Source organism: Ambystoma mexicanum, chromosome 5q (genome assembly GCF_040938575.1).
Source record: "Ambystoma mexicanum isolate Mex_15411 chromosome 5q, UKY_AmexF1_1, whole genome shotgun sequence".
NCBI classification, from domain to species: domain Eukaryota; kingdom Metazoa; phylum Chordata; class Amphibia; order Caudata; family Ambystomatidae; genus Ambystoma; species Ambystoma mexicanum.
This window is the reverse complement of record NC_090933.1, coordinates 136,357,363-136,501,541: the sequence shown is the minus strand read 5'-3', so window position 1 is coordinate 136,501,541 and position 144,179 is coordinate 136,357,363. Positions and strand designations below refer to the sequence as shown.

General features: G+C 45.3%; 1 protein-coding gene across 4 annotated transcripts; it reads left to right on the top strand.

The window, feature by feature from the left end:
- The first annotated feature begins 30,467 nt into the window (after positions 1 to 30,467).
- SALL3 (spalt like transcription factor 3) lies at positions 30,468 to 90,402 on the top strand. Of its 4 annotated transcripts, none has more exons than XM_069620659.1 (5): positions 30,468 to 30,580; positions 51,692 to 54,631; positions 54,848 to 55,188; positions 73,608 to 73,667; positions 87,385 to 90,402. In XM_069620659.1, exons 1-5 carry the CDS (start codon positions 30,511 to 30,513, stop codon positions 87,814 to 87,816), a joined length of 3,843 nt encoding a protein of 1,280 aa, XP_069476760.1. In that variant the 5' UTR covers positions 30,468 to 30,510; the 3' UTR covers positions 87,817 to 90,402. The 4 variants fall into 4 exon arrangements, with proteins under 4 accessions (XP_069476760.1, XP_069476762.1, XP_069476759.1 ...); XM_069620661.1 differs by lacking the exon at positions 30,468 to 30,580 and adding an exon at positions 30,936 to 31,447; XM_069620660.1 differs by lacking the exon at positions 30,468 to 30,580 and adding an exon at positions 31,653 to 32,144.
- Positions 90,403 to 144,179: the final 53,777 nt, after the last annotated feature.

Genomic DNA, 144,179 nt, shown 5'->3' with positions numbered 1-144,179 from the left:
AGGTGAGCGTGACAGGTACCAGCTTACGTGCTGCTATTGAGCCAAAGGTTCCAGAAGGGCACGAGCATGCCAACCAATTGTAGAGGGCCATATAACAAAGGGCCTTATAGTTTGAGAGCCAATGATATACTGTGTACTTAATAACTGTTGAAGATGACTTGCACTAGGGTTGGGCATAAGTTGTCCACCTGACTGTAGATACTCCATCACAACCTGTCCCTATATAGAAAGTATACTTAGATGTTCCCTTTGAGCATAACACAACCCCCCGTAGGTTTGTATTGTTTGTCACATAGTATGACGTCACGTATGATGTATTACTAGTATATAAATTAGTTTTTTATGCAAAATGTTTGAGAGCTTGAGCGAAGGTCTGTTGATGTCCGTTGTAACTGCCTGTTTTAGACAATTGATAATAAAACAGTTGGGAGAGACTTTTTGCCAACTTCCTGAGTCGGTCTTATTATTTGGTGTAAGTGTTATTCTGCATCCCGTCCAAGCATGACTGGTTACTGATTTAAGGACCCAATGGGTTCATATGGTAGCAATGTCGGATGGTTGAAAAAAGACCCATCGACATGTTGACTCCAGAACTTCAGACAATCGTATATCCTCCACCATCCAGCTGGAAGATCGCAGGTTTCTTGTGGAGAGTGGCCAAATAGAAATCTGCAAGAAAATCGAGACGGTGGCCAGGGTCCCTCTTTGACAAAATCCCTACCTGGTTTCCACAGGTGCTTTGCGGCTGGAAGGCAGAAGTGGTCGATTGGAGGTGGATACGATACTGAGGGCTTTGAGCCAAGCAAGCGAATAGTGAGTAGACTGAGGGGAATGGCAAACTAAGGGGACGGGTTGTGATCATTTGAAAACGAATGAAAGAAACAAAAGTAACAAAAGTAACAAAAGTAACAAAAGTAACAGGAATAACAGGAAATATTGTGTGAAGAGAGAGAGATAGAGTGCCTAACGAGTCCTAACCCAAGGGGTTTTAGAAGACGTTTTCTCACACTGCAGTCAGAGTAAAGTAGGCTACGTGCAGGACAGGTCCGCATTAGGTGAGAATCTAAACTCTGTGATCAGAGAATTAATTTGAGGCAAGAGAATAAGTGTGATCACCAAGGTTTTTATGTGAAGAGTCGATTAGTTTGTCTGTTTATGTATTTGTGTTGAATTACGGTGTCGAGGAGTGACACAAACAGTTGTATAAGAATTGAGACAAAGTAAAAAAAGTTATACTATCTCTCTAGGGAAGTGGTTGGTACCAGCCCAAAGGTAGACAGAGAAAATTGGAGATGTAAAGGTTTTGGGCGGCGATTGTTGGAACGCGCTCATATTTATTGTTTTTAAGAATTGAAAAACGGCAAAGGTATTTTATAAACTCTGGTAAGTATTGACAGTCAATTGAGACTTGTCACAATGGGAGATATGACTCCTCTGGTGCCTTTATGTAAGACATTGACAAAGCACATGCCCAAGCTCAAACAGTATAGTGCGGAATGGGTAAAAGGCACAACAGATAAGATGTTCATGCCATGGCCACAAGGGGGGATCATTGTCAAAAGCAGTATTGCGATACGTGACCACATACTTGAATGCTGCATACATAGGAAAGAAGTTAGAGAAAAGGTTAGGTGTTTTAGAGCTTTGGAAAATGTACCAGGAAGAGAGGGAATATCCACCACCCGAAGAGTGGATGTTTAACCAGTGTAAAGAGGAAGGTGTTGAAACCTCAGCTCCCCTTACCTCGCTGAACGTAAAAGGAGATAGTACAGAAGAAATAGGATTGTATCCTTTAAAGGAACTGAAGGCAGCAACGGGGTATAGTAATCCGATATACGAACTGCCCGCTTATAGCAGTGATGATAGTCCAGAAGAGAGTAAGAGAAAACAGGAGATCTTTAAGATCTTGCAGGACAAGGAAGAGAAACGTAAACAATCGAATGTATCGACAGAGAAAGAACAAGAGATTAAGAGATGGAAAGGAGAAAATGATAAAACTGATGAGGTAACGCTCGTGCAAAATGAATGGATGGGAGCTATTACTCAAGCTAGATGGGAAAAGCATTGAGGAAGTAAGGCAAAGAGACGACCAGGACGAACAGGATAGAAAGACAGGGAACAGGAAAAGAGATTAAAGGAAGATGAGCATAAAAGAAAGAGCAGACAGAGATGAGAATCAGGAGGAGCAACAAAAGAAAGAAGAAAGGGCAGAGGAGCAAAGAAAGTATGACAACAGGCAGAGAGCAATGGAAGAACGGGATAGGCAAGAAAAGAAACGAGAAGAGGAGGAAGCGCAGAAATCAAGGGGCAAAAGAATACAGAGATGAAGAGCAGAGGAAGAAAGGAGAGCAGGAGTAAAGAGAGAAGAGATAAGACAAGAAGAGGAGAGAGTTAGATGGGAGGTAAAAAAGCTAAGAGAATTGGGTGAAGAATTAGAACGAAAGAGAAGACAGCAGGAACATGATATTGACCTCATTCAAAAGGAGCTAACGGAGCCTAGTCCTACAATAGGATGGGACAGAGTGGAAAAGTTCCTCCTGGTAAAGGGAGCAACATCAGGGCCATCTAAAGTGGCCTTAGAAGAGAACTTTGATATAGGAAGTTTCGGAGACAGGATCGATAAAGCCTATCAAGAATTAACGGAAGGTAGCAAATCGGGAAAACAAGGGAAGGGAGATCAATCCCTGCTCTTGAACTCATGAAGCAAAGAGAAAAACCCATTTCGTCTCGAAAATATAGCCCTATCCCTAAGCAGACTGCCTTTAGATAAGGGTGAAGGGGGTAAGAGTCACACTAGTTGTGGACTAAATATGTCAGACGAGGAGAAGGAATCCTTCTTTGGGGAAGATGGAGGAGGTACATTAGCCCAGTAGGGAAGCCTTCAGGTGGACAAAGAAGTAAGATGGTCTGATCTAGAGCAACCTAAGGATAGGACGCCAGATCTCATAGCATATCCAAAGCATCCCAGAGGACTATTGTATAGTGAGAAGGGAGAATCACTGCCATTATGTGAGCAGGTTAAGATAGTTGCCAGACAGGAGGTGGTCAGGAAGCATTGTCCCTACCATGAATAGGCAGACGATGGGAGCTGATTGCGGGTTATGGTTTACGCAGTTTCCCTTATTAGGAAAAGGGGGAGTAAGACCACAGTATATTCCATGCTTGCAGATGGACAAGGATATAAGATGCAAACTCCTGAGTTTGACATCGGGTGCGGGAAAATGGATTTATGAATTGGATAAAATGACAGGAAACATGCTAGCCATAGGAGACATGAAAGGTCTCTTAGCAGCTATTGTTGGAGAAAGAGCTGAGGACATATGGAAGAGAGCAGGCTATTCAAGTGTGACAGCACGTAACGCAGTGCACAATGGTACAACGTTTAATAATTGCAGAGCAGATGTTTGGAGGGCTCTCAGAGTACAGTTTTCTGACACGTCAGACATGTGTGCAATCATGACACGTAAGATGAAAGAAGACCCTCTTGCTTATATTCAGGATATTCAAGAGCGTTGGACTCTTGAAACAAGGGAGCCGCGGGGAAAAACAGTGGCATTATTTTAATACATTTTATGTCAGGGATTGCCCGGGCAAGTACACAGACAGATGAAAAAACAAGTGAGAATGTAAGCAAGGCCATGGGCTGAAATACAGACAATAGTATATCAATATCGGCTGTTGCAGGAGAAAAATATGAAGAGAGATGATGCTAGGACATTTGAGGAAGCTAAATTAGTTCAGAAGAAACTGTAAACAATATGCCATAGAAGGGGCAGTATTGACAAGCAGAGAAGGGCTGGGAATACAGCAAGCAGCGGGTACATCACAGGCAAATAATCAGCGCCCAATGAACCAAGGAGGGAATGAGTTCATCCCACGAGATAGAGTCATAGGCTATAGAGGTAGGGGTGGATTTGAAACAATCACAATGGTTTTCAAAATGTGCAGGATAAGAATCAGAATGCTCAAGCAGGATTTAACCAAGGGGGACTAATCAGAAGGGCTTCTCCTGTATTTTGGACTTGTGGGATGACAGGACACATTGCGCGTGTATGTGGGAGCCAAAGGAATGTACAGAATGGCCAATTCCCAAGAGGGGCACATCTTATCCTCCAGAATATAACTCACAAGCTAGGGAAGGGTTTGCCCAAGATCAGACAGTGTATCAAACACAGGCCCCGCAAACGCAATAGGCACAGCAACCACAGCAAGCGTAAATGAATCCACTGCAAGGGCAGTCGCAGCACGCTCCCATGCAAACACAGCAGTATGCAAACACGGGGCAACTGTTCGCACCTAGAATAGGGGGGTGTCACTGTGGTGGGAGGAAATCCTTTCAGGGGTACAGGAGTATGCATGTATCCACAATAGGACAGCTTACAGGGACACTTGATGTGTTCAGTACTATCCGTGACACCAGACCCCCAAGAGGAACCAAGGGTCGAAGTGACAATCTTTTTCTTTTTTAGTAGACACTTATTCTGATCCTGGTGTTCCACCTTGATGGTCGTGCAGCTATAGAATACCTCCGTCCCCAAGTATCGCTCGAGCAGATAAAGTATACTGCCCTAGCAATCTTTGAGGCCACAGGTGATGAGTGGCGTCGTCTGTTGGATACCGGGAACACCGGAAGGACCCCTGAGTGCTGTAAGGCAATGGTTAGAATCAGATTTGCTTTGATCAATAATGGCAGTGTAAGCAATCAAGAATAACCAACACAGCTTACCCAGGGGATGTTGGAAATGGTGGGAAACCTGAATAGACAACGAGGGAAGACCAACAGCAGGCTGGAAAGTACTGCATTTCCTCCCACTCACACCTGAAGCCAGAACGTAATAGTCAAGAGTTTGTGGTTCAAAAGTTCGCCAAAACAGAAGGATAATCCAGAGCAGAAACCCAAGTTCAGACGTAGGTCAAGAGTTCCAATGATCCAGAAGAATACGTCAAAGCCAAAGGGTGATCCAATATTAAATCCAAATAACGTTCCGTGGTCAAGATCCAGAAAAGAAGCAAGATGAACGAGGAGTAAAGCCGAACAGGTCTCTGGTTGAAACAGCTGTGAAGCACTGAGTGTTTCTCCTCGGTTCCTTTTAAAGGAAGTCATAATCACATGACTGATCACATGACGTACAGGAGCGTCACGTGAGGTTGGACGCCATCCATGATTGGTTGTCAAAAGTGGACGCCGGCGTTGGCTACAGACGATCCCGTGACTAGTCACGTGATCGCTCCCGTACGCGGGAGCTAGAGCCGGCGACCACGATGCTGTCGGGCATGGATGAGGCGCCAGGGCAGACGCCAACATGGAAATGGGCGGAAAGAGGTGGTACTGCCCCTCTGTACATCCCGCCTGCCGTGTCTTCCCCGTTGGTGTGGGAGTTGGGTATGGGAACGGATGTTGCCGGGTAAATGTCGGGAGGACATGACAGAGCCCCCCCCAAAGGCCCACGACCACGTGGGCTCGAAGGATTGTCACGATGAAAACGGGCCAACAAACGGGGAGCCTGAACATCCCGGGAAGCAACCCACGACCGATCTTCAGGGCCATAACCCAACCAGTCCACTAAATACTGTAGGACACCCCTATGGATACGAGAACCCAAGATAGCCCGGACCTCATAAACGTCGGGGGAAGAGACAGAGACATGAGCAGGAGGCGAACCCAAGCGGGTGGGACCAGGGCAAGGCTTAAGGAGAGAAACGTGGAAAACCGGGTGGATCCGCCAGGCGGATGGCACCGCCAGACGCAACGCCACCGGGTTCAATACCTTAATCACACTGTAAGGACCCACAAATCGGGGCAACAACTTGCGGCAGCCAGGGATATGTAGATGACGAGTGGAAAGCCACACCCTATCCCCAACCTTGTAAACGGGCGGAACAGCCCTCTTTCTGTCAGCAGCCGCCTTCATGGAAGCCTGTGCTTCGCGTAAGTGGACCAAAGTCTGAGCGTGGACAGATACAATGTCTCGGGCACAAGCTGATGCTGCGGGGGTGCTGGAAGAGGAAAAATCAGGAATGGGAAGGGTACGTGGATGTTGACCGTAGAGGGAAAAGAAAGGTGAGTGACCAGTAGACGAGTGCAGAGCATTGTTATAGGCAAACTCTGCAAGCTGTAATAAATTGAGCCATGTGTCCTGATATTGCAGCGTTAGGCAACGTAGATACTGCTCCATGGTTTGGTTGACCCTTTCAGTCTGACCATCGCTCTCCGGGTGATAAGAAGAGGAAAATCGGGCATCAATGCCTAACAGAGCGGTAAGGGCCCGCCAAAAACGGGAAGTGAACTGGGACCCACGATCAGAGACTAACACATGGGGTAATCCGAAAAGACAAAATACATGTTTGAAGAAGTGTTTGGCCAAGACTGGGGCAGAGGGAATCCCTTTACAAGGTATGAAACGTGCAAACTTGGTATACGAGTCGACTACGACCCAAACAGTGTCAAACCCTTGAATGCGAGGAAGGTCAGTGACCAGGTCCATGGAGACCGTATGCCAAGGTCGTGGAGGGATGGGGAGAGGGAGGAGAAGACCCAAGGGCCGTCCCCTGCGCGATTTGCCCTGGGCACACACCGCACAGGTATTGACGTAGTCACACACGTCACGCTTCATCGTGGGCCACCAGCACCATCGTTTAAGGAGATCCAAAGTGCGTAGTTGTCCAGGGTGGCCGTTGATGGCAGCGTCGTGGGACCAGGTCAACGCTTGGTTCCGGGTCTCACTTGTGGGTAGAAGGAGTTTACCTCCCTGAACAAAGGGCAGCCCATCCTGTATGACCGGATCCCATTCTGCCACTGATTGCGGATACTGAGAGACCCATTGGCGAATAGTTGACAACAAGGAAGGAGTTGGTGTGCACAGACAAATTACATGATTCTTTCCTAACAGAGTGTCCGGAAAACAAGGAAGAGTCTCCCCCCCAGGTGAACGGGACAGGGCATCGGCTTTCCCGTGACCAACTCCGGGCCTATGTTTGACCACAAAATCATATGCGGCAAAGAAAAGATGCCACCTAACCTGCCGACTGTTTGTGCATTTCAATGAAGCAAGGTCCTGGAGATTCATATGGTCAGTATACACCGTGGTTTGATGTTTGGCACCTAAGAGGTGATGTCTCCAGACCTGTAGTGCATCCTTAATAGCCAGCAGTTCCTTTTCTGTAACCGTATAATGTGATTCAGTAGTCGTGAATTTGCGAGAATGGAACGCTACTGGATGCAAACGGTTGGTGGTGGGGCAGATCTGGGATAATACTGCACCTAAAGCATAAGAAGAGGCGTCTGCTTCGAGAATATACGGAAGGTCGGGGTCAGGGTGTTGCAATACCGGAGCGGTGGTGAACAGGGTTTTCAATAAATCAAAAGCAGATTGTTGAGCCGTAGACCATACATAAGAAACAGAAGGGCTAGTGAGTGCCGTGAGTGGAGCCACAACCGAAGAAAACCCTGATATGAATCTCCGATAAAAGTTTGCGAATCCCAGAAATGACTGCAACTGTTTTAGATTTGTCGGGACCGGCCACTCGTCAATCGCCCGAACCTTGGTTTGATTCATAGAGAGTCCCTTGGGCGAGATGTGGAACCCCAGGAATTCAACTAGATTAGTGTGGAACAAACATTTCTCGGGTTTGGCATAAAGAGCGTTGTTCTGTAAACGCGACAATACTTCCCTGACATGTGTTATGTGTTCATCAAGGGAGGTGGAGAACACCAATATGTCGTCTAGATAAACAACCACATAAGTATACAGGATATCATTGAAAACATCGTCCATGAAATGTTGAAAGGTAGCCGGGGCGTTACATAATCCAAAGGGCATGACCGTATACTCGAATAGACCTTGTCGTGAGCAGAAAGCAGTTTTCCATTCATCACCGTCACGTATGCGGATGAGATTGTAAGCCCCGCGAAGATCAAGTTTGGTGTAAATGGTAGCATGGGTGAGTTTGTCTAGTAAAGGAGTGATCAAAGGTATGGGATAACGGTTCTTCACCGTAACGGCATTAAGGCGCCTATAATCGACACAGGGACGGAGGTCCCCTTCTTTTTTCGGAACAAAGAATATAGGGCTTGCAGCCGGAGAAGTCGATGGACGAATATGCCCTAACCGTAAAGCCTGCTGGATATAGTCCTGCAAGGTTTGCTCTTCTACTTGCGTCAGAGAGTAGATACGACCCTTCGGGATAGATGCACCAGGAATCAGGTCGATAGGACAATCGTAAGATCGATGCAGGGGGAGACCTTCTGCAGATTTTTTGTCAAATACCGCCAGGAAATCGTGGTAAACAGCAGGTATCCCACCCGTGACAGCCCCTACCGTGTGTGTATCATGATGATCGTTGTTGTCTCCTATAGCCATGGAATTGAGGCTACCCAGGATTCTCGCGGGACCGGAGAACTGGGGTGTTGCCAGTAGGCAATAGTGTTGACATGTTTCAGATTCGAACAAAACCTGATCTGTCCCCCAGTTGATGAGGGGATTGTGTAGTCTTAGCCAAGGAATGCCTAAAATCACTCCAAACTGAGGAGTGGCAATGAGGTCAAAGGATATCGTTTCTTTGTGGTTTTCCTGAACAATCAACTCTAATGGGGCTGTTTGTTGCCGAATCGGACCAGATGTAAGCGAAGAACCATCCACTGCCTGGACTGGTTCGGGACAGTTCTTCGCGACCAAAGGAAGGTTCAGTGAGCGGGCCAATGCTATGTCAATGAAGCAGCCTGTGGCACCTGAGTCTATCACTATTGACACTGCGTGAGAACCTGTGGCATGTTTCAAAATGGCCTGAACTATAATGGGACGTACAGGACCGAAGGTAGGTTCAGAGGTATTCCGGATAGTACTCGCTCCCACCTCTGATCTTAGGGGCGAGTCCTCTGAAAACCCGGATGTCTATTTTTTGGACGGCGGGGACACTCTTTTACAAAATGCCCGGGGAGACCGCAGTAAAAACAGGCATTGTCCGTACGCCTGCGTTCTCGTTCGACATGTGATATGGGGCTGCGGATCCCGCCTATCTGCATGGGTTCGGGAGTGACAGTGGCAGTGGCAGTGGATGCCAGAGATAGCGAGGAGGGACCGTCCCCGCGCCGCTCCATTCGTCTGGCATCGAGTTGTAACGTTAGATCTACCAGATCTGCATATACAGTGGGAAGCGTAGGTACAACAGACAAGGCATCTTTCATGACCCCGGATAAACCCCGGTAATATACCACAGCCTTTTTATTTTCCGGCCAGGAAGTCTCAGCAGACAACTGGTTGAACTTAGTGATGTACTCTATGAGGGTTGATCGACCCTGCATGAGATCCAGGAGTTCCATGTCTCTGGACTGTGCTTTGTGTCTGGTGTCAAATACTTTTGCCATCTCTTGGGTCAGATACTCAAAATCATAAAGCGCAGGGTGATTGTTTTCCAACAATGGATTGGCCCATGTGGCGGCTACCCCGGATAAATGGGAGAGAAGAAAAGCTGCCTTCGACACGGGATCGGGGAAAGCCTGAGGACGACACATGAAATGTAGTTTGCAATGATTGATGAAAGTGCGATATTTCTTTGGGTCGCCCTGGTATCTTTCGGGAGCAGCCAAGGGAAAAGGATTTTGTATCACCACAGGAGTGGCCGGGAAGGAAGGGGGTATGACAGGAGGAGGGTTTTGGGGAGGACTGACTTCATCAAATGCAGCTTCTGCAGGCAAGGGCTGACATGCACTTAATACAGTGTCGAGGCGATGGTGTAATGCTGTGGTGGCTGCAGTCATGTCAGCGTGAAGTGTTGCGGTAGCGGTTGCCATATCGGCCCTGAGAGCTGTCACTGCCTGCATTAAAGCCGTCACGGGGTCCCCGGAGGAGGTATCCATTGCTGGACGACCAATAGGCTTCACAGTCTATTCTGATCCTGGTGTTCCACCTTGATGGTCGTGCAGCTATAGAATACCTCCGTCCCCAAGTATCGCTCGAGCAGATAAAGTATACTGCCCTAGCAATCTTTGAGGCCACAGGTGATGAGTGGCGTCGTCTGTTGGATACCGGGAACACCGGAAGGACCCCTGAGTGCTGTAAGGCAAAGGTTAGAATCAGATTTGCTTTGATCAATAATGGCAGTGTAAGCAATCAAGAATAACCAACACAGCTTACCCAGGGGATGATGGAAATGGTGGGAAACCTGAATAGACAACGAGGGAAGACCAACAGCAGGCTGGAAAGTACTGCAGTTCCTCCCACTCACACCTGAAGCCAGAACGTGATAGTCAAGAGTTTGTGGTTCAAAAGTTCGCCAAAACAGAAGGATAATCCAGAGCAGAAACCCAAGTTCAGACGTAGGTCAAGAGTTCCAATGATCCAGAAGAATACGTCAAAGCCAAAGGGTGATCCAATATCAAATCCAAATAACGTTCCGTGGTCAAGATCCAGAAAAGAAGCAAGATGAACGAGGAGTAAAGCCGAACAGGTCTCTGGTTGAAACAGCTGTGAAGCACTGAGTGTTTCTCCTCGGTTCCTTTTAAAGGAAGTCATAATCACATGACTGATCACATGACGTACAGGAGCGTCACGTGAGGTTGGACGCCATCCATGATTGGTTGTCAAAAGTGGACGCCGGCGTTGGCTACAGACGATCCCGTGACTAGTCACGTGATCGCTCCCGTACGCGGGAGCTAGAGCCGGCGACCACGATGCTGTCGGGCATGGATGAGGCGCCAGGGCAGACGCCAACATGGAAATGGGCGGAAAGAGGTGGTACTGCCCCTCTGTACATCCCGCCTGCCGTGTCTTCCCCGTTGGTGTGGGAGTTGGTTATGGGAACGGATGTTGCCGGGTAAATGTCGGGAGGACATGACAACACTGAGGCTACTCGTTCATGTATACGAGAGGGAAAATATCCAATGTCGGAAAATTGCCATGAATGCTCAAGGGTTCTCTAGAGCTACGAGTCAAGTTCCTTTTACTGATTATCAGTCTCTATAGGAGAGTGTGATATGTCTGTTCCTTTGTTGTATTCTCGACAGATACCGGTGAACATTTTGGGAAGAGATTTGATTATTTATTTTATTGACAAAGGGATAGTGTGTTCCACTCCTGGAATACATTACATGAGGGTGGGTGAATTTATACTGGCGTTCACAGGGTAGGTGGATCAGCGAGGCATTCCAGTAGAGCCACAGGTTTTTCTTTATGGGGTGAGCATTCTACTGACATGGCTACCTGGCTTAGTGGACAGGATTATGAGGATACCTAATGATTTTTTGTTTAGACCACAGGTGCCCATGGACGAAGAAGGGGGACAGACCATCCCTATAGAATTAGATGCAGCCATAGTACGAGGGGAAATGGCGATGCTCGAAGGAACAGATAATGAGGGTAGACAATCGAGAACAGTGATAGCTATTGAAGAAGGGTACAGGCTGACTGACATTACAGAGGATGACACGTTTAGAGATGACCTAAGAGATGATGAAGTAGTGTTCTTTATGAGCATTACATACTGGATTAGAATAGAGAAAAGGGAGATCACACGGCGAATGGCAATAATGCAGCAGTGTCCAGCATTTTTTGATGAAGACTTGGAGGAGGTGCCAAGTGTTTTATGGACTACAGGCCCTTATGATGTACGACTGTTAAAGGGAATAGGGCAAGTCAAGATAAAGCTGAAACCAGGAGTGATTTTACCTCGAGCAAGACAGTACCCCATGTGAAAGGTCCCAGCGCCAAAATACTGCAGGAGCAGACGGATAGCCCACCAGATCCCCCAAACCGGTACACCCAACAGTAAAATGTAACAACTGCTAAGTTGACCAAACCGGGGGGAGAAGGGAAGAGGAGAAAATAAAAAATGGTCAGGACACCCTTCGCCTCCTTCAATTCTTGGAACACTGGCGAACCTGCAAATAACACATTACTGTTTAAACTTCCATCTTAAACATCTGCACTAGAAATAATGTATTCTACTCTAAAAACCACTCATTACCTGACTGCCTTTGTCTGATGCCTAGAGTCTTAACAAGGGAATTAAGAGAGTTCTAGTCTCCTAGTCTTTCCATTGCAAGAAAAATGTCCTAGCTGTTGAACTCTCTGTGGCCTCTCCTCAAAAGTGCTCATGTAGACTGCTCTGGTTTTCCAAACATAAATGTGAGTTTATGGACGTTCATTTATTCTGGCTTCCGAAATACTTTCTCTACTCTCTAAGCTGAATTTCAATTACTGTCTCATGTTTCCTTTTTCTATTCAACTTAAAACTTAAACAGAATTAAAACAATGTGTTTCTCTGGTCTCTGTGCACCTACTTCTCCAGCTTGAAGTATTACTTAGTGTTCTCATTGGGATCAGTTTGTTTGCAGTCTATTCACGCTTCCTTCAGCAGACTAAATCTTCCAGGAAAACGTTGCCTTGCTACTTTTAGGGTTTGCATTTATTCCCTCTTGTGCGCAAACCAAATGCCCTTTGGGTTGCCAAACTAACTATAACTCTCGTGCGCATGCATACCTTGAACCGCTGCACTGCTCGAGATTGCTTCAGGCTCTGCCTCATCTGTGTTCCGTGCCTTTGCCTTGTCGGCCACTGCTACTGCTACCTCAGCTGATCACCTCACCACAACTGTTTTCACTGTGCAATATGCCTGCACGCTCGCCCGACACTGCTCCTTCCTTCCTTGTCAGGCGCGGCACAATGCAGGGTCCTTTTCTCTAGCGCAAGATGAACACGACACGCTGGAAATGAAACGACAGACCTTCTGAACTTCCTCCCATGTGCACCATGTAATTCATTCGAACGGTCTCTCACGATGCTGGCAACGCGCACTATTACTACTGACTGAATATTAACTTATTTACAATTCGAAGAGAAACTAATACGAACAACTTTTAAAGCGTGATGATTGCTTCTTCAAACTTCACCAAATTGACATTCTGCAACACTGTAAATGCAGTCTTTCCAAACAGTCTTTTAGGTACAGTCTCATTACTTTAAACAAACTTTGTTTTCACTTTGTCACTTATCTGAGTAGTTCTCTGGCTCTTTGTGAAGAATGATTTCAAGGAGATGTGTTTTCTTTTCTCTGGTTTCTAAGGATTCCTCTGGAGCTCTTGAGCGCTGTGACCGCTCCTGAACAGATCTTTAATGAAAGGCAGTTTAGAACCACTCCAGAGGTTGCAAACTGCATTACAATAGTCTGTAGTAGTCTGTAGCCAATCATTACTGAGCAGGAAGTTCACCATCTTGGTCTGGAAGAATGGCATCTGTCTAACATGAGGTCAAGGAAATATTGGAAACTCATCCCTAACATCACCTAAACAGCAGAAATAAAGCTTCCAGTCCCCAGGAACCTGACACCATGTCTCGAGAGGTGGATAAGGGTATTTTCAAGACTATTTCAGCACTGCTGGAACAAGGTATTCTGGTACCGTCAGAATCATTGTGTAACACTGCGGTGCATCCTGTGAAAAAATCAAAGTAAGAGTCATGGAGATTTATCCAAGATATGATACTGATTAACCAGATTGTAGAGGCAGAATTTCCTTTATTTCCAAACCCGGCGACGATACTGTGCAGTATCCCTTTGGTAAGCTCGATATTTTACGGTGATCGATTTGAAAAATGCATTTCTCTCAATCCCATTGCATACTAGGCTGCCCCAAGGGTACTGTGAGTCCCCATCAATCTTTAATAGAGTCCTACAGATGGACTTCGGCAATATTGATTTGAAGAGCGCCGTGATACAGTACATGGATGATATTTTAATTTGTAGCACTACAGAAGATGAGTACAGACAACACTTGATTCAGTTGATGACTATCCTAGCAGACAAGGGATACAAGGTGGACAGGTAATAGTTATAGCACTGTCAAGAAGAGGTGTTGTACATAGGACAGTTGTTCTCACATGAGGGAAAGAAGGTGACACTTGAGAGAGCTGAGGCGATTATGAAAACTGCAAAACCGCATACGGTAAAGCAGATGCAACGGTTTTTGGGGCTATGTAATTATGTAAGAGGCTGGGTTTTGACTATAGTTCATACACAAGTCCCCTTTTGCAGGCTTTGAAGAAAGCACAGGCGAATAGTGTTAAAATAAAATGGACTGAGGAGATGGAGGAAGGGTTTGAAGAGTTGAAGGAAGCAATTTGTACAGTTCCTGTTTTAGGAATTCCTAATTATGCTGAGGAATTTTTCTTATTTTCGCACACAAATGGGACAGTCATTACTGCAGTGCTTACACAGAGGACCACATTGGGGTACAAACCTCTAGCATATTACAGTGGGATTCTAGACCCAGTTATAAAGGGACACTTTCCTTGTGAACAGTCATTGGCAGCTGCTACGTTAGCAATTTAGAGGTCTACAAGCATTGTAATGGTTTGTTCTATGACTTTTTTTGTGGAACATGCTTTGTTTGCCATTTTAGAGAAACCCAAAGCTACATTGACCTCCCAGAGAACTTTTGCTTATGAAGTGATCATTTTGAACCCAGCAATTAAAATTGTCAGATGTAAAATAGTGAATCCTGCCATGTTTATAGCTGAGCCAGTAACAGAAAGTGGCCATGTTTATGATTGTGCAAAGTATATAGAATTCTATGATGATATACCGCGCATGAAAGAAAGCGTGTTGTCAGGAGGGGAAATTCTTTTTATGGATGGTGCTTCAAAAATGTATGAAATTAGTGGAGAAAGGCATTCTGGCGCTGCTTTAGTGAGGCATAGAGCAAATGGTGAGTTTTAGGTTGTAGCAAGTGCAAGACTACCATCTCACTTTTCGGAACAAGTGGCAGAATTAGTAGCACTCATTGTTGCGCTCGAGAATCAGGAAGGGCAGGAAGTGACGGTGTACAGTGACTCCACCTACATGACATCAACCATACACACGGGGTTAGCACATTGGAAAAGGAGCGGCAACCTCTGAGCGGATGGCACTCCAGTGCAGAACGCATCTTTATTGGACAGACTTATTAAGGCACTACAGCTCCCAGTAGCCATTGTGGTTGTTAAATGCACCGCTCACACTAAGCGTACAGACTTTATTTCTTGCGGAAATGAAGCAGCAGATGCAGAAACCAAAAGGGTTGCATATTCACCAGATATTTCAAGTTTTGATACTCCAGATGTCAAAGAGAGGGTAGTTATGGTTATGGTAGTGAAAGAAGGATTTAATCATTTGCTGAGAACTCAATTCATGGAGATTCAAGGCAGGGCACCGCAGGAAGAACAGGAATTATGGAAGCAAAGGGGGCGTTCGTTATCCCCCACTGAAGCATTATGGTGACAGGATAGCACTGCAAAGCCGGTGATGCCAGTAGCTTTGTTAAAGGTAGCACTTGAACAGTTGCACTACCCTGCGAATGTAACAAGGGAAAGTCTTGCTGCAAAAACTGCAGAAGACTGTTGTACTCCAAATTTGTTAGAACAACTTGCATTTTATGTAGTAAACTGCATTGTATGTCAAACGTTTACCGCTGGGCATACGCTGCGAATGATTAGAGGAGTAATTCCTTGACCAAATGGTCCTTTTCAGCATTTACATATTGACTATAAGAAATAAAGTTAATGGATTCGAATTGGTGCCGTGCGCTTGTGACCACTCTATTTAGTTTTGGTTATGGCAGCCTGCGTTCACTCTTCCACAAAGCCCACCCAGACCAGGGCCTTGAAAAATTAGCAAAGAATTAATGCAACGCTCTAGTCTTTGGGTGAGGCTCCCTATAAAAGCCACGCCCAAAGAACAAGACTTGCTTTGTGTATTCCTCTGTTGCATCAAGCAAGCGCTTACCTGATCCCAATCCCTGGAGTCTACTATGGCTTACCTGCAGTTCCAGTGCCTGGGTTGGGCCTCCATCTTCACTACTACGAGCTCTGCATCTGAAAGAGAAAGGAACTGAAGCATTAGTACAGCGCCAGTCTCTACTCACCTTTCTGTGGCTTTCCGACGGCGTCAGCAGCTTCATTCTTCACTTGCGGTCCTTCTGATCGTCACTTCCCGTCCGAGTTACGGGTCTTCTGATCTTCACCGCCCATTGGACCTTCCTTTGGCAATCTGCAATGAAAAGAAAACACAAGAGAAAGACAGGTTAATCTTTATAGACACTCGGTGAGCAAGAACCACAAAGACAATACAAACCTGCACATCTTCCTTTCGAACCCAGTGAAGCAACTGGGAAATCCGAGGACATTGGACATTATACACAGTAAGGGTCAGTGAGGTAACTGCCCCTGGAACTTTATTTGGGACTTTTGAACGTTTTCCAGCCACACATAAGGGGAACGGCTGAGCCATTCTTTTCAACAGCATCACCAGAACAAGCAACGAGAACAGCTTCTAGTCAGCACGGCAACCATCCGGCCCGCACCATAGCGCCCCTGCAGAGCCAGGACGGAGAGCCCACCATCCTAAAACAAGAAGTGAGCCCTCCCCGTTAGACGCTGCACTTGAACCAACGGGGAGTCTCAAGGGAGAGTCTCTGGGTCTGGGAACTATTCTAAACCCATTCTTGTCTCACAGATAGAACCCTGGTGAAGGAAGTAAGAGCTGGTTTCCGGGTTTGGGGAGAGCAGAGCAGAGGTCGAAGGAATCCATCGCTCCAGCAGAGAATTAAGGTAAGCGTGACACTATTGTTAAGTGTTAAGCACAAGTTTTCTTCTGCTTATCACCCACAAGCGAACGGAATATGTGAGAGACTCAATGGCCTCCTTAAAGAAAGGATTGCCAAGCACAAGCTAACTTTGAAAAAGGGGTGGCTATATTGCCTGCCCTTAGATTTATATGCCCTAAGGAATCAGCCTGGTTTGGCCCATCACACCACACCCCACGAACTAATAACATGAAGGGGAATTTGAATGCCTTTAACTCCTCTATCGAGGAGTAGAAGTGATGCCAAGAGTACAGCAAAAATGTTAGGAAATGAGATATGTAAATATTTTACATGTATGACCTCTAGCATCTCTCTCATTTCAGATCAACTCAAGTGCCAGTGGGGTCGGTCTCAGAACACTGATGAAAACCATTCAGCAACTGAATCAAGTGAACTACTATCAGCACCTAGACTATTTGTTTGTGACACCAAGCTAATTAAAAACTTCACTAGGAAGTGGCACGAGCCAAAAGATTTGATGGCCCTTTCATTGTTGAAAATGTTACTCCCTGAGCAGTAAATGTCCAAGGCAGATGAGCGTGGTTACACCTGAACGACGTCAAGCTATATGCCAGCGAGTCCGCAGCACCCCAGCTATCGATCCCGAAGCAAGACAAGAAGAAGAATTTCAGCATGTGCAAACTCGATCGATGACAAAGAAGAAGGACGACAAAGTTACTGATTAATAAATGCACGTTTGCATTTGGACTGTGACTGTACGTGGACACTCATTATAGATATTATAGCAGGTATGCAATTCTTTGCTGGAGTCACAGGAATCTTTGAAAATGAACTTTACAAAAGTACTGATGCGTCACAATTATACCTAACCTTGAATTCGACAATTGGAAACGTGAGCAGTACCCTGATTCGTTTCTTACTGAATACTTGTTTGGCTAAATCTATGGTCTTGTCAGAAGGAGATGCTCACAGACTTGTACTTGCTGTTTTTGTGTTTATCCTTTGATCTTATCCTGCTCTTGTCAGAAGAGACGTGGACAACCACACTTTCAGAGAGGATCCTAAGAACGGCCCTGTAATCAGAAGGTAGCTTGAAGCAATAGTAGAAGAATTACTGCAACTACAAAATTCATTACAGTTACTAGAGTAAAGTGTTTTTCCTTCCTTAAATAATTGAAGTAAAAATGAGGAATGTTGAAGCTGGTACGATTTCAGAGAATGAGCAAGCTCAAGAAACTCCAGAGTGGCACAAGTGATGGGGATTAATATGTTGGTTCATGATATCATATGTACCATTATGATTTGTGTTTTTCTGTTTCTGCTGGTTCACCTTTTCTGTCTCATTGACCCAAACAAAGCAGAAGTCCCACCGATCCCCTCCACCCCAAGAACTGTTGTAGATTTGTCCATTACCGATGAGCCAAGGTCGCTTGTGTTGTCTCCTGATCATAAGGCTGCTTTAGAATTGTTTCCATGGAAGCAAACATTGTGTTAGAGAGACACGGGAGGAGTGCAGAAGAAGACAATAATGGGATAAACACTTATCTAGATAGCATAGAACACTTGGGGAATAGCATGTGGTACCAGCACATGGAAAAGGTGGGTGAACAAACATCTAAGGAGAGCTGTTACGTCTGCGCTCTCATACCTTATGCCATGGGAACTTTCAAATTGTTCATAGCTACAGAAGAACCAGTGAAAAAGCTCATTGCCCGACACATCTCGCACTCTGCATGTCAAGAAGACAGTTCCAGGGTCGAACAGCATACCTAGTATGGATGAATAAACCGACAAAGAGAAGATAATTATGTGCAAGATTTGAAGACCAGAGAGAGGCCAGAAACAAGGAATATAGTAATAAGATATGAACAGCCTACAATGGGTGAAGCAGGATTCAGGATGGAAGAAAACAAGATGTTAAATTGCCAAGACAAGGATAAAGAGGAGATATGCATATGTTGGGAGAGAGGCCAAATACAAATGAAAGGAACAGTGCTTCTTCGCTGGAAGAAGTTGTGTTAACTGCAAAAAAAGAATGCAAGGATCAATGGCCAAAGATTACAAAGTTGCTGACTTGGGTCAATGATAAAGAAGGAACATTGTAGATAATACCTCTGAAAAGTGTGTACTTATGTTTTAGAAATAATGGCACGAGGAAAGTTGTAGAGAATCACCAGTGTGGCTGAATTTTTTATGTACCAGGCATGAAGGATGGATTGTCTTGATGAACCACTATTGGGCTTTTGGGTCTAGAGCCTACATGAAGTTGCACAAAGATTGGGGAGGGATGTTCTCCATAGTGCTTATCCGTGTTCGAGCCTTAGTGATTCCTAAGAGTGACCTGAATATTGGAGAATTTCCAAAAGCAGATGCCATTTGAGGAGGAGAACATCACTCAAATTTCTCAATCGAACAAAGAGGGAGAATTACTTTTCAGCTAAATCAATAGAAGCATTTGATGCTATTCCATATAAGCACAGGTTGTTCAGCCAGACTTCAGCAATATTCACAACTATCTTTATGCGAGAAATCCACACTATGGCCAATGCAAAGTGGTTGCAAATCACTCACTGAGAGTTCCTGCAGACAATCAACACTACCATAAAGGGATTCAATGTTATCAAAGAAGAATTGAGGGCCATAAGATTGATGACGCTCCAGAACAGATATGTCCTTGATATGATCACAGCGATGGATAGAGGAGTTGTGCCAAAATTGGGGAATCATGTTGCACGTTCATACCTTCTCATGATGACGAGAATGGGGGCTTGACAGAGGCCATAACATTGCTGACAAAATTGCATGATCAGATGGAAGATGAGAAAGAAGACATTGCAGATGACAGTTGGTTCGTGTCTATCTTCTGATGGGGTTTCACAATGGATGGCGAATATCTTCAAGTTCCTGGGAGCAGTATTAGTGATGGTGATGTTTGGATTATGTGATCAGGATAATAAGTACACAGTGCAAGAAGACAGCAAAGATGGCAGTCAGAATGAAGATCATGATCGATGTCGAATCAGGGTTTGGACACAAGTAGTTGACAGGTGAAGAAATCAGAAAATATGTATACGCCAGTATTTTAGCACCTGAGGGAACAAAGTTTCTGCATCCACAAAACCACAAAAAGTATGTAGGATGATGAGTCTATTGTAGTTAAATGGACAGTGCAGCTACATGATCTGGAGTGTTGATGAATATGTAAAATCAGCAGTATCCCTGAAAGGAGTGATAAGGATCTGGACTCCAAAGAAGCACTTCTTCAAGAGAGGATACCAAAATCTGAGGAATGGTGAAGGAGTGGTTGAGGAATTAACAAGTGGGTGAAGTGTAGAGGAGCAGCTGAATGCCTCTGCAGGAAGTCCCGCCCCCATCCTTCCTATATGTTGGAAGCCAGAGATAGCGACATGCACGACACCCGTGATGGTGCCTATTCCACAGAGAGCCTTCAAGAAAAGATATCCATTGAGAAAGCCCTATCTGATGTATTCCCGTAGAGATGACAATCTCTTGGAGGAAATCCCTGAACGAATATGAAGATGAGAGAAAGAGAAGTTGGTGACGTCACAAGAAGCGAGCGTGGCGCATTGAGAAGTGGCTGAAGAGGAGGATGTATAGACCTTATCGAAGCTGATGATGAAATAAAGAATCAAGTAAACTTTGATAAGCGCAATGAAGACTGCACGTGTGAAGAGCACTGCAGGAAATGCAAGCCGTTTTATAACTGTACTGATGCAGCAACGCAAGTAGACTAAGGAATCTTAAAGGCTAGCTATACGTTGTGAATAGACTGCAGGCGGTGCTGCCATTATATAGAATTCTGGACATTGCTGTCAAATATTTCGTAAGCTCAGACCCACGGAGAAAGAAGGATCGGAAAGCTGTGTCCCAGAAACATGAAGATAAGAGCATGGAAAGGCCTGGAAGAGCTGTCTGGCCTCGTTTCAATGGATGGAGCGGCCAAGAACTGGTTATATGTCCTTGAAGAACAGTGAACGTGAGATGCTGAATCAGCTCTTGTTAAGGTGCAAAGAAAGAACACTGCAAGTGTCAAGTTTTTTTAATTCAAGACAATTAAATGCTGAAAAACAGGCTAAAATACGGTCTCCTGTCACGTGAGCCAAGGATCTAAAAAGGAGTTGGACGTGCAGACTAGAACTGTGATAAGAGTGTGCCTATACTCCCTTTTATTCCCAGGAGCAAGGATACTTTGCAGGGCCAAGTTCAAAGACAATCTGAATGGCAGAAGGCATGAGCAATGAAAGATGTTGGGCTAATTGGGTTTGGAGACATGGTCAAGTCCACCCACTGACACCTGTTGTACCATCTTGCGTGCTGCTAGTAAGCCAAATGTTCCAGAAGGGCAGGAGCGTGTCAACCAATTGTAGAGGGCCATATAACGAAGGGCCTTATAGTTTGAGAGCCAATAATATACTGTGTACTTAATAACTGTTGAAGAAGACTGGGATTAGGGGTGGGCCTAGGTTGTCCACCTGGCTGTAGAGACCCAACCACAACCTGTCCCTATATAGAAAGTATAATTAGATGTTTCCTTTGAGCGTATCACAACCCCCGTAGGTTTTTCTTGTTTGCCACGTAGTATGATGTCACTTATGAAGAATTTTTAATATATAAATGTGTTTTTTATGCAAAATGTTTGAGAGCTCGAGCAAACATCCGTTGATGTCCGTTGCAACCCTGTTTTAGACAATTGATAATAAAACAGTTGGGAGAGACTTTTGGCCAACTTCCTGAGTCGGTCTTATTATTTGGTGTAAGAGTTATTCTGCATCCCATCCATGCATGACTTGTTACTGATTTAAGGACCCCCTGTATCCAGATACTTTGCAAGGCCAAGTTCAAAGACAATCTTCATGGTAGAAGGCATGGGCGATGAGAGACGTTGGGCTAATTGGGTGGGGCAGTAAAGGCATGCCCCATCTCCTTTCACCTGCGTCTGGGCTTACGTGCTGCTAAGTGACCCGTATGTTCCAGACATGGTACGAGCATGCCAACCAATTGTAGTGCTCCATATAACGAAGGAGCTTATAGTTTGAAAACCAATGAGAACCTGTGTACCTAATGTTTCTGAAGATGGCATGTTTTAGAGGTAGGCATATGTTGCCCACATGACAGTGGGCAGTCAATAACAATCCTAGTTCAGATAGATAATATACTTAGATGTTCCCCTTAAGCCAATACCAATCTCTAGTAGGTTTTTCATTATTTGCCACGTTGCATGACGTTACATCTGATGTATTTTTGATTTATAACCTCTGTTTTGTGAAAAGATCGCTGAGAGAAATCGAGCATACGTCCGTTGATGTTCGTTGTAACTACCTGTATTAGATAATTGTTAATGAAAGAGTACTTTGCCATCTTCCTGAGTTGGTTCAGAGTTATTCTCTGTGTTCCCATCCATTGCATGCATGTTCCTAAAGGGCCCTAAGCTCAGAATTGTTTGCACAAAGTAACAGTATTCTCAGGTTGCGGACGGAACGCTCCGGACACAACCCATGCAAAGCAAAAACCGCCAGAAACAGCTACCTTTGTGCGCTCCTCAGGTGCGAATACATGCACCCTTAAAACAGTGTGTGGGGTACGATCTCCCATAAACCATTCCTGCACCCTGCTACACTCTGTACGTGCACCCCTATGTTACATCAGAACCCCGGCTGTGCCCTAAATCAGACACTCGATCTTACCTCTGCGCGGTGAATCCCATGCGCAAGTGTCTGTACGCCTGCCTTCAAGTGGTGGATAGAAGGAGGGCTTTGCGTGGCCATTTCCCTGCCAAGAGGTTGCGCGGTGGGATCCATGAACACATATCATTCGGCGCGATAGTGGCCGTGTGATAGACTGCCTGCGGGCCGTCCCTCGTGACGCCCACATTTTCCGTTGTTCTTCCTCATTTTACGAGTTCTGACACCCTTCCCTGCCCTCTGCGCAAGCCATGCCCACGTTCTGCGTAGTGTCTCACTAAAGGCGCCCGGCCACTCGCAGAGACGTGCCAAGCCTGCGCGAAGTCCCTGCAAAGTACAAAAAAGTGCTGCGCAGTCAATTCCATGAATCGACAAATGGGATTTTGCACGCAGTTTGGCACGCAATGTTCCTATTTACCGTGCAAATAATGCCATGAATCGGACCCTCAATGTCCACTCCCTGGCTGTTGATCTGCAAATCTGTGCCTAGTTTTACCAGATGCAAAAGATCCACCATAATGTGCACTAGAAAAGAATCACCTGATAATGTACATGGAAGAGTGCGGGGCTGGTATGCTGTGTACCTGATCGCAAGGAGTGTTTGTTTACAACCACAGGTATCTGAAGCAGGGACGCCATTTAGGGGTCACCAACTGCGACCTCTGTGGTCTCCCTTGAGACCTCTAAAAAAAGGGTATTTTTTTTTTTTTGTAATGCAAGCTCCTGGGCTGTGGCCAGCACTATGTGGCTCTTAACTTCTGGAGTGGCTGGCTTTCTTGTACAGGCCCCTTAAAAAAAAGATGAAAAATAAGAACAAGTCTACCACTTTCAGCACTGACACTAAAAAAGAAAGAATAGGAATACCAAATAATGTGTCTTTCTGGAATTCTATACAATAATTGCTAGATTCATTAAAGGTTTATTTCAGGCACATTTCAGGGGGTGAGTCACTGATTTAGTCTGTTCTTAAACACCTCAACTCAGCCTTTCATCCTTCTGAAGTCGATAAATGAGTACCAACACAGGTTGGGTGATATTGGGTGTATATTTTTTCTATATAAAGCGCTTAAGCATAAGTGCTATATAATAACACATCATTATTATTTGGTCATGGACGTCTGCTTGCATTCACAGTAATTTGGTAATATGGGCCTTTACACACTGATCTTAACGATACATATGGCGATTCAAACTTGAATAAAATGTACATCACATTATAGTGATATCGTAACCATATTTTTCGTAGTGCACAATGCTATGTGATGCCACTTCCTGTTTTGTGAACGGGTGAAAGGTTGTGTTCCATTGCTACCCGCGATATCACTTTGGGGTGGGGTCAAATTAAATCACTTCCTCTGATGTCATCAGGGATCAAGGGTCATGTGATGTCACTTCCGCTACCCCTGACATTTTGGTGAAATGACGTCCCTGATCTGGAGCGCACGCTCCGGCTGCACCCTCTGCCCACTGCTGGCACGCAGAGGCCAGATAAGGGGACCTCATTCACTGGTCCCGTCCACAGCACAGGAGGCAGAGGGTGCAGGCAGAGGCCTCTGAAGAAGTGATCCTGGATTTGACAAAGTGCCCCGGTCCAGCGGTTGCCTTGCTTACTTCCGGCGGTGTGTTTGTGCGAGGGTGCAGGTGGTGTGCGTGTGCGTGTGCGGGTGTGTGTGTGTGTGTGGTTTCTGTTATAATGGCCGTGTGTACCGGGTGTGCTAAATTACATTGCACCTGCTGCCCCTTCCTAGGTGCTATGATGTGGGCATGCTTGCGATGGTGTGTAGGTATTCATGCTAAGGCTTGCGTGTGCCCTCGGGCATGTTGTGTATACTTGCATTGTGTGAGAGATGTGCGTGTTGTGCGCGCTGGTCACGGTGCGTAGATGTTGTTGTTGGTAGCCACCCAGCTGCACCCGCTGCCGCCCCCTCCCCGGCGCTGGGAGATGCGCTGGGCAGATTGCAGGGCGCGCTCTGGCGGGGGCCCCCATTCTTCATCCCGCAGCCGTTCCTTTGTACGGCTACTGATGATGATGATGGCCGAGTAGACAGTTTGATTTTTGTGTTCGGAGCTAGTTATAAAGAATCAATATTATATCAAGGGGCAACTTTCGTGATAAAGGGCTTTACCCACGCGGGCTATTCATCATAAAGTCTGTAGCAAGCAGATAGGTCAAAAGAAATTATATTGCACTAAAGAGTGTGTCTTCTTATCTCTGCCGCGCCAGGGGAATAGGGGACAGGCCGATCGATACCCTGGCTGCTGTACACTGCTGGCAATTATCAATAGCTGATTTCGTCTTTTGAGGGCCGCGTCTATTAATGCCAGCTAATAACAATCTTCTGGCCATATCTCCAGCCGTGGGGAGCGCGTCGTTTGTTTTTTTAAGCAGCTTGTTTTCTGGATACTTATGCGTGTAGGCATAAATATGGACGTGTGTGCGTGTCCACATGCACATATGCGGGATTGAGTCTCTCACTGATACATACATGTATGCGTGTAAACATGCCTCTCACTGCATGCCTCTTGAATACAGTCAGTTAATAAAGCTGACAAGTGAAGACACAGATACAACTAAAGGACACAAGATGACGCGTAGGATGTCTTCTGGCGACCCCGACCAATGCAACCTGGGTTTGTTGTGTACCCGAGGCGCGGGGGTGTAACATACATGTGTGAGCGTAGAGCCGGTAAGCCACTTGCCCTCGGTGTGTCAGGGCCTCCATGGTCACCTACCAATTTGAGTTATGTGTCATTTTCTACCGTGTGTGTGTGGGGCTCTTCTATATATGTGACCTGGCTCGGAGGGGGTGGATTTACGAGCGTGCGAATGTGTGGCTGTGTTTGATGTAATGCGATTATGTCGTGGTGCAGTGTGGTTGCACGGGTGTAATTGTGTGTGGCGCTAAGCTTGTGTATTCTTGTATGTGTGCGTACTTGAGAAACAGAACAAAGTCAGAATGCGGGGAACGTGAATTCACAGTAACACCTTTCAGTCCTTAGCGCGCATTAAGCGCAGTGCACACGTGAGAGGAAGCGCACCTGACGTTGGAGAGGCGCCACGGATGGCCAATAGTGGGGTAACAGTGGGGTACATTGGGAGATAGCCGACCCTCCCCCACACACAACCAAGGTGAAGAGGGCACGGCCTCCCAACGTGTACCAATTGGATGAAGGAGGGTGTTGTGCTTTGACGTGTCTGCTGTTCCGCCAAGAGGGGGTACGACTGCCTCCAGGGCACACGGCGAGAACTGCACCGAGCCAGGCCGGAGCAGAGCACACCTGGAGTGTAGCCCAACAGGCAGCTGCATAAAATGCCACGGTGGGGCTGAGAAAGCCTTTCACGCGGGCTGCCCCCCGTCGGGCAGTGCAAGGGGTGCCAGCACAAGGGAGGAAGATGCACAAAGCCACCAGCCCCGGGTGGAGCTGTGCCCCGTACCAGCGGTAAACACAAATGCACATGTGCGTATCTGTCTGGAGATACACACAACATATACAAATATGTATATGGGTACGAGTGCGTAAATATAAATGGGTGTACATTAAGGAATATTCACAATCGCCATGTAATAATATATTGTCATATTCTGTGGGTCACTGCGTGTACTAAAAGTTACAGTCACTATTTAAGTTCTGGTATTATACTGGCGTTGGCATCCCCGTCGCTATGCATGCAGTTCTGCTTACGTGGGATGGCTTTACGCGCACATGTTTGAGCGGCAACGTGCAGTGAAAGTGAATGAGTGCACTGCGTTCCCCCAACCTTTTTTCTACCATGTAGGATGTTTCATTGTGCCCTTACGTTACGTGAGCTTCGTAAAGCCCACCCTTGCCCTTTTCGTGACCTTGCGTGGCCGTTACTGGTGATGGAATATCGAACGAGGACATAGCCAGAAAATATGACACGTGACCATGAATGGACCAATCGCACGCTATGCGATGGCACGTGACCATGCAGGAACCAAGCATCAGTCTCCATGGCGAGCATGTGCGTGTCGGTCCGTGTGTGACCGAGAGGGCGTGTAATTGGGGGCTTATCTATCCCCTCCTGCCTATCAGCCATTGAGCCAAGGACGGAACGTAACCTGCGAGTACACTGAAAAATACACGGTGGCACACAGTAAACAAAGAGTTGTGCACACATGCATAGAAGTATATGCAACGATGCACGCGCACTGTAATAACTTTTACATGAAATGTGAGCGAACGGCCTCGTCAAAAACAGTGGAAATCTCCGCGCATACATAAATATGTGTGTGCGATATGTGGAAACGTCGTCACATATACCTTAACTCGTGTGCATCATAGTGTGTGATTATACATATGCGCGCGTACATATATAGGCGCTACCATAAATGCACACATGTAGGTCAGGGATTCACACAAAGACCTATGAACATATGACCACACACCCAATTAACTTTGTAATCACATTACCGCAGTAACAGAAACCTTGGGGTTGGTCCACACCCCTGCCTGGAAGCCGAATGGGACGGTCAGTTTAAAAAAAATGTATAATGAGCGTGCCGCATCTGTATACGTGACATTAGACGCGCGGTTTGGCGCTGGGCAGGGCCGCGCGCAGGTCTCCCTCCTTGCGGCTGATGGAAGCATTTATCACCGCGGCTGCCACAAAGTGGCAGGTGGCGTTATCAATTACCGCGCCTTACCTATAACAATATTAGTATGCTAAAACCCCTACTTAGTGATGCAATAACACTTAATGCTAAACGCGCCATCTTACCGGACCCTTTTTTTTAATGTTAGCGTCAAACGCAATCAGAACATATGGGATGCGGGTCTGGAAAAGTCGAAAATCCCGCGCACGCCTTGCGCGTTGAAGTTGGGGCAGAAGCAAGAGCCCCCCTCGGCTCTTGTACTGCACAGCCGGGACAAAGAGAGTGCAGGTCGGGATTGCCCGAGATTTCTCGCTGGCAAGGGTACAGCCGGAGCCGTTTTTTTTTCCTTAACATCAAACTCTGGAGACAGAGCTGCTTTGCGAGCAGGTTTCCGCGTTGTGTTATGCAAATAGTCGCGGGCGCGCACACGTACCTTCAAAGGTTTTGGGAAAGCAAGTAGCCGCTGTGGATGAAGACACATTAACTCGGGGGGAGGGGGGCAGCCCCAAGAGTGCAACGCGAACTTAAAATGGCTTACCAAGTGTGGACAAAGTTGCGCGATTAATATTAAAAATAATATTGGTCTTACGAAAAAATGATATTTAGCGATTGCTACATGTATGTAATTGCTAGTTTCTGGTTACATATTTCGAAACTGTGTCTAGTTACTGGACGTACCGCTGCACGCACACATACAGGTGTTTAACATGTGTACAAACACACACACACACACACATAACCGGAGCTGCTCCACCTGCACGAGGCGGGAAGGCGCGTAGGCACGTGAATTTAGCAGAAGTTGGGCAAGGGACTGCTAGCCCTGGATCGGCCCAGCATTAAGGGCGCACTGAAATTAAGACAGACTTCTCTAAATTTACAGGAAAAAAATCTATATAATACAAGTCAATTTACAAAAAAAAAAATGTTTTGCGCATTCTCGGATTTATCGAAGGCATGGTATCAACAAATAGTTGGTCGAAAAATATGTACTCAAAATTGAAAAATATTAATGATATTATTGATATTAATATGATTATTAATTATTGTTATTAGCGGCCAAACGAGGGTTCATGTAGATTACTACGAATTAAACGTAAAGCCTATCAAATAATAGAAAGGAATTCTGCCCGCAACTCGAGGTGCAGGTGGTGCCGCGAACCTGTCAGTACCATGTGAATACGCAAATGTCAGTGGCCGCACCGCGCAGGGGCATTCTTTGGCAGGTGCCGATGGCCCCTACCCGCCTCGGTGTCTTAAATCTGTGCCTTTGCAAACGGGCAGGTTCAAGTGAATCTATTTTGTCGCACTGCTCATAAAGTCCGTTTTGTTTCTTTATTACCGCTAAAAAATAAATAAATAAAAAAGACCATTCCGATGCGCGAAAGAAGTCGAATCATGGTCGGGTGGTTTGAAAGCGGGGGTGCGTCTGTATAGTGGGCTTGAATGGAGAGGGAAAGGGTAATGGGCGGTGGGGAGGGGGTGGGCAATCATGTTTTCTAAATTGGGCACGTGTGATGGGGGTAAGCTCAGTCGCCCGACCCGTAAGTGGAGTGAATATGGTAACTCTGGGGCAAAAGCGGCACATATGTGGACATGTATTAAAAACGTGGCTCCCGTGAGACTGGCATGTTGGGCATATATGAGGAAAGAGGCAAATGGATAACCAAAAAAAGTGTGCGGATTATGAAAAACGAGGTAAATGAGGTTTTGGAAATCCGGTAAACAAGTTGGCTGTGGGTTTAATGTGGTAAATAAGCGTTGAATGCAGAAAACGTGGCGAGTCCACGGAACGTGATACATGTGTGGACGGTGGCTCGGGCAGCACAGGCGCCGCGGCTCTGTAGCCCGGGTAGGGGTGGGAGGGGGTGATGGATGGCCATTTAAACGCTAAACGGAGACATAAGAGGCTCCTATTTGCAGAGCTGCTGGAGGGTGCGGGGGTGGGGGGGTCTCGCTGTGTCCTTGCAGCAGTCAGGGCCCGGCCTCGCCAAACTCGCGCGCATGCCCCTGGCGGGCGCACAAAGGCAAGGCCCGCAGCCGCCACACAAGGCCCCCTGCCATTCACTTCATAGGGTAGGTGGGCAAAGCAGTGGGCAAAAATGCAGCAAACGCTGCACCGTGTTTAACTCGCAAGAGAGGTTTGAGGAAAAACAAGTTGCCAGTGGAAGGGGTGAGACTACACGGTGCGTATAAAACATGTCTATCACGTCTTGCCTGTCACCTAATGGCGCTGACGATAAGGGGTGGGGTGCTAACGTGATAAAAACGATTTGAAGGCCAATACCTAGGGCAGTGGTGTGCTGGCGAGGTGGGAGTGTGGGCATGTCGTGTGCATTAACCCATTCACTGCGCTGAAATCAGGCCACTTCCTTCTTGGTTGCTAAACTCCTAAACTCGTAATTCTGCTCAGGTCCCAACTTGTTGTCTAGGGTTACTGCCACAGCAGCAAAGCTTGGCCTCACCAGACACTGCGTGTCTGTCTCCAAACACAACAAAGGTGGGTGGCGAGCACCCAATACTTTGATCTCAGGTTCATAAGGTGTGCACCATGTGTGCTCCTCGGCGCGCAGGATGCAGGGCTAAGAGAGAAGGGGGAAGTTGTAGGAAAGCTGCGTCCTTGGCTCCTTGCCCCCGGAGCTCTTGACGCTTATCTGGGGGCGCAATCCACGTTATGCCCCATCACAGCGTGCAGCTGCTGGTCCAAAGCAGTACGGCACATTTCCAGCGCACAAGGGTGTGCAACAAACCTGCCAGGAAGCAGGCACGCCCAATAGAAAGAAGCTGCATATACTTGTCGCAGATGGCAACGGCTGTGGAGAATGATGGGTACTACTGCCGTTCCCCATGGACCCCCCATCCCACACACATACATACATAAAGAAAACAGTGTGTGTACTAGGGGAGTATGTGCCTTATTTGCAATGCGTTTTTCAATGGGAATTTCCCGTTGAAAAAGGCTTTTGTAAAACAGACCCTCTGTGTGCGCAGCCGTGTTGACGGAATTTCATTTCAATGTCTAAAGGGGTGGGGGGAGGGGGGCTTGTAACTATTGGAGGGAGTTGTGTGTATGTGGCTGAAGGTACCTGTGTGTGTGTGAGAGTTACGGTGCCACTGTAAACCGTTCAGTGCTGACACGAGTGGGCTAGGAGACAGGCTCCGCAGCCCAGTCCTCACGATGCTGCGTCTACAGCGGACTGCTCAACTCTGCAGCCTGCAGAACTGCCCCCAGTTCCCCACTCCCACCCATCAGCCGCCAGAGCTAGCACGCCCCCTGGACAAAAAAAAAACCCTCCCACGTGGCTGGGATGTTGAGCTCAGCAAGCCATCTGGCAAAAAAAAAAACGACAACAAACCAACGACCCTTTCACCTCCCCCTCTCCAAAAAGCATTACACCTCAAAGTGGCCAGTGTTACATTGAAAGCCACTCCCCTGCCAAACAAACAAACTAAAACAAGCAGGGTCAGTGATACACGTGCACGGCGAGAGGGAGTAAGTGGAATTTATCAGGCTTGTGTTTTTATTGTTTAGACGGATGAAAGCCCAGAGTCACATGGATATCAGCAGAAGCAGGGGCAGGCAGGCTTGTTGGATTGCGAGTGTCTCTCTGGAGGCACCGGAATGGACGCAACTTTGTACCAGCCCGGCCAGAAGGCAACTGGCAGTAACCATCAGAACCACGGGCCCAAGAGTAAGGGAAAGGTTTGTGTTTGAGGGCGGTGGTGCACAAAGAAAACACGTCACGGTACACAGCGCAGAAGTTCAGATGCGAGTGGTTTGCAGTAAGGCATGGGACGTTTAAAAAACGCGCACGGAGGGTGCAGGGCACAGTGCATTAATTTAGAACAAAACATAGGAAAAGGGTCCTGTTTACAGACGAGAAAGTCGGGTGTGGGTGCTCTGCATGACGACGGGGTCGCGGTGTGTGAAGCGGAGCGGCGGTGGTGGAGGGGGGCAGAAACGTGTTGTGGACGAGGGAGGCTGCCTGGCTACGCGGCTCCAGTGGCCAGGTGCAGCTCGGTCAGGGAAGGGCCGCGAGGAATATCGGCACCGCGAGCCCGCGCTGCCCGCCTCCCCGCGCGCGGGTTTCCAGGGAGCTCCTCTCAGCTGTGGAGGGAAGAAGCGCGAGAGCCCGGGGAAGGTGGAGGGCGCGGGCATGACTGACAGGCAGGCACGGTGCTAAAAAAACCCGGGCTGGCGCAGTAAAAAGCAGCCGAGGGCGAGACGAGAGGTCAAAATAAACAGCAGCGGCGAGAGGGCACGCACAATCTAATCAGAAAACAGCGAGAGAGAGAGACACACACGCAAAAAAAAAACATGACGCGGAACCCCCTCGGTCCTAGCTCTCCAACACCGCGTTCCTACAAGGAAGTCTTGTCAGGCCACCTAATGCAAACGCTAGAGACAGGACGCCGGCTCTTTTGTTCAAAAATATGAAGGAATGCTTCCAAAAGAAAATAAAGAAGGTCACCACCCCTCGCGCTACCTCAAAAAGAGGACGCGGCACCGCGCTGAGGGTGAGCTGTCTTTGCTGGAGCAGGGAGAGGCGGTGGCGCAGGTAAGAAAACAAAACCAACACGCTTCCGGGGAAGGGGGAAGAGAAAAAAAAGTGAAGGGGGAAGGCGCCGTCCAGCCAGTCCAGTGCGTCCCCAAAGGAAAGGAGCGGCCGCCGTGTGTTTTTGTTTTGAGGGCGGCGTGAGCAGCAGCAGCGGCGGCGGCGCGATAGGCGGCCGCCCCCAGCCGAGGTGCCCGGGCAGCAGCTAATTGCGGAGACAGAGGAAAGAGGCGCGGCGAGGAGGGGGCGGCCCGTGCAGGGGAAGGGGCCGCCCAGCACTGGAGCAGGGCCAGCCCCGTCACACACACACACACACACTCCCACCCACCCATTAATCCCCATGCATTATTCACAACCCGAATTATACACCGACATGCGCAGCACCGGCCGCACCGACACCAGCTAATTTCCGTCATTTTTTTTCTGCTTTTGCAACTCGACTATTTGTCGAGAGGGCGCGCTGAGGGTGGGGGCGGAGGGGGGCAAGACACGTTATTATTTTTTTTTTTTTTATCCGCTCGCCCTCTGATGCTGCTGTTGCCGCCGCCACCGGTGCTGATGCCTCTGCAAAAAAAGCAGCCGCGGCTCGCACTCGCCAGCAGCATGTCTCGGCGAAAGCAAGCCAAGCCGCAGCACCTGGCGTCCGACGGGGAGCTGCTGCCGCTGCTGCCGCCCGGGGTGGCGCTCTGCCGGGACAGCGGTAAGCGGGGGGTCGGAGGGAGGTGTTGCGGGTGTGGGGGCTCTTTCCATCTCCCTGTCCATTGCATGCCTTTTCATATTTCCACCACTTTCTGTTTCCATTGGAGGGGATAGGGGTTGGTGTAGCGCAGCCCTTTAAAGAAAACAACATCATGCACAGGAGAAAAAAAACTTTCGCAAAGTTCTTTTTCTTGCACTCGGCGCTTGGTTTTGTTTGCAAAGATGCGTGCTCTACGCTGCAGCCTGTCTGCCAGCAGCACTCCCGTCCTGCCCGCCTCATTTTCAGTTTCGTTTTTTTGGGGGGAGATCTGTCCTTGATATGTTTTGGGGAGGAGTTGAGAATCGGTGTTGGGGGGGGGGGTGTGGGGTGGGGAGACGGTGAAGGGCACCCATGCCAAGCCTTGGCCAAACCCTGGAGTGAGATTTTACAGGTGAAAGGGGAGAGAGGGGGGGGGGTCCTTGGTTTGGGGGTTAGTGGAAATGATGCTTTCCAGAGAAAAAGGCGCTGGGAACATGTTTCCCCCAATATTCGAGTAGCCCGTTTGCAAATGGGAACCGCTTGGCATCTGCTCTCTGGGGGCATGTGCGGGCACTGCACCCTCGAAGTGGTACCCCGTTGAGAATGCCCTGGCCGCCTCGAAGTGGTGCCCCGTTGAGAATGCCCTGCCCAGGGCAGTGTTTTGTCCGAACAGACCCCCCCCCATTATTTTATAATTCTGTCCTCTGTGTTTTGTGTACGGCTTATCAAACGGGGGTGCGACTGTGAATTGTTAGCATCAGTCGGAGGTTTCTTTTTGGGGGAAGGGGGGGCGCTTAGTGGGTACACTGTCGGTACGATTCTGCGCCCCGGTGCCAGATGGGCCGAGCAGAGGGAGCAGCTGACACGCAGGCGCTGCCAGCGCAGGTGGCAGTGGAAGGGGGCACCGCTCACACAACCCTCCAAATTGGTGCCTATGGCCTTCTGACATAGCAATGGGTGTTCATCATAAAAGTCACTCTGTGCTGAATTTAGTGAGGGGGGATATGTGGAGGGGTATACATATATATAAAATATATATATATGTATATTTATATATTACAACTATAGAAAGGGTGCTGCGAGAACTGTTAATTTTTTTTTGGACAAAAACTTACTCAAGGGGCCTCATTTGGGTAGACAGTGGGCATTTAAAAGTGGCTACATCAGTCCCATCTAACTCTTCGCACTTTTGCGCCTTTGTTGATGTTTAATATCCACTCCCGTTTGCGTTCTGACTTGCGAAAGCGCGTTGCCAAAGCCACCCTGCGCCTGCTCCTCCGTGCCACCTGTAATGCCCGCCGCTGCTCCGCCTCTGACAGATGCGCTTGGCCGTGTGGGGGCAGCACCCCGCCGACTGTGGGCTCGCTTCCAAAGCGGCCCTCTCAGCATGGGCAGGCCTGGGAACATGTGTCCTCCTAGCAGGCATCCTGGGAGCCAGCGGGGGCGGCCTGTCCTCCACCGGCTCTCCTGGGCCCCGGCAGGCGGCGTCTGTTTACTGAAGACTTCGCGCCATTAAGAAAACACCGCTGACCCCGTGAGCGGTTTGTTTCCCTCTCGGGCTGCCCTCAATGTAGCTAAAGTGTGCAACCTTCGAGGCCCGGGGCCTGTGCGCTCACTTCATCCTGTGAAAACATCTGTCACATTACCCATTACTCCCAGACGACTGAAGGGGCGCGCGGGAGATTGGGGAATGGGGTGGCACATTGTGTGGGGGCTGGGGTGGGTCCGCTGACATGTCTTGGTGCAGGTGCTGCGGGCACTAAGCACCTCATCTTTGCAGGACGCGCTTTATTTTCTAAACAGCCCTCGCGCGTGTTTTCGGGCGGCCTGCGGAGGCGGCGATATCTTTCTCTGCAAAACGCGGCGCCAGAAGTTGCAAGTTGCCGCACGTTTTTTATTGCTAACTTTAGCAGAGTTGATATTTGGGTGCATGTTATGCCGCGTTACCTTCATGGGGTTTGTAACGCGCATCTCGGCCGATTACATGCTCCCCAGGCCCTACTGCGTGCGGACACACGTGTAGAGGCGTGTGTGTACGCCTGCATTCGCCTGCATATCAAATACACATTATTGCAATCTGTGCATTCAATATATAGTAATCTTGCATACTCATGATCTCCATCAACTCTACGCCTTCGTATATTATTTATTTGCATGATACGCACGTGCATTAATACATGAAGAAACATACTGTTCTTTGATGCCTGTGTTTGGCATTTATTGGGTGGGCCTTGTCATGCGTGATCAGAAGGTATGCTGGAAAAAAACGCTTGCATATGGTGGGTGGATTAAGGGCAAAGGGGCTCTTTTTGTCATGGAAATGGCCTCTGTTTACTTCATCACGTAGCATTTCTCACACTTGGCTTGTTTTGTATCGCCCGTCAGTGGCTACATGATCAAATGAATGGATTTATTTCTGCCGAAGGAGAGAGGCAGCCCTCCTCCCCTCAAAGGGGCGACATTCCGTCCGGCGCGGAATGTGAAAGCGGGGGTTTATTGTGGAGCCTCTTCTGAATGGACCTGGAGCGGCTTTCACAGCCGAGCCCCCCGAAATGCGACAATGTAAAATGCCTGCCTGCCCCCAAAAAGCTGCTGCACAAAAGGGAGACATCCTCCCTCTCCGAAAACATATTTTCAGCTAACATAAATTGGTAAAACTAAATCAACTTAGAAATGAAAAAGGGGCTACTGTGTTTCTTTATTGTTTTTTAGACTGTAACTCGTTTAACGGTCCCCGCGAGCAGTATTTGGAGCCGTCTCATCCGCAAATGAGTGTTTTCGGTACAGTTTTTGTTGTTCTTCACATAACTAAAACTTGTCCACAGGTCAACACAGTAATTCATACGATTTGCAATGAGTGGTTTTGCAGGTTGAGTGCTTTTGAGCAAGCCGGGCACCACAGATTCACTTAAAGTAACATTTTAGTTTACTTGGCAACGTCCTGTTTTTTAGGGGGAAAGTGGCAGTTGTGCCGGCGGGAATAGTATTTAAATGGCCCCCTGCACAGCACGCCCCAGTAAACTACTTTGGCAGGAAAACATCCACATCTAGAGAAAAAATGAAAAGAGGTGTTCGGGGTGTATAGCAGTCTGGCTGTGTGCCCAAAGACGGTCGGATCCGCCAGCAACCCCTTCTCCCCCCCCCCCCCCCACCCCCCGGTGCCCGAAGGAGCTGGAGTTCAAGAGATGAAAAGTAAAGATTTGCGAAAAGCAAATATGCCTGCACCCCGAAAACCAAACTGCAAATACTATAAACTTCTTAATATCAGGAAGAAGAAAAAAAAGCGGGTCGATCGCGGGGTTCGGGGGGAGGGGGCGCTGTACAACCATGGCCACGGGCCCATTCATTATTTTCCAATTGAAATGTGTGATGTGCGCGGGTCATTCCCGGTGCGGTGCAAAGGCCACACACAGTGGTTTTGGGGAATGCAGCTTGGGCGCCCTCGAGAAGCACAATGGGCAGACGTCAGCTCATTGTTGATTGTTGGGCGCCCTTGTTGCAAAGTACTTAAAGGGCGGCCTGGTGCTCCGTGATTTCCTTAGGTTCACTTGGCAGGCTGCGGTGTTTATTAATGTTGGCATACTACGAATTAACAGGACTGGATACTTAGCAATTTGTGTTGCCACAAAGTAGCTGTTGTGTATCGTCGCGCAGTGCTGCTTGAGGCACACAGGTTGCTGTTTCGTGTTTTTAAAGCAGCACGGCTTCAGTTCCTGGGCGTCTCTTCGTCGAACCCTCATTTCTAGACAGCAACACGTGATGCATGCAAGAAACCGGCGAATGGACACAAGTTGCGGGTAGTCAACATTTTGGAGTACATTCTTTAGTGTGCCAATGTGCCCTAAAAGTGTGTTTGGGCGTAGGGCAATGCACGTGCCACTCAATGCCTTCTCAACTTCAGGCTTCGATTATAATGTAAATTATTTTTTAGTTGCGGTGCCTCTCTTCCTGAGCAAATCCTTTGAGGATGTCTATACGTGTGTGTGCGTTTTGGGGGATTTAGTTGAAGGCGAGGGCAATTCGCGCAGAAGTACCGAGGACAGAACACGAAGAGGCAGGCGCAATTCCATTGCTAGGTACTTTGCGCCGCCGGCTGTTGCGCACACCGGGATTTTAATGTGGACACTGGAAGTGGCTATCACAGGATGGGATATCAGGGGAACTTAACGAGCAGCCCCCTACCCCCCTTCATTGAAAGAACCCGTTCCTTTCTTAAGGCGTGCCCCGAAATTGATGTCCGGCTGTCGAGCATTTTTATAAATGTTGTATAAATTCCATTGTGGAAAACACTAGGCTGGAATGCATTCTTAATGTGTGTCGTGCTGATATAGTGGCACTGGTTTGGGTAAGATTGCTTTTGTGTCTCCTTAGCAGAAAGAAAGAAAAAACATACCCCCGCCCCTTTCATCGGATGAATAGCATTTTGTATTATTATCAGAAGAGGTAGGGAATATGCATGCAGGAAAATGTTGTGGCCAAGGACGTAGACCGTAATGTTTGAGTTGTTTTTGTTTTTAACGAGGAAGTCGACACAGGGCATTGCAAGGGACTGCCCCGCAGATGGCTTATTAGATATGCCCTCTTATAAAGCCAGGCCTGAGTACAGATTATTGTGATTATTTTAAGGATGTGAGGGCAGGGGGCGTTGAAATTCGGAGAGGGTTTTTTTTTATATAGCCCTTGATTTAGAAATCCACATTATAACTCTCTGAGTTACATGCAGGGAAAAAAGCAGGGGGCGCAGACAAAGTAACCAAGGTATTTGCTTCAGTTTTTTCACGTTGGCGGACGAAGAAAGCCGCAGAATAAAAAGTGGGTCAGAATTCATCAAGGGCTGCTAATCTTGTACAAGTCTTAGTATTAATCTTGAAAGGGCCATAAGGAGGTCGCCTGTCCACGGCAGACAGTGCACAGAGGGTGAAGGGGGAGGGAAGAGGGTGGGGGTGCAGGGGCTGCTTAACAATGTAAAAATAAAAATTGCTGTGAGGTGTCACATGTCAGCAAAAGTCGCAGATTTCATATGCAGGGAGCTGTGGTGACGTGCATTTAACAGGTCGAATTACATATGGTAGTACCAAGGATTGTGGCAGCAGGGTTTGCACATCGTTCATTCAACCGGTGTGATCGGAGCTGGGTGGGTTGTCGCACGTAGCGTGTGTGGCATGTTGACAGGTGACCTGACGTTGGTCCATGTTTTAATGAGACTGCACACTCATTAGCAGGCAAGACACTTGTGCTGATTGTACTCCGGGCCCTGGGTGGGAGGGACCCTGAGTAGGTAGATTACAACACACAACATAAAATATTGTCATGTTTGTCCACTTGCAATAGTTTTTTGTTGCATTTTATTTCTAAACTAGTGTTATCTAGCTCTGCTGTATTTGGTAATGCAACAGACCAACCAGTAGACCCGGAAGCATGCATCGCATTTTGCAGTAACTCTTATTGTGTCAGGTACGGCTATGCAGGGAGTGGAGCGCGTGTAGTGGACATATGATGGGGCTGACATATTGAGAGGCGCGTCTCTGCAAATGACACATTCTCCATTGGCAGAAATAATCTGGCATCTCTAATCTTCTAGATCACAGATCCTTCAAAGATCTATGATCAAAAAAATTACGCTGGCCTCCCCACGACTGAAATAGCTGATCGCAGTTGGCGGCGGCTCGAACATTGATTACACGTTATGTGCCGTTTCAATGACTGTGAACACATTTTAAGACTCCTTTTTTGGGGGTTGAGTATGATTCCGCTTTGCTGCCGCAGAGGGCAGTGGGGAAAAGGGGATTTTGTCCTTGGTGCATTGAAAAGTGGGACTGCTCGCAGGCGGGCCAAGCTTTCTCCCTGCACTGGGCTATCCCCGAGGGCAGCCAGTTAGAAGAGCCGCAACAGGGCCTTCTGGTTTAACCTTTGCCTGCTTTGCCGTGCCAGGGGGTGGCCGCTGGATGTCAAGCTCCTAATGCAATTAGTGCATCTATGCAGTTGACCTTGGCCCTAGGGCTTCTCACCACTCTGCCAAGGGTTTCCATTCAATTTGAGCGTTCACCAAAAGTCCATCCAAGGCTGCTACACACTGGGCGGTACAGCAGAGGACCCTCGACTTCATTCTACCTGTTCACACGTGCTCAGGAGGAAGGAGGCATTCACTTGGCTGTTGCGCGGCCTCAAGGGCAACTCCAACACTGTGGCAAGTACTGGCTTTTCTTTACTATCTGGCACTTTGTTGCTTGTTCCCATGATCTGATCCGACTTCTTTATAGGGACTGTTTATTCAATTCTTTGATTTTCTGCATGGAAGCATGCAAAACCTGTTTCCTGGGTCTAATGTCTTCAGCTCAACCCAAATTCAGAATTAGCCATAGTTAGTACCTGCTTATTAATTTATTTATGCATTTCTAGTATTGGTTGCAACTGTACGCCACCTCCTGCAGCCCTCTGCTTGTTTTAAAACATTTTTTAAATCTTTACATATTTTTTTCAGAGTATTGTTTACAAAATGCTAAAAGCAACGCATTTGACTGCTGGAAATTATTCATTACGCCCTCTGATATACTTGCTCAGTAGCCACTCACCTTACTATACTTTGCGCGTCAATTAGGTCTTTTTGGATTGAAACATTTTCCCTTCTTCATATTATCCCTCTCAATAAATATACATGGGTGTGTCTACGCACAAATATGTGTAGGCATCAAAAGAATGAACCGTGAAGCAACACATGCCTAGACATGTACATATGCAGAAGGGCAAATATACTATAGGAAGCTTTTTAGATATATTTATGCAGCCAAATTCAACGCATGTATATGCTGAAAACACTAAAGTTTATCCTTAATGTATAAGTGTTAATGGTTGAAGCAGGTGGGAAAACCCGAAAATCTTCGCTGTAGCAACACATGGAAGGCTTTTTGGGACTTAAAAACAGAAATCGTTTCTTCTATAGGGTTGTGTGCCACCCCTGCCCTCCACAGTTGTGACCCCGAATTCCACTGCTCCGCCCGCCTCACTAATCCCCTCATCTGGGAAATTCAGACATCAGGAGAGAGACTGTGCCCACCTGGGAAAAACCCAGCCTTTGGCATTAGGCCACGGGTTCGCCATCCCCAATAAGCAGCTCTTGCTTATTCTGTGCTCGCTGATGGCGCCTGATTACAAAGATGTCTGGGTCCCCCAACCTTTTCATGTTTTAAGTCTGCAGTTTCATGTTCTAGTCTGAACTTGAAATATTTAACTCTTATTGTTCTTTTTTTAAAACCGAGCGCCTGGAGACTGCCCTTGGATGGTATCGGTGCACAGTATAAATCAACGTAACATAACATGCTTTAGCCAAACGCCTGAGTAGCACACAGCTAAGTGGCTTCCTTTTCATGAATGTTATGTCTTTCTGTTGGCTATTATATTTTTTTAATTTTGTTTCCACATGCATGTTTGCCAGATTTAGTTTGCGGGGTATTACATAACACACTTAAGTCTAACTTGAAAATGCCCCTACACTCGGCCCAATTGATGCCTTTTGGGCATATTAGCTTCCTTCTTTAATGTACTTTTCTACTGGTAAATCAGGCCTCAGAATTGGCACTCACGGGTAGCCATTGGCAAATGATAATTTGACTCTTGCCATGTAAGAAGTGGTGTGCTGTGTGCATTAGGAGAACTGAGGCGGTGAGTGAATTGTCATGCCTGGCCTTGAAATTGTTACCCTCTGGTTAAAAAAACAAAACTACTATTCAGCTATCCTCCTCACTGTTCCACTTTCCCCTTACATTAATTAGGATAGCAAGAGACGGAGGCCTAGCTAGTCAAATACGCACGCCCACATGGTCATCATCGCTACTCCCTACACATACACGTACCCTGAGAGAAAGGCAAGCAGAAACGTGGGCAGTCCTTTTCTCAATCTGGGGGTGTCAGCTAGCACAATCCCCCAAGACAAAAAACAGCCACTATTATACAGCATGAAAACACGTGTTAAGCAATTTATATTTAGAATACATTAGCATATATTTGCATGTATCATGAGTTTTAGGAAAGTGACGTATATTACTTTGAGTGATGGATGTAAGGACATTAAAGCTTACAGTGACAGACAGAAGACATGTCACGAGCTGCCATGCTATACAATACCAGATTCCATCCAAGGTTCTGCTATGTAAAATCATGGAAATCAGGGGTCCTGATTTACAAAAAGGTTTTAAAATGGGGACATCCCATTGAAAGCAATTTTGTAAATCAGGCCCACTGTGTTTATGAGAGAAACGTAGGATTGGAAAGGCGCAGGAGACACTATCATTGCTGTTTTATTTCCCCCTCTATATGGAATCAGACTCTTATTTTTATTTTTATGGACTGAATAAGACATTGATACCGTATAAATCGGATTTTCAAAGAAATTGCTGTACACAGCTCTAGACCTTAAGGCCTGGGCCCCTCATTGGAGCACTACGTGGCCGATGGTGTCTTTCCCCCTGTACTCACCGTTTTTGTACTGAAAGAAGGTGATAGGTGTATGAAGGAAGAGGTCAAAAACACGCAAGCGTGTTACTGCTGTAGGTGCTCCCATCTGACATCACACCACCTCAGTGACAGTAAAAGAAAACCCTTGCAGTTGGACCCAATACGCAATTCACGTAACACAGCATTTGCAAACAAAAGGCCCCCTCCCATTATTCGAAATAAAAACATATTAACCGGCATTACACATTTGCCATGAATTATGTATAGGTGGTAGTACCATGTGTTTGTTTGTGTGTGTGTGTCTACATCAAATACGTTCAGTCCAAGGACCGAAAACATTTGCTGCTCTCCAGCCAGTTTTCAATTAATGTCAGTCTGTATTTTGTGCATGTCCAAATCGGCCTGTGCTTTGCATCTGTTGTTGTCGGTTTCTATTTTGCACTTGCTGATGGCACTTCTCAGAAGCTTTCTGGAAAAAAATGGCAATTGCAACAGAGGAGAATTTAAATTTTTAACACGAGCACCGAGCTGCTGCCAGCCTGTCTCCGTTGTAACAATTAAGCTACGGAAGAGACTGCCCCAGATGCTCGGGAACGCATTCAAGGACAGTTGTCCCACTGTAAAAAAAAACAAAAATGTAAATGTTTGGGAATGACGGACCACCGGACATTTCTGGCCAACCTGCCATTAAAATTGTCTTATTGAACCCACCAACCTCTTTTGGCGAGATTTGTTGTATGTCATCAGATGTCCATAGCAACCTGAAGCAGCTCCTGTCTGCACGTGGCGCTAGACAAACCTCAAAAAAAGAAATACATACGTAATCCGCTATAAAAGGCCACTCCACGTTTTACGCTAGGCATGACATAAAATGTTTAAGGCAGTGGTATTCAAACTTTTTCATACCAAGCCCCCGTTAGATAAGAATATTGTTTTCGGGCCCTCACCTAAGGGTTGGCACCTCCAAGGAGCCAAAAGGATGTCCTGGGGGGCCCAGGCTGTGTAAAATATAAGCAGATGTTCTACTACTTATATTTTCTGTTAACGCAATCACCCTAATCCTTTTTTCTATTAAAAGGAGTCATCGTAATCCCGTTTTAAAGACTCTGAGTCCCTCCTGGACATCCTTTGGCCCCCAACTTTGAAGACTGGTGGTTTAAGGTACAACGTTTTTTGGTCCTTGTTTTTCTCAAATAACCATCTTGGGATGCCCCTTGTATTGTGGGCATTCCCAACCGCACTTCGGTCTATGAAGGTAGGTAAAATGGGCCAAGAAGCATCCCGTGCCATCGTCCCATTTCCAATGCTTCCCTCATTAAGGAACAAACATTTAGCGCCGTGATTTTGTACAGAACAGGAAGCTCATTTCCATAAAATGGCTGACGCGCACATAGATGGTGGCCCACAGAGAAATACCAAGATGGAACTAAATAAAAGAATGTGTGGGGGGACAAAAGGTCGGTGTGCAAAACTGAGGCAACGTGCAATAAGGCTGCTGAAAGCCGTCACTCCCAAATTGGACTTCCTGTAGTTTCTATTATCTGAATCTTAAGGTTGAATTCCTAAAGATTGACCTTTTGTTGCATTTTGATGTTCATTTTTAACTGGGGGGGCGGGAGAGGGGCAGCCACAGTACTCCTCTTTCCTTTTTCATGTTGATAACATTTCTCACCCTCAGGCCCCTCGCTCCTCCCTCCCCCGCCCCCTATTTGGCTTTCCGTTTTATGCTCGCTTTGGGATCGAAAAAAGTCTTGCCACGACGACCACTGGTCATCTTTAGACATCTCATTTCAGGCCGGTTGACTTTTGGATGTCGACCTTTGACCCTGCTACACGGAGGAGGCCCATATGCACTCTTGCAACACAACGCGAAAAAAGTACACAGCGCAATGAAGATAACTTTTCTCTGCTATATGAAATGAAGTGCACGTTTGGAGAGCCGCAACAAACTGCTACTTGTCCAGGCCTCAACCGGCGCAGTTTTTGGATGTGGCGTCCACCCCTTTCATACTACGTTTCCTCATGTTCCCCATGCAGACCAATCACTGCCTTGCTCTTGCTGATGCCATTTGGCCAAAAAAGTGCGTTCTGGGAAGTGTCGCGGTAATTTGGCCTAGATAATCCATCCCCTTGTGCCAGCTAAAGATACTGGGCCTGATTTTACAAAAGCGTTTTTCAGTCGGAAAATCCAACTGTCACACGCGTTTATAAATCAGGCCCTCTGCTGCCTAAAGCGTTTTGATTCCTGCAACTCCTTTTATATCCAAAGGGTACATTGTAGGCAGTCTTGTTATGTGCATTTAAAAAAAAATATATATGTTTCTATGTAAATAGCGCGGTGTGCCATTCATATTGAAAGCACTCAGTGGCAAAAGGTAGCATGTTTTTAAATGTTTTTGTATATTTATTATAGCCGCGTAGGCCACGGATGTGGCGGTATCCTCTGTGGCAGCGACGAAGAAAACGATGATAAATATTGCTTCTACGCCCCACTTTCGTCGTCACCCCACAACTGCCGTTTACCGCATAGCCCCCACGTTATTATTGTTTTATCTGACTGAAAGCATTTGACTCCGTTTATTTGGGGTTAACTTATGAGGTGTACGCGCTCTGTCTTCACAACGACCCCCATCACACATTCCACGCCTCGCCTGGCCGGTCTTGAGTGACTAGGCCGCCCAAGGTGCGCAATGGCAGTCAAGCAAAACTGGCCGCCCTGCCTTTGCCATCTCCTCACCCCCGAACAATCGCCGCATTATTTGACCATCCATCACACAGGCTAGCGGGAGCCACCACCACGTGCGAGCACGGCCGTCTTCCCACATCTGTGCCGTGGTGCACGAACGCGCCCGCATTTAAGGCAGCACCCTCCCCGCCCCCCCCCCCCCGCTTCGCAACACTGATTAGGAGCTGCTACCGTCCCTCCAGAGGGGAGAGGCTGTGGGTGATCCTGCCACAGGTGGCTGTTACTTAACACATTCTGATTTAGGCCACTGAGTAGATCAGGCTGCGCGTGCCAGGCTGCGCGTGTATCTCTTGCAGAACAAGAGTGCCCTCTACCGGCCAGAGCCATGTCGGCAGTTTCTTTTGTAGCGGAGGAGGAACGGATTTTTTTCTCTCTCTCTTTCATTTGCTCCCTTTGAGCCTGGAATTTCTCCTTACTTTGTTCCACGCAGTGGGGCTTTCCATTCGTCTCCTCCTGTTTCGCAGCTTGCGCCCAGTAGGCCGCCGTTCACCCCCCTTTATGGGGCTAGGAGCCATCATAAAGGGTTGAAAAGAATTAATTTGCAAGAAAGCAAATGTCTTCGAACAGTTTAGGAAAACTTGGGGGCTGAAAACGCGCGTGCCCCACTTTTGAGTCTCGCTGAAGTGTGCGATTGAAGCTACTCTCTTCTTAGCGTGCAAGTTTTTCTTCACAGTTGGAATATATTTGTTTCCTAATTGCGCCCGTGTTAAGCCCTCTTAAATTTAACGCCACTGCGGAAACAGTCTGCGTCCCGCTTTGCACAGGGACGTTGATATTTCCTTTTGTAGCTTGAGGTGTTTTTTTTTAAAAAAAAATGTAGAACTGCTTCCCAGTTCTATATAGTGGCCTATCAATTATTGAGTGCGATAGCCCAGTAGTATGGGTTTCCTTATGAAAGCTGGAGTCAATTATGCATCATCGCGTCTTCGGTGTTTGCTGCGCGCCGCCTGTGGGGCTCTGGTTAACGGAAGGCAGGTTGGGAGCAGGTATTGTTTGCTCCATTAGCGTAGCTCATGCGCCGCCCCTGGGGCCCTGGTTAAGGGGTTGCTCCATTGGCGTATCTTCGCTTGGCGAATGGTTACGTTTCCATGTTGGGGAATACGGCCCGTGTCCCAGCTTGAAGCGTAAGTGAAGGCCCCTCCAGTTGCTATATTTATCCCGGTTACGTCTCCGAAGATGCGACTGATATGGCGGCACACCGGCAAAATATAACATTTTAGCGTCTTACTGGTTAGATCAAAATAGTTGCACTGCCCTTGGCATGTCACTTCACCCATGAATGCATTCAGTGCTCCAGATAAGATTTTGAAGTGAGAGTGTTTTACTACCTATTTTTTTAAAGCTGGGGTAAAAATGTAAGCCTCGTTGCCAATGGGAGTATTTAATAGGCACGGAAAAATATGTTTTAATTGTAAATTAGAAAGTTTTGCAAAAAACATTTCTTTTTACTGAGTTACTCATGCACATTAAAAGATACATTGTTGCCTCTTCAGACCAGGTCGTAATAATAGTTTATTCCTGTGGCATTATGTGCACTATTAACCCCACTGAATCCATGCAGCCGTGTGGCGGAATGCCGGCGGACAGGCTCCTACATTCCTGTTTGCTAGTTTTGTTGGCGGTATTTTTACTTCCTATTTTCCTTTTTTTAGGGTATTTGTCTATTTTTAGGGAGTAAAATTGGCCGACAAAATATGCATACATTATTTAGAGTAATGCAGTTGCTTTACACAGCAGGACATCGATTTCTATACGCATGCTATAGAATGCTATGTGGGTCCCCATTTATGTGTGTGTGTGTGAATTGAGCAACACTCTTTGTGCATAAGTGTAAGCATTGTGTCTACTTTCTCAGGACCACATGGGCGTGCATCGTGAGTAACATTGATCAAACATCATGATAGCATGATTAACCATTGCGCGTACAGTGCGTGTACGCTTTTCATTCTACCATGGCCCATGCAACCTGAGAAGACTTTGGGCATGCAGTGCAAGTACCTATTTGTGCATACAGTCTGAGTGCACTTTTGCACACAGCCTGACTCCCATTGTACTTACAACGTGGGTATGATACATAATACAGCACAACTAGCTTTTGTGTCTGTCTTGTTAAGGGACTTTGCACACAGCCTAACAACCATTGCGCTTAGAGCATAAGTACCTTTTCTGAGCACAGTGGGAGTTCGCTTTGTGCATGTTGTCTGAATTAACTTTGTGTTATAAGCAAAAACAAAAACTTGCATTTATCTTCTATATTTGAAAAAGTACGCAACCGTTAACAAGTACGTTTGGGGCCATCGCTTGTACAATTTAGCTTGCAGACCACCATTTTAAATAAGATTAAAAAAGAAAGGAATTTTAGAGATAGTTTTTTCTATCTATCTATATTTGTTTTTATATAGCGCTAAATCGCCCACAGGCCTCAAAGCGCTCACAAGGACAGACAACATAGTACACAGCATAGCTACAACTGGGATCTGATGTCCTAGGCGTGAAACAGATTTAACATTTCGCTAAATTGCTCTTTCATCAAACAGCCGGGTCTTAAGTTGTTTCTTAAACACAGCGAGAGACCCACTGCTCTTGAGCATAAGCGGCAGGGAATTCCAGGGAATTTTGGCCAAAGCAAACTATTTATATACCTTCTCCCAGCGTGCACCGTGTTTCTGAATGTGGTATGTGGTATCCTGGATCTCTGCCACAGGTCATGAGAATTTAGAACCCATTCGCTCCAAAAAAGGTGGCCATTTTAACAAGAATCAATAAAATTGCGCTTGTTGAAGATGTGTAAAAAAGTGGGGGAAAACATCCTCTGCGAGGTGCAGCAGAACAGAAACATTCACCATGTCTGTCCACACCTAGCACATTCCCCTTAGAGCCTTTTATCAATCAGTTTCAGCCAGACTCGAGGCTCCAGTAGATATACAGTTAATAAATACACTGAGAAAATGATTGTTTCACGTGTATGTTTTTCTCTTTCAAAAATAGGAATTTTCAGTAGGAATGCTTGTCTTGACATTTCAGAGTTTTCATTTTCTGCTTTAAAAAAATCAACTCGTCATTTTTTTATGTTTGAATCACTTTAACCCCCAAATGCCTACTCCTGAGATTATGGTAATGTCCCCTTTTGGTGTCGCGGCCATCCTCCGCGACCTAAGATTTGCTATCACCATGCGCACCTTCAGAATACCCACAAAATACGCCTTCAGCTCCCAGTGGTTGTTTTGTTACCAAACACCCTACTGATGAGATCTCTTGCGTAGACTATATCAGGAACACTTCCTGAAGTACAATGTATATTTGATAATATATCAGTGGCAATCACCTTGCCTTTCCTTCCTACTCATCGCCACCTTTCCCTAGCACTAGCTCTCTGTTCCCGTCCATCGCTCAGTTCTGATGTAGCGTTTGATGGAGCTAACCCCCGAACGGCCATTTTGTTCCAGATGATCAGCAAAGCAATCAAGACACACAAAAGAAGAGGTCAAAGTATCTTGTTCAAAGTAAACCTATAAAATGGCGTTGCTCAGGCAGGAAACAAGCAGGATACCCGTTTTTAGCACTGATACTCGCAAAACACCATGCTTCCGTCTTCGCATGCACTTTGTGAGCCTGGACATCACATCGCTCAGTGATCTTTGCAGAACAACATAACATTAAGTGTGTGTGGCTCAAAATGGGGCTCCTAAAAAGCGAGAAAAAGTCATCCAATTCGGATTGATAGTATTGTTCCATATTATTAAAGATGGCATCGCCAATGCGATATGGCCCATCATCTCTGCTGGCTTTCTGGAATATAGTCAGTATATGGAATATTCGCTTTTCTGTTGCATTCCATTTCTGATGGGCTTCCATCTAAGGTCACATCCATTGCAACCATGAAACTGTCTTTCTATCAGTTGTTTAATTAAATCAGAACATATTTCAGAACACACCAGATGAAGTTCTTGCAACCATCAATAACTTTTGCAAAACTCCTCATATTCTTTACTTAAAAAAAAAGAGCACTCCCCATGTAAGAGACAGGCTAGGCGTTTTTATTTTATTTTACCTGAGTTGATTTAACTTTGATCAAAGCCACAACTTAGCGCATTTATTGGTGAGCATTGCAAAATCTGCAACATTGGAGCAAGCTTTCAGTGCCTTAATATTGACATACCAAGGGATCCACATTGCTTAGGGCTATTTAGCATCTGTGTGCAGCCTAGAAAAACCTAGTTAGCTTGATACCAACAGCTCTCACAAGGTACTTCTTGCTCCCCAGACCAGCTGGGGCCATACATACCTACTTGACATTACCTCTGTGGCCCAGATACCCAAATCATTTTTCAATTGTATTTTCACATAAAAAAACGCTTTGTGAATGAGGCCATTTGAGTTTTGAAAATGTGTATGCAGAAAAGGATTATGGTACATCTAGAAGACACCTAAAGCACAATGAGCCAGATTTAATAGATAAAAGGGAATAGTTTGCATCATTTGTGGAAGTTCGATTTGCGACACATCCTGGCAGATTGTGCATTATATATGCAAGCTTCTGCTTGCCTATAAGCTGCAGGTAGCTTCGTCTTCATGGGTGTTCCTGCTCACAAAATCATCATTTCAATCCCATCATCACTGTCTAAATATAAGAGAATTACATCATCAAATCTCCTTTTTCCCCCACTGAAAATTACATATATTTATACTGTGTAGGTCTAAAACATTTATGAAATTAATAATGGCAATCATTAAATGAATGGATTAAAGTATGTGCTCATGATGGAAAGCTCTGCCAAGCACTTTGTTGTTCTAAAAATACATAGTAGGTCCCATTATACAAACTGAATTAAAAAAAAAAGGATTGCTAATCCATTCATCCTTAAAAAAAACATCTGGAATTTTAGGAGTCTGGTGCCGTCAAACATCAACTGAAATTGATGATTCCGAGGCCCTTTGTCACTTGTTCATTTTTTGTTCTTTTTTGTATAGTTCAAGTTGCAGTTGTTGCGGCTTTTTCCATGACGCAAGCTTTCTTAGTTAATGAAATATAAGAAATGTACTAACTCAAGATTTTGATATTAAATCATGACTTGAATCATGCCACCCGTCTCCATAACTAGCCCTACATTTCAATTCAGAATGCACAGTGTAAGGGAAACTTTATTATAAGGCATTTTGCACACTATCTTTTTTTCCAGGCTGTTTATCATCACAGTATATTATTGTGCAAATAGTTTATTGATGTTTGAATTTTTACTGATGTTTTCATTCAAATGTTTTTATTAAACATGCACAACTCTATATATAACGTTATGTCAGGTCCTTAAGTAACTTTAAAAAAGGCAAAGGAGCAGAGTTTGCAAAATGACCGCATGAAACACCATTAAATATATAATTTAGAGATACACACGTTGTCCAATTTAGCTTTTTCATCTAATTATATTGATCATATTCTACGGTCAATTTCAAAATAAATTCTACATAATTTTTCAATTTATCTTACTTTTAATAGAATGCCATTTCAAGATGTTCCACTGATATTGTTAGCTCACGGTAGTTTACAACAAACTCATTGAAAATCAGAAAGTACACATCAGGCACCTACACATTTTGAAGATTTAGAAAACAATGTAGATGATGTGTTTAATAATAATTTATTTAATGTGATACAGTTTACATAATAAACTTTACACATATTCTAAGCTTATACATATACTATATAATATGCAATAAAATATACAAAAAAATTGCATAAAATTCATGAACAGCATACAATCAATACCTATAAAATACATAAAAAGAAGTGTTCATAATAAATGAAAGGGAAGAGAAAAGAAGAGAGAAAGAAAGCAAAAAAACCCAAACTAGCCTTCAGCCTCATTTATACAATGGGCACAAATTAGACGGTCAACTAACAGAATCACTGAGAACCTCAAGATCATGCGATAATGGGACATCGAGCAGGATCAAATCAATTGTCTGTCTACCTCCAGACCATTAAATATATGTAATACACAATCTGCCACTGCAGATCAGCACCAACAGAGTATTTTACGTGATATTTCAATCACTGCACTCCACTTGCTATTCAGATCTTAATACCCGGTATTTCTTCAATCTTTAGCCAAATATTGTAGAGGGCAGTGATGTGTTTAGAATTTTGTTACAGTATTTTGTGTCAACCAGTTGTAGTAATTGCAAAAATACCTTTTGTAATTGAAATATATTGCTTATGATCTCGAGAAAACAAAAATAGTCTGCATAGTTGGGTCACTTTTTCTAGCACAGCTACTAAGACAAAGCTACAAAATTACATATGTCGACTAGAATGCCTTGCTAGCAACAAATCCCTGAGGTGACACTACATCCTGGTTACAGCTGCATGAACGGGTGATTGGTTGGGTCATAGGTCATAGACCATTTTAGCTGGGGGTAAAGAGAGAGGAGTCCAGAGGAAGTCACAGGTTTCTTGCATTTTTGGGTTACTACGCTTTTTTGTCACAATAAACCACAGCATTTTGGTTTCATCAAAGCCCAACCCCATTAACAATATCTGCTGGTGTATTACATTTCCCACTTCCATCAACAGCAATGTTTGCTGAATCCTAAAACTCGTGTAAAATTAAAGACTCCCTGGCAATACAAGGATATCTTGATTTTCTATAAGTCAAATACTATTTTTAAGCATATCTTTCTTGAAGATTTATATGCTCTGGGCACATTCTACTGATGTCGAATCACTACCTTTTGTAAAAAGAATATTTGTATGTGAATTATTCCTGTCTCTTGATGAGAAAGACTATTTCAAATTCGTCAGCGTTGTTTCAAGGTTTTCCATTGGTGCATGTAACATGAACTATGCAAGGACAAAGAAGGGTAAATATAATCCATTTGAACTAATATTCATCTGTATCAGAAATTGGGTTTTTGCCTCATTCACAGTGGAGCGCTCCACTAGAAGCAGAACGAATCAACAGTGTGCATCTCCCACTTGCCTTTGCAATACATTTGCTTCAGTTTCATTATTTGTTGCTTGACAAACAAAGCTCTAAAGCGTCAGCCATGCCGAAACTAGCAAAGTAAAAATTGTAATCTTGTAAACCACAATAAAAGCAAAAGAAAGTGACTTTTTTATTTTGTATTTCCTTACTGCTATTTATTTGATCGAGTGTGAATTAGAAATGTATTCATTAAATATGCTTGTTATTCGGTACAAGAGGGTAAAGCGAGTCAGAGGAAGTGGCTGCCTACAACAGTAATTAAGCATGTGCACCCAATTAGCTGGTTTTCCACTATACTACTAGCTTACAATTGGCAGAATCTTTCTACAGTTTAGTAATACTTGGAGATAGATGCGAAAAGTATGCCTGACTGCGTTATCTTCGAGGTCATAGCGTGTTCACATAGCTAACCTTTAAATATATAATGCACACATTCACAAATCATTGAGCTGTATTGGTAAATAGCAATAGCACCCAATCGCAGCTCTTATTTCACGGAAAATATTACTTTTGACAGTCAATTATTTGTTTAAACATAATCCTGCAAGGTTCTGCTGCACCTTTGTAGACCACAGTACATTGAATTTCTTCCATATTTTGAGACCATTGTAAGTGGAGGTCACATAAAACAATAAAAAAATCTCCAGAATTAGTTTGGCTTATCTAGAAAGGAAGGGATTTTGCTTTTGTTTAAGTAGCGATATAAGATGTGCCTGCTCTTCGCAGTCAGAAATAACGTGTCGTCAAGAAATTCCGTAAGAAGTAAAATGAATGCGTATTGATCCGCAAAGTGATATAGAATTACATTAAATCCTTGGTGTCTCGACACTGTATGCAGATAATAAATCTAGGTAGCCCAGGACCACACTTGAGTAAAGTAGGCCTGCCTAGTCCTGTCGGGCACTGATTTGAGTTTGAAAGGTTACGGATTACTTGAGCAATGTTAAGTGAACTGGCAAAGGCATCTCTAATTTTGCTGCAAACGAGGAAGCGTGATGGCGAAGGGGAATACTAATGAGTTCATCAAAAGCCTGATTTGTACTCAACAGACAAGGTAGCTGTGAATTGTATGAAAATATTGGAAATCAATACCTTCTATGGAATTTCATTAAGAAGCAGTATCCACAATTGATAGAGCCTCATAATTTGATGGATTGTGCTAGGAAAATGATTAGCTGGGTGGGAAAGTCGCAGCACTCGCACGCTGAGACTTCAGAAGTGTTGAAGTGGGGTAATTTGTACAAAATAAAAAAATATTGATTTGTTTTGCTTATGTGCAAAATTTTAAAAAACACTGGCATCTATTGCCTTGCTATTCAATGGCTGATGCAATCTTTTTGCTTTTACAGAAGTCCCAGGTGAAGGACCGGACGATGCTGACAGCGGCAACGAGAGCAGAAGTGGGAGTGAAGAGACCAACGTGTGCGAGAAATGCTGCGCAGAGTTCTTCAAGTGGACCGACTTCATGGAACATAAGAACAGCTGCACCAAGAGCCCCCTTGTGTTAATCATGAACGATGAGGAGGCGGCCGCCCCATTGCCCGCTGCTGAAGAGTTTGCAGAGCCATCTCCTCCTAGCTCTCCCAGCAACCACGATGGGAGCGAGGCGGCTGATGAAAACATTCAGACAGACAACAATGATAGCTGTGAGCTGAAAGAAGATGACAAGGAGGAGGAGCCCATGGATATTGAAACACCTGCAGAGACAAGTGCACAGAGTGGAGACACCTCAGACACAGCTACTCCTCTACCTCAGATTCCAGAACCATCTTCCATGAGCAGCTACACCATGCCAAACACTAATGTCACCTTGGAGACTCTGCACAGTACTAAAGTGGCAGTGGCACAGTTTTCACAGACAGCAAGGTCTTTAGGTGGGGCGCACACAGGGCCCACAGCTCTGGCCATCCCCATCATTCTGGAGCAGCTGATGGCCCTGCAGCAGCAGCAAATTCACCAACTCCAGCTGATAGAACAGATTCGCAGCCAGGTGGCTCTAATGAATCGGCAGCCGCTGCGTCCTGCTCTGACACCCGCAGCAGCACCATCTCAGGCTGCCCCTCTCCCTGCATCCAATCCACTTCAAGGCTTTACAGTGCATTCTGCCCTTCATTTGGCAGCAGTCGTCCCGTCCACCATTGCCGGGCCAGCCTGCAACAATAAACCACAAACCTTTGAGAACTCCCAGCACACCCCTCAGCCTACTTCGGGAACAAGCACTCCAAACATAGTCATCAGTGCCTCATGTGCCCTCACTGAGTCCAGTGCATCCTCCACCACAAATGTAAACTCAGTTTCATTAACTCCTCCCACATCAAGTGCTGTTAGCATTTGCTCACGTCCCCCAAACCCTTCAACACCACCCACTCTCGGACATGGACCTCTCACATCAGCTTCCAGCTTGCCAAGCCCACTTCTACCTCAGTCTTCGTCAAACAGTGTCATCTTCCCCAATCCACTAGTTAGCATTGCGGCAACAGCAAATGCATTAGATCCATTATCTGCTCTCATGAAGCACCGTAAAGGAAAACCTCCAAACGTGTCTGTGTTTGAACCGAAGGCAACCTCCGAAGACCCATTTTTTAAACACAAATGTAGATTCTGTGCCAAGGTCTTTGGGAGTGACAGTGCTTTACAAATTCACCTCCGCTCACACACAGGGGAGAGGCCCTTCAAGTGCAACATATGTGGAAATCGATTTTCCACCAAAGGCAACCTGAAAGTTCATTTTCAGAGACACAAAGAAAAATACCCCCACATCCAGATGAATCCCTACCCTGTCCCTGAATACCTGGATAATGTCCCTACAAGCTCCGGAATTCCATACGGAATGTCTCTGCCTCCTGAAAAGCCAGTGACTACGTGGCTGGATAGCAAGCCGGTGATACCAACCATTTCCACCTCAATTGGGCTTCAGCTGCCACCCACAATACCAGGCCTCAGCAACTATGGTGATTCCCCCTGCATGACTCCCATGAGTAGGTCCCCACAGAGGCCATCTCCTCCCTCCAGTGAATGCAATTCTTTGTCTCCGAGCATACACAATTCTGAATCCGGCATCCCAACAACTGTGGAGTCTCCACAGCCCACCCTTAGCATATCGGCTGTCACTAAACTTGAACCCGTTCTTTTGCCTCCTACCAGTGCACGTCTAGGGGAGCAGCACCCTCTAAGCGGGGACATTTCTTCAGCTTCCACACCGCCAGTTCCAACCACTACAGACAGCAGCATGTCAACGAGTCTCCCAAACCCGGTGCTTCCTTCCATGTCCGACCAATTCAAAGCAAAGTTTCCATTTGGCGGTCTGCTGGATTCTATGCAAACATCAGAAACCTCAAAGCTGCAACAGTTAGTCGAAAACATTGACAAGAAGATGACTGACCCGAATCAATGTGTCATCTGTCACCGGGTGCTCAGTTGTCAGAGTGCTCTCAAAATGCATTACAGGACACATACGGGAGAAAGGCCATTTAAATGCAAAATTTGTGGACGTGCCTTTACTACGAAAGGTAATCTGAAAACACATTTTGGCGTTCATCGAGCGAAGCCCCCTCTCCGAGTGCAGCACTCATGTCCCATTTGTCAGAAGAAATTCACAAACGCTGTTGTTCTCCAACAGCACATTCGTATGCACATGGGTGGGCAAATTCCAAACACGCCGTTACCCGAGGGCTTCCAGGATGCAATGGACTCCGATCTCTCCTATGATGACAAAAACATGGACTCATTGAGCAACTACGATGATGACTTTGATGACAATTCCATGGAAGAGGATCTTGACTTAAAGGACACAGCAAGTGAATCCTCCAAGCCTTTCATATCCTACCCTGGGTCTTGTCCCACGTCACCACCATCCGTCATCTCCAGCATTGCTGCTTTAGAGAACCAGATGCGAATGATTGACTCTGTCATGAACTCCCAGCAGCTTGCGGGCATGAAGTGTGTAGAGAACGGATCGGCAGAAAGTGACCATTTAAGTAACGACTCTTCATCGGCAGCTGGTGATCTTGAAAGCCAGAGCGCGGGCAGCCCCGCCATGTCAGAATCATCGTCGTCCATGCAGGTGTTGTCCCCGGCACACAGCAATAGTGAAAGCATTAGATCAAAGTCCCCAGTTGTAGTCAACATAGAGGAGCCACAAGAGATAAAGTTAAAGAAAGAGAAGCCCGATAGCCCACCACCAGCTCCAGAAAATGGAGGTGCACTAGACCTGAGATCTACCACCCCGGTCAGACCAGCCATCAAGGAAGAGACTCCTTTTAGCCTGCTGTTCCTGAGCAGAGATCGTGGTAAGTTTCAAAGTACAGTTTGTAATGTCTGTGGCAAGCCTTTTGCTTGTAAGAGTGCATTGGAAATTCACTACCGCAGCCATACTAAAGAACGTCCGTTTGTTTGTACGATCTGCAGTCGTGGGTGTTCCACTATGGGTAATTTAAAACAGCACTTGCTGACACACGAATTAAAAGAGCTTCCTTCTCAGCTATTTGAACCCAACTTTACTCTAGGTCCCAGCCAAACCACTCCTACCCTGGTCACCAGCACTGCGCCTGCCATGATCAAAATGGAAGTGAATGGTCACAGCAAGCCGATCTCATTGGTTGAGGGTCCCCATCTACCAGCTGGAATCCAGGTTCCTGCTGCACCACAGACAGCGATGAGTCCAGGCATCAATCCTATGCTGGCGCCCCCACCACGACGGACACCCAAGCAGCACAACTGCCACTCGTGCGGGAAGACCTTCTCCTCTGCAAGTGCACTACAGATACATGAACGCACCCATACTGGTGAAAAGCCATTTGGTTGCACAATCTGTGGTAGAGCATTTACCACAAAAGGGAATCTGAAGGTAAGGAGAACTCTCTCACATCTTACAAAGAAAACCATAAGGAAATGGGAATGCAAAATGTACATTTGGCCTCAAAGGCACTCTGCCCTCCACCCCTTGGTTATTTTGAAGGCATGTTTAAGGAGTTAAGTTTTCTCTTTGAGGGCAAAAGCACAGAATCTTGTATTTCGGGTGTTTGACAACAACAGGCAGCATTGTGTTTTCTTGTTCCAGCCGTCACCCTCCCAGGTAAAATTGTGATGACATTTTGAACCTATACCAGTCTGATATGTAATGTCAGTAGATATGGTTGTATTATTGTGTGGTAAGAACTCTTTCTCCTGCATTGGAACTTTCATAGACTCACATGCTTCGTCTAATTCCCTGCCGCCTGGTAAGAGCTCTATATGGAATATTGTGCCTTCAGTTTTCGCTGGGGAAAAAAGGGAAGCTTGCTGATAGACGAAGAATATCAGCTTCTGGGGCCCAATTCAAACGGCGACTGCTTCTAAAAAACATGGTATGTTCTGTGAGGAGGCACTGCACCTTGCTTTCATCAAGTCAGGGTGAAGCGGCACACCACTCTCTGCCTCGAAATCCAGTTTGATCCGTGCTCCTGCAAGAAGGGAGGCCCATACTAGCAGTATGATCCCTTCATAAACCGACCAGCAGTACACACAAATCATTTTACTGAGAATTTGTAAAATGCAAAAATCCCACAGATTCCCCTTCTGGTTGTCTCCCTGGCAGTGATCGAATGCGAGCAGATCATCTGCCAATTTTAGCATTGTTACCTCCGAAAGCAGAGCTCCTGAACCTTTCGCTGCAAAACTGACACCCACATTGCTTTGACGTAGAGCACGAAATAACAGCTCTTGACTTGAAGGATGGCCGTTTGTGTTTCAGTCAATGATTATAAGGCGGGAGAGTCCCAGTGGACCTCACAGTGCATTATATCAGTGGAGGTGAAGTTCCTCAACCGAACAAATACCACCGCCCTCACTCTTGCATATCCTGGAAGATGGACGGCTCTTGTGGCCGCTTCTCACAACTGTTGCTGTAGCGCAACCTGCACCAGTTCTGGGGTACTGAACACTCTACTGAGCGGTTCTGAGTCACGCGGCAGCATGTTGAGAGTAGGTTCTTGGCTTCAGCAACATGCAGGTTTACTGAAGGCCTCTACCTGCGCCATGGTGTGCATGGCCGACTGTGTTCATTAGCCAACACAAGCAAGAGAAGCTAACATTGTGTAAAAGAGTAGCACATGTAAATGACAGCAAGGAAATGCACAATATTGTGTAGTGTATTTTTTAAATGATTTTGTAGTCGCATTTAACTGCAATGCAGTTACATAGCCTTTAATAAAGAACTCGTTCACAAATATAATAACATAAATTACATACACCCACACAGAGGTATGCAACATACACAGTGACATACTGAAATATTAAGACTTCCTCTATCCAATATTAAGCATAGACTTAATCTTATATGATGGATGAACTCAGTGTCACTTCCCAAAGTTACATTATCACTCATTAAATCACCGACATCGCAGAGTCTTACGCTGCCAGTATAATAACTCTGAAATGTCTTCCGGATAACCCTTAACTCCGTGCAGTGCAACAGTAGATGGTTGGTACTTTGAATCTGGGCGCTTGTTATGGCAAATCCGACACGCTGTATTTTTCTTTGCAAGAGGCACCAGTAACCTCGAAACCTCGAAAGATGACAGGATGTTACATTTTAGTCGTAAGTAATCGCATCTAACAGAAATATTTAGAATGGCACCTGCATCATTAAGTAGGTGGCCCATTTGTGTTGCATATGCTATATATAATCCCCAGCAAGCGTTTTAATCGCCAAGCCTATGACAGGCTCTTCTTATGATACCGCTGGTATGTGTATTTTTAATGCTGCTTTTCATTTTCTGCATGTGGCCTCGGCCAGGTCAATCTTCATGTAAGATTCCACCATCATGTGTACGTTCCCAAAATGTAGTAGTGGGGTGTGTCTTACATCTAGCCTGTAGGCCTCCCGAATATAAGGAAGCACAGTACTAGTAGTATTGGTCTGACAAGTTATAATAGCATTATTGCATCGTTTATAATCACTATATATTCTGCTGATAGACTGTTGGGCACCCATACATTTTATTCAGCCATGTGCTCTGGAACCGAAACATTGCCCTTGCTCGCTCTGCATGTCATTGTTGGTGCAATCTTCACAACATATAGACCTGTCACGGGTTTTAAATTGCATCCACAATGCTGAATAGGAAATTACCTTAGTGCTTCATATAGTTGTTTGGTAGAATGCTGTGTCCGCACCCATTGTTGATCCCGTTATTATCAATTAATACGCCATGGTCCATGAAACAGATGACAAGTTCTACACTGGTGACTACATCTAGTGAAGAAACTACACACAATGCACCACAAGGAAATGTAACAATTTGTTGTGTGTTATATGTTGATTGGACGCATCCTTGCTGGTGCCTGGCTGACTCAGTGCATATGGAAGAAGCACAGAGTTTGGGCCCTGGAGAAGGAGGCGGTGCTGTTGGAACCTTCTTACCATGTCATTTTCTGTTAGTGGAGTCTGCGGTGTGAGTGTGATCGCCCGTTGCATGTACCAAGGATGAGGTGATGTAGTTAGCGCAGTAAATAGAGATTTTTTTTTAGCAGGGTCTACCAGTGGCTCCTGGGTTTCTGGCATGTCCCAGTTTGCCAGAGCTACCTTACCGGATGGATATGAAGCATGAGCTAGTACATGGCGCACCACGGGCCTGAATTACCAAACGCGTGGCCCACTGCCGTTGAATAACACTTTGTGAATCAGGTCCCACAGCTCTTAACTTTCAAGTAAGATAGTAATTAAACCATTGTTCGTGAAGCACAGATACACAATTAGTGCACTATTATCGCTTTAAATGCAAAGTGCATTAATGCACAATTAAGTGCTAGTGTGGCAGGGATTCAAATATCAAAGGAGCGGGAGCTAAAGGCAGTGCCTCAGGGTGGGGCATTATGAAGCAAGCAAGAACTCTCATGAGATTCAAGCTATAACCTTTTTCCCATTACTCATTATCCTTTTTGCCTTAAATATCATCTGGTTATGTCCTAATGCACCTTTAAGCAAATCCCCAAACACGTACTTAGGTATATTTGGAGGGCAGCAGGTGGCCCGTGGAGTCCAAAGCATATCGTGGTAGTGGATGGTGCCAAGCTGACCAGGCTCTCCTAGGCTAGGAGCAGGAGCAAAATGGCTCCCAGCTATTTCGACCTCCGGTGTGGTGGGACAGTTTCTCAGATTGGGTCCCGTTGAAACAGAAATGAATGGGCCTCTAGTGTGTACTGGGCATCTCTTGCCATCTGACCTTGAGCTAGTATAAAGACCAAGAAGCAGAATGGTCGCTTTGCTGTGTCTACTGCATAATTGCCCATAGTTATGGCGAATTGAAACAAAGGGCTCATGGAAGGTTATTTCGTATTTACCGAATTCCCAAAAGGTCAGCAGAGGTGTCCTGTTCCATATCTATATTTGTACAACTTAATTTGCAGTGTCAGAAGCATCTCCTGGTAGCCATTTCTGTCATGCCAATTGGGTGGAACACAGAAGTCAAACAGACCCCAATTCCAGGTTAATTTGATCCCAAGCAGGTCTTCAACAAAGCGTAATATTACATGAAACTGAACACGAGCAGCAGGTTTGTCAACTATTGGCTAGGCTTAGGTATAGGACATTGAAAGGCGGCCGTTTTGCACTGGACGAATATGCAATTGGCTGCCAACTGTTACATTTGCCAATTGGCAAAGGAATAAAAAAGGAGAACGATGTTTAATTTCTACATTAGGAAGGCACATGCGAAATCTGTTGCGAAACCTGTTTGCTCCATTTTGCGTTAAATGGTGCATGCATACAGAACGTGCCTTGCCCGGTGCAAGATGTCAAAGCATCTGCCCCTGTATGTTGTTAAGGTACATGCAAGATTTGCCATTTGTTGCCGGCTGGGCTGAGAAAGGATGTGTGCAACTCGATGCGCCTAAAGAACACACCTTGTTGGACCCATACAGACTAATATGCTCGCCACAAAACGTATAGAGCAGCCAAGGAATTGTAATTGGTTATTTATAACGCGCTTAATACCCAGAGGTTTCTAAGCGCAGAGCCGGGGATCGAACCTGCGTGTCGTTTTACGAGGACGTTGCCCCTGAGCTCTCCTCCCAACTAAATCTGCCCGACGTGCTCAGATGTTTGTTCTGACCTTCATCTCGCACTGCTACGTCATCACGATACCATTCCCGCCCAAAAAAGATTGCAGCGCCGGTGCAGTTGCTCCAGACCCACTGAAATTGAAAGCGATGCGGTCCGTAGTGAATCTGTATAATTACACTTTTCCGACGCGGTCTCCCACAAGCCAGCGCGGCGTGCTCGGAAACGTCGCAATGCACATATGTAAGGGTGCAGGTTAAGTACATACAATAATGGGGCAGTGTTTAAACATAAGTGAGGCACTCGTCTCGGCGCTGATAGCTTCTGCTCGGCGGCCGTCAGCGGCAGATTGATGCTCCGCGAGCGCCGCTCGGTGCAGCGCGGGACAGAGAAAGAAAAGTTGCTCCGGGCGGCGAGTGCACAGAACGCGACCATATAGTGCGTTCAGGGCCTTGAAAATGATGAATTCAGCATCGCTTTAATTTTGTATTTGTTTTCCCCCATGTGGAATTAAAACGTCTGTGAGGGGGGCTGCCGTGTGCTGCGGTGAGGGGCGGGAAGGCGCAAATGAAATGCAGATGTTTCGCTTTTAGAACAACACTGGGGGGGGGGGCGCGGAGGTTAAACATAAACATTCGACGACTTGCAATTAACCCAAAAGGTGTCCTTTTATTAATATTTAATGTATTCAGCAATTTCCGACTCTAACACAAAACCAGCGATGACGGAAAACGGGAGCAAGTTTTTTTTTTTCATCTACCAAAACAACCCAGCTGGCAGCCCAGTTACACCACGAAGACACTTTTCGTGCAAGGCTTGTAAAGAAAGCAAGTGTGGTGGAATGAAATTGTCCTTTCTTTGCAGAACAGGGGGCGAATGTGTGTGTGCAGGGCGGGTGGATGGGGGGGGGGGTTTCTTTTCGCACTACATTTTATGATGTCAGCCATAAAGGCAGGGGGGAGGCGGCGCTGTGCATATCCTCTGCTGGAGGGTTGGGGCTGGAACTAGAAGCAAGGCCGAGGACCACCCATGGCAATATTGAACAGGAAATACCAGATTTTTTTTATTGCTACTGCAAACTGATGGGGAAAAAAACAACCTTAAAAGCCTCCCCCCCCCCCCCCACACAAAGTTTTCCGGTATCATTCTCCTCCTGGCAGAGTTAGTAGCTTGTAATTCTGCACCCCTGGACGATTCTCGTCCCTTTGTCCCGGGCCCCTCCCCTTGGCTTCCTCGTCAATGGGAGTCGAGTGTGCGTTTGCCTTCATCCAAAGTCAGCGGCGCATAAAAAGAGCAACTCACTCGTGCTACTGTTTAGCGATTTGGGGGTGAGAGAGGAAGCGGCGTCTGTCTTTTGGGTGGGGGGGCAAACTGCGCTCCGGGCGTTGCGCGGGGCCACATGGCAGCGCCCCGATATGACACCAAAGTATAGTTAAGTGAGCGCCAAAAGAATGCTCAGGAGACACCAGCAGCGAAAGCAGCTTTTGGTGGCGGGGGAGGGGGGTGGAGGGGTGTAATAGGGTTCCAGCGGGAGGCTGGGGGGTGCACTGGGATACTGGGGGGAGCCCCCATTGTCGTCGTGCTAGCGCGTGCAGCTGCCTTTTCTGTGACTGCCATGCTATTTGGTTAAGAAACTGGGTGGAAATAAGCCATGAGTTTAAACCGATTACTCTGCACTTCGGTTGGCACGACAGAACACGATGGACTGTGATCCATTTTGGTGCAGTCATGCATCCGGGAGGCGTGTCGCCGGCGCTAGTTCATCACGCGTGGCAACCGCGCTGTGGAGGGAACAAGTGAAAAGCTGCACTGATGTGCATTTACCCCAGCCTGACTGATGCCAAAAACCATTGTGGCCTCCTCCATTGTAGACCTTTTGGGCTTAGTTTGGCCTTTTCCATATACTTTTTGAACTGCATATATCTCTCCTGTTTAAAGGAGAGGTGTTCTGTGTCTTTTCTCCCGTATAAAGACGATGAACTAGCAATGCCACCCGACTGGGGCATCCACTATCCAAAAAATCCAAGGATTAACAGAGCGTTTTTCAATGGGATTGTGCAATTATAAAAGGCTTCTGTGAATCAGGCCATTAGCGCGAATCCCATTACTGCACCAGGATTTCAAAACATTTTTCTTACGCAATTCATTATGCTTCAAATGTCTTCTAGATCTCTCTAATGGTTCTTTATACAAAATCCCAGATGCAGACAGTTAGCCCTGGTAGTTTTTCTGTCAGGCCAATCAGGCTCTCCTGGGCTAAAAGCAGGAGCTAAACAGCTCCCAGCACTTTCTGAACCCCATACTATTTTCTATCAGATTTTGGGGGCATGCGTATGCGCAGGAAGCGATGCGCGACAAACACTTCTGCACTTGTTTGCTAGTGGCATCTACACCTACCAAAGGCCTTTGTTCTACCTCAGGTGCTCCACTAGATAATAGTTTTAGGCAGGAAAGAAATAGTAGAATGTTCAAGATGGCGAGGCCACCTATGGATGCCATCAAATGTTCCTTTGTTGTTACACTTGACTCGTTTCCTGCCAACTGAACACTGGTTATTCGGGGGGGGGGGAATTGACTAGCCCCCTGCATACGAGGGTGGCTGCTAGCCAGGCCAGAGACACTGTGAGCACAGATTTGAAGATAGGGACGTTCAAGTTCATGAGAAGAAGGCATCAGAAAAACTAATATTTCAACGGTGACATGGAGGGCACAGAACCGAGCACTAAGGAAGAAAGTGGAGTACAGCCAGATAAAAGACAACACTACCTGTAGAATGTTTCTTTATCTATAATGAAAACTGGAGTCCCAGTATTTGCATTGTCCAGGGTCGCATACTGCGGTGTGTTGGTAAAATGCAGGTGTGCAAGATCAATAAGTTAACTGCGTGGCACATCCGATGGGCAGTGCATTGGATGTCTTGAGTCTTCCTGACACTGCGTGCCCCAAATCTCATTAATCCATCTCCACTCATCTACGCAGACACTTTGCACGACTCCCCTTTAATTAAATATAATATTTAGACAAAGCAGAAAATAGATTTGGGACCTAATTTCAGCAGAGTTACGTTGTAGATGTCATCTAGACCTATTGCAGTTCTACTCATTTTTATAATACATGGAAAATTCACCTAAACTCTGTTGCAAAAAAAGAGACTTAAGATTGCATTATGACATTGGAATGTTGGCGGCCTTTTATGAAATAATTGGTCAGCGGAGTGCCTGCATCAATACGTGAACGCACTTGACGCATGGGATCCAGTCAATAACCTCCCTCCAATACTGGGTGAATCTCCAGGATATGCTCAAGTACGGAGGGAGCTGGCTGCCGCTCCGCTGCGCTCCAACCTCACTGTGCTATCCCGATCAGGACGCTGTTGCGCCAACCTTACCCCCTTGCTCCCACTCACCCATGCAACGCCCTCACCCACCTTCTGTATTCCGCCATTCCAGCGCTCTGCCTTCTTTGAAATGGCACCATGGACAGTGAAAAAGGGCTCATTTAGAGAGCCCTTTTCGCTTGAAATGACGGCCATTTTAGTTAAGGAAGCTTCAGTTTGTTCAAAAGGTGCACTTACATGCATTACTTTTTGTCAAAGGGAACCACTGTTTCCAAAAGTACACTATTAGCACCACCAGTGACATGCTGGGGCGCTAGTAGTGTTACAGGTGCCTTTTGGGTCCTTTTGCAGAGGCCCTTGCTGTGTTCAGGCCTTCCATGCTCAGGCTGAGAGGTTGTTATCGGTTGTGTCCACCACTGAACGTGGCCATGAACACTATAGTGTTGTCTTTAGCCAAAATTCCACCTGGAGAATGCTTGCTGAAAAGTTCCAGCTACATTCTCCAACTGTGTTGCTTTTTTTTAACCTGTTTTTGTGATTTTTACATTTTATACTGACATTTTAGCCCCAGTAAGAGGTGCTTTGACAGGCGTTATTTTCCCTTACTCTCGTTATGCGCCCTCAGCTTTATCTCAAGTCCAAAACTCAGAGTGGATGCAATTGGACTGAGTGGATGGAATTGGACTGAGTGGATGGATTTGGACAGAGTGGCTGGAATTGGACTGAGTGAATGTACCACACGTTGTATCACTGTGCACTTGTTCCCATGCTGTTGCCATATATATGTATCTCCCTAAGTATGCTATATATCTGTATTCCCATATATACCTTTGACCCCATATATACCCGTATCCACCTCTGTCTCTATATATCCGTATGTCACTATGTATGTCCCCACCGTCCTGTCCACGTGCCAGGTCTAAGGTGCTTTTACAGATAACCTTCATATCACACCACTATGCTTACTTTCCACTATACGCCATCACTCAACTAGAACACAGCTATTCCCCTGATAATTCGGCCTAGCTGTTCATATACGAATATGACCCCAATGAACACCTCATCACCCTAATAAAACGCAGCTAGCTGAGCACATTACGAGTAGCAGTTCATATAGGCGTTCGTCAGGCCTAACGCAGCCAGAACCCAGTCTGGGTGTCCACCCACCAGACTGAACACATCCAACTGATATCTTCAGCACCACACCTATCGCTAGGAAGCAGCTATCATCCAACAACTACACCAGCTGCACACATATCCGGTGCACCCACGCACCATACCACACTCTCTCTCTCTACTGACTCCCGAGAGAGTTCAACCTACCAGCGCTTTGAGGTCATACCAATGATATATAAAGCGCTATATAAATGCCAAGTAACATAACATGCAGGCTGATAACACCTGTTGCAGCCCTACCATTTAGGGCCTACCTTCACCGCACAATATAAATCTGTGTGTTAATAAATACCAGTGACCGTGTGTCTGTGTTTGTTATCCTCCCTTGGGTGTGTTCATTTGACTAATGGACATCAGGACAGTGAGCGTAGCCATGTTATCCCCGCTGCTCTAATGCCAGGCGGATGCCCTTTGTGACCAGACTTCCTCTGTCACTGCTACTTCCCTTTATATTTCACATTTTCTATTACACAGACTTTTAGAGCATAAGGAGGTGAACTCCCAATAAAGAGGAAAGATGTTTTCCCAAAAAAGGAGCCGTATTCAGCATCTGCGTCTATGCTATTTGAGAGCCAACTACTGCCTGTTGATCAGCTGTACTACTGGGTCACGGTAGAGGTCCTGGCAGTGGGGCCCCTGCTGCCACCACACTCCCTTTACCGCTCTCCGTTTCGCACTATCTCTTCCTCCTTAACTATGTCTCTTTTGCCCTCAGCTTCTTCCCCATAATCTACCGTCCCATTTTTGCACTCTGTGCCCTTCTGGTTTTCTCCCTCTCTCGCAACTTCTTTCTTCCTCTACTTCTTTGTCTCTTACCCATCTCCTTCCAAACTCTTTGTCGCCGCTTGTCACTCTTTTTTTCCCCATCTCTTTCTTCCCCCTCCCACTTTCACCTGCCCATCTCTTTATTAGGGTTGCCAGACATCCCGGTTTTGCTTGGCCTGTCTGGGTATTTGCACCAGCGTCCCAGGGTCCTGAAACTTTTTTAAATTTAAAAACCCCACCCCAGTATTTGGGGATCGGTTGGATACCATCCCGGTTTTTGGCCGGATATCATGATTTTTCCACCAGTTAGCCAAAAACCGGGATAGTATCCACCCGATCCCCAAATTCTGGATGTGTTTTTTAAACTTAAAATAGCCTCGGGACCCCGGGTGCTGCAACATGTCACGGGACAAGCCACCCACATAGAAATAAGACTACAGTTTCACCACTGAAGCTGTAGTCCTACTTCCATGTCAGTGGCCTGTCCCGGTTTTTAATTTTCGAAATCCGGTCAGCCTACCTTTTATGTGTCTCTCTCCTTCTTCCTTATTTCTCAGCTCAATCTCCCTCACTGTATTTCTTTAGACATTTTTTTCACACCCTTTCACTCACGCGTGATGGTGAAGGATAGTTGTGTGGTTTCATTTGCATTAGTAACAATTACCCGTATAGACAATTACTGCAGGCGGTGCTGGAACGAGTAGTGCAGTGCCTGCACTCCTCAAGAAAGGAGAGAAATAACGCAGACAGGCAATACCTCTCGGCTCTTAAACATACCACCACATATGTAACATAACGTATCGCACAAGATAGAAATGTATATTATTATTATTACTTAATTGTTCTTACGCGGCACTTGGGCGTAAGCCTCACGGCTGTATGTTTGTGTTATATCAACATAAATGATGCTACACTGGTAAGCGCAATCTGCCAAATTAGCTCCATTTAGGTGGAAAACAACCACTGTTCCAAAGTCTGCAACAAAAAATCATTCAAAGTAGTGTGGTGACAGGGACCTCACATTAAAAAAGGTCAATTTCGAATACTGGATTCAGTATTGATGCAGTGGCCTCTCCAGTAACGCTATCAGCAATGGCAGTGGTCAGGTAAGGTGGTGGCGTGTTGTTGCTTGGCAGTTCTGTCCCTTGGCTCACCCAACACTGGTGCCCCGCTGCTACTGCTTGCGGCTGTTTGTATGTTTAGAGTGTCGTGTTTCGCAGCCCAACCTATCTTCACTGATGACTCATAAATTCACAAGGAAGTGAGCAATTTGAAGACAGCTGACATTTCTTGTACCATTTCACTTGCTTTGTTAATTCAGGTGCAGGTGACCCCTCAATGCAGTTGTGTCAACAAATGCCATTTAATCATATGTTCTGTCGAATTACCCACTTAGCTCAGTCCTATTCATTGGATTGGGAACCTTGGGCTAGTTGTGGCCAGTTATTCCGCAGAGGGATCACAAGGTCCTCCTCCTGGAGATTTTTTGTAACCTTCAGTTTTTCTGTTGTGGCCCCAAATCTGCTATTTGTCACTGCTCCTTTGTCATATCTGTATGGGCCTTCTCTTTGAGTTTGTTAATGAGCATGCCCTAAACCGTATCCTGTGAAAATATCCCCAACAAAAACACAGTCATTACAACAAGTCACCAGGAAAAGGTCACGGTGATAGGCCGTTTCGTTCTGTATTGTCCCATGCGTTCAAAGGGATTTGGGGTTGCAAGGGTGCCCCCCACTTCCATTACATGGAATGCAGGGGACAATACAAAACGAAACAGCCTTTCACCACAGCCTTTTCCTGGCGACTTTTTGGAATGACTGTCTTTTTGTTGGGGATATTATCACATGGAACCCCCTAAACTCTTTACTCGTTGGCCAATAACACACTCGGGTGTCTCTGCATGTCATCGGTGAGCACAATGTGTAATACATACCACACCACCTTAAAAAGGTAGAAAATGGCACGACAAAAACGATGATTCTGGATCCAAAACATCTTGTTCACAACCGGAAGACATAACAATACAATTTTTGTTCTTCTGAGTTTGCACACATAGTGGACGGCTGAACATATTGTTAGCTTGTATGCTGAAATAAGTCTAATGCCCCAAGCCCTAGTTACCTTCATTATTGAACTCACTTTTTTCCACCATGGTTGGCACTAACTTGACCTCTCAGTTTGCTTTCACACTTGCGTCTGCCTTTGCATCTAACAGAATCCACTCAAACAGGCCGTCGATTCAGTGTGGTCAGCCTGAACATCTAGCAGTTCTTGCCCATTGCAGAGACAGTCATGCCTCCTGAAAAACAATAAAAAAAACTCAACATTTCTTAAGTGCACTTGTTAGATGTGTGGACATCTTTTGCAGTAACTTCTGATTCTGTCTTTGCTTGCACGTTGAGCAGCACCAAGAATACATTTAAAAAGAATGCCCCACAGCCGGTTTGCCAATTGCAGCATGATCCTGGGAGTGATATGACTCACTTGGTGTGGTCTACACTAGACAGATGAATAGACAAGGCAGAAGGACTTATAATTGCCTACTTGAAAGAAATTAATGTTTTCCTTGGCAACACTGGTAAAATGCTGGAGCGCCATTGTGTATTGAAGCACTAAGCAGAGAGCATCCACAATTTTATGGATCACAAGGGTTTACTCATATACGAGGATAATGGGTTCGGAGAGAGAGTTCTTGAGATTCGCCTTGAAGTTATGGACGTAGACTTCAGCAGGAGCTGGTACGCCAGATGGCACCACCGAGTTGTACCCAGATAAAGAAATTGATGTGCATTTGCGATGGAATTTTGGGATTTTAAGAACAGTCAACATTTCATTGGAACACGTTCAAAGTGTTTTTTCGGAGAGCTATTATGCTGATTGTTTTTTCGGAGAGGTATTATGCTGCTTGTTTTTTCGAAGAGGTATTATGCTGCTTTGCGGTGCCTGCAAGGGACAGGACTTTTAAGTCTTCTCTAGTCAGGACTGGTGAGTTCCCAGGGTAGGACAGTAATGTGGTTCATTTTGCCTTGATTGCTGGCTGCCTGGCCAAATTGTGTAATTTATCAAGCCCGTTAATGAGTTTTTATGGGCACACTGGCATAAGAGGGTTTACACAAAGTTATCCATACCCCTCATAATTAACTGAGCTGTTGTGAGTTGAACATCTAATTTAATCCAGAACAGGACTGCGAGACTTGTCCTTGGCCTCAAGCCCAGGGACCGTATCTCTCCAGGACTGAAATCTCTACACTGGCTCCCAGTGGCTGCGAGGATTGAGTTCAAAACCCTCTGCATTGTCCACAAGGCCTAAATACCTTCAACTCTCTCTTCCTAAATATCTTCCTTCTCGAGCTCTTCGCTCATCCGCCTCCAACTCCCTCAGGGTCAGCCGCTTCTCCAAGCAACGAGTTGGGGGTAGATCTCTCTCCGCGGGAGGGGCCTCCCTCTGGAACAGCCTTCCTGCCTCCCTGAAACTTGAGGAGAACCATCTCCGGTTCCGGAAGCACCTCAAAACCTTCCTCTTTGCTTCTGCTTTCTCTCCCCCTCTCCCCTGCTAATTCTTGACTGAAACTGCACTGAATCTGCAACTGGGCCACTCTCACCAATCTCGGTCCTTGGCCCAGCCACTCTCCACTTGCACTGCCTCCCTGGCAACCCCTGCACTGCGGGACTGTCTCTGTATCCCTACAGTCCCCTTCCCAGCACTTGTCGGCAGTTACCTTGCACTTGCCACCAGCTGGCCCTATTATTTATCTATTAATCTACCCTGTACTGCACTTTTCCCCCCTCCCTTTCCCCTTGCACTTTCCCTTCCCCCTACCCATGCACTTGCGCGATCTGAATGACACCTGGCCTAGTAGGATCGTTGTCTGTCTTCCCTTTGTTCCCCCCTCCCTGCCTCATCGCACCTTGAAACACTTGTGTATAGGCGCGTTACAAATGCCATATCATATCATATCCCGTTTTTATTTGGAAATTTTGAGCACAGATTACATTTTGCTAACCGCGCCACGTTTCTCAGACTTTCCCAATCGTTAATTGCCCCAGCAGACTGTGGCAGTCTTGTACATCAATAAAAGCAGCCGTGGGCCAGTTTCTGTGCGAAAAACAAATGCAATTTCTTCCCCACGAATCATTGACATTATACATATTCTGAGATCAAGGAGAACCATTGGGTGCTGCAGCAAATTTTCACTCCATAAACAAGAGTAGCTGCACTGATTCAGAAATGTAGGGGGGTGCAGCTGCCTGCTTGCCGAATAGTGCCAAAAATATGAAACCTTTCTTCATTAACTGTAACATTCTTTATTTAATTACTGCAAATGTATATGAAGCCTTTCGGCACGTTTTACTCGGATTTGATAAAATTAATATCAACCATCAGACAATTAATTAAGTTAGAATTAATCCGGCGTTGCTTCATATTGTGTAAGAATGTAGTGTATTTCTTTTCTAAAATACATGTTTGGGGCTTCTAGGGACCGCTCACCTCACACCAATGAAACACGCTCAACATAAGTCGGCCTTGCTATTGGATGAGATCCCCACCAGTCTGTTTTTGCACCAATAGGAAGAACGAATAATATGACTGACATAATCTGTGTCGTCTGTGGGGTTTCAAAGAAACCTACCCAAAATATCAAATGAAAGCATTCTCCATTTAACATACAATACATTTTTCATTGACATTTTCAGATACATTTTATGAAAGGTTTGCATTAAAATTATTACTTTACCCATCATAGCACCCTCATACTGATCTATGTCTAATAAAATGTATATCGACATACGCACTTCCCTGGTGGTGTGTGGGAGATAACATTTGGAGCGCAGAAGAGTGTGTGTGGGTATGCACACTCTTGCTGGTGTGACAAATGCTCCGAGTAGGAATCTGGATTTTCCTCAGTCACGTAAAATGAGAGAAAACGTTTTACAGTCCCTCTTTACGGGTCAGTGGTCTTATTCTCCTGCCCACTCTTCACATGGCTACATTCCATGCTGTCCTCAAAATGTGGCTGCTCCTACGCACTGCATTTCATTGAACTTTCGTATGTACCTTTCTTTGCATTTTGAAGTCACGATATAGCGCCATCTCTCTTACCCTGCGTATTTGACAGATTTGTTCTATTATTTTCTCATGTCCTAAGCCCAATGTAATTCAGGTGACTGTCTCCTAGGTATCACTTTTCGGCCTCATAGCTTGCTAGTTGTTCTTGGGTACCCCACCAGGACTCGATCCTCTCTAGAATCGAGAACACCTACTCTGATCTTCAAGAACTATTCACCCCCACTGTTTACTTGGTCCCTACTGCTGCTTGTTCCGTAGGGCTTCCACTCCTCCCGTTTACTTGTTACACACTGCTGGATTCTCCCAACGGCTTCCACTCCTCTGCGTTCACCACTTTCATCCAGCTACTGCCAAAGACACCAGCCCACTCAATAATGCCTCAGGACATATCCTCACTAGTACCTTAGCCGAAGGGCACTCCTACCAAGAGGTCACCCAGTGGGTCACCCCTAGTGGGAAGGCACTATGGCCACAGTGGATAGATGCGCCATCTTGCTCAACAGGCCCTCCACTAAGTGGCCTAAAATAGCATGCTCAAATATACTACGCATACCGACTATACGAATAATATCTCTATGCTTATAATAAATTTATAAGGTGCCATCTGTGAATTGCAGTCACTTTGAGGCACTAAGGCAACCCTCCCAAAGTGTATCAAACAACCGAATGCTACACCTCTTTAATCAACTTCAACACCATAGGGCCAACTCATGTATCCTAGCAACGTGCACGTAGAAAATGCCTCTATGCTCTTGTCACATGACATCTAGAAACAGACCATCACACAGAGCTCAGGGTACTTCTACATGCATCAACACAACAGAAAATATATCTTGCATTTTCTCCCTCCCCACTAACCTAACCTACCGCCGTATCTTTCAGACCTGCTAGAGCACTTGCAGAACATGCAAATGTCAGCGGTGTGCGATATGAAACCCAAACACTTAACTCTGCTTTCTACAATATCATGACCTTATGCCATCATGTAACATGTATTTTTCCGTGAAAGGTCGATTTGCACACTGATACTGCATAATCAACTTTTAACTGTGAATCGTGCTTACAAAATGTCTTGTCGTGTGACTGGCAGTAGGCTAGGCCACACGCACGGGAGTCCATAAAAATACACACAGCACTGGAAGGGGCATGCATACAACCTTTATTGCCTCTGTGTGATGTAAGACAGGGAGAAGGTTATAATGGAGTCCTGCTTGAAGTAAGAATCCACAAGGTCCTTTACATTATCCTCACCGTCATCACAGAGTGACAGTGCAGGGCAGCCATATTGTCTAGTCCATTGGGAGCAGTGGATTTCCAAATTACAATATAAAGTTGTTTGGGGAGGGGGGTCTGACTTTCTGACTTAAAAAGTAAATTCCTTAACCCCGTTCACCCAGAGCATTTCTAAGAACTTTTTTCAAGTGCTTTTAAGTTTCTGGGGAATAGGTATCTAAAGCAAATTCAGAAGAATAAGTCCTGTAGGTTGATCAGCCGATTCTGACTACTGCTATGGACATTAACTAGTGAGGTTCCACCAAAATAGTCAAAACTGGTTGATTTCCTTCATTTTTTAAATCTTCTTTATTTTCGTAGACACTTTCACACATTTTTTGTTCATTAACAAACTTTTTTAATGCTTTTCAGCATTAGGGCGGACTCTGGATTCTAATATTTGGTCATTCAGCTACAGATGTGGTAGAGGCTTAACAAAAATGAACAGCTGTGGGGTGATTGCCGTACGTGGTGTTTGTAGAGACAAAAGTGGATTCCAGTGAAGGTGTTGTTTAGAGCACCGGGAATTCACAGCATTCCAGCTGGAGCTGTGGAATGCAAAGCCCAAAGCCTCATTAAAAAGTACATGGGAAAAGACATATAGGGAGTAATTAGGGTATATGAGTGAAGGCAGGGCTAACACGTGATAGAATTCAGGGGAAAAGGGCAGCCTAGGCAAACCTGGTAGGGTCTTTTCTGCTTTCAGACTTTGCGTTTGTTAAAGAGTGCCATTTTTAAAATAGTTTTGAATTCAGAGTTTTAGGTTCTCTCATTAAAAAGATATGAAAAACTTGTATTCTTAGTGGTACTGCTTATTTCGGATTAGGCCCACCTAAGATCATGCGCACATGAGATTTCTTTTGCTCGAAGCTAGCTAGAAAGAAGCTGAGCACTATGAAAATATCATAGAGAGAGGGTGGGATAAGAAAGGGAGAATTGTCTTCCATATCCTGTCCTCATTGGTCAATGGTCAAACATTTGTCCGTCACTCTTTTTGGGTCGAGCCAGTAAACTGCTCAGCAGTCTGTGCACTGTAAAGCCCTGGGCTTTTTGAAGGCATATTCCTCTTTCCAAGAAAAGCGAATGATGTAAGCAATGGAATCTGGATTTATTGGATCGTAGAGCGCTGTTTGACATAGTAGTGTCGTTTTTGGACATGGAGAATTTCTAGCAGTAGAATGCAGGTGTCCAGCCCGCCACCATTTGATGGTGCCTGAACACGTCAAAATCATTGCATTTGAACGGATCTCAAATCAACTTTGTGAAACAGTTCTTTCCTTTTGTGTTTGTTGGATGTAAAGATATTCGCAGTAGGTGGCCGGCCAAGCAGCATAGCCATCCCGACACTGTCATTTCCGCCACTCTCCACCATGGCACATTCGAGCTCCTCAGCAGCTGTAAGTGATTGCGTAAATGGGTACCAGCTTTTCATTGGAAACACTGAGCATCTGTTCGGTGACTGCTTAGTTTATGAGTTTAGAAGCACCGAACCGAACATTCACAGAATTATCTTGTTCCAATAGAGTATTTTGGGGAAAGAATTCAACCAAAACTTCTCAGTGAAAAAAGGCAAAAAAGGATCTTGTTGATTTTTAACCCCCCGCCCCCCCCCTCCCGATACCGCAGATTTATGCAGAGCACATTGTACTAGAAGCCAGCTAAATCTCAACAGTGGCCTTGCTACGATTTGGTGATCCAGGCGCACTTAACCATATATCGTAACAAATTTAATAGTCCACCCAGGGTCACTCAACACTCGCCCATTTATCATAAATAATTTGGGATCAATATTTTAAGCAGAAGATGTGCCATATCATATAGGCCACATATTAAAGTATGGCATACCAGAACTAACACAAATGTAAAAACTGTGGGTCTGAGCATTTTTAGTAGCGAAGAGCCATTTTTTAGCTTCAGATAGTCCATGCAAAGTCCCAGAATGATGCTTAATGATTGATAACTTAAAGGCAGAGACACCGATGATTCATCTTAAAGATGTTCAGCAACCAAAGACTACTTTTGCCCTTATTGAATCTCATTAGTTGAAGATAACAGACACGGTTAACTGCAATAAAGTTTAAAGGGTGGCTGATACAAAGAAACCCGAATGGCATGTTGAGGGAAATGAAAATGAAAAAATAATCCACGCTGAAGAGCAGCGGAAAAAATGCAACCCTTCTGCTCCCCGCTATGCTCCAACCTCTGTAACTCTTTTAACCTTTCATCAAGGGATTTCATTCCATAATCACAGCAGAAGCTGTAGATATGCGTATGCTGACTTAGATGCAATCTTTTTTGACATTATGTATGGTTACTGATTAACAGCAGTTGCTACAAAACCTGAATTCCATGGGAGTACATATCTATATTATAGTGCGGTGGTCGCCACACTATAGTTGAGTATCAAGTTCCATTTTAAACGCGAAAATTGAATTGCTAATAACCTTTGACTTGTATGACAGATTTGGCTGATATTTTGCATACAAAAAGTCTGTCACAGGCCCCCCAGACTGCACATTTTGGGGAACATTCGTAAAAAAATTAAAAATGTAATTAAGAAAGCAAAACAACACTGTTTTCACCCTACTCCCATTCATTTCCCCATAGAGAAAAAGTCAAAATTTCTGCGCGGCGCACAGCAAAAACCACTGGACGGAATTGGACCAGGTACGAAACAACTTGTGCTTGAAGCGTTGACTCGATTTTCGGGAGGGCACTGCGGTTATTGCATCCAGTAGTTGTTAAAATATTTGACGAAGAACGGGGTGCCCTCTTTTCCCATAAATATAACTATATATGTGTCCCACAATGTATCAGCGAGTCTTTTCAGAAATGAAAAAGCCACCAATTTTTTGTTCGATACAAGAGATAATTAGGGTTATAATGGGTATAACCAGGGTTAGCCAAAAACAAAAAGTGGAAAAAAATGCCATTTGGAGCAGGAAAAGGGATAAAAAGGCATCAGGCTAGAGGTGGAGGGGAAAGAGGACGCCATGAGAAATTGAGGAGTGGGGGGGGGATTAGGACTGGGGATCAAGTTCAGAGCTCGAACATTTTTGCATAAGCGGGTTATACCAGGAATAACCGTGGTTACAGTAGAAAATAGGATCGGGAGTGAAAGTGCGTCACACAAAAATAAGCAGGGTTATTTGTGGGCCTTTACGGATAACCAGGGTTATTTGTAGTAAATTGCAAATATAACCACGGTTATGGGAAAAAAGAGAGAATTTTTTAAAATTTGATTAATACAAAAAAAAGGAATTTTACAGCTGCAATGAGGTGGGGTTAATATGTCTTTTTCTGTGAGAGATCGATTTGCACACTGATATTGCATAATCTACTTTTAACTATGGATCATGCTTACAAAATGTCTTGTCATGTGACTGGCAGTAGGCTAGACTGGGAGTCCATAAAAATACACACAGCACTGGAAGGGGCATGCATACAACCTTTATTGCCTGACAGCCTCTCTCTGTGATGTAAGACAGGGAGAAGGTTACAATGGAGAACATGTACAGTGGCCTGGTAGTGTTTGAAAATATACAGTGGGCACGGCCAAAGGCCCTGGCCAGCGGAGCCAAAAGAGATGTAAAGTGGCCACAGCCATATTGGGGAACATGTACAGTGGAAACGGCCAAAAGCTGTGGTCACTACGATGGCATAAGGCCATGGCTGGTGGCCCAGTAGTGTTTTAAAATATACAGAGGGCAAGGCCGTGCACACTTTGGCCATAGCTAGTGGGCCCGAAAGACATGTATAGTGGATTTGTGACCACCTCGTGGGTCCAAAAGAAATATGCGGGTGGAACATGTACAGTGGGCATGGCCAAAGGCCATGGATAGTGGTCTGTAAAAAAATGATATAGCAAAACCCTTGACATTCACTGAATAAAACGTAGTTAAGGCGCAGTTAAGTTGTGCAGATTTAACACAACAAAACTTGTGAAATTCAGCGGATGTGCGAAATTATGACCAGCTGAACTTGGAGCGTTCCCGATGCAAAGCCCATGAGAGCATACATATTATAAGAGAAGGGATTCAGAATGATATACAAAATGGCTTTATGGGGGACATGGCATTATGGGGGACATCAACTGGAGCCGCCGAGTTAAGCGGGTCGTGACTTCCGACATCTGCTGAATTTCATGGGTTTTGTTGCATTAAATCTGTGAAACTTAACTGCACCTTAACATATATATATATATATATATATATATATATTTTTTTTTTTTTTTCTTTTTTTTTTTTATAGCAAAATGCTTGTCGTCGCCTCATAATTATGGTTCAAATCTAAGATCCATAGACTGCAAAATGTCTATTTCTAATCATTTTTGACTCGTTTGATATAGCTCTATGACATTTTCCAAGATGTTTTCTGGGCGGGCGCCCCAAAACTGGAACGCTTGAGTCAAATTTGGCCAACAGTTTAAAAGTTATAAAGCATGGAAAAAAGGTGTTTTGAAAAAAACTTTTTGCATTGATTTTCCCAAAGGAAAAATGCGCATTTGTTGCACAAACGTCTGCACCGCCGGACAGGTTTGCTTTAAATTTGTTTCAAAAGTGGCTAAAAGTGGTGCAGATATGCCTTTCATTGGTTTGTTGCAAATTTGTCCAGTAGTTTCGCTTTTATATGGCAGAGACCAGGGTGCCCCATGTGCAAACATATTTCATACATCTCCAGTGGTAACACATGAGGCTTTACAAAAATGAAAAGCCACCTTTTTTTTTTTTTTGTTCACCCATGCGAGGTATTGCGAGGCATTCTGGCGAGTGTTCTTGTCAGAACAGACAATTAAAACGCGCTTAAAATCATATTAGGAGAGGGTGAAGGGGATGGTTGCCTTCAGGTGGCTGTTGGCAGGAGTGTACCACAGCAGCAATGGGGACGTTTGAGACATTGTCGTGGGCTAGGGAATACTATTTGTGTTAATTTGATTTTCTCTTTTGCAAGAAAAACTATTTTTGCATTATCTTCGTAAGAACAATCAAATTCTTATTATAGGTTGATTTACTGTTTGAAGAGTGTCAGGGGAATAAGAATGTGATTCAAATTATGGCAGGAGGTGGCCTTGGGCCATTTTGCCCCTGTGTGGATGTGGGAGAGTGTTAAAGAGCAGCAGCACCAGGGCAGATTTGAAGTCTACAGGGGGCTTGGGATATGTGTTATCATCTTCTTGTGAGAATCTTTGGGCATGAACAGTGTGCAATTCCCAACAGCTATTTCTTGCAAGAATGAGCCTCCAGGCAAGCAGAAATAAAATGATGTATGTTCTCGCGGAAATTCTTGTGGGGAAAATCTCAAGAGAACAACAAAACCCCTTTTCTGAAAAATCTGGAAAACATGAAATATTGCGTGCATCCTCATGGCATTCCACGATTATTGCTAAGTTGCCACTGCCATGAAACCGTAATGGGGGAAACTAGGATGGTGCCTGGCTTAGAAATATACTGATAATATGGTATGGGACATCTGTAATGCCATGAAAGGAAACAACTCTAGTACTACAGGTGCTGTGAGATATAGCGTAACAAAACCCTTGCAATTCAGTGGAAACACCTAAATTGAAGTGATGTTTAGGTGATGGCTTAATGCAACACAACCCTTGGAATTCGGCAATTAATTCTACCCCCCCCCATTTCCAGTGATGAATTGATGATGTAATAAGTGATATCACCTGTGAAGCCATCTATGATGTCATCAGTGTGCGCATGGGCTCCGCAATGAGGGGCCTGGCGAATGTCGAGGGTTTTGTTGCATTAAACCATCAGTGTAACCACTTCAAATAAAGTTATTTCGCTGTATGTATATATATATATATATTATTTTGGGGGTGAAATGATAAACCGCGGGACCATAATCGGGAGTGGTTTGTAATGTCATACTAACCCTGAGGTGGTATTGTTGCACCATAATTCAAGTTACAGTTATGTAAAACAACTATAGATAGGTTTTATAATGGCTGAAATCCTTAATTCAGGGGAATGTTCTGTGACATAGGAGCCGCCCCAATGGGATATAAATTATGAGTAAGTCATTTTAGCCATTATTGGCTTGTCATTCACAGTTGCCATTCACAAGACCCTGGCACTTCCTTTTTAGTTTCGTTTAGTGTGACACAGAAAATATATTTTTATTTTCTAACAGAAAAATAAAGACTAGAGGGAATTTGTGAATGGTTGTATCCTATTTGGTAGACTATTAAAAATGATATAAGCAATGCTTTGTTTATGCTCAACTCCCGCAGGCTTGTACCCTCCTGTCCCCAAAGAGTTGCCCCTTCACGGCTACCAGTAGAGATCAAAAAGTAACAGGCATATAGCTATGCGTGGGTTTGGTGAAAAAACATTGCTTCCCTACATCGTCCGTTTAAAATAATTTCTTTATTTTTATATTGCAAAGAGTCATCAAACCCTGGACGGCAGCCGTAGTCCTTTGACCCAACATTTCACCATTTACCGTTGCTTAATTATTTTAAATGGATAATGGACTGTAGGGTTAACATTTTGTAACACCCACACTCCAATCATAAAATTCTCCTCCATGTCCAATTCACTGCTACTGGGATGATGTTTGACCCTGTGGCCTCGCGCATTCTTAAGGGTTTGCCATTTTTCTCTAACAAGCACCTTTGGCAAACAGGTCTACTCCATACCCAGCCGCCGACAGCCTGCGGCCCAGCTCAACAATCCCTAACCCCACACCCGGGCCCACATTCTGTTGTTCATCCTTCCCTTGTTATGAGGCAGCTGAAAGAAGAGTGGTGTAAAAATAAATAAACCACATGATGAGGAACCAGCCAACCACACACCTAAATCAATTGATCTATTGAAAGAAATACCCTGCCTAGGCATGCTTACAGAGCACCCTTCCCCACAAAGAAATCTGGCTTTCCTCCTCCACTGTGTGTGCATTTACCTCCCCACTAAAGTGGATTAAAACACCCTGTAAAAACAGAGCAAAGTGCAATAAAAAAATGCATTCTCAGTAGATTTGAGCGATATCTGCTAGGGTTGGGGGTTGGGGAGGGGAGCAGTGTGGCTGCAAGTTGTGTTGTTTTCCTCCCTGCCAGTAGGTGGTCTGAAGAGAATGTCTGTGTGGGTGGAGCTCACTATACAGACTGCTGATCTATGGGAAGTAACGCCGTCCCCCCACCAGCCCTTTTGCCTCCCTACGCCCCTCCCACTAACCCCCTCAAAACAAACCATACCCCTTCCCCACACCCTCCTTGCCTCCCCACTTACTGGCTGGACCGGAGCTTTGTGCCCCTGTCCCGGTGCTCCTACCACTCCCAGACACCACCAGTCCCTTTTCTCTAAGCTGGCCGGAATCTTTTTCCTTTCCCTCAGGAGATTGGTCTCGCTTGCGCAGCCAATCTCCAGAGGGGAAAAGAAAACATTAACACCCCGGACAAATGGCTTTCCCCCCGCTTTGAGGGTTGGACATTGCCAGTAACCCCCAGCTCATGCCAAGGACCGAGCTTGCAGGCCATTACCAGCCATGTCTGCCTCCCAGAGCAGGGGCGAAAGCCATATTTTATGCTTGCCGATTGACTAGAGCTAGAAACCCATCGAAGAATACAAGAGAAACATGAGATGCAGGCGTCTATTGTAGATAGAGCCTGGAGCCCAGTCTTTCTGATTGGCTAAAGAGAAGATAACTTGTGGATTAAGGCAGGGCACAAAACACGCACTCCCCACTAGCCATTCGTTAGTGATAATTGACTCTTGGCGTGGCGAGACAGACATTTTTTGCTGTGTGTATGTGTAGAGCTGAGGTGGTGAGTAAACATTTATAGCTGCTTATAAGCCTACGAGTTGACCTTTTTACCCCTGGCTTAAGGTACCTAACTACTCAGAAGAATTAAAAGTCATTTCCATTATTTATTTATCAGCTCTTCTATAAACTCTGGAAGTTTTAAGTATGTAACATTGCCTTGTGCATCAGTCATGTCATGGAATGTGTTCATGTAATTTTATTTAGGAAAACACAAAGGCAGCAATGACATGTATAACTGAGAGAGAGAGAGAGAGAGAGAGAGAGAGAGAGAGAGGTGGAGGAAGAGTTTGAGATGAAGAAAAAAGATCAGAAAACGGGAGGGGGAGGGATAACAAGAGGTAGACACAAAAGTGAACAATGAGAGAAATTAAATGACAGAAAAAAAGGAAGGACCAAGTGTATTAGTGCTCCAGAGTACTTGCTTTTGCAGCTTGTACACTTGAAGTACATGTGTCAAATTCCTCATTATAAATGTAGTGACCCATTTTGCATTACAAAACTTAAATCCAAACATACACCTATTAACTTTCGAGCTGGCATCTATGTCAGCTATTGACAGAGACTTTTTGCTTCAGGTGCAATGGCCATTTACACGTCCAATCCTTAGACTTGCAAACCACACTTATGTTAAAAGGAAAGGGAGCTGCGTGTACTCCAAAAACACATTCTTTTTTCAAGCAGCCTCTCACACGCGTCAATGTCCATTGTTTGCCTGCAAACATTAATGTACAAAACATTCTCATAATTATTCAATATTATTATTGTGTGTATTCTTCAGAAACTTTTTTCCAGGAGTTTTCAAAGTTTCCCTGGTCCCGTTATTGAAGTCTCGGATAAATCTGTCTCATGTGACAACCAAATTTAAGTCTAGCCAATTTAAGCAAGCTAGATCAAAATGTTCTATTATTTTACAGGAAAAAACAACAATACATTCAGAGACATGCTACAAAGTAAGTCAAAGCAATACGACATGGACTATCTTTGAAACACTCTGTGGAAGACTTGACAAAGAGCCTAGCATTCCACAAAGCAATATCCTACTCAGTCCATAGCCCATGCAGGAGACAGATCTGTGGTTACAATGTTGGCTAATATGCAAACCCACTTTCTTGGTGCTCCAAAAACCTGACCGTTCTCCCACATTTGAAGGGGTTTTATTTAACCAGTCGGTATTTAGAGAATCACTATATTATTTTTGGGGGTGTCATTTGCATGTCAGTGTTTGCAGACAGTCAACTAAAATAAACGGTGGGGCAATGCTTTGCATTTGCCCAATGACATGGCAGTCCGCTGTAATTTTGCACAGTCAAAGTTGAAATTCTAGAGTTCACACAAGGCAAGAGAGGGGACAGGGAGCAGAGTTTATGTTTCTGCCATGCGTTCCTCCCCCGTCTTGTGTGAACAGTTCATTTTACACTTGCACGAGATTTTAATGCAAATCTAAAACAAATGTATTCCTATGGCATTCGCCTTGATTTAGCATCTGTATAAGAGCAGGCAGATTCCATAGGAATCCATTAGCAAACGCTGTCTGCAAAGCGTATTTTGCAGGTGTGGCTTACTTTTTTTTTTTTTTTTTTTTTTTTTTTTTACCAAACAGAGAGTAAAACTGAAGAGCAAAGGCGATTTCGCATGGTTTTAATCTTCCGTTTTCTACTACTCCTTGTAAATGTTTAAAAGTGAATGGAGGGGACATAACATCAAGTTAGAGCAACTGTTGGTTCTCTCCTTCATGCAATTTGCATTTCTTAGAAGATAACCCCCATATAGGTATATTTTTATGTGACCAGTTGGGCTCAGGAGCCAAAAGTAGCTCCTTGTAACAGTGAGTGACAGGCCAGTCAGTCTTGTCTAGGCTACAAGCAGGAACCAAGTGGTTCCCTATACGTGCATACCGCTGACTACTGTCTGTTAAATGTTAAAAAACATGTTATAGGTAATTTATTATGCGCCTATACACGTCTGTGTATCAGGGCGCAACAAGGCAAGGGGGTTGAGGATGGAACGATCCTACTAGGTCTAACATGTGTTGCTCAGCGTGGTCTTGCCTCCAAGACCTGCACATTGCCACAGAGCTATCCTCCCTTCTGTGGCATAACGCAAGTCTATTTTCCACTTGAGAGGGTCTGCTGGAGCAACGATTGTCTGGTTTATGCAGCAGCTCAACAGCCCCGAGTGTAAGATGTTGCCATGAATAGCAGTTCACACATGCAAAATGTGTTATCAGATTATTTAGTGCTCATTTCTCTTTCCACCTAATTTACAGCAGGCAGTACTGTAGTAAAGAGACAGGTGAACCTTATAAACACCACCCTGGGGCAACAACATGAAGGGTGTAAAGAAAACGATGTCCCTGCATGAGAGAAACGCAAAGATGCATTTTAATATGTACTACTAAGCATCACATATGATATTCCGTGGACCACAAGTGCATTGTTGAGTTCAATGGGTTCTGGTGCCAGATTACAGGGACCCTACCTTGATTTTTCAAAAGAAGGGCTCCAAGGCTGTAATATTGGGTATTGTATTCTATAAACCATTTTAGAGCATTGTGCAATATAGGTATGCAGTCTCACTTCTTATGCATTGTCAGACTACGGTCATCCTGTAACTCAGTGCAAAATGGCCCAAAACGCTGCTAGGCCATCATGGTGGTAGGCAAGCACTTTGCAAATGGCATGTAAATAACAGACCACACAATGGGCCTCATTACAAGTTTGGTGTTTATACAGCAGTAAAGTCACTGAATTACCGCCAAGCTCATTTACTGCCACCATCACTGACTCATTCCCGTTTCGTTGGCACGGGACAACGAGTGGTGGCGCAGTGGTATAATTCCTCATTCTTGGAGCCCATAAGGCTGTATGGGGATTTTTTTCAGAATTACCGCCAACTACTGTAATTCCGACGACTTTCAGTGGTAACGTGGAGGATGTAATGTACCTACAGCAACTTGGAAGTACATGCGTCAAATCCCTCATTATACTGTCATAACTGGTAGCACAGCGTGGTGGTAAGACGGTGGTAGAGTCATGCAAGAATAACTACTGCCTGTTTGCCTCCTCTTTTACCACACCACTGTATTTATGAGTTCCCGTGTTCCTTATTTTCTAGAACACTATCAAATACAATGTTGGCACCAATGCCCCTTTACAAGCAGCTTTCATAACAATGGCAATATCATGAAAGAAAGGCGATCAGGTCGCAATAGTGAATTGCAATCCACAGTAGAGGCACATAATAGATACCTCCAGGTTGAGTGCCGACAGTGACGAGGAAGTCTAAAGTGGTGTCTTTAAACGTATTCTGATGCTTGCAGACTAAATTGCAAAAATACATTTCGTGGAAAACACTGAAAATATCGTATTTTCTTTAAAAAGACAAAATAATGTGCCGTTGTAATAAAAATAGTTTCTAGTAAAGTGTTGTGAGGTTTCTGTCACTGCTATGGAAAGATGTCGCCTGGGAAGAAATATTCCTTCACAGAAACCTCAGTATATAATGATTTCCGAAGGGCATGTGTCAAAAGACCTGCGTGATCATTCCCCGGTAGGGCTTAACAGGTTTCGCATCGTTTGTTTCTCCAGGGATTTCAACGGATGTTTTTTTTGTTGGGTTTGGGTTGGTGTTCCTTGTTCGGGTCTAGTGAAGGTGTTCCGCCCAACACTCAGAACGTTGAACAGAGGGGCATTTTGGTTGGAAATGCTGACAAGTTCAAACTCAACATTAAAAAACATTTAGCGTAATGGATTTTTAAGTGCAGCAATTAAGAAAATATGTATACACCTCCTAGTCCAGATTTCAATACTGGGACTCTCTACACTCTCACCCCCTAGAGAAGCACATTTTGAAGGTACACCAGCGGCTGCCCAGACCTAGTGACACCCTCTCACCCTCCCCCTCCCCCCAGTCACCACTTACCCTAGTTCCTCACAAAAATGGTGGCAGCTGAGTGGAGATTGCCAGAGTTTAAATGAGAAAAGTCAAATATCCTGGCTAATTAATCATGGCCAACAGTGTGCATAAGAAAATGCGCATGGAATGCGTTCCACATCGTAGCAGAAGACTGAAGGAAAAGCGAGAGCGCCGCCCTGTTGCCACGCCATGCTACCTGAAGCTCCATTACAAATGCTATGGCAACATTGTATATTTCCTTTGTGTTTTCTGGAAAGGAATGCCATACTGCACACTTTTCTGTAGGATTTTGGGATTGGAATTCGTGGAGCTGGAAGTAGCTCCGGGTTGTCATGATTTTCCTCTGACCAGGAGTTACTCATCATGTCCCAGGAGCTAGGCAGCGATTGAAAAACATGCAGCATCTCTATAGCACTGCGACATGAGAATAGGACACGTCAGAACAGCCAATCACGATGGCCCAAAAGATTGCGAAACGTGTTTTTTTCAACTTCTGTATCCATCCATAAAAACACACACCACAAGCCTGTCTTGATATGATATGATAGGTTATTCGTTGCCACTGAGCTATCCTCCATAGTCTTCCAATTGCTAGGCTGTCCTGTCTCTCTATTGCTGACTGTTTGGATTGCTTCCTGTCTCTTGCCATTTTGTTTTATGTTTCCTTCACATTTACTGCCTCCTTACATTGCTTTCTTTCTTTTCCCCTTTTACATCTAGTTAGTTTCAGTTGTTCCTTTTATGCTTTCATTCATTGTTTGTTACTGCATCTGCCTCTGTTGCTGCCTTATGCTGCCGCATTTTCTTTTATCTATGCTGCCACATCTCTTGTGATTCCAACTCACTCTTTTCCTCACTCAGCGGAAGAATGAGGATCTAATGCACAGCGTGCCACAACACGAACTTCCACATAAACTATAAGTTTGTGTCCAATCCATATGACCCATCATGCTTCTCATGTCTCCTAGAGGTGCCTAGGGCCCCTTTGTATACCATTTCCCATAGGGAATGTCAGATAAGTATATATGTGTGTTGACACCTGATTTGAGGAGCCAAAATCAGCACATGGCAGCTGTTGGTGTCAAGCTAACCAGGCTCTTCCAAGCTGCACCAAGGAGCAAAATGGCTCCTACCTCCCAGCAAATTCGAACCCTGAAAATTGGATATTGGCAGACAACAGTGGCATCCCATGGTGACAATCATGACATTACTTTACACCTGTCAGGAGATTTTCAGCAAGTTCAACACATGACATGCATGACACCTTGCAAGATGGCAAGATCGTTCTGTGCTTCAGACAGAAATTAGCATATTTTATGCTTAATCACTGTAGATTCCTACATTAAAAAATAGAAACATATCTTTGCTGCACGGACCAGTGCCGCGCCGTGGTTTCAAAGTCCTTTTTCAATGTTGATGATGGTGGCATCATCAACATTGAAAATGGACTTGTGGAGCCGTGGCGCGGCACTGGGACGCGCACCAAGTTATGTTTACTTTAAAAATAAAATACACACTCTTAGCACCTGCATAGGAAGCTACGGGAGTGCTAAGGGATGAAGCGGGGCCTGGAAGAGAAGGGGTCCCTGGCCAGCAGCACCCAGGCTGCTCGGAATGTAGGCTTATACCATACAATACAGCCCGCCTTCCGGGCATACTGATTGGCCAGCGCCCCTTCCAAGGTGGTTATGAAATATACATTATTTTAAGGGCAGATGCTCCACTGGTGCGTCCAAAACAGTAGGTTTCTTATTTTATAAAATGGTTTGTAATTTAGCCATCATCACAGGCTCCAAAGGCGTTAACAGCGCACGGTCCTAATTAATAGGCTCAAGCGAAATGAGGCAAGGGCCCCGGGACATTACCATCTGGTATGGCTTTCGGAACACGTGCTTATGGCTATTAGCACCCTGGGTGAGCATCCATCGGGTGGTCATAGCACTGTATTTCCTTCCAGCAACGGGTCATGGTAAGCACACAACTCATTGCTTCAAAGAAACACTCACGCAATTTGCCCCCCATAGAAATAGAAGCGGGGTCCGAGCGGAGTCCTGCTTCCATTTTCATGGCAGCCTTGCAGACATGAGTGAAGCAGCGAGGTGGCAGCACAACCCCGTCAGGTAAGTGGGGCAAAGGGAGGGGAGAAAAGTGGGAACATCAGGGACAGGGAAGGAAAATGGCGGGCGCAAGCAGCTGTGAAATTACTCGGAACGCTGGCTTATACCGTGATGTGCAGCCCGTGTACTGAGCAATCTGATGGGCTGCAGCACCCACCCTGGGTGCTAATGGTGAGAGAGCACGTATCCCTAGGGATAAAGCATGGAAGACTTTTTTCTTATGCGACTCTAAATAGACCAATGAGAGGCAGAGAGAATCTGCAGCAATTTCCAGTATACACTCTGGATTCTTCTAATTCTCAAAATATACAATATATTGCACAATATAGCAACATGTACATGTATATTTTGGGGAATTAAATATATATCACATTTAACATCCTTTTCCTCATTTGCTTGAACCTAACAGTGCTTTTTCTGAAACGTCTAGAATATCTAAATGATGAGGAACACTTAGAAATGTATTTTTTTTAAATCATAAAGCTGCTTAAACAGTAGGTTAGGAATCATTATTTACAATGAAAGTGCATGTTACTTGGTAAGCCTACTCCAAAGAATGAGCTAAGAGAAGGCTTGAATGTTCTGTCCCAATAGCAGGCAGTAATCGTGGTACTCGAGCTAAAACGCATGGGAACACATTTCTTGAGGGGTCTGGGGGGTGTAACGCGAATGAAAGGCATAACAGCCTTGAGTAAAGCTTCAACACCGTTCATTTACATCACGCCCAATTTGTAAGCATTTGTATGGCAGAGAGGAGAGGCGGAACGCAACGTGCGTTTCCACCACCTCCTCCCTCTCGGCCATACAAATACATGCTCCAGCATCTGCCCTTGCATGCATCTCTATGAAAGCAGGCAGATCCCATAGGGATCCATTGCACATGCTCCCTGCATTGTACAATTACAATGAAACCCTCCCTGCATGCACTGAAACCCTCCCCGACGTGCGAGCATGTTGGGGAGGATTTCATTTGTGAGCAACGTTTTGTGAGGATGGCAAGTGGCGCTGACAAACAAAAGTAAACGCTGCCTGGCCTGCCAGCCAGCGTTTACTCACATTGCACTGCAGAGTGCAAGTGTGAAGGGTAAAAGGTGGCATGCACGCTTGTACGCCGCCCTTTGTCCTTTAGATTTTCAAATGACGAAATGTGGCAGTGAAAATGTAGCTCTCCACCATCAAATTACGATTTTGGGCAAAAGGAGCCCCATTTTGAGCAAATAGGAAAGGATTAAGCAAAACATTAGGGAAGAAAAGCAGATAAGAGGGGGGAAGCAGAGGTTTAGGAGGGTGACCCAATAAAAGGGCAGAGAGAAAAAAAAGACCTGTCCAAAATGGCCTTCTTCAAAAGACCTTTTCACAGGTAACCGTAATCACTGTGTAGGCATAAAGCTATAAAGGGTCCATTTTGTCTGTCTAACCAATTGGTGTTTAAAACTAGGTAACTTAGTCCAGCTATTAGACCCTTTTATTTGCCTAATGTCTTTTCCAGTCTCTTCCCAATCCCTCATACTATTATACCAGCCCCTGGTAAAATAACTGAGTGTGTGCGCTATCAGTGTTCTGGCAGTTTGGAATGAGTGTTGGTCTTGAGTGGGATTTATCAAGCACTCGAAGGATGCCTGTCATTTTTTTTTGTTTGGGAAATTAAGTGGAGCTTGTGCATCTATAAGCCGAAACTATTACAATGGAGTATAGATAGGGAGAAATGGCATATGAGGAGCGGCAGAAAGCTTGTAGGTGTTGTTTGGTTATTTGCCCACCCATTGGCTGCCCATGGCCATGCTAGTCCCTATAGACATTCCCACCCAGTTCCTGTCCCTACCCGCCTTAAACCACCTTCTTATGGAAACTCTTTGAGCTCGCAGTAATTAAGCCTTACCATCAAACTTTGCACTTGAAGTGCCTGTAAGTGTTTTTTCAAAGCAGTCTTCTGAGAGTTAATGGCTTAATTGGAGTTGTAAACATGCCACTGGTTTAATATTTTTGTGTAACCAGTTCTTCCTTCAGCCACTCGATTTATAAACACTATGCGTGTCCTTCACTGAAGTCCTATTAAAAACAAGCATTGACACAGCCAATAGTTTTGGCTTGTATATAAGTATTAGGCACTTGCCAGGCATTGCTATTCGATGCCCAGATACTCACACGATTTTGCAGCTGCTACCATCAATGGCCAGTTAATACCAGTATGGCACATGCCTACACAAAAGTCCAAGCTGTTGGCATTGTCAATATGTGTCTTTCTTGTAGGGAGTAGATTCTCGCTCCTACTCTAGATACACCACTTGTCTGTAGATATGTGAGCTGCATGTTAGGGTGAGCAGAGCACCCCACTGTAGATCAAGAATTGTCGTGTCATATAAAAATCCATGTATTATGCCACAATGTGAGACATAGGGACTCCCGAGCAGTGTGGATATGTTTGCAATGTTCTTTTTCAATTACCAGGTTTCATGTTTGTGTTCCTAAATAGTAACCTATGCTTTTAGGTGTCATAAAGCCATTTTATGTAATCAAGTGTGTGTGTTTGATTGCATTAATGTATGGTTGTCTTCTCTTTTATGTTTCATGTGCAGGTTCACATGGGAACTCATATGTGGAATAACGCCCCTGCGAGACGTGGCCGTAGACTCTCTGTGGAAAACCCCATTGCTTTGTTAGGGGGCGACGCCTTGAAGTTCTCTGAGATGTTCCAGAAGGATCTGGCAGCTCGGGCTATGAACGTTGACCCTAGTTTTTGGAACCAGTACGCTGCTGCTATCACGAATGGACTCGCCATGAAAAACAATGAGATTTCTGTTATACAGAATGGGGGCCTTCCTCAGCTCCCAATCAGCCTAGGCGGGGGCGGACTTCCTTCCATGGGCAACATGGGCGGTGGAATGGACAGAATGCGAACGGGTAGCAGTCCCACCACTTTGGGTTTCGAAAAACTAACTTCCGATGCCACCTCCAATCGACCATTTGCAAGGTTCTTGGAGGAGAACAAAGAGATTGGTATAAACTGACTGCGTCTGTTGCAAAGAACTGCTGGACCACTGCTCACCGCAACAGCCCCCCATGTCGTGTATAGTTTATTTTCAGATTTTGAGCACCAGCGTGCTGTCCCTTTAAGGAGCACTTGCACTGCCTGAAGCAGAATTTGGTCAATCTTGGGCTGCTGCTGTTGACTTGTCTTGCAAGTGGTGCATGGTACTCCTTGCGGCAGTTCGACGGCGAACTGTTGCTGACAGCCTTGAAAGCATTTTCACTTCAACGCGGTCCATTGGATAAAAGGAACTGGAAGAGACTTGGCCACATCCACATGTTTACTGCAAAATGTACTAACTACAAATACAAAATGGCGGCTTCCCTATGACATCCCGGTGAAGGTCATTTGCTTGCTTTGTTCACATTAGTCGGACACTTGGACAATGTTTTTAGGCATCCTAAAAAGTGAATTTGTGGTCCCCACACCATCCTCCAAGTTGTGCATCATTTCAGTGTCCTTGTCTGTAGTATTTATAATGTTAATATTATGCGGGTAACAGACACTTTACAAGCCCCCGGCCTAAACAACGCTTTTGTACTGCAAAAATGACATCTGATTATGTGATCTTTTTCTTGGCAAGTTGTTCTTTTTCTTTTACTACAGTTCAGTGAAACTGATTTCAATGCAGGCAAAACTGTGAAGGTTTATCGGGAAAGGCAGCATGCTTTTCATGTGCAAGTACCTGCCAGTAACAAGCCTTTCTCTTTTTTATTTAAATACGTGTAGCTGCTATGTGGACCGTTCTAAAAAAAAACGAAAAAAAAAGTTGCAGTGTGGACTGTAGCTCAATGATTGGCGAGCAAGTTGCAGGCAAACCTTATCACTATGAATTATTCACGATGCTATAAATGGTTGTTCTCGAAGCTGTACCATAAAGGGGTCATGTTTGTATAATGTGGTTGCAAACTCTTTAATTTATACGATTGCACTTTTAGTATTTTGTATTAGGAAGGTTTGTCTATTATTTGAAAATGAACAAAGATGTAAACTATTTTATAAATAGTAATTTTGGTTTAAAGGCAAATGGAAAAAAAACTGTTACAGTTTCTTGTTTTGTCTTAAAAGTCAAACCATGTTTGAATTCTATGCGATTCTCGCAGAAGGCTACCGAAATCCACCCTGTCCTAATTGTAATAGGTCCTGCTATTTGTAATACTATAACAACTTGTTTGAGCTTTCTGTGAAGCCCATTTAAACTACTGTCAACCCCTCCTTTGTGTTCCATGACCCTTCGCCCACTCCTCCGCGCCCCCCTTCTTGTTCCACTCCGCCAACACCCAAAAATGTGATGAAACAATCAAGGATTGTGACATTGATGCAAGCCAAGTAAATACTTTACAAATATGATGTTTTGGGATTTTCCTGAGTTAATGACTGTATTTTACCCATCTGCTGACACATATTGGATTTATGCATGGCCGCAAATTAAAGTGGCCTTCTATGTTGACAAATGTTGTCCAAATGCTATCTCTACTGCGAAAAAGAAAGTCATATTTGATTTTACCACATCAATGTAAAGCACAATGTCCTTTGACCTTTCTAGTACAATGTTATGACAGTACTCATTTTTTAAAATTTTAATTTTGAGCATACATTAAAAAGTCACTGTTTCCATCGAGAGCCGGCATGCTGGGGGAGTCACGGGCTAGATCTAAACTTGAAAAATAAATGTTTTGTTTACTACCTCAATTCTGAGCCGCGAGAGCATGGCGGAATCTGCCACTACTGACCCACCATCCAAGCATTCTGTTCAAGGGTCCTTCTGGGCAGCAGAGCGAGGAGCTCCATTCCCCTGGTATTGCCATTTCAGCCACGGCCAGCATGGTGCAAGGGTAGCACTGTTGACATAATTTGCTCCCCCCTTCTTAATGGCGATGTTGGGCTACCCCAAAATGCATTGTCACACAACCTTTGATACATGAACAGTCCCGAGTTTCCATTTCTTTCTAATGGACGGGATCTGTACAGCACTCTTTTCTACCATGATGAAACCAACCAAACATGTTTAACTCCATCTTGACACACAGATTTGTGGGTTGGACGGGGGATGGTCCAAGCATTGGAAAAACAAAACGGAGGTGGCTTGTTGTTGCTGTATCTCAGCATCTGAATGTCTTTATTTATGTGTATGGTGGGATTTTCTTTTTGTTAGAATGTGGTACCATGTAGTGTTATCTCCTCTACCGGAAGGACGTGTATACATCAAACGGGAGACATGCAAAGTGTTGTAAATAAGATGGCTGATGAAGGAACAGGGAGACTGGCCCTGTTTTGTGTTCAGGGTTGGGCGTCTCCTCTCTGCATGGTGAAGAGAGACACTATTTTTATACTGCGATACCATGCAGGGCGCTAGGAGCGTCCCTGAACCCAAGGGGGATTGTTGCCTAGATCCAATATTTTTTACAATTAAATCTTGTTGGCTTAACACATCTACAGATTGACAATGGATGTCTTAGTCTAGGTTACTATTTTTGTCATATGAAGTTGAAATAAATGCAGGATGTAATATATCTGAATCGTGTTCCTTGATTATTGTAAAAAATAAAGAATGTTGCACCTTTGACTGCAGTGGCATTTTATGTACATTTTCTTGAGTGCCAGCCTGAAGATCACAAATAGTGACCAGCAATTAGAATGCACTCTTTGAAGTATTCTTTACTTGTGTAGAGTTTACATAGATGTAGCACTGACACACTAGAAATGACTTGCGTGCAAAGTTTCTTATATTGTATGGTTAGGCAGCTCCACCCATTGGCTGTAAATGGCAAGGGAAGTAATTCTGTGACATGACAGCAGCGCCATTCCCTGCAGCCTGGACTATGCAGGCAGAGAGATAAAGAGAAGATGAGCAATACAAGCAGAGAAACTCATTGGGAAAGGTGGGCATCCAGCTCACGCCCAGTAGGCAGAGGTGGCAATCTTGGGATGTGAGAGGGCAGCAGGAAGATTCAGGTACTTTCATATTCTGTCAGCAACTGCTGGTCCTCCCCCCAGAGGAGTAAAACGTAGACATTCAACAAAACAGTCGCACAAATATCAACTTCAAGTGGACAAGTCATCTGCAAACAGTGCCTGCGCTCGTCAGCTCTTGGTCCCAAGTGAGTGTGAAGAGATTGTCTCATGGATCATAGGTCAAATGTGAAGAATACTGTGTGAATTTGCACCTGAGGCGGGGGAGGCAACCAATCAGGTTGCTCGGATCACAGGCCCGCCCGCCATCTTACCCCTACCAACCCCGATCCCTGTTTCCTTCCCGCCTCGCTCCCCTACCCTACTTACCTGATTTCTTTCCGCCACCGTCCCTCCAGCTTGCCGAGTCACCAAAGAAATGGAAGAGAGACTCTGTATGCAGCCCACCTTCCAGCTCCATGGAGGCAATCTTACATAAATATTTTGTGTGAATGAACGAGGATGCCAGGAGGCGTCCCATTCATTCAAACAAAATACATTGCTGTCAGCACCCCAGGTTTCCGGATTCAATATAGCAATAATACTCGATCCGGCAGGTCAGATCGGATGCTAACAGCCCCGGAGCCCAATGTTAAGGCCCTTACTGTGCTCGGGCCTATAACTTCATCCCCTGGCCATTACCGGATCGGGTATTATTGCTACAGTAGTTGAAACAAATATTAGAATATATAGAATTAAACTTCATAATGACATACTTTTACTAATTCAAACAGTCCACAAATTCATATATTCACCACATCACTAATTTATAGCTCGTTATTATACATAACTCTTCTCCATAAAGTTTTCAAAGGAAGGCAGAGCTCTCTTCCAGATTAAATGGGCCGGGAGGATATCTCAGGGGCAACGCATTTGTCTTGAAAGCAAGATAACGTAGAACAACACGGGTTTGAATTCCGATCCTGCGCGTAGAGACTGGTCTCTGGTATTAAGCGCGTTCTAAAAGATGAATTAATTAAATCAGGCTTACTGACAATAGCAACTAAACTGCATCCCATTTTGCAAATATCTGATTTTAAAAATGTTTAATGCATGCTTTGCACTCCAGAGAATGTCGGGCACCTTGGGAAGATAATAAACTCGCCATTTGTGCCATGTCACAGGGGCAAACACCGCCCTCACCTAGCAGACTTGGATATTTGCAGAATGTTTTCGGTAAACCCATTAAATGGACCCACTTAGCAGGCTATTCACACTGAACATGTTTAGGAAGCCTTTCATGTGATGCACTTAGTGGGAATTATTTTCCTATGTGTTGGTCCATCGGAAGACCCGGTCTTGTGATTCAGGTGACCAGCGAGCCCAGCCCTATGAACGCACCATCATTAGGACCATAAATAATTTATTTTTACCATTTGAACATGATAATTCAAGCACGTAATGAGTAGGCGCATCATCTCCCATGTTTAGGGTTTGGCTCAAAACCCATTGGCATGGGTAGTGGTAGACTGGAAATGTGTACGAATACACATTCTTAGTGTTTTCCCTTAATTCCCGCCTTGTGTTTGTTCTTACGTTGTGATTGGTTGAAAGGTGAATATTCTGCATGTGCATTAGTTGCACTTGGTTGGGTCTGCTATCTATTAAAGGAGATGTTTGTATGGGTCTTAGGTTTGGCAGAACTGTGTATGCTTATTATCACTTCCAATAGTGTGAACGTTAATGTCCTTTCATTATTAATGAACCTTAGTGAGCCATTTGGCACTGCATTTGACATTTTGGCAATGCTTGTTATGCCATCAGTTTGATTTCCTGTGGCCTGGTGTTTTCAGCAGCCGCAATCTCCTTGAGTGGATATATCACAAGTGCCATAAAAACTCCTCAATGGGAGATAATCATCAAAAATATTCTTGATCTCAGGATTTTCAACCTGAATGTTTGAGCTTTTAAGGGCTACGTCTTCCACTATGGTGTAGCCATCCTCTGTAAGCTGCAACCGAACGCATGGTTATAAAATGCCTAAGGTGTTGGAAAGCAAATGTCAAAACTCCTAATAGCTAGACAATTAAATTCCACTATACATTTAACCCGTTGCCCTCATGGTGGGATGAGAAGCTGGCCAGATAGAGGTAAAATGTTATTTCTGGCCAGAATCTTAGTGAGCGAATTGGAAGGATTCTAAACTGGCTTTGCCAGTAACTGAACCTTCACTCTCGTCAGAGTGTCACATTTGTCTATGCCAGAATTTAAGATTAAGGATTACCTCATTTATAGACATTAGGCATGCATTTTATACATCGAGGATGGACAGCGGTACCGTACCACCAATGAAGTAGCTGGGTCGGCCAATTAGGAATGGGGGGCTTGGGGGAGAGGAGGAAGGATACAGTGCTCCACACCCGTTCCACCATGGAATCCTTTTGCGAGGTAACGCCAAACCTGCGGTAGGAGTCACATGGGCCGATCGTAGTCATGAGTCTTGAGGTGCTGGGTTTTCCGAGAATGGATGGCATGTCCTATTTTAGGGGCAAAGACATGGACCTTTGTTAGCTTCCTGGTTTCCGTCACTCATGAGTGTCTGCAGGTCGCTCAGAGGCCTGGAGCTCCAGCTCCCCTTGCATGCTTGTGTTTGCCAGACTCGATACCTCCTTACTCTTCGTTTTAGGTGAGTGGTAGTTTAGGTGGGTGGCTCTAATTAGCTGTGGTAAGGGGTTCAAAGCCCTCCTATATCACCTGAAGTGGCAATTCCATTGTGGAGAGTCTGGGCAGTCTCAGTAGCCACCTTTGCTGAGGCACAGCTTTCTCCCTTAAATTTCTCCTTGCAGAGGCAACCATGCAGTGACCGCTAATCGCTCCTCACGAGGTGAGTGAAGGAAAGTGTGTATGAGCTCGGGTGGTTTTAGCAATTATTTGCGAGAAGAACTTGAAAATGTAAGTCTGGAACAATAAATCCACAATCAAAGTGTTTGCTCAAATATTGAAGCACATTTTATTACAATTCACACAGATAAAAAGCTCATCAATAATGCATACGATAACACAATTGACAATAAAATGACTCATACCTGAAAATCAATTAACTCATACAGCACGCCCAATCATACCATATACAACTAACACATATAGAAATTACTATGTACTTGGACAAATACAACACTGAAAAAGGAATTGCGTGGAGTGCACAACAACAAAGCCAGAGAACTAAGTGATGTGTAGGCAGGGAAGAACTGAATGGTTAATATTGATATGATTGACTTCCTGCTACTTCAAAAAAGCCCCTACCGGTCTTGACGTTGATAGATTAATTGAAAATGTCCACAGGGAATTATGAGCAATCCTCAGGATGATGGCGTGCAAGAGTCTTTTTGAGAGAATCCGAGAAAACATCTGCATATTCATGGTATTCGATGGGCACATGATTGATGTTGGAAAGAGACACCGTCCCCATGTTGGATTTTTCCATGGCTATACTCTAGACCTGTTCTGTTCTTTCGCCAAGGCAATGGGTTAGGCAATACTCAGAACCGAAAAAACTAGGAATCCGTGGCCCAGTTAATCCAAGGGCTGTGTCTTTTCAACCAGGGCATTCCCAAAACCACTGGGTTGTGGGCCGCATTTATGATATCGAAGTGTAGTTCGTGGTGTTTGTTGATTGACAATTGTAGGAGTTTGGATCTTTGGGTAACCGCCAGAACAATAGTTGCCTTCCATCGATTGCTTCAACGGTCTGTATCTGATCATTTTCCTCATGAGGTACATTGTGTCGTCTTGCCCAGTCATCATTCATGAACAGGCCCATGGCACCACTGTCTCCCTAAGCATGGACCATCAGACTTCCTCCTCCGTCAGATTGCAAGCAGACCGGCAGCACCACTAAGGAAGTGCGTAGTGGTGTTTCAAAGGTAGTTGAAAGAAAAGAGCTGTAGTCATCCTCCCATTTCCTGACTCCACTTAGGCGGGTGAGGTGGAACAATCAGGCAGTTGAGTTCCATGTGTTTGGGCGAAGCACAGTACAAACAGAGGCCCAACTCAATCCCACGAGTCCTCTCCTCAGGAGTTAATGGATCCCGAAGGGAACCCATTTGCATAGGTTCAGGTTCTCCGGAACAAGTTACAGGGTTTCACAGGGAGTAGGGCTATACAGGTACAGACCTTGAAGTCAGTGTAAAGAGCCTTCTTTTCTCAGCTTTTCATTCTTAGAGACAAAAATCGATTTGCATCGAGAGCTTAAAGACTATCAGGTTGTGCCACCCAAGCTAGTTCATTGTTTATTTCTTCATTTGGGCCTCTTCGAAAGAGGGAAAAACAGGCATTGGAAGACCAGTCAGCATCCTTAGGAAGCTGCTTGAATCTAGTTGCATATGTTAACATGTCTTGGGATCCTTGTTGAAATTCATGTAGCTTTTCTTGGGCTGTGAAAGCAATGTCAGGACGATCAAACACAGCTTTAAAGGATGTCAAAAAGGCTGCATAGTTGTCCAACTGTGGATCCTCAGAAGCGACTAAGGGCATAGCCCAAGAAAGAGCATTGCTGGTCAAATGAGAAATGATAAAGCCCACTTTGGTTCTGGCAGTGGAATAAAAGTGAGGATTGAACATGAAAGGGACCAAGCAGGAATCCAATAAGGTATGTAGTTTCCTTGGGGACCCATCATATTTTTCTAGGGAAGCTGCTACAGATGAGCTCTCCTGAGCCAGGATATCTCGAGAAATAGCCAGCTGTCGCAGGGCTATCGTTTCTGCCTTTAGGCCTTGCACCTCGGTTGACAACTCTTGCATGCCACATAACAAATCTTGTACTGGATCCATTCCCACAGGTTCAGCAGTCGATTGACGTCTCAAACTGTCAGACTTGGCACAATCACTGTAATGGTTCACATGTGGCTTTTTTGAAGAGGACTTGCTGTGCGCCTTTCCCTGACGATTTTTCTGTTTGGTGCTGGAGTCATGTAGGTATGCGCAAACCTCCCCAGATGCCACCATGTCTGGTATGTGACTGCTCAGGCTAGGTGACCCGTGGAGAAACTGCAGAGAGCAGGGAAAAACCTCCCAAAGGGAGGAAAAAACCTGCGAGTCGCAGCAGTAGAGAGGATTCAGTGGAGCTGAATATGGCAGCAAGCAGAGAAGGCAAGGTGAGTATCCGCAGAATCGGAAGAACCAGGAGAACAAACAACATGGGAAGCGAGAAGGCAAAACAGGCAGAACGGACCAGGAAGGAACAAAGGAAGGAGCTGGGGGTTGGCGGGAACAAGCAACAGAAGACCGAATACCAGAGCGCTGAGCTGGTTAACATGCAGTATACCGAGTGTTTAGACGCAATGTGATTCTAGTCAGCGATTTGATAAGTAACACGGGATCAAGCAACTGGTATGGAATTAGCTGAAAGACTAGAGCGCTCGATCCGATCCTGCTTGGAGAAACAGAGCGTCATGTTGGAAGTAAACATGGCACCCGTCAATCGGGGCTTCAGCTTCCAGGAGGACCATAACGACCAAGGGCGGTAAGGTATGACATCCTCTTTCATCTTCTACCAAAGTGAGCAATTTGGTATATTTGGGCCATCCCTCAAGGCATACTTTATGAGCATTTTGAACATGTTCTGGCTGCTCTAGGAACGCTAATGCTTTGCAACCTATTAATCCTTCCCCCCATCCTCCTGCCGTAAGGATGTGTCATTTTATTTGTGACCATCCTCTGTTCCAACACCCAGGTACTTCTTTTTCTTGCACATCATTAAACTGCAGCATTTTATGATCTTCTATTTTAATCCCTCCCCATTCATGTCCACTGGCAGGAATTTTACTACTTTCTGTTGCGTGTTAGCATTTATCATGGTGTTGTCTTGTTTTTATAAAATTATCCTCCCATGGAGAATTTTCTTTTGTCACCCAATCTATAAAGACTGTCTGCCCCTGGAATTGTCCTCGGGTCATACATAGTGCAAGGTGTGTGATGCAATGTGCTGTGTTCGCCGGTATGAACATTCTGGAGGCGCTCATGGAGTAGGGGATGAGAGAACACTCAAAACAACTCTCATCAGACGTCTCTCTCTCCCCACCTTGCTCACGTGCTCATGTGCTTGTACCACATATTGTTAGTAAGATGAGCTGAATCATCAATATATTTGGCCAGGCGCCTTATTGTCTTGCACACTTCTTTTTAGTCTTTTCCTCTGTGTGTTTACTACCGGTAATTGTTCTGGTGTTATTTCGTTTATCATTGTTACAGTGCTTATACTCATGTTTACTGTTCTAGCAGTATTATAAATGATCATTGTTCTTGCTCCGATAAAAATTATTATATAAAGACTACAAAATGTAAAAATCATTGCTATTATCATTATTGTTAGGGTATCTGCTTTATACAAATCTCCGCGAGTAAATTCTCTTCTGGGAGAATATCTTATATTTTTCAACATATGCATTCTTGTATCAGGAGAAGCGTTTCTTTTGTAGCCTTAAATAACAAGTATTCACTAGAAAAACCTTGGCAAAATTGAGTGAACATTTCTTTCCAACACTATGTAAGCCTTTAGATTGAGTAATTGCCACCAGCTGCATTACCGTTGGTTGGAGTAATAACCAGTGTCCCGGTGTTAGAGTGTTAGATGGAAGAGTCAGCAATCTCACTAATCAACAAAGCTAGTCATTGGATCAACACTCATTTATTTGGTCCCAAAATTAATCCATGTAGCATCCTTATGGCAAGAAGAGCATCCTGGATTGTCTGCCTTGGAACCAAAACATATGTAGAGGAATACCCAGGGCAAGGGGAGCGCATTTGTGGCACTTACTTTCTTTTACCCCCTTATAGTGGGCATAATGCCTTTATGACATCCCATGTACAAGAAGAAGAAAGATTGAGGACCCTGAATAGTATAAGGTATTGGGATATGCGGTGGATAGATGGTAGTAACAACAATATCCACATGGTTAACAGACAGGGAAACTCAAATGCTGGTGGGGCGGTGTTAACAACCAACCGGTTTGAAGCCCTATCAACAATCGAAGAACTGGATGGACTGGTGTCTCCACCCCCAGTAAATTCAGCCCAAGCAGCACTAACAAAGAATGAGACAGCATTATTACAAGAGCCTATCCCAGTAGATGTGTACTCGCTTGCTTAATGGCCAGGAAAGTTGGCCCAAGCAGAAGTGATAATATATGATGCTACAGCATCTCAGGAGTCTATCCCAGCAGATGTACATTAGCTAGCTATATTTAGTTGGAAAATTGCAGGGGGCTGGCCCCAAATTTAGGGACCCTGACATTCTGTCACATATGAAAGCCCAAGATGTTATTTTACTGCAGGAAACATGGGCACTGGAGGATCTAGTGAGTCATGGTTTTAACACATTTTTAATACATGCAAACAAAAACACGAGAGGGTGCTATTGTGGTGTTCTCGCGATACTGATAAAGGCATCAATTTCGTAGCAAACAGAGGTTATACATACAAAGTCAAACTGCATTCAACATGTTATCATGACCCATAACCCAAGGAGACCGATTATTAATTGCACATTTTACAGTAGCCTGCATACATCAGAACTGAATACACTGGGGTTGATGAAAGAATTCATGAGTAATTTTATTGTCCCAAAATTTGACAACCAGACAAATCTGGAGTTTGGGGGAGATTTTAACATTAAACTAGGCAATGGGATCTTGGCAGATTTGTATGATGACACTGGGGATTTTGCCTATGGCATCGCGCATCCACAAATGCTGGACAAAAGAATCTGTGTCAAGGGTCTACAGGTGGGCCTATGGTTATTGGAATGGGGTTTACGGTTCACGAATGGTCGAGTAACACCAGACGTACCAGGAGGCCTGACATTCAGAAACCCACAGGGGTCGTCCACAATAGATTCTTTTTTCATGAATGTTCGCCATTGGCATTTGATAAAATCTTTTGAGGTAGTCAGGGAATTTTGGAGTGATCATTTTCTGTTCATTCTTATTATACAGTGGGAGCACATTCAGTCAATCACATTAGCCTTCCCTCAGTTAGATCAATGTGGGGATAATCCGCACTGCACGAGAAGACTGAAATGGTCAAACGTGACCCTGGGGCTACACAGTATGAATTTGTGCACCCTAATGTACATCTAATGTTGCCTATTCTTAACAATGCTAATTCCCCAGCACAGGTGAATTAATGGAATCCCTCATGAATATGCTGCAATCTGACTTTAAAAAGAACAAAATGGGAATGAATAGTTGGTTTGATGAAGGTTGCAAATACATAAAGAAGCATTTGTCGATGGTCCTTAAGAACGCAGCTAATTGCAGGGCAGAAATTGTTTGGGTCAGGGCTGAATACAAACTAACAGTAAAAACAAGAAAGGCCTTCTTGGAGCAACACGCTTGGGAGGAATTACTGACTACTGTTTCCACAAATGACTTCAACATTTTTTGGGAGTTTGAGGCAAGAGGCCCACATTATAAAAGAGGGTTTACACAGAGAGAAACACATGTTGAGGCAAAAACATGGGTGAACCATTTCTCGGCTCTGTATGGGGGCACAGTAGAGAGGTCTACTGTTTGGTCACAAGGTACAATGATCCAATTTTCTTTAAGGAAAGTGGTGATAGTGATCAGCCAACAAGCAAATAACAGAGCGCTTGTCCCAGATGCGGTTCCCGCAGACTCATACAAGGGGGAGGTGGACCTATGGACCCGGTTGCTGAACATATGTTTTAATGCATTTTTGCACACACGGAAATTTCCACAGTCTTGGACAGGTGCAATAATGTATCAAATATTTAGAAAGGGAGACTGTGGTAGTTCTTTTGCGTATAGGCTGATATCACTTTTGGACACCTTCTTTAAAATATTTGGTCGTATATTGCTGGGCCGTATTGAGACCTGGATTGCAGCCGAATCAGTGTTGATGAATGTGCAGTATGGCTTTAGACCAGGTGTAGGGGCATGTGACAAGACCCTAAATTTATACTTGGTGGGGGTTTATTCGGTCTATGTGAAGGGGGGCCCAGTTTACTTGGCCTTCGTGGATCTGAGCACTGCGTTTGACAAGGTTAATAGAACCAAACTTTGGGAACTGCTTGGGTCCATGGGGTGCCCGAGTAGACTGTTGAGGGTCATTCAGTTGTTGCATGAGGGTACCAGGGCACGTGTCCACTATGGGGAGCTGGGACACTGTACCAGTTATTTTGATGTGGTTACAGGAGTCCGGCAAGGATGTGTACTTGCCCCAATTTTCTTTACACTGTATACAAATGGCCTCTATAAAGCATGTGTAGACTCCAAGGCAGACTTTCCACGGGTGGGTAACAACATGTTCCCCCTTTTAGCTTACGCAGACGACACTGTGATTGTTGCCGAACCCCAAATGCCCTGCAGAAACTAATTAATGTTTACACTGATTTTATGGTAAATTTAGATCTGAAAATTAACACATCAACATAGGCAGTCATGACCTGCAGGCAGTGAGAGGAAGGAACAAAATCAGGATGCATGGTATGTATAGTAACGATTGTTTGATACCAAGGATGCACAAGTTTGATTACCTAGAAATACGATTACACATACTGAGACAGAGTACCAAAATGTTGCAGGCAATGAGAGGGGTTTCTCGCTACATGCAAATGTGTCATAGAAAACCACTAGGAATGATTTTGAAGGTCTTTAATGCTCAAAGGCATCCACCAACTATTGGACTTCACTGTGGGAGTATGAAAATGTTGCCATACTGCAGACCATAGAAAATAGTTTTTTTAAAAAAAGTTATAGGGCCTACCGAGCTAGGCACCAAACTATGCAGTTTATGCTGAGCTTGGTGCAAAATATCTGGAATATGTACAGGCCCTCTATGGAACACTGGTTAAGAATATGGTCAAACCCCAGAGCATTGGTGACACAGAATATAGTTAAAGCCAAGCTATGTAGTTCGGGTTGGCACAAGATACCATGGTTGAAGCATATTTTCAACTGAACAACTAAGATAAATGCCACCAGCCTTTTTAGACCTGCTGTCTCAATGCATATACGAAGGAACTTTTGCACTTTTGTTAATGAGAGACGTGAATCAGCAGGGTTGTTTCTGGCCTCAAATAGGAATCACGCTATTATCACGAGAGTGGATTCCGTGCAGCCGTACTTAATGTATAGTGACATCGCAGCCGATCGCTCGATTGTGACCAGAGCACGCTTTGACTTGTTGTTACTGTGTGTAAACACAGCGAGATGGCATGGTTATGCCCAATTCTTTGAGTGCCCGTGTTGTGGTTCGCCTAGAGAGGACCTAATTCATTTTGTGCTATTGTGTCCCTATTATATGGACATTAAAAAAGAGACACTGCTATTAATTTTGAAACAGTGGTAATGTACCCAATGTCGACCAGTGTTAATGTTTTTACACCAGGCAGAGCCAAGCTGGGCAAGCAAGAAAATCTTTGCTAGAGACACTTATCTCAATGGACTATTTTTGGACACATTTGTTTTTCCTTTTTAAAAAAGAGGTGTTTATATCTATTACTGTATGTGTATGTTTATGATGTTTTAGAATGTGTTTGATTTATTATGAGTGTTTTAATAGTAGCCCTAATGGTATTAATGTTGATATTTTTATTGTGCTGATGTTTGATGGATTTATCCAAATAAACATATTGAAACATATAAATTAATAATAAATAAAATAATATAGTTATGCAGAGGTTCCAAGCTCCTAAAAAGGAATGTGATCATAAAAAAGGACAAGACCGAGAAAAATACAATTGCTATAGGGAACATATTTATTTTCCTTTTACTGTAGGAGTATCACACTTTGTTTTTAGACAACCATCATTGAAAGAATGTCGAACTGACTTGTCTGTGTATCTATAAAACAAAACTATCTGTTTTGTATTCTTCTTGCTGCAGATTGGCTCTCGTTCTTGACCTCGTTTGGGGACTTACGTCTTCTTCACCTTCATGCTTAGTGTTGGCCAACAGGGGGGGTTTCTCCTTTGTAGTGTTTGATGTCGGCGAGCTACAACCAGGCAAAACTTCCTTGAACTTTCACTGCAGACTGCCTAACCGCCTCCACTATGAATGGCCCCTCGCCGCAGGGCTTGTGCCACTGTCATGTAAAGTTGTTACACTGGACCTAATCCCCTGGAAACAGTACTGGTGGTTTCAGTAGAACATTTGGACCAGCTTGTTCATTTGCTTCACCAGTCTTTGTTGAACCCCTCTGCCATGCTTGTATCTGTCAAGACATACATTTAAGAGATTCTGTCATAGCTGTCAAATAATCATGCATTTCTTTCCCTAACACAGCAGCTGCATTATCTACATCAGTTTGAGCTCCAGTGGGAGAAGAAAGCGGCGTATGCATTTGGCATCCTGTCACCAGCTCATTGGGAGTCAGGTGAAGCTCTTCAAAAAGGTGGGGTTCGGACAAGTGTCTCCCGACAACGGGGACTCAACTAACAAAAAACAAAGCACCTATTATAGACACTTTTACTCAATTTGGCTTTCTATTCCTCTACCACCATTCAAATCTCACCGTTCTCTATCGAAACGCACCATTTATTGAGGAGCATCCCAACCTCTAAAGTACAAAATACAATTTATCTGTTAATAACACCATTAAAAACATAAAAATGTGTATTCCACAATGGGTGAATCACACCTAATAACAAACAGTATTCAATTGTTTAACAGAAGCTTGGCGATAAAGTGTACAAAAATGACATTCTCATTTAACTCATTGCATCTTGGCAAAATTCCCACTAAGAGAACAAAGCATAGGTCTGGACTCGAATGCTGCATCACTCATGGGTGGCCATTTAAGGGAAACACTTTACTGAGTAGTATACACTGGCCAAACCTGGCTGGTGCACATGGATGGACAAATACAACAATTGGCTCTGTGTTTTAGGTCTCAGACCACAATAAATTGGTTATGCAATGTATTTTAGAAAAAAAAACACAATGTGGACACTTTTCGTGTAGAGCCCCTGTGAATCTCTCTAGAGGCCTTCATCAGGATACTCAAAAATGTTAGCCCCAACTTCATTCTACATAAATGATGCTTCTGGGACCTGTTGGGAAGAACCTTCTTTTTTCCTTTAAAGATCTTGAGACCCTTCGATGATGTCCCTGTCCTTACATCTAATTCAGTTTCCAATTTCTAACTGTTCTTAAATTTAACATTTAGCTGCACACTTGAATGCGTATATCTTTCAGCTTGCTTCTCCTAATGAGTTTAATTCCTCCAACTTTAGGCGATCCATTATAGTGACATGGTTTAATCTCTATACCTGGATACTTCCATTCAAATAACAATTTTGCAATGTACTATGCTGCCTAGGTTCACAAAGGAACCTCTGCACAGGTGATGGTCAGAGCCGGGCTGATTGCATAAGGCAAATAGGGCTAAAGGAAGGCATTGGAGCCAACCTTTTTCAGTGTCTCTTTTAGTTGGACAATTTGCTCCTTTATGATGTCACAAGTCTCTCCCCTTCTCACCTGTCTTTCCTTGCTTGCGACCTTCTCTGATGATTTCTTTCGCACGGTCTGGGATTTGTAGAGACTCGTGTGCTGGTCGTCTGGTTCCAGCGTGGGATAGTGCTCCTACTCCAGGAGGCGGTCGGATGTCCAGTACCAGGAACCAGGAAGGAGACTAAGTCCGAACCCGGGGGCACGGAACGCTGTGACTCAAGCACAGACGAGAATCCCGGAAGAATCGTAAGGTACTTTCGAGGAAAGGAAAAGGAGGAAGTAGATTCAAGGAATCAGGGAAACCGGACTAGGAAGGAAGTTCCGGGCGAACTTCGGCAACATACGTCAGACTGCTGCGAGCGGTAGCGTTGAGATGAGCAGAGCCGTGTCGGTGTGTCTGCTTTGTAGAATGTTGAACGTAATGCGTAAAGACTGGCAAGCTGCGTTCCGCACCAAACGGCCATGTTGGAAGGATCACAGAATTCAGTCTTCTATGAGTCAGCGACCACGAAGTCCACAATGGGCACAGGCGGCGGTTCATGACACATGAGGCAATTGAGACATTCACAAACGCTGTTTGCTTGTGTGTGGTAAGCTGATGAGAATTTATGCTTTGCACCAACAGGATAGTTATGTGCTCAAACACCTCATTTACAAAGTCTGGACCATTGTCAGACCGGAGCACTTTGAACACTCCCCACCTCGGAAATACCTCACATATGAGGTCCTTTGCAGCACATTTGGCATCTGGATGTGTGCGTGTAACTGTGTCAATCCATTGGGAAAAGGGACATACGACCACTAGCATATACCTGTAGCCATTACACATTTGGAGCATATCTACATGGTCGACATGCAAATGCTGAAATGATCTAGTAGGATCGGGTATTGCTCCTCTCGCTGTTCACAGAGTATGCCCAGCAGTGAATTTCTGACATGTTAAACAATTTACAATAAAATTAGTGATGTGTTCTGCCAAATTCAGAACAAAACAGTCCTCCAAAATCAGTACTGCAAGACACTCTCTTGATATGTGTGCTGGGTAGTACAATTGGTCTAGTGCTACTATAAGCAGTCCTAGGGGCATGACTGGTTTCCCAGTGCTGTCCTGCCTCCACATTGCATCTGTGAAGGACAACGAGCACCCCCTATGTTTCCATCATTCTTGCTCTTCTGGTAGTGCCCTTCGCTTTAGTTCGGTAATTTGTGCTATGAGTAGTGTTTGAAAACCCTCCTTCATCACCATGTTGCATGCACGTGCATATTTGTTCAGTGCAGTTGCAGTGTAAGAGATTTTGGGAAAATGTGCTGCTCTTTTTGCTTCAAGCTCAGCGACCTCGTTGCCGCAAGAAATAAAATCTGCAACTCTGGTGAGCACTTCATGCTTCACCACAGCAATGGCCGATGGTAGTTGGGGTGCTCCTATGAGCCTGTCCAAAAGTAGCACATGCTGCATTGGTGTGCCGTCTGTATGCAGGAAGCCCCTGCTCTTCTAACGTGACAGTCCTGCGTGTACTGTTGACGTCACATAGGTGGAGTCAGAATACACCATGTGGTATTTCATCAGGGTATGCAGTGTACTTAGTGCAATCATGGAAGTCACCCCCTTCCTTTACTGGTTCTGCTATAAATTTGGCTGTATATACCACTCAGCAGCTGACAATTCTAATCAATGGGTTTGATATCATTACTTCATAACTGGAGACTCTTTGTGTGGTCAATGTGCTTTTGGGCTTTTCAAGTTTTGCAAATAGAGAATGTTCAGAGAATAATGTAGCTGTGCCGTCCAAATTATACTGGCAGAAGTCTCAATCACAAAAGCTGCTGCCGCCAATGCTTGCTCACAGGTATAATGACCTCTCATGACTGTATCTAAAATCCCACTGTAGAATGCTAATGGTTTGGGTCCCATGGTAGTTTTCTGTGCAAGGACAGCCGTCATCACTACTCCAATGAATGGCAGAGTAAAATGTGGGGTGGAATCAAAGGCCCCAAACCAACAGCACTGAAGGGCCAACTAGGAAACTGACCTGCCAGCATTCAGAAACCTGCAAGCTGAAGAAAGTGTGCCTATCTAGGCATACTATGCAGATGTCTTTCTGCAGGGGAAATCCAGAGAAGGCTAAAACAAAAATGTAATCCTAGTGCAGATTGCAAAAGCACATCAGATTGCAGGCTGAGAAATAAACACAACAATTTGTTTTCCCTGTCATCCATCAAAAGGGGGTGTAGTGTGACCATTCAGATCCACTTTTCAGCAGAAAAAACAAATAGCAAGTAATTAATAGCATATTTTGTTAATGACTGAAAGAAACACTCTGCACTTTAAGTGCAAAAGCAAAGTGAACTTGGATCAGTAGAACACACTGTGTGTCAAAGAATAAAGGCTAATGTTAGAAAATGCAGTATGTGAGCTCATTTCAGCCAAGGAGAATGGGCAAAATTCACAAGTGGCTTCCCCCACTGCCAGCCTGGTTTGTGCATCCCAACTGTTTACAAGTGCAATAAAATGGGTGCCACCTGAAGTGTGTTGGAAAATAAACTTTCGAAGGGATTGTGTCCTCCGACGTATTCCTCATCTTAGATATCTCCTTCCAGCTCTGCTGGCCTCGGAACATTTTTTCTCTCTCTAGAGGGCGCTGCGCGTCGACGTCCTCCGAGTCGATGTCCCTCGACAGCCTCCGTATCGACGTCATCCTGCCTATAAAGGCCGCGCGCAGCGTCCGTTGCTCAGTTCCGTTTTTCCGCGCTTACTCAGTGCCTCGGAATACCGTTGCTCAGTTCTTGTCAGATTAATACCTAGTTACCTCGAGTTATTCGATCCGTACTCGATGGCTTCCTCGTCGGAACCGACAACTCCTCGATCCGGCTTCAAAAAATGCCGAGATTGTGGGAAAAAGATGTCGCTGACTGACCCTCACAGAGTTTGTCTGTGGTGTTTGGGAGCTGAACACCATTGTTCGGAGTGCGAGGACTGTATGTCCATGACAGCTAAGGCCCTGAAGGAGCGTAGGGGGAAGCTGGAGAAAGGTAAGACTTTTAAAGCTTCTTCTTCGTCGACGAAGTCGAGACACTCGTCTCCTCGTCACCATTCGCGCTCCAGGTCTCGGAGTGGGTCCCATCACTCCTCGAGATCGAAGCACTCGAAGAGGAGACGTCAAAGATCCCCTTCTCTGTCTTCCTCTTCCTCTGTTTCGCCAAAAAGAATCCCTTGCCCCACGAAACATAGTTCCCGGGCTGAATGGGAGGAATTCCGCAAAAATATGATGAGCGTCTTCGAGAAAGCGGCCTTGACCCCCTCGAAGACTGCCGAGAGCGATGCTCTGGTCGAAAGACCCAAAGGTCAAAAACGCCGCGAGTCGCAGTACCCGGCGAAGGAAACCTCTCGAGCGCGTCTCGAACCCTCGAGTAGGACTATGACCTCCAAACCTTCCTCGAAGGTTCCGTCGACGCCGTCGACGAGGGTTCCATCGACGCCGAGGTCGGTGTCTTCGACGCCGTTGTCGAAGGGACCTTCGACACACGGGTCTGTCGACTCGACGCCAGCTTCAACACCGGCGTCGACGCCAAGAAAAGTCACGGTTACAACACACCCAGTGACTATCCCCAGGTCCTCGACGTCGATGGCTTCGAGATTGTCGAGTAGAATTCCAATTCTGTCGAGGTCTTCGAGGCCTCCGCCTTTGTTTTCGACGCCACGTTCGAAGCCTTCGACGTCGGCGTCGACGACATCGACGTTTTCGAGGCCGATAATGACAAGTTCGGCACCCTCTGCCTTGGAAATGGGATTTACTCCCTTTATGAGTTCAGAACAATTGAGAACTATGTCCTCAATCTTGGAAGAGGGTGAACTGTCTGAACAGGAAGACACATTTGAGTTGCAGGGACCTGTAACCCCAATTAGAGAGGAATTTTCCTCTGAAGAACGCAGGTTAAAGGATCTTCATGATTCCTTACATGAGGCAAGTGGATTAGACACTTCCCCTGAGGTGGAGTTTCCTAGGCCAGACCCGGGGAAGCATGCTGAAACCCCCTATAGAGCCTTAATGGCCAGGATCACAGAGTTCATGGGGTGGTCTGCACCTTCACAATCTTTCCAACAAGATGACCTCACGGATATTCTTGACAAAGGCCCACAGGAGGATCCTGTGGTGCCTTTTCATAAAGCTCTTCAGAGGAAGATCATGACAAACTGGGAAACCCCAGATGTCGTACCAGCAGTAAATAAAAAACTGTCTACAAAGTACAGGGTATCTTCTACAGACCCGGAGTTTTTGTCTAAACACCCATCCCCAGAAAGTCTGGTGGTACAGGCAGCATCCTCTACCGATGTCAAGACGGCTTATCCTACCGTCCCAGAGGACAGGGACGATAAAAAATATGATGCTATGGCAAAGAAAGTCTTTTCAGCATGTAGCATGGCATTAAAATCTGTGAATGCTACTTGCACCCTTCCTAGGTTCAGCCATACACTTTGGGAGTGTGCTTCTACGGCGGCTGACTGCATCCCGGAGGGAGAAGAAAGGGATGCGTTCCTGAATATTATACAGGACGGTAAAGACGCTATGTGCGAATCCCTCCAGACGGGCATTGATTCGGCTGACAGTATCAGCAGAGCAATGGCGGCAAGTACATCAACCAGGAGATTCGCTTGGTTGAGAAAGTCTGGTTTTGCCCCAGACGTGCAAGCCAGACTCTTGAACATGCCATTCGATGGCTCTTCTTTGTTCGGGAAAAAGGCGGATGACAGTTTAGAGAAACTGCAAACTTCAAAAGCAGCAGCTAAATCCCTAGGAGCTGCAATCCGTCAGACTCCTTTTCGTCCCACAGGAACCTCTGCGAGGGGCAAGTCCTTTCGCTTCTACTCCGCATTCGGAAGAGGTAGAGGACGACCGGTTCAAAGGGGACAAAGAAGAACTACCCGAGGTGGACGGGGTAGATATTCAAAAGCCGCAGCAATAGCAGGTGCCTCTTTACCATCGGCATCTGCATCAGCCGCCCCAAAACCACTCTGAGGACTTCCCTCACAGGACACCTGTAGGAGGCAGGTTGACTCAACATCTGGCGGTATGGCAGGCTATCACGTCAGATGCTTGGGCATTGGAAACAGTTGCCCAAGGTTACTGCCTGCCTTTCCTACGTATACCTCAGAGTCATCCACCGGGGATCAGCTCTCAGAAAGCTCCAGATCTGCTCCTCTTGCAGGAAATTTTGGACCTGCTAGAGAAAGGTGCCATAGAACCGGTACCTGTAGCGGAGAGGAACAAGGGCTGGTACTCCCCTTACTTTCTCATTCCAAAGAAAGACGGAGGACTGAGACCCATCTTGGACTTGCGAGAGTTGAACAAATTCCTCAGAAAAGACAAATTCAAGATGGTCACTATTTCTTAGATCCTCCAGGCCCTTCAGTTCCAGGACTGGTTGGTATCTCTGGACCCTCAGGACGCTTATTTCCATGTGCCTATCCATCTCAAACACAGGAAATACCTGAGGTTCGCAATTGGCAACTCTCACTATCAATTTCGAGTGCTGCCATTTGGGCTGACCTCCGCCCCGAGGGTCTTCACCAAGTTAATGTCGGTAGTGGCTGCAAGTCTAAGGAGGGAAGGTATTCACGTCTACCCCTACCTGGACGATTGGTTGATCAGGGCTGTTTCTTCGGAACAAGCTCAGATCCAGCTAAATCACGTGTGCCACTTCCTTCACAGACTGGGCTTCTCCCTCAATTTAAAGAAGTCACAAATGATACCATCGCAGAAACTCCAGTTCATAGGAGCAATCCTGGACACTTCCCTGGGAAAAGCCTCGCCACCAGAGGTGAGGGCTCAAAATATTCTACAGATGGTCACCAAGTTCCAACATGCCCAACGTCTCCCAGCCTTCAACTTTTTGAGGTTGCTAGGCCTCATGGCTTCCTGCATTTTCCTAGTGCCAGAGGCTCGCTTGAGAATGAGATCCCTCCAGTGGGCACTGAGGACTCAGTGGTCACAATTCTCAGGGAGAATGACAGATCTTCTTCAAGTTCCTGACAGAGTAGCTCGAGACCTTCAGTGGTGGGCCTGTCAGGAGAACATTCTGAAAGGAGAACAGTTTTGGCAACCCTGGCCGGAGATAACAGTAGTCACGGATGCCTCACTCACGGGGTGGGGAGCCCACGCCAACGACTTGACCATCAGCGGTCGGTGGTCTCCATCGGAGTCCAGACTACATATCAACCTGATAGAGCTGAGAGCCATCAGACTTGCGCTGAAGGCGTTCCTGCCAGCTGTACAAGGGAAGAACATCCTGATAATGATGGACAACACGGTGGCCACGCATTACCTCAACAAAAGAGGAGGCGTAGGATCACTACCCCTGTGCAGAGAGGCGATGCAGCTCTGGTTTTGGGCAATCCAAGAAGGAATCTCTCTATCGGCAGTTCACCTAGCCGGAGAGAAGAACTTGACAGTGGACGCTCTGAGCAGGCAGGGCACAGTCTCCCACGAGTGGGAACTAGCTCAGGAAGTCCTTCAAGAGATCTTCGCCCTTTGGGGAACCCCTCAGGTAGATCTGTTCGCCACCAGCCTAAACAGGAAATGCGACCTGTTCTGCTCAAGGGAATTTCCCCCGAGAGGAGCTCTGGGAGACGCGTTCATAGTGGACTGGGAGTTTCCGCTTCTGTACGCGTTCCCACCGGTCCCTGTCATTCCTCAAATGATCAGGAGGTTGAGAAGATTCCGGAGAACCATGATCCTAATTGCCCCGGATTGGGCCAGGAGAACGTGGCACCCGGACCTTCTAGACTTGTCCATCTGCCCTCCAATTCGACTTCCACTCAGAGAGAACCTACTCTCACAGAAGGGAGGTCAGGTTCTCCATCCAGACATCAAAACCCTCCTCCTTCACGCTTGGCTTCTGAAAGGCTGAGGTACAAGGATTGGGACCTCCCTGATGATGTTATGGAGGTGTTGCTTTCGGCAAGGAGGCCAGCAACAAAGTCTTTATACCGCTGCCGTTGGAACAGATTTTGCAGCTGGTGTAGAGAACAGAATATCAACCCTTTTTTCATGTGGTACACCAATGGTTTTGTCCTTCCTACTATATTTGGCAAATTCAGGCCTTCAAGTTGGCACCATTAAGGGCTATCTCGCAGCGCTATCCATCTTTAAGCGTACTGCGGAACAACCATCCTATTTCATATTACCCTTGGTAATACAGTTTTTAAAGGGGTTAACCAATGTTTATCCCCCAAGACCATTCCAAGTTCCCCTATGGGATTTAAACTTAGTACTAACTTTCCTGATGGGCACACCTTTCGAACCTCTTCATTCTTGTTCGTTAAGATTCCTTACCCTTAAAACTGTTTTATTAATAGCACTTACATCTGCTAGAAGGGTGAGCGAATTACAAGCTCTTTCTTGTAAACCCCCTCACACAATATTTCACAAAGACAAAGTTGTCCTGCAAGTGAAGCCTAATTTCCTCCCAAAGGTGGTTTCTGAATTCCATATCACTCTGAAGATTACCCTAGCATCTTTCTATCCTCCTCCTCACCCGGGGAAAGAGGAAGAGAGGTTACACAGGCTAGACCCTAGGAGGGCTTTAAGTTTTTACATCAGTAGACTAGCCAGGATAAGACAGGCAGACCAGCTGTTTGTAGGTTACGCAGGTCACAAGCTGGGGTTACCAATAACTAAGCAGACCATTTCCAGATGGATCATTCTAGCCATTCTGGAATGTTATAAACTGGCAGGGAAAGAGCCCCCTCAAAACCTTAGGGCTCATTCGACCAGAGGTATTGCAGCTTCTTCGGCCCTCAAAAGAGGCGTGCCGGTTAAAGACATCTGTGCGGCCGCTACATGGTCGTCTGTCCATACCTTTACACGTTTTTACAATTTGTATTCCTCCTCCAGTCAAGAGACTAGGTTTGGAAGGGCTGTACTGCATTCTATTCATCAATAGAAGACAGCGTGAAGTCAGTACTCCCTCCTCCAATAATAGAATACTGCTATGGGAGCCTATCTAAGATGAGGAATACGTCGGAGGACACAATCCCTTCGAAGAACAAGTTACCTCTTACCTTGTAACGTTCTTTCGACGGGATGTTCCTCCGACGTATTCCTCATCGACCCTCCCATCCATCCCCGCAGTTCTACTTCCCTTGTTGTTGCAGCTTATGCTCCTTCAGGGTGATTAGTTTAGTCCAGAAAGTATTATTGTGGGCTACAAAACGGAACTGAGCAACGGACGCTGCGCGCGGCCTTTATAGGCAGGATGACGTCGACGTCGATACTGCGGCTGTCGAGGGACATTGACTCGGAGTACGTCGACGCGCAGCGCCCTCTAGAGAGAGAAAAAAATTTCCGAGGCCAGCAGAGCTGGAAGGAGATATCTAAGATGAGGAATACGTCGGAGGAACATCCCGTCGAAAGAACGTTACAAGGTAAGAAGTAACTTGTTCTTCTCTAGAGTTGCTGTCTCTGCAGGACATTTGGCCCTGGCTGGTGCATGACCAGAACCCCAATTTGTACTGCATTGATTTATGTGTCATTTCTTAGATAATTTCCAAGCAATTTTGTGGAAATAAAATTTCTCCACCTGCGACTTAGGGAACTGTAATGGCCATCTACAATGGGTTTCTGGCTGATCTGAAAATGTCCCGAATTTAAGAGTTGGTGAACAGTCGAGGGTAAAACTAGGAATGTGGGGATTAAATTGTTTGTTCAAAATTGTTATGCTTTTTGTGTAAACAGCAGAAAATTGCCACATGGCCGTGCAACATGATGCAGAAATGGCTGTTGTTTTATTAAATTGCCCATGAGTAGCTGAAGCGGAATATATGTATATTATGTCAATTACTAGTAAAATGATGAAGATTTGCTACAAAACTAAGTTTTGCCCAAAAGAAGGCATAGAAACAAGAGGGGATTTCAAAGGGAAGTTGCCATATGTCTGTTCCAGACTCTTAAACCAATCCTTAGAGAGGGGCTGGATTTGGAAGGAGAGAGACGGGTAACAGTCCAATCCTGGGTGCATGAACTCTTGCAGAGAGATGCTCCAGATTGTAAACTTGATGTGTCATCACTGCTTTATAAAGTGGATGCACTATGACGAAAATAAATTGCTCCTAAAATTACCATTGTAAAAGGAGCTGCTAAAACGTACCATCTGACATCCACAAGAAAACTCCAAAAGGAGATTTTTCAGAGATTGCCTCTTGGTGGAGCTTTCTATTACTGGGAAGGCCCAAAGGCTGACTGGGTCCTATGACGGCGGGCTGGGGGCCATCTTTGAGAGTGGAGTAACCAGACCACTGCCCTATCTTTCAAGAGGGTCCTGAAATCCAGCTGTCTTTCCCAATCTTTAAACAGAGGTTTTTAATGTAAGTAGAATTATGCCCTGTGTAACCAAAAGGTGGAGGAATCTACTGGCATTAAATCCTTTCCCTTTATAGTGGATGGGTAGGGGGACAAAACTGTCTAAATCCTTAGTCTATTTAACTAAAAACATTAATTTAATTAATTCCCCTTGGCAGAACACCACGGGGTGATTTTGTTAAAATTCAAAATTAACAAAGCTCATTCCTGGTATGCGCTGAAAACTATAGAGGGAAATGCAATTGGGTAGTCCTATTTTGCCTGTTACCCCTGACTTCCTTTAGAAAGAGGGGTGCCTTTGTTCCTAAACCAAAATTCTCAAATCATCCCAATTTATACCATTCAGCTTCCCCAACACAGACCTTTAAGTGGAGGGGGCACTGAAATCCCAAATTCTTCAATCATCCCAATTATTCTGTCAGACCTCCCCAACACAGGCCAAAGTGGGGGGGGGTCTGAAACACCCACTGCTAAATGACTCTGTGTTTATTTTGAGCAAAGGTGTGGGTGAAATAGTAATTGCCATATGCATTTGTCCAAATCTGTAAGTCAAACTGCTAGCCTTTTAAGTGCACAGGAAAATCAAGAATGCACATCACTACATCTGTAAATTGATCGTGTTCCCTGAGCAGAGTTAATTATTTCTTGGAGTGAAATCTGTAGAAAGAAAAGTATTGTATTTGTGTTTTCCCCAACCCGTTGGGGTGATTTATTTGTATAACAATAAGTTGAGTGTGAGCCACAAAGAAGGTGGCATGTGTAGTTCTGTGTGATTTCTATTACCTATAATTCAGGTAAATACAAATATATTTCCTGTACAGCAGCCTGGTTCTTGGCCCATTGGTAGCTCAGACCGAGGGATCCAAGGTGCATGATATGAGGCTGAGATAGGGCTGAATAAAATAACTGACATTATCTGTTTATTGTGTGACACTTAGCTTTGGGAGGGAAGGAATTCCCTGTGTTGAGGGTGGCCTCTCAATAATCTGTTACAAAAAATAATTCCTCATTGTAATCGGGAATCCCTACCACAGCAGCTGTGCTAAATGCTAGCTTCAAAGCAAAGGTGTCTGTCATCTCGCCTGTCCAGGCTTCATCAATGTTATCCTTTTGTACCTCCTTCAGTCCTTTTAAAAGTGGCCTTACACATGTGCTGTTGTCAAAAACCCATACCCTGCACTAATTGCAAAAGCCTAGAAACTGCTGTAACCCTTTCAATCTCTCTGGCTTGGGTTTCTTCAAGATTGTTCCTGCTCTTTCCACTGTCACCTTCCTTCCTTCTTTTGATATTAGCTGGCCTATATATAGGTCTTCTTCCTGGCAATATTGCATTTTCTCTTTGTCCACTTTGTACCCTTTCTCAGCCAATACTGGCATCAGCTTTACTGAGTCTCTCCTGCACTCTTCCTCTTTATTTCTGAACACTAAAATGCCATCTAATTATTATTTTACTGTGCTGTCGAGTTGTACATTTCCCAAGTCCATCTGCAGCACTCAGTTAAAGACCAAGCAGGATTCACAGTACCCATGGGGTAACTGAGTATGCTTTAGTTTAATTTTGTGGTAAGTGAACAATGTCAAATACTGTGACTCTTCATGCAAGAGGATAGAAAAGAAAGCATTCTTTAAATCAATCACTGTAAAATATTTGGGTTTAAAACCAATGGGAACTCTGCCTCAACAATATTATTCAGCGGGCGTAAGTCCTGGATAAATCTCCATGTCTGTCATTTTTTTTCACCGGGTACACAGCAGTGTTACATGGGGATCCTGAAGGCACTAATAAACCTTGTCGCAATAAGGCGGCAATAGTCTCATAGATACTTTGTCGTCTTCTTTTGATATGGGGTATTATCTTACTTGTGGTAAAATAGATCCTTGCTTCAGTTACATTCTGACTGCCCCAACTCCTTTCAATAGACCAACGTCATATGGACTGCTGGTCCACAATGTGCTCAGTACATATGGCAAATCTTCCTGGAGAAAAGACAGTACTTTCTTTACTAGTAACATTCTATGAGGTATCTCCCTATTTTCAATTTGTAACTGATATGTAAGATTTATATTAACAACACTTCGTCATTTGAATCGTCATCTGTAAACAAGCTTTCTTCTGTTACGTCAGTCAATCTGACCTTCGTCATGAACTATCACTGTTCTCCCCTCTGCCCCTTCCTCATTAACTCTGTGTAAAGTTACTCTGTCTTCCCTCACTATTGCTGCTTCACACTCACCTGTAATTATCTACCATTCCTCCATGTCCATGGATACTTCGGGTTGAAAAACAAAAATTTTGTGGGTAACCGCAATAGTCTGCCCTGTAGTTTTGGAAGCCATGCTAACAATATGTGTACCTCGTAAAGGAATACTTCCGGATTTAATGGCACTCCTCTTTGTGTTTCCTCACCATAAAATGCTGTTATGAATTCTTGTGCATTTACACAATGAATCCCTTGGGTAGAACATATTATTCCCTGGTCAGTATATGATATTGTCTTGTTTAATTCTCTCATTAAATCTCTCCCCAATATGTTATCTGGTGTCTTGCCTGAACATACTATTTGCATGGACATGTCATGTTCTCCTATAGGGATTGGTAAAGCGTCTGTAAAGGAAACCGTAATGGTCACGCCAGAAATTCCTTCTGCGTTCATATCAGTGCCTGAAATTGGGAGCCTTCCCTCTTTAACACAAGATCGAGTTACCCCTGTATCTACTAAGAAAGAACATGTTTTGTTACCTATGGTCAACCCGACCCTCTGTTCTACTTGTGAGTCTGGTGTATTCAATAGCGTGGAACAAATCAAGTATATCTGTAGGCCGTCCTATTGTGGATACATGTCCAGTCCTGTGCCAGTGAAAGAGTACCCTCCCACTACTGTCACACCCCCTATTCTAGGTGTAGTGGTCTGTGGCAATATGTTTGCGTTTCATGGTTTGGCTGCATTCTGTTGTGCTAGTGCCTGTGTCTGCATTGGTGTTTGATGTATTTGCATCAATGTATGCTGTGTTTCGGGTGGCATTCCTTTTTGCGTCTGTTGTATTGATGGTGCTTTTGCCTGATACTGCGTGTGATTTTGGGCTTAATACTCAGGTTGCTCTGGATATATATGGTGGGGGGGTATACTGCACCCACTCTTGGATCTGCTGCTTGCCGGTTTTGTTGCATCCCCACTCCTTATGCATATGTGTGAAATTTGTCCCATCTTCCCACATGTCGAACATTGATGGGGCAGTCCTCCAAGTCTATTTTGCCCCCCATTAAACCGTCCTCTGTGTGGGGTTTGAAATCCAAACCCTCTGCATCTGGGTGCAAACCCTTGCCCACGTGGAAAATAATTATACTCTTCCCTTCCTGCAAAATTTCCTTTCACTGCTGCATATACCTGATGTGTCCCTTGTAGATTTCAAGTTTTTCCTCCACTTGTCAATAATGCTCCTTCCACTGACAATTTCGACAATATCTTCTGGACTAACTTTGCTTCATCAATCTTCCTGACCTTCAGTGTTATCGCCACCCCTGGCTTAGCATACATTTCCACAATCTTTCTCAATTACCGTTGTAGTTCTTCGGGAAGTCCCTGACATAAAATATTATTAAAATGTGTTATTCTTGTGTGCCATGGTTCTCTAGTTTCTAGCCGCCATTTCCACTGAATATCTTTAATATAAGCCATCAGATCTTCATCTGCTCTCATTTCACAAGTCATAATTGCGCGTATGTCTGATGAATCTGGGTACAGGACCCTAAGTGCTCTCCATAAATCAGCTTGTCAATTATTAAATGGTGCTCCGTTATGGTTAGTATTTTGTGCTGTCACCCCAGGATATCCCACTCACTTCCAAATGTAGTCTCATTGCTCCCCTATATGGCAGCAAGCAGGCTTTGTATGTCATCTACTGCTAAGGTCAACCCAGCTGACATTCTCTGTAATTCATCGATCCATTTACCCACCCCTGATGTAAGTGATGGCAATTTACAAATTAAAGTTTTTTTGTCCATTTGTGGCCACAAGATGTATTGCGGCAGCCCTCCCCTTTCTCCAATAAAGGGATTTCTGTGTCCAAGTACAGCCGCACCCTTTGTCTTTGCCACCATATCTGTCAAACTAATTTTCTTCCATCCTGGTAAATTTCTCACTCTATTCACATACAGCTTCTCTCCTCTAGACTGTTTGATCGCATCTTTGGGCATCTGGGATATTCAATGGGTTCTGGCTTGCTCACCGGTTCTTCCAAATCTAACCATGCTATCTCTTTCCCTACCCTCATGTTTGTAAAAGAAGCTGATGCGGCCTCTCCTCTTGGCTTCCCTCTCTTTCTTCATCCTCTTACATGGTGTCATCACTATCATCTCCCTCATCATCTTCTTTATCTTCAAAGTCTAGTCTCACAAGGGGACTCGTCCTTTACATTCCACTCATCACCTCCTCCAATATATTCCTACCCCCATCTTGCAGAGACCCTCCTCTACTTCCCGTTATGCTGCTGGTGCCATCCCTTCTGCTCCTTGCCAATCACCCTTTGTATAGCCCCTTTCTCCCCTTCATCTGAAAAAGTATGCTTTTTAAGAATCTCATCCACTTCCTTGCAGCATCTCTCTAAGCTCCTCTCTCTTTCTCTTTGTTCTTGTTTCCTGTATCTCCCTCTGTCTGGGAGCGTACATCCTCGAATAATATCATCAACTTTGTTTCATCGCCTTGCTCTACTTTTTTCCGCATCTTGTTGTCTCTCTCTTTCCCTTTCGTCCTCTCTTTTCCTTGCTTTTTCTCTCTCCTCACTTCTTTGTTTCTCATTCCTGCTTTCTTCTTCTCATCTCTTCTCCCTTTATCTGTCTGCCTCTTGCTTCCCTTCTCTCTCGTTGTTCTTCATTCTTTCTTTCTTTCTCTCTCTCCTCTCTTTTCTCTTCTTCCTGTTCCTGCCTTTCTCTAACTTCCCTTTCTCTTTCTGTAAAATCGTCCATGCCCTTTCCCTCCAACTTGAGCTCTGTCCTCCTACTCATTAATTTGGTAAAATCACTGTGTCAACCCTAATGCCCTGCCTGCCTTTTTCTCTCAGGATCTCCTCCCTGGCTTCTGTTAGTTTTGCTTATAAATTGCAGCGCTCATTATATTCCACATGTGTACACACTGTTCTTTGCTTATTTATTTTTTCTCCACTCATGTCTTCACTAATGTATGCAGGGGGTGCATATGTGGGATTAGTATACTCTGCCACTGCTTTTAATGCTCGTAATGGATATCATCCCTGTGCTTCTGAAGACGGATCACTGCTGGGGCAGAGGAGGAGGAGCTGTGGGTGCTATGCCCCCTTTGTCATGCTTATTAAGCATCCATTCTTTCACGGTGGCTCCTCTATCTCTTCCCGATACATTTTCCACAGTTCCAGAATGGCTAGTCGATTCTGTAACAGTTTTCCCTTATACGCGGCATGTAAATAGGTGTACATGTGTTGCAGTACTGTCTTTGAGTGGGTGCCTTCCTGCAGCCAGGGCATAAACATGTTGCCCACCATGTCCCGCACCCACTGTATGTGGTATTTCAAATTTGTGTTCGTATACCGGGTAATACTTTGCACAGGAGGATATTGGGAGTGTCTCCCAAGACAATACATCAGCTTAACTTACCAAAACGTACCCCATTTTTATTTCAATTCTCACTCACCCTCTTTCACCTCCCTTGCACGCCCTTTCCCAATAATACTTAACCACAAATTAATACCCTCTATGAGACCACGCCTCCTGTGTCACCCAATGCTTCAGAGCGCCACAACAAATGCCACTCACACCCTTAACAGCCCCACCTCGCTGTTCCCTCCAACCCTTCTGAGTGACACCACAACCATCACTCACACTCTAAGCAGCCCCACCTCGCTGTTCCCACGCCAGCCCACACTTTTCGGTCCACACCACAACTTCACGTCCTCCACAATATATACCAATACACACAAAATTCCACTTTTTACGAAGCCTAAACTATCTTATAACATAAGGCTGGGCCAGCAATTACAACACAAATAAATATACTACGGCTGTCTTCTTAACTCCTGGTGAGGTATTCATCCCTTTTTATTTTTACCCCATTACGATTTTTAACACGTGATCTTTCCAGACCCTTGTCAGAAGCTTTCTCCTTTATCATTTATCTCTTCATTTCATCACCATCCCCCAATATCCAAACCCTATCCGTGGATCTGCTGAAGGTTTTCAGTGTCGAGTCTCCTCTAACAGCCATCTCCCCTCCACCCTACGGGGTTCCCTGCAGGGACCGGATAGGTTTTTCTCTAAAGGGGCTCCTGTCACCCTCTCTCTGTTACGCGTAATTCTGCTTTCTTCAGCCACAGCGTGGACCGCTTAACAATCCGAAGACTCCTAACAAACTATCCTCTTCTACCATCTGTTAAAATGACCTGAGAAGTCCCAAATTACACAGAGATTATGGAGCCCGTTCAAACCAGATTCAATAACGGAAATAGACAAAGTACAGGGCAAAGCCCAGCTTTATTATTATCAAAATAAAGCTGGGATAGCATACAAGCATTGAATTCTTGACGCTCTCGACATCTTATAAAAACAATGCTTTATATATTCAACATTTTTCATAGCTGACATCATGCTGTAATCTTAGTTACCAAAACCTATGAGGTATGGGGATTGGCTAATAGGGGTGATTGCATATACATTCTATAGGGGTTACATTTCTAATTGTGTACCACTTGTCTGATGCCCCCTCCTACGACCACCTCTAAATTGATAACAGTAAAAAGAAATCTCTACAATATGTAATTGGCTGGCACCATGCTTTCATTGATTGGCTGATTAGTAACCAACCTTGGACAACTGACCAGTCATCAAGGCATGAGCCAGAAAGGAGTAGGGGCACTGCTTTCCTTTCAATTAAAGAAGACACCAACCCTCATTTCTAGGCCATGAGCCAGGGTGATCGCTTTGTATTTGGCCTTGTGTGGCGTCTCATGTTTGGGGATACATGTAATGAGTAGAGCAGGTGTTCTATTTGTGTTCATTGCTAATGAATAGACAGTGTTTTTCAATTATGGGTCACGTGTGGTGAGACCGTGTTTGGAATTATTTCACCCTTCATTTATTAGGAATGTATCTAATATTGATGCAAGTGTTTTTTACTTGCCAATGAGGACTCTCTTGAATTATTCTTCATGAAGGCTTTTGGCTTATAGTTGTCCTGCACCTGGCTTACAAAGACTGGTTGTTCTCTTATAAAATCTTAATTACTCTGGGAGTATCCTTCTTGCATCCTAGGAATTCGTGCTTTCACTCCAACGTTCTGACCCTCCCTCAATTTGCAGTAACCTTGGCTGTGGTTGCCAGCTACTGCCTGAGCTCTGCACAGATCTGTATTTTTTATGATTTCAGATTTTGAATTCTTGTGAAGCTTTGAGGCATTTTGTTTAATTAGAAGCATATTGTGACTACCAGTTTAGAAAAGATGGCTGCCCATTACTGTTGTGTTTCTGTGTTAGTGAGCTATATTTGCGTGTTGTTCATGTTGCTTTCAACATATACATTGCTTATGTTAGTATTCTTCATGTCTTATGGATTCTATGTTAATACTCTTCATGTATAAATTCATATGTTACCTAGTGTCTGTGTTCTTCACGTTAAGTGCACATTTGCTTCGTGCCTAATACATGCACATGTTTTCTCACAACATTAGTTTGGTTACTCGTTCCATCTACAGCTTTGATCATGCCCAGGATAAGGGGCTTAGTGAGTAACGTTTCTCGCCTGTGCGATATTGAGATGGGGAGGTGTAGAAACTATGGATGATGTATTCATCTGCCTCTCAACAATATAAAAACATAAAAATGCAATTTTCTTAGTGACAACATTCTTGAAAAAGAGCCAAGTTCTCAAAACAAGTGTTGGCCGATTTACTTTGACTAGATAGGAGTTTCCACCAACAGTGATTCGAAGTAATTGGACAAAATATGCTTGCAGTACTGAATTATGAAGCATTCTAAGTGGGCCTGATGTAATTTGCAATATTACAACAAATATAATTAATAATAATGTGTCTATAGGATGATACTATTACATTAACACATACTCAAAGAGATTGATTTCTGTTTGTTGCTTTTATTTTTATTTCCTATGAGTTGGTACATTGCAACAGGTTTACATTTCACATATTGTTCACAGGCCAATGAACACTAGTTATTCATCTTAATATGGAAAATGAAATATTAAAATGATGTCAATGGTAGAATGGATATTCATTTCCAGAGGCCACTGCAATTTAGGTGAAGTTTATCGATTTGAGGATTCTACCTGTTTTACAAATGGGTTACTTTCTTAGAGAGTAGGTTGCTTCCCTTGTTTTAAATCATATAATTGCTGTGAGCAGCCCTACATTTGTTTCCATGGCATTAGCCAACTTGTTAAAAAAAACATTTGACCTTTTACTTTTGACCGAATTCTTTTGATCGTTTTCTTGGTCGAATATCGGTCAACTTTAATTAAATATATTTATGGGTGGGCTAAGGGAATAAGCGGGGATTGTGGGGTGGCATTGACAACCAAAATACGACCAAGTAGACCTAAACCATTTCCATCCCTGCTGTTAAATTTCTACCCTGCATCCATCCAGGAACAATATGAAGGGGACAGGTTTAAAGGTAAAACCAACCTGGATTTTCCTTCTTTTAACTTAAACTAATGGTGTATTAAGGTTCTACATGTCAGGGTGGTTTCCAAATTAAATTGGAGTGCTATTTAATTCCATCCATGTGAATACTCTTTGTAATAGTTTTGTCTTTTAATTGTTCAATGATGTTTGATAACCAAGCTCATTTGTGCTACTTAATGAATAATCTCAATGCATAGTTTAGGTGCCATCAAACAATATCTTGGCCCAACCCAGCCACGGCGTAGTCAGCTAAAAGCAGAGCTCCTGTAATCCTGAAAAATGTGTCAGCCCATGCAAGTTCGGGGTAGGCATCTCTACAATTGGCAGTTGCTAACTGCTTCTTCCCATCTGAATATCCAGCTCCAGGCTAATGGGTCCATCTTGAAGCAGGTAGCTCAAAGCAGTGCAGGTTCCGCAACGGGCAGGCACCAAATCAATTAGCACCTCATGTCAACCAGCCGCAGGTCAAAGGGCATACTTTCAGTGTCATTGCTCTCGCCCATACCTGTAGATTCTAGTACGCTCTGTGAGAAACCTGAGGGTATCCTCCCAAGTAGACCTCGGTTATCACTTATTCAGGTGGCCTGGGGGTGGCTGGCACTCTAAAATCCCAATCCTGGGGGTGGACAAGTGATGGGAGGATCACCTGGTAGGGCAGCTAGGGGTTATGCTCGGGGAAATGCCCCAGGTGAGACGCGGTACTACATCGCAGAAGGAGAGGCGGATGAAGTCCGTGAGATTTTCTTTGGGTATTCCAAATCTACCCCCCTTCCTCCCAATAAATCTTCCTTATCCAAAACCAACAAACCATCAACCTACGGTAAACCCTTCAAACCCCAGTGCTGTGGGAAACTACATATCCCAGGATCCCGTCTTCCTGGACCCTGTCCGAATACTACCAACTATTCTTCTTCATGTCCCTATGATTATTCTTTCCAGAACATCCAATCTACCTTGACAAAACACTACTGTTCCCACAATCTCCTCTGTTCAGTTCACGATCCCGGCTATCCTCGTTTGCTTCATAAACCCTACCAAACCCGTCACTCTGATTGTCATTTTCCGAACGCCCAGTCGAATGTGATCAATAACTACAACTCCCACAAATCCTCTTACTCATTTCACAAACACTACAAAAAACATCCTTCCAAGATCACCACAAATCCCTCTAATACAAGGGTTATAATCCCATACAACACCTCTTCCTCTCTATATCCCGTAGGATACTCTGACAATCTAAACCCCCTCTCTTCTGACACAAACACTTTTTTAAACCACGGAAAACAACGAACTAAATCCAAAGTTGTTTACCTGACATGTCCTAACCCAAAGGCCAGACAGAGTCAGGCAATTGATCAGAATCGCACACACCTGACAGCCCTTTCCTTTCCCCACAGTGATAAAAGGTGGAGCACAAGAGCACAGGACAAGCAAGGCAGACAGCATGCGGTGAGAGCTAACTCAGCACAGCAGTTCAAGAGAAGGAGAAAAACGGCCCAAGTCGAGAGGCTACCAAGGGGAGAAGTGACCTTGCCCTTATCGACAGAGACCCATGAAGTCTCAAGAGAAGGAATCGTAAGGCCACACACAATAGCCAGCATGTGTTGCAGCAGATGTCAACTGTACCCGGGCACTTCCTCCGCTTACAGCCAAGCTTTGGAGAGACGCATGGCCCAATGGTACCAGCCTTGACTCTAAAGACAAGAAAGGTAAGTAGTTCATCACAGCCGATGAGTCAAGGGGAGAGCTGATAAAGAAACCAACCTGTGTTGGACGAAAGTAGCAAGCAGTTAATTGAACTTTGAATGAACAAAGAACTATTGATATGAGGAAAGGGGAAAGCCAGCATAGCAGAATCAAACACCACGTGGATGTTCACTTGAGAAACGCTAGGCGATTACCCTGCTGTTGAACTACAGTAACCAGAAGGCCTTAGGAAAAGGCAGAAAGGGGGTCAAAGTGGTGATACGGGGGGAGCTGTTGTGCAGCTGAAGTAATGGCCGCCGCGTAAGAGTGCTCCGTCGGAGGCTTTGACATCCTGCAGCCATATCCTGCCTGTTGCTGCTTTAATGTGGTCCGGTAGCAGTGCCCTGGATGTAGGGACATCCCAAGACCAGCCAGGCCAACCTCAAGCCCGAAGACCCTCTCCGAACATAAGCCCACAGCAGTCTTATTGGGGCCTCCTGTTTCACGACTCTGCCAGGATACGCGGTGACCCATCCCCCCAGTCCGCGTGACCTGAGACCGGGCCGGGCACCATCCTGCTGCAGTGAGCCGCCACTGCATTGACGTTCGGGCTGACCACCCGCCGACACGGCTTTCGACCCCGACATGCTGGATCACTGAGGGGGACCTAGGACACACTGTCCGCTACGCCGAGTGGGGGGGTCTATCCTGCGCCGCTGGGTCCCAACTGGGAGCCAAGCCGCGGCAGGGCCATTGAAGATGACGCAAGGGGGAACAGTTGTGTGGGCCGATTGCCCGCCCCCCACTGTGGCGGCTCACCTGAGATTTTGTACCATCTGCCCTGCGCTCTGCGGGGTGGGTCTGGAATCTTGGGTGCCTCGTGGAGGAGCTCTCCCCTCCCTCCTGGCAGTCGCTCTGACATGGGCCCCCGCTGTTGGGATCTCCGTCAACACTGCTGGGTGCCTGAGGTGCAGCGGATTCAAGGATCTACCGCACCAGCCCAGTGAAGATTACTAGAAGTGTGGCACAGAGGTGGGTCGTAGACCGGAGTCCATACCGGCAGCCATCAAAGCCGGGGTCCTGAACTTGCAGTGAGTCTGCATAGCTGGGGCGGCCCAGGTGGAACCGTGGCACTCCTTTCCGCATACCCCCTAGTGCACACGTCTAAGGGTAACTATTTCCACAATGTCCGCGGTACCATTGCGTCCCTCTCCGTCCCGCACTAGATGAATCGACGGCTGAGCCCCTGCAGCGGGCATACACCGAGCTGTGGCTCACACCATCAGAACCCTTTGAACACCTAACTACCTATCTGCCTGGTGGGCCAGTAGCAGTCATTATTTTAGCAAACAGGGGTAACGTGGCATCCACCCAGTATGAAAGTTATCCTCAGAGCCCTATAAGTACTATCACATACCGACGACACACAGGAGGTAAACTCAATGGGCACAAATCAACATGTGTCACCATCCAATCCTGATCGTGTCCGGAGGTGTCAGCACAGCCTTGTAACCCAGGCCTGGCTCCTCTCCCTGTTGCACCGGGCTCCTGGCGATCTCGGTGGGTTCTAACAGAAGAAAGAAGCTGGCACTGCCACGGGGACGAGCTGGTTGTTAGGACAATCCGCACAGATCCCCCAAAGGTATCCACGTTGGTAAGATCAATCACCCCCACGGCTCCTCCATTGGAACTTATTGGCACCGAGCTGCACCCTCTGTGCACTTGCAGAGGGAATGTTTACATTTTCCCTCACTGTATCCGCTTTCCTAAATCGCTGTTCATTTTGACACCAGTATTCTGACCCAAAGTCCTGATGCAGGGTGTGCGGCGCTGCATGTGGGGTGTGAGCCGCTCGATTGGTAGGGTGGGTTCCAAGTCTAGACTAGTGGCCTGCACCACCTAGAGGCCGGTGGAACCGGCCCTCCCCATATTCCTCTGCTGGACGACACCTATTCACGGCCTTGAACTTGGCACCATCAGGAGGGACTCCCTTTAGGCATAATAGAGTCATCTGATATGAGGCCCATGAACCCTGATACGAGATGCTCCTTCATCTACCTGCATCTTCGGCACGTGCACCCCTGAAGCCCAGGAGTACTCCCTCCAGTCACACCATGGTGCCCAATAAAAAACATCTGGCCGCAAATTTCTTTAAGCCCTAGAGGTGAGACGTGGTAGTCACACAGTGGGAAAGTGGGCCGATATCTGGGTCCCGGGTGCCCCCAGGGGACGTCCTGGTGGCTGTTAGCTATGGCCGCCACAGAATGGGAAACCCTAAGAAACAAGCGAAGATGGATCAATTTGCCAGGACGGATCAGAATCCTCCCACCCAGGGGGAAATACCAGGACTATCCGACCTAGATGTTTCAGCCCTGAACCAAACGCTATTAGCACTAAAGAGCAATACTGATAATCTCAGGGCCAAAATAGACACCTTGACCTGTAAGATCGATGTCTCTGGGATCCGAATTGACAAGCTATATGGCAGAATGGCGGAGGCAGAACAGAGGATTGGCGATGGGGAAGATAAAGTCGCAGTGCTCCAACGCGAAGTAGCCACCCTGCAGCAAACAATCAAGAAAGTTGTGGCAAAAATTGACGATCTTGATGGGAGATCCAGAAGGAACAACATCCGGATAACAGGAGTGGCAGAAAGTATGGCCATAGACAACATGGAGCTATTTGTGAAAAACTGCTCAAGGAGGTCCTCGATAATCCCCCAGTCACAAGTATGTTCATGGTGGAGCACGCACACCAGGCTCCCCGACCCCACACCCGGGCTCCCCTGAGAGGGTCATCATAGCACAGATTTTCAACCACAGGGACAGCGACATTATACTTTGTGCAGTGAGAGAAAAGAAGACCCTACAGTGGGGACCAGCGACCATACGCCTTTTTCCGGACTTTAGTCAGCAAGTTCAAGATCAAAGAAAGACTTTCCAAAATGTGAAAAACATTCTGAGAAAGAAGGATATACGGTATTCAATGATTTTCCCTGCCAAGCTCAGGGTGTGGCACAATGGCAGGGTCTCATTTTTCACATCACCGGAAGCAGCTGAGCGCTTCTCTATGGATATTCCAGACCCAGTGGCCTCCCCCTGCAGGTCCCTATCATATTCGCTCACTAACCACAATGCTTTGCTCATTTGAACTAAACGCAGTGCACTGCTACCTGAAATGTCCTCATGCTGCTTAATCCCCGACATGTCCATCGCCGGATATAGCTTATTATGTAACAAATATGGTAGTAAATGTCCCAACATGAGGAGTCACAACAGCCGCTGGCACCCCCTCATGTCCAGTGGCATAGTAGGCTAGTTTGGGGTAGTTGTCTAGAATGGTCAGGATGGGGGGTGGGATCGAAAGGCTGGTAGGTTGGTGTTTCTGGCATGCGAGGGGGACGGGTGGGTGTATGTTGTTCAGGACCTGTTAAGTTATGGGGTTCGGGAGGGTGGGCGGATGGATTTAAATTTTCTAAAGGCACATGGAACATCAATAAATCGAGATTTGCTAGGCATAGTTCTCACATTCGGGCATCAAGGACACCAAGACTGTATCTCCTTGCTTCTAGATTCAGTCAAGACGCATCATGATGGGCACCCAAGGTTGGGGGGGGAATATGAAAGCGGTGACATCACTTTTTTAACATGGAACATACGCGGGTTAACAAATGGGAAAAACGCATTTTTGCTTGAAACCACAAGGCCCTCAGGATCTCTTAGGTCACTTGACCAGGCTAAACTTAGCCAACCCAGGTTTCACCTAGCCAAATTTGAAAAACAATCTTTCTCGTCTCGGCTCCAGCCACATGGAATCCACTTCCCTTGCATCTCAAAAGTATCACTTCCTTTGTTGATTTCAAAAAGAAGCTAAAACCTTTTTCTCCAGGCTCCTAGGTCCTGTTTTTGACTTTGTTCTTGAATCTGCGTCACTCATTCCCGTTGTCTGCTGTTTGTCTTTTTTGTGCGCCTTGAGGCCTACGGGCGATGTGGCGCGTTATTAAGAATACAAATAAATAAAAATAAATAAGGTTAACGTTTAATGTCTTCAGGAAACTCATTTAGGAAAAGACTGTATGGTGGGATGGGGTATTCATAGATATGGATCATAATACACCACACACTCCGGGGGGTGGCTATATATATATATACATTGCTCCCTGGAGTTCAAACTCCACGATCAGATTGCGGACACAGAAGGGTGGTTTCTCCTGTTAGCTGGGGAAATAGTAGGATGGTGTGTTCTCTTCATCAATATATATATGGCCACAATTTTGACTGCCCGGACATCTTTCAAAGCTGTGCAGACCATCTGTGCACCTTCCCGAATTATGAGGTGGTGTGGGCTGGGGACTTCAATATGGTTCTCTCACTAGATTTGTACAGATACTCATCCACCCAGACCACCCTTACATGGGCTGCCCAAAAGTGGACGTCCATCGTGGCACACCATGGTCTTGTTGACTCCTGGCATCTCCTTCATCCCACTAGCCGGGAATACACATTCTACTGTGGGGTCCACAGCAGCTCCTCCAGAATGTATTATGTCCAACTGTCCCCCGAGCTGGCTCATGCAGCTCAAAGAGTTCAGATTCTGCCTCGGACCCTATCCAACCATTCCCCGGTGTTGGTACAGTTTTCCGGCCTTAGCTGTCTTCCTAGACAGCTTCATATGTGATTTAGAGATCATGCCCTGGAAGACGCTGTCTTCCGTGAGGAGATCCGTCAAGATATTTCAACATTCTAGCAAAAAATGTGGGCTCTGTCCCGGACTCCAGGGTGGTGTGGGAGACCTTTAAGGTTTACATCTGGGCTGCTCTATGTCCAAAGAAGGGGGATATGAAATGCATTTGTAGGTCCATATCCACATTGGAACGTGAAATTAAAAGCCTAGAGACCCAATAAGGCATTCTGGACTCCTCAGATGTGCAGGCCCGACTGGGGGAAAGCGGGAGGAAATGCACACCCTGGTGGCTAGAGAGGAGCGCTTCTTGGGAGTCCCAATAGTTACAGCAACATACGGGGAGGGTGACCACCCTCGTTGAACGCTAGCTTGGGCCATTAAACAGAAGCAGCGACTGGATACTATAGTAGAGGTCAAGGAGGACAGCGGGGAGATCACCAGGGATAATAGGAGGAGTAATGAGACCTTTCGGGAATTGGATGCACGGTTATACAACACCCAGACAACTGCGGGCCTTGAGGCAATCACACAGTACCTAGATAGAATAGCTTTGGGGTGACTGGACCCTGAGAAGGGAGCTCTGCTGAACAACCCTCCTTCAGATGGGGAGTTCCTCAAAGCGATCCGCTCTCTTCCCAATGGTAAAGCCCCCAGGTACCAATGGAATCACTGCTGAACTGTATAAGGTTTACCCGGATCTGCTCATTCCCCATCTGCGAGATATGTTCGAAGCAGCCAGTTCCTCAGACTCACTCCCAGACCTCACCAGGACAGCGCTGGTAACGGTACTGCTAAAACCCAAAAAAGACCCTAGTAAGTGCTCCTCCTATAGGTCCCTTTCCTTGATAAACACTGACAACAAGATTCTGGGAAAGCTCTTGGCGGATAGGCTCCTCCCTTACATGACCAGCCTGGTTCTCCCTGACCAGGCAGGTTTCATTCCAGGCCGCTCCACACAAAATAATCTACATAGACAGTTTATGTTGATGCACAATGTGAACCCGGAAATTCCGATTGTGGTGGCCGCCTTGGACGCCGAAAAGGCCTTTGTCTCAGTCGAGTGGCCGTTCTTGTTCGAAGTCCTCCACCGTGCGGGCCGGTATATCACCTTTTTACAATGGATACGCCTCCTATATACAGCTCCTAAGGCTATGGTGTACACCAACCAGATACAATTTGAGACGATCAACCTGTTGTGTGGCACCTGACAGGGCTGCCCCTTTTCCCCTATATTGTTCGCTCTGGCAATCGAACCCTTGGCATGTGCACTACGTGAGTACCATGCTATCAGGCCCTTGAAGGCAAGAGACTTTTTATTGAAAGGAGACTTTAACCATAGAAGAACCTGGAGACCCACCTTGTTCCGTGCTGAAAACGTGGGGATGGGAGACCCCTGATAATCACATCCTGACTTATTATTTGTGAACACTTTCTTTATTGAAAACCCTATCCCACATTATTTCAATAGTTAGTTGTAAGGATTTGGCAATAGTTTGTTTTATTATAGGCCTTTTTACTTTGACAAGACGCCAGTAGGACAGCCTTATTTTTCATTTGATGGTGGACGCTTGCTCCCATCTTAGATGTAGGTTTAGGTTAGGCGTTTTTCCACCCTGCATTTACAGTTTAATAAACACTCTTGAACTGTGATCACTTGTGTCTGTCTTTACTGTTGCCACCATGAGTTCCCTAAACCTCCCAGTCCCTGCCGCTTGCTTGGCTGTGCCCCACAATTTCTACAGCTGCCTGGGCATACACAGGCTGCACTACCGTCTAAGCCCAACAGTTCTGCAGGAGTACAAGCAGGTGAGTTTAGGAGTGATTGGCAGACTACTTATGGTGTGGTTGTGAATAAGAATTGTACACCAGTGCTAAACGAAATAGTGGTGGAATGAGTGCTTTGATCGCAACTGATAAGACTGTTATGGTGATAGGAGGGCTGTTGGCAAGACATGTTCCACAAGAGATCAAAGAAAAGATTTGAAAGGAAGCTGACATAAGTCAGAGTGGGGTGAAGCCAAGTGTGTGTGTGCATTGAGATAAAGTGGGTAGAGGTAGAATGGGCTGAGGTGAGGGGAATTGGGTACGTTAGAGCGAGTGAGTTAGAGTGTGTATGGTAGAGAAGGGGAGAGTTATGAGGTAGAGTGGGTGAGCTAGATTGGGAGAGCTGCAGCGGGGTGAGATGAAATTGAGGTGAGGTAGCATGGGGAGGAAGAGTCTGGTAAGGTAGCATGGTTTAGTGGGTTCTGGAAGAGTGAGGAGAGGCAGGGAATTGTGAGGTAGAGTTGTTGGGGTAATGTGGATGAGGTACCATGGGACGAAGTAAAAATGGTGGCTGGGGTGAGGTACAGATGGATGAGATGGAGTGGGTGAGGTACAGTGGGGTGAGCTAAAGTGGCTGAGGTAGTGTGTGGTGATTTGGCAGAGGTAGATTGGATGGAGGAAGAGTGGGTGAATTTAGCACAGCGATGGTAGAGTGGATGGGTGGGATGAACTAGAGTGAGGTGAGCCCATGTGAGTAAGTGGAGTGAGGTAGAGTGAGGTGAGTTTAAGTGGCGTGAGATAGAGTGGAATTATGTAAGCTCAGTGAATGAGGTGAGGTATAGTGGGGTGAGGTAGAGTGGGGTGACAGAGTGGGTGAGTGTGGTGAGGTAGAGTGGGAAAAGGGTACCATGAAGTGAGTTAGACTGGATGATTGGGATGTGGTAGAGTGGGGTAAGGTATTGTTGGCCTTTCATGGAGATGCCACTCTAGACATGTGTCTGCTCAGGTGCTTTGATGAGTGCTTGCTTGAAAAGTGTCCTTTCCTCCTAAATCATTATTTGATTATCATTATTAGGGTATTTATTGAGCGCGGTCCTAGCTACAGAAAACAACAGAGCCATTTACAATCTTAGTGAGAAGAGCATGTTGAGGGAAGCAGAGAAACAAGCGAGCAGGGAGCTAATGGGAGGGGGACAGCAGGCTGTTTGGTAGCAAGGGTTCTACAAGCAATCAAGGGAGGAAACAGGGAGCAAATCACCCAGTCCCAGGTATGGTGGGGAGTGGAGGGTGTGTGCACATAGGTGTTATGGAGGTGCCATTAATTGAAGAGGAGAGTATTGTGCCCCTGCCAGAACTGTACAAGTAAATGGGCGAGTTTGATGTTGACAGGGCAGTGGTTCCAGAGTCTTGGGGTGCAGACAGAGACGGTCTTGTGGTTCTTTATTTCTTGCACTTGCGGAGTTCAATTCTGCACATGTCCTTAATTCTGGTGGATCATAGTCCTCCAGAGATGCTGAGTTTCTCAGTGAGGTAGCTTGGGGACTTCAGGGTAACAGCCTTATTAATGATGCAGCAGGATTTGAAGATGATACATGCTTGCATCGGGAGCCAATGCAGTTCGATGAGGGTCGGGTGTTGTGGTTTAATTTGCAGAGTCCTTTGATAAGACATGCTGCAGCATTTTATTTATTTATGGCATTTGTTGTATGCCCAAAACCAGGGGTATCACAGCGTAGATATACAAGTATACTTAGTCTTAAATGTTATATATACAGAGAATTACAGTTGGTCAATCTAGTTACAAAAACAAGAGAGCTACGTTGCATGGCAATTAGGCAAGTAGTAAGCTTGTTACTTAAATTAGAGGCTTTGTTACTTGATAGAATAGCATCACAATGGTATTGACGTGCTCTGAAACACTTGTGTACGAGCGCTTACAAATAAAATATCATATTATCATATCATACGAGTAGATAAACAATCTTGGTGGTTACAAAGTGAGTACATTTACAATATTACATTCATGTTACTTACAGTACTTATATACATGTCAGGAGAGGTTTGTTTCTGACTTGTCATTAGTATTTGTTAAATAGCCAAGTTTTGAGGAGTTTCTTAAATGTATTGAATGAGGGTTCATTACTGATATTGGCTGGGAGTGAGTTCCAAATTCTGGGGGCTGCTACGGGAAAACTGGAGCTGCCTGTTCTTGGGTTGTTGAAGTGAGGGATGTGTAGGTGCGTGTTTGCATTGTATCTGTGAGTTCTGGCTGTGGTTTTGCGGCTAAGGCTTTTGTTACGATAACTGTAGGACACACCTCAGGGGTGCCAAAGTGGTTGCCCTTCCAATAGGGGATTGCCAGCAGGTGGGAGAGAGCCAAGGCTGCTTGGACAGCAGATCTGAAGTTTTTTTCTGTGATGTGGGGCCCGATTTTCTACAGGAGAGAAAGTTGATGCCAAGCCATTTGTGTCTTTTTTGCTATTTGCTGTTTGAAGGAGAGGTGTCTGTCGATGTTGAACCCAGCTGGGGTATGAAGCCCTCAAAGTTCATAGCAGAAAGCCAGGTCTAGATTTCAGGGTGTTGTGACTTGTGTGTCAGCAGTATGAATTCAGTCTTGGAGCGGTTGAGCTTTAGGTAACCCCCTGATATCCACAACTAGATCAATGTGAGGCAAGCCTTGAGCCTGTGGATGTTTTGAGGTAGAGCTGCATGCCATCTGTATATTGGTGAATGTGGCCAGCGAGGATGGTTCCGAACCGTTCCATGCAAAGAATGAAGATCACAAGGGTGAGGATGGATCCTCGTGGGAGTCCACGTGTGATGTGTAGAGTTGGTGATCTGGTGGAATCCATTTGTAGGAACTTGTGGCGTTTAGCAAAGAATGATTTGACCCAGCTGTGGACAATCTTGTTGATCCCCATGTGGTGATTTAGATTGATGGTGAGTGGTGGTCTAGTGTGTCAAATGCTACTGAGGGGTCCAGGAGAAACAGCAGCAAGGATGTCCATCATCACAGATTTTAAGGGCATCGTCTATCACCTTGATATTAGCCATTTCTGTGCTGTATTTAGGTCTAAAGCCAGATTGCTAGGACTAAAGGTGGTTGTTGACCTCAATGTGTTGGAGGAGTTGTGTGATCACTGCTTTCTCATAGATCCTACCTAGAAAGGAAAGATGGGTGATGGGGGAGGAGGTAACTGCTGAGGTCATCAGGGTCCAGTGTTGTTTTATTTTAGATGCGTCAGGATTTGTCCAGTCTTGGGGGCCAAGGGGAAGGTGCCTTGAGTTAGGGATCTGTTGATGATTGTCAGGTAAGGCAGGAGGGCTTCAGTTGGAAGGGTCTTTAGTATGCAGGCATGGAGGATGTCATCTGTGTATGAGGTGGCTTTGAGGGATGGTAGGGTGGCAGTGAGATCTTTCATACTGAGTGTCTTGAAAGTTGTTCAGATAGTTGTTGTTTTGCGAAATCAGATGTATAATGTGCTATCAGTTGTGACGTCGGTGTGTACATGTTAGCAAAACAAGCTGATCTTGTTGATGAAGACAGGGTTAATGGTGGCGGATTTCCAATGGAGTGCAGTACGGGTGGGTCGGGCAGAGGGTTGATGCAATACTTAATGGCTTTGAAGAGGGCTCTGCATTCATTGTTGGCTATGATATTTTGGTAATGGTTGGCTTTGGCAGTAGAGATCAGTCATCTGCATCTAGCATGAAGTTCCTTGAGCAGGGCAAGGTTGGATGTGCTGCATGACTTTTACCAATTATTTTCTTTTTTCTGATGGCTCATTTGTTGAAGTCGAGTTTTTGAGTGTACCAGGGTGTGGAAAGTTTATGTTTGAGGGGGCATTGTTTCACTGGGTCATGGCGGTTTATGTTGGGTGTGAGGGTGGTGTTCAGTTCTTGCAGGAGTGAGTCACAGTCCTGGTTCATCAAAGGTAGATCAGCACATGCGAGATGGAGTTTGATGAAGTGCTCTGTGAGAGCTTCCACTGGGAAGTTCTTGCATGATCTGAAGGCTTTTTTTATGGGTTTCCGATGGGTTTGCTTGGCTGGTGGGTGTAACTCATTTCAAAGGGGATGGCCAGATGAACCAGTAGAACAGGATTGGAGAGCTGTGATGCAGGGTGGGCAGGCGCTGATGAGAAGTCGAGGATATTACCTTTCCTGGCAGTTGGGTCTTTTGTGTGCTGTGTGAGGTTCAGAGTGTCGACTAGGCAGTCAAGACATTCCTTCTTAGACCTTGTTACTGAGTTGCCAGGGATGTTGAAGTGGCAGAGGAAAATGCTGTGGGCATTTGTGAGAGGGTGGTGACGTGTGAGAGGGTGGTGACCAAGTCCATGAAGTCGTTGATGAAGGAGGTGTTGGGCTTGGGTGAGCTGTAGATGAGGTGAAAAGTGAATGTGTCCATTACGGAGAGTGGGAAGTGTCAAAAAAGGTTTTTCTATTGTTTTTTTAGGCCAAAAGTTGTCTCGTTTATGAATGAAAGGAACATTCTAAATTTCTAGCAGTTTCTCCATCTTCACATGGACCACAAGCTGTTTTTGTCTTCATCGCATGGATCATAGGGCAGGATATAATAAAAGAAATTAGCACTGGGTAAGTGGGGCGAGGTAGAGTGGAAAGAGGTTAAGTGGGTGAATGGGGTAAAGTACAGTGGGCAGAGATAGAATGGAGTGTGGATACATGGGGTGAGGTGTAGTAAACATTTCTTGTAGATACCACCCCAGACGTGTGTCGATCGAATGCTCAGTGTGGGCTTGATTGAAAAGTGTATTTTTCTCCTGAATCCAACCCTTTCCAGTCTTTCAAAGTTGACAGTAGTTTTGTTTGTGAACAGGACATCCTCAAAATCTTCTTTTGTCTCCATCCAGACCTTAACATGGGCCACTAACTTTTGCTAAATTACTTCATGGGTCATGAGGCAGAGGCCTCTGGTGTATGAACAAGGCATGGTTATAATAAAAGAAATGAACACTGTGGATAAATGGGGCGAGATAGAGTGGGTTAATAGGTTGAGATAGAGTGGGGCGAGGTAGGGTGTGATGACATAAAGTGGGTGAGTGGGGTGAGCTAGAGTTGGTGAGGCAGAATGCAGTGCAGTAACTGACCTGACAGTCATCCACTTCCAGCCCAGGGCCCACTGAGCAGTGTAGATAATACCTAGGCGGACACTGATCCCATAAAAATTCAAGCGGATCGGCTTAAGTTGCCAAACTGTCCTCTCGTTATCTTATTGAAGCGGCCATGCCTAAAGTGAAGGAAAGAAAAAGGGAGCGTTAGTGAACAGTTCTGTAGCATAGGGTTGCCATACATTCCTAAAGCAAATCTGGGATTCTTAAACCAGCATTGTCCATGCTTGTAGAGTTCTAAAAGTACTTATGCACTACTTCTTCAGATATACAATGGTGCATGACTACTTTAACACAATCCCATCTGTTCACTTGGCGGGACATACATTTGTCAAATATGCTTAATTATAACAGATGTGGGGTTGGTCACAAGGAAAATGAAGCACCCTTCCACTAAAGTAATATTGCAGCTAGACATACCACACCCCTTATTGCCTTCAATATTATTCCTCTGACCCAAGATGGTTGGTGGACATGTTTGATCTATCAGCAAATGTTTGCATGCAGATATACATTGTACTTTAAAGCACAAAGCAGACTTAAGTTACACATTGTGGCAATGCAACAAACGTTACAAGTTTGCAAGTAAAACATTCACTTTTAATTATATTAGGCAAACATACATTAGCACCCTGGGAGACACCCGTAGCCAATGGAAATGCTTGGAACGTGGGCTCTATTCATAAAGGAAAGCCTGCGTTCTGAGCACTTTCATTAGTGCCGGGCGCTTCTGTTCCCGACTCCCCGCTTCACCCTTCACATTAGCACCTGTGTAGATCCCTACACGGGTGCTAATGCTTTTTTATTTTTATTTTGTAAAAAGAAAGTAAAACGTACCTTTATCTCAATGCCCGTCTCTGCACAGTGCCATCAGCCAGGCAGTCCCCTCTTCAATGTTGATGACACCACACATCAACATTGAAAATGGACTTCCTGGCTGAAGGCACTATGCAGTGTTGGGTGGCGAGATAAGCGTACGTTTTTCTTTCTTTTAAAAAAATAAAAAATAAACCCCTGATAACGACTCCGAACCAATGCAAATAGGTGCCTTTCGTGGGCCAATTACTCCACAAGAAAGGATGAGAAGAATTCACACCGGCCTGTGTATGTATTGTGCCTCAGACAAGCATCTCGTTAGAGAATGTCCTTTAGCCCCTCCACGGCGTTCGGGAAACGCCAGCTCCCAGCCCTAGATGGAGCGAGGTTTCGGGAGAAAGATGTCTGCTCCACATCAATCACATCCTTGAACTCTCCTGGACAGAATAACCTGGTGGTGCTACAGGCCTTTCTATCGCCCTCCAAGCACAAGACCTATCCCATAATGGCCCTGGTGGACTGTGGAGCAATGGGAATTTTCATTGATCAAGTCTGGGTTATCAGACATAAAATACCATATGAGTCACGGAACATTAAACAGCCGGTAGAAGCAATTGATGGGAGACCTCTCTCTTCAGGACCCATAACCCTACAGACAAAAGAGGTCCGTCTCTCCAGAAACCACCACCAAGAGCAGATTACATTCGACATCATCAAATCAGCCCATTACCCAATGGTTCTGGGTATGACCTGGCTTCAAAGACATAATCCGTACATTAATTGGACAGCAGGGTCATTGGTTCTGGGCTCTGAGTTTTGTATGTCCCACTGTTTATCCCTGGATCTCTCCTTAACACCAGCTATTGAACATTCAGGAGAGCAAAAAACCTCACTCCTGATTTCCAACATTGTACAAGTCCCAGAGATCTACCAAGGATATACTGATGTCTTTTCGACTGCCATAGTCCAGGCTTTACCCTCTCACAGACCCGAAGATTGTGCCATTGAGACAGATCCCTCGGCAGTAATTCCCTTTGGCAGAATGTTTATCCTTTCAGAACCTGAGAAAAAGGCCCTCCGAGAATACCTGGACATCAATTTGGAAAACGGCACCATAAGACCCTCAAAATCTCCAGCGGGTGCCTCATTGTTCTTCGTTCCTAAGAAGGATTCCAAGGAACTCAGACCCTGCCTCGACTACCGTGGTCTAAATCAATGCACCCTCAAAGATCAGTACCCTCTGCCTCTGATTTCAGATATCCTGGAAGCTGTCAGAGGCGCCGTAATATTCACGAAGTTGGACCTCCGGGGTGCCTATCACTTAATCCGTATCCGGGAAGGGGACGAATGGAAGACCGCCTTTAGAACGCCCTTTGGTCACTTTGAATATCTAGTCATGCCCTTTGGATTAGCTAATGCCTCTGCAGTTTTTCAACGTTTCATGGATAGGGTGTTTTCTGACATGCTTTTTCTCTTTGTCATTGTCTATCTAGACGACATTTTGATTTATTCCAAGGATCCCTTGAAACATGAAGAACATGTCATGCTGGTACTACAACGGCTCCGTGAAAACAAGCTCTTGATCAAACCTGAGAAATGTCTTTTTCACGTGACTTCAGTTCATTACCTTGGATTCATCCTCAGCCCAAAAGGAGTTGGAATGGACCCTTCAAAGGGAAAGGCCATTCTGGCCTGGCCTGCTCCTACATCGGTGAAACAGGTTCAGTCTTTCTTGGGACTTGCTAACTTTTATCGAAAGTTCATTCCTACCTTTTATGAGCTCGTCCAACCGATAGTTGCTCTGCTGAAGAAGGATGTTCCCTTCATCTGGTCTTCCTCGCAAGAGAAGGCTTTTCAACGCTTGAAGACAAGATTCACGCAAGCCCCCGTCCTGGCTCAGCCAGACTTAGATCGCCCTTTCAAAGTTGAAATGGATGCCTCCAACCATGCCATAGGAGCAGTCTTGAAACAGGTGCTTGAGGACAAGATGGACCACCCAGTGGCTTACCTCTCTAGAACCCTAACAACCAGCGAAACCCATTACTCCGTCCTGGAAAAGGAGCTGTTGGCAATCCGCCAAACCTTCATAGAATGGCGACATTTACTCCTGGGTGCTAGATATCCAGTCCAGGTCCGTACGGACCATCGAAATCTACAAATTCTCCAATCTATGGAGTGCAGGAACAGTCGTCAGGCGTGTTGGGCCTACTTCTTCGCCCAGTACCAATTCCAAATCACTCATGTTCCTGGATCACAAAATGTGATTGCGGACGCCTTGTCCCGACGTCCTGACTATTTAACCACTGAAGATAGGACCTATCGTACAATGTTTCCCAACACAATCTTTATAGCTCAAGCGATCAACCTCTTGGAAGAGATTCGAGCCAAAACCCAGTCCTCTGACCTCTGGAAGGACGTCTCTGGGAAGAATCCCTGGAACTTAAGAATCAAGGAAGGATACTTATTCAAGGACAATGCCTTGGTCATTCCCACACTGAAACTTCAACATAAAATAATAACTCTCTGCCATGATACTTTTCATTCTGGACATCGTGGTGTAACCAACACGCTCCGTCTTATACAAAGACAGTTTTAGTGGCCGGAAATGAAATGCAAGGTACAAGAGTACATCAAGACTTGTACTGTCTGCAGTCAGAATAAGCACGACAATAAGAGACCGGCGGGCCTTCTATTGCAACCTACACTGCCAACAAGACCTGGGAATGTATAGCTACAGACGTCATCGTGGAATTACCACCTTCCCGGGGTTACACGACCATCATGGTAACCATAGACTTGTTTACTCATATGGCAAATTTCATGCCTCTCTATAAACTTCCTTCCTCTTCAGAGCTCGCTGGAATTTTCCTAGAACACATTTTCCGTCTTCATGGGCTCCCTTCCAAGATCATATCGGACCGAGGACCGCAATATATTTCACAATTCTGGAAACATCTCTGTCGTGTTCTAGGGATTCAACGTGCTCTTTCATATGGATATCACCCACAGACCAACAGGGCCACAGAACGTGTTAATCAAACCCTGGAGCAATATCTTCGTTGTTTCGCAACCAAGGTACAGGATGATTGGTCCCTCCTTATACCCTTGGCCGAATTTGCCTATAACAATTCAGATCACTCAGCGATCAACGTTAGCCCCTTCTATTGCAGTCAAGGTTTTCATCCCTCTGTGTTACCTTCAGTTCTACCACATCCAACTCCAGTACCTTCACTTGATTCCTGGATTGAAACTCTCCTCAACATCCACAAGGAAGCCAAGGAACAATTGGGAAAGGCCCAGATTCGCACTAAGCGATATGCTGATTCCAAAAGAAGACCAGCACCCTCCTATTCTATTGGTGACCAGGTCTGGTTGTCCTCGAAACTATTACCACGACATCTACGCCCTAACAAGTTAGCCCCCCGATATTATGGTCCATTTTCCATAAAAGAAATCATCAATCCTGTTTCTTATCGGCTCAAGCTACCAGACTCCTGGAAGAGAATACATCCAGTTTTTCACACTTCTCTACTCAAACCCTACATCCACTCCACCCAGAAAACTGGCAGACCCAGTCCTGTGATTGTGGACAATCAGCTGGAATATGAAGTATCCAGAATATGTGACTCCAGGTACAAACGGGGTCGGCTTCAATACCTGGTCGAGTGGAAAGGCTTTCCTCCTAGCGAGAGAACATGGGAACCACTATCCAACCTAAACACCCCTCGATTGCTGAGAAGATTCCATCTTATACACCCTGGCAAGCCTGGTGGGACGGGGTTTCGGAGGAGGCATGCTGTCATGAACCATGGACATAGCCCCTTCTGGTCTTCCTGGTCCTGGTCCAGACGGAGAGTGTGCTCCTTGATACTTCCAACATGGCCGTGCCCAGTGCCGTGTTCCGTACTAGCCTGTATGTCGGACACGGCACGTTCTATAAATGGGCCACGCCCCCGCGCCTCCGCGCGTCTAAACGCTATCTCTAGGTAGTGTCTCGACGTGTGTTTGCTGCTCGGCGTTACCCTTCCAAGTTCCTGGCCAACTCCCTCATTCTTTCTTCCCTTTTCCCCTGTTTCCAGTATCCCTTACCTTTCTTCGATCTTCTTCCTGGACATCCTGGAACACGCGACTTCCTGGAACTTTGAACGCTCGCGCTGGAGTCAGACTCGACTCGCGCGCACTTATACAAGTCCCGGTCCGGCCGGGAGAAGGATTCCTCCGCGGAACGCCACAAGAAGAGAACTCAGGTGAGCCGGGGGGAAACCTTTGACAGACTGCCTCAGGACAAGGTAACAAAACTGAAGAAGATCCTCAAGGGATTAAGGTGTAAGAAGAAGGCAACCCTGAGGGAACTCCAGGTCTTGGCAGGCAACCTCAATTTTGCAGGGAAGGTCATCCCGGTGGGTAGGGCATTCGCAAGGAGTGTCGAGCTGAAAACAGTAGGGCTACAGCATGCTGGCCAACATGTCAGACTGGGGTCGGAAGTGCGGGAGTACTTGGCCATGTGGCACACATTCTTAGACAACTTTAATGGGGTTTTGTTGTGGAGAAGCGAATGTAACAACAAGGACAGGCGCAAGTTGTTCACAGACTCATCTGGGGCTCTGAGGTTTGGGGCAATCCTTGACAACAAGTGGTGCGGAAAGGCATTGCCGGAAGAATGGCATCGGCAATGGGTCACCAGTGACATCACACTGTTGGAACTCTTTCCCATTGTGGTAGCATTTAAACTGTAGGGGGGAGCAACTGAAAAACAGCAAAGTCATGCTCTGGTCAGACAATTTAGCAGTAGTCCAAATCATTAACAAAGGTTCTGTCAGCGGCACAAAGGTATTGCGGTTACTGAGGGAACTCCACAAATGCATGCTAGAAGGGAATATTAAGGTACGAGCAAGACACATTCCTGGGGTTCAGAACATGGCAGCTGATGCTCTCTCTCGTTTACGAGTGGGAGAAATTTCGGGAGAGTTGCCCTGGAGCAGAAAAAATGATGTCCCCGTTCGAAACTCAGTGGTGGGACATGATTGGGGTAATCTGAGTACCCTGATTCAGACTGCACTGGAACCAAGCACTACAAAAAGGTACAAGGCATGATGGGAGCGGTACCTGAATTTCAAACGAGAGGTACTGGGAGAAAGCCAGCAGGAGATGCCGGTGAGGGCCTTTGTGGGTTGGGGCTGGCAAGAAAAGAAAACCAGGTCATGGATGGCACACCTTTCTATTCACACAACAAATTTTCAAAAGCCATAAAAACTAAATTTAGAAGGTTATGATAACTATTCACATGGTATCCGATACGGGATATCCTGATTATTCTTACTTAAAACAACCCAAGGTAGCCATGAGAAGCATAGAGCAATATAATGTCACACTGAAAACATCTTTTTTACCATGAGTTTTACTAATTTATTTCACAAAGGTGAGTATATTTATCAAGTGCACAAAATTCAATGCTTTTAACAAAGACATAAAATTGACAATTAAAACAAAAAACTATTTCATTTGCTGGTTGACTGTTCGAATGAAAACCAAGAACAAAAAAGGAAAAAATGAAAAGAACCATTCAGTTCAGTTGATTAAACAAAATGTGAATACATTTGTAAAGGTCTGCCAGTTGATTAGGCAAGATGTAAATACATTTATACAGGTCTGCCAGTTAATTAGGCAAGATGTAAATACATTTATACAGGTCTGCCAACGTAAACTTTTCACATTACTCGGTTTTTGAAAAGGGAGGGTCTCAAAGAGAAAAAATCTATGAGTAATTGGAAACAGAAATGAGTTCCAGCAAACAAGGAGACCACTTTTACGTTTCGGCGGGCCACCTGTAAGGCCACTGATGTTAAAGAACCGCCTTCTTCGGGGCAGAGTAAGTAATGAAATTCCCTGTGGGGAAGCAGACAAAACAATCCATCACATAATGAAATATGCAATATGCACAAAAAAATATATATATTATTTTAATTAAATTAAACAAACACACTGTGACTTGCTGCATACTTCTCGAATGCAAATTCTGGGCTGCCAAGTATTCATAGCCATAATTATTTAAGGCAAAGCATTTAATTTAGTAAAGACCACTGATTAGAGCTGCCTGAAAGTGGAACCTTACCCAAAATAAATGAGGGGGAATTCTTCAAAGGCAGGGGGTCAGGACGTCAATTAGACCTCGGTACAAAGCATGAGCAATAGTAACTGGAGAAAACCACTGAAGTAAAAAGAAGTATAAAAATGTATACATTAGTAAATCTGAAATTTGCAAGATCTATAAGAAATGGTAGTAGCATGATGGAGAGAGAAAAGGAAAAAATACCTGAGTCAAGAGAATGTGGTGTGCTCATCTCCAAATGCAGGAAAAAAAGTCTTGAATTAATCAAGGCCATTAATCATGAACCGTCTTCAAGAGGGAAAGTGGATGCCCCTAGTTATTAACAGAGGTATCCAGTAGCTAATGCGCTAATGAATACCTGCCAACAAAGGAAAAAAGGAAAAAAAAGGGAGGGAAGGCAGGAATAATCCTATTATAATCCATTTCACAATGGAAAGAATGCACTGAAAAATGTGCATCTAGACCACATTCGAAATACACAGACCCTTTACTAAAGTGTTGTGCATAATTTCTTACAGTGGGTGCGGCTGCACTGCAGAACTATTGGAAATCCTGAGTGAAGAGGTGGCAATTATAAGCACGTGAGCTCAGAAGGTGGCTATTTGGAAATGCGCCAAAAAAAAAAAAAACAAAGAACTGATCTGCAAGAGGTAGGGTGCTCACCGGTATCCTGGGAGTCAAAGTGGCGATGCTCAAGCTGATTGTAATGGTGCCGGTGTCAGCGAGGATCTGACAGCCGAGAGTGAGTTTCAGTGGTGGCCTGATATATTACGGCCGACGTAATGACGTGCGGTCCGTAAGCCGAATAGGATTCCTAATTCGGCTATTGCGTATACGTGTGGGGATGCCCCACCTCCCTCTGGATTGGTTTGCGTAACGTACCCAGTCCCGGCGGGGCCAGTAGACACGTGCCGTGTGAGAAGGGGAGTGTACGAAGAAGAGGGGGACTGACACACCTCCCTCAGGATTGGTTTGCGAAGTGTGTCCAATCTCAGCATGGCCCTTGGACACACACCCTGTGGGGAGTGTGCAAGAGCCAGTCCTATTAATCACGCGAAACAGTGCCGCACAAGGGGGGGGAGATGGAGAGCAACCGGGATCCGAACCTCCCAGTCACGTGAAACGAAGCCGCGCTCCTCGAGGAAGTCTGCACCCAGCCACAGCTCGTGAGTATGTGGCTGGCACATCTCCTGTGTGTCGCATAAATGAAACGACAAATAAACAGAGGTTTGCAGGCAGCCAAAACTGGCTGGACCAAATAACCAAAACCTGCGGTATAAACGCTGCATGCAGGAAAAACATCTGTGTAAGGCCTCTAGGTGTTAAGAGACGTAAAAGGGGGTACATCAATCGGTACTTGAAGAAAGTGGTCTGGGGAGGGAAACAGAGTAACTTAATGTGGGCTCAAGGACAGAGGAAAAGTGATAGAGTTAAAGAGGTAGAATGAATTCCTCATTTAATCCATGGGTATGGGTGCCCAACCGGAAGATCCACCGTGCCTCTCTGTCTAACAAACTTTTCTGTGTGTTAGTGGAGTTTTTAACTTTTTCCAAGACCCACCATAATATATTATTAGGTGAGTGTTTCAAAGTCAAATAGTGATTGACTAAAGGTGCCGTAGCAATTTTGCATCTTATGCGTGATCGATGTTCCGCAATTCTAACATGTGCTGCTCTGCTGGTTTGTCCGACGTATCTTAGTCCGCATGGACATTCAATGCAGTAAACCACGTTCTTGGTTTTGCAATTAGTAAGGTTGGACAGAGTCCATACTCGTTCATTTATTGTGAAATCTTTCATTTTTTTTGGTAAACGTACAGACACTGCAGGAACCACGCTGGTAGTGACCTTTGGCTGAGCGCAAATCCCATAAGCCAGTTTTCGGTGCATTTTTGCGGAAGCTTGAATGAATCAATTTGTCGCGAATGTTGGGAGCCCTTTTGAAGGCAAAGCGAGGTAGGGGCTCCTCAGAAAGGTCCAATCTAATAATGTCCCAATGTTTCAGGATCATTTTCTTGATTTGGAAAGCTTTAATGCCATGTGTGAGAACACATGTCATTTTGTCATTCTCTGATTGTTGGGTTTTGGTGGTGAGTAAAAGAGCACGGTCCGTGAAATGTGCCCGTTTGCGAGACCTTTTAATGAATGATTTGGGATAGCCTCTCTCTCGGAGTCTGATGTCTAACTCATCTGCTTGTTGATTAAAGTCGTGAAGCTGAGTGCAGTTTCTTCTAATTCGTAAATACTGGCCATATGGGAGATTGTCCCTAAGATGCTGAGGATGGTCACTTGTTTAATGTAACAGTGTGTTCCTTGCACTAGATTTTCTATGAAGGCAGCATTTAAGTTCTCCATCTTGATGCTTGATAAGATCAAGGAAAATAACTTGATTCTTGGAATATTCAAGTGTAAATTGAATATTTGTATCGATCTGGTTCAGCCAAGAAAAGAACTCGAGGAGCTCATTTTCTGGGCCCTCTCAGATGAAAATAATGTCGTCTATGTAACGCTTCCAATTAGAAACCGATTTTTGGAAGGGGTTGGATTCACAAAGAATGTGTTCATTTTCAAAATTGGACATGAAAAGAATTGCCAAACTCGGTGCAAAGGCGGTACCCATCGCAGTGCCTCTTGTTTGTAAGAAGAAATTCCCATTAAACTCGAAGTAGTCACACCACCTGGCAGCTATCGCCCATTTTTCTAAACTAGAGGATAAGATTGACCCTACTAAGGAATATTATATTTGTATGGCTATGAAGGGTTGGGCCAAGCAGGA

Excerpts from the sequence above, each read along its gene's own strand:
- SALL3 (XM_069620660.1), top strand. The coding sequence starts at position 31,973 with ATGCTGCTGTTGCCGCCGCCACCGGTGCTGATGCCTCTGCAAAAAAAG. Across the intron at positions 32,145-51,691 it reads GGCGCTCTGCCGGGACAGCG|AAGTCCCAGGTGAAGGACCG; the intron begins GTAAGCGGGGGG and ends TTGCTTTTACAG. Across the intron at positions 55,189-73,607 it reads CCACAAAAGGGAATCTGAAG|AGAAAAAGTCAAAATTTCTG; the intron begins GTAAGGAGAACT and ends ATTTCCCCATAG.